Here is a 144179-nt window from a genome sequence, read left to right on the forward strand (position 1 = left end):
GTTTTATACAACAGTTTGAAGTGTTTTTAAAACCCTTTTTTGTGAGTCACTACTTTTTTCCGCTATGCACTTGAAGCATAACTAATAGCCGTTTATCAATATTACTGTTTCTGGGTCACAATATGTAGTTTTAAGATTATTTCAGGTGAGAATATATTTGTATAATATTTAAATGTGCAATTGATTAGTAAAGCATTTGTGCAGCTTAATATGCGAGTGTGTGATGCAGCTCAAGTGCTTCACGCCTTCCTCACTCATTCATGATCAGTGGTGGAATAATATGTAAATGATACGAAATCATTGTTACAATATGAGTAGAATATATCACTGCTATCAGACAATCAGATTCGAGAACCAGAAAGAACTGTTGTATAAAATTATATATTTGATTATTAATGATTGTGGATCAAAAAAGCATCTCCTTAAAATGCAGATCCTGAGATGCGTGGCCGACGACGGTTCTTCAGGAAGTCTCGTGGTAAAGAGATGTTGATGGCAGTGTCCTACAGCCGTCCTCAGCCTGGCCTGCCCCCTCGCCTGCAGCCCGCCCCTGGTAACATTCATCCCATACGTTCTCCTGGATTGCATGGTCCCGCTCCACCTCCCGCAGGTCTGGCCTATGAACATTACCGACCACACCCGCCACCCAGACCACCGCGAGGATACGGACCACCCAGGTTAGGCACATACTTCTTTATAGAAACTTTTATTCTTTGTGGTCTATGAAGTATAAATGTGCATTACTGCCTTTACTTATTGTATGACCTTTTTATGCGATTTTCTTTTCTGTTTATTTTGTTATACCACATCTGTTCTTGTCAGAAGTTCGGCCCGATTCCTAAACAGACACCATTTTATCGGACCAGAGATGGCCTATTATCCCGGTCCAAGCAAGCGCTGCTACCAGAGTTTCGATAACTACTCATACAGGTCTCGGTAGGACGTTTCCAAATATGTTGTAATTTACATGTTACGTTTGCATTTCAGGTGTCCATCAATCTTCAGATGAAACACTGAAAATTTGTCTTTCCATGGATTTCCAGTAGACAGAACCAATTTCCATCTCTTGCTTATTTTAACACAGTCAAAACTAACTATTTTACCTTATACGGTTGAATTAAATAAGCAGCTAGCTAACAGCGACGCCTTACTTAATTATAAACTAAATGCTTGTATATACTACACTTAAAAAAAGTTGGTTTAACTAAAAGTAAGTTACATGGTTGCCTTAAAATTTTGAGTTAATTCAACTTAAAAATATTAGGTTGACAATTTTAAATCATCTTATATTTTTAAGTTGAATTAACTCAAAAATGTAAGTTGACTCAACAAAGCTTTTTTTCAGTGTACACATTGTCATAAATAAACTGTAAATGTTATGGATTATTTAGGCAAAATGTTTTAAAACACTTTTTTTAGATGTTTAGCATACTTGCGTTTAATTTTTGTGCTGCTGTGAGTGATTGATTTGTCGTATTGTGAGTTTAGTGTTGGACAGATCATTTGTTTCAACCATTCATTAAAATGGCAGATGTGGAGGGGTCGTGTGCTAAGACCGTCTGTTAGGACATCTCAAACCATTTGTGTTAACAACACGAATACTGGGGAAGCGTAGCGCTGGTACACAAGCTGACGAATGCTAATACAAAAAACATCGGTGTTGCGTAGATCCAACGATAAGTCAAAAAATATCTGCAAATGAAAATTGACATCTGGACAAAAAACTTTTTGGCACAAATTTCCTTTTGGATCTCTTTTGTTTTATAATTTGTTAACAACACGGAAAACATTTTATGACTTTCAACATTGTCCCTAAGGCATTTAAAACACTCCGGTCTTCCTACTAGTGCGTACGTTCGTGTTGTAACCCTGCTTTGAATTTCAGGAAGAAGTTTGCACAAGTGCGGTCTAGGGAAAAGAGTGCAACAAGGGTGCATATCGATCGCAAAGGGGGTGGTCGTAAGCACCCTTTTCAAACCTTAAATGACCAATGGGACACCCTACGGTCTTATTAACTCAATGGGCACAAACAAACATTGTCATTGTAAGTCCACTAGATTGACTGGCTGCATCCAGGATTGCACACTTGCAATGTATGTGTGGAAGAAAAAAAATGTCAATGCAGAAGTAACCCTAGCCTAGTTTTGGCTTAATCTGACTCTGCCCATTTAAATGCACTGTACTTCTGTGCATTAAATCAATTTTTTTTCTCAGTAGGATGTATCACATGTACATAATTTTTCAGTTGCATAATTTTGCTATTTTGTGTACATTATGCAAACAAAGTACCAAAAAATGGTTATGTGTAGAAGGAGCCGACGGCAGATGCACTCTCTGAATAAAGAGTGTCTGAGCTGTGTTCCTGAGCCAGGAGAGGAAACTCAGGACATGGAGGGAAGCATCACCTTCTATGAGATTGAGGAGACTGATGAGAGTGCCTTTACACCAATACCAGTAAGACATTGAATCCTCCTTCAGTAACCATTGATAAGATCAGGGCTTTTTCTTGAAATCATCTCCCTATACAGTGTTTTCTTGATTTGTCTGAAGGGTCAGGCTGTCCCCAGTGCCATGGTTGCAGGAGCCACTGCTTACTGGGTACCCAGAGTCCCCAGTCCAATCCCTCCATCAGGCAAACAGCCCATGACATCATCAGAGGAGGACCCTGATGAAAGAAGCACTGCTGGTGACCAAGGTAACTTGCCAACACGCTGACCCGTGTCCGAAATCAACCTGTACCCTTGGGTACTGGCTAGAGGGGATACAGCTACGGCCAAATCTTGTGCGATGTTGGGTTTAGAATTAGGTTTGGGGGTAGGATTAGAATAAAAATGGCGCTCATCCGCTGAGATTTCACGAGATTCTGGATATAGCTGTACCCCTTTTAGCCACAATCTTACTCTTGCATAGTGTACTATTTGAAGGAACAAGCGTTTGTAGGGCCTGAAATGTATAGCTGAAACCATTATTAACTCTTTCACCGCCAGCATTTTTTAAAAAAGTTGCCAGCCAGCGCCAGCGTTTTTCATGATTTTCACCAAAGTTTAATGCCTTCCAGAAAATGTTCTTCTTCAGATATATAAACATACAACATACCAAATGAAAGAACAGACCCTCTGCTTTCAAAAAAAAAAAAACGTTTCATCCTACCTTGAGCAGTTCTTTTGTAATCAGCTTTTGAATATGGGTAGGTTTCTGCAAAAACACCACATTTTGAGCAAAAAGCAGAGATAAATCCATGTTTGTGACGGACTTTTCATAGAGATCCCATTCAGAGCGATCTTTAAAACAGACACGGACATGCAGCAGCTTGCCATAGGGCAATACTTCCGGGTTTAAAAAGTTGCGGAAGGGCGCCACCTGTATTGCGGAAAGACGGAAAATCTCGTCATTGGCGGGGAAGCGTTTTCTCTTAATTGACGAGATATCTCGTCAATGGCGGGGAAAGAGTTAAGTGCAGTCATTCAATCTCATGATGCTGTGCGAAAACAAGGGTATAAGTGATGTACGTTTGACATCTAGGCTACTAAAATACTTACACTAGTGTTGTAGTCAAGACCACCTAAACCGAGACCAAGTCATGACCAAGACAGGCCGAGACCGAGTCAAGACCAGTGCAAGTCACTGCATTAAAACACACATGATAAAATGTGTAATATGCATATGATTAGGCACTTCTTGTTTGTGTGTGCGTGCGTGCCATCAGACAAGTTGATAAAAATAATCAAAGGCATTGCAGATATGTGGGAATTTATCTTCGTCTATAAGCAGATAAAAGTGAACAAACACTAAAGAGCTGAAATCAACTTAACCATTTATTCTGAATTGTCTTTGCATGGCTTGCCATCCACTTAACACAATGCAGGTGTTTTTAGTAAAAAAATAAAAAAAAACTGTCATTGGGAGAAACTTAAACAATTCTTAAAAATGCCAACATCATATGCCAAACCTGAATAAACTGCATGAAATTAATGATAAAAAATTAATTTGTGATGTGCCATTAGTTGTGGTCTTGACCGGTCTTGAAATAAAATTCAGAGTCCTCTTTGTCTGAGACCGAGACGAGGCAGAGTAAAAAAACGGTCGATTCCAAGACCTTTAAAAAGTGGTCTTGAAACCGAGACCGGTCTCGAGAACTACAACACTAACTTACACTGTTCTGTGAGGGCTGGGTTGCCATGTTTTTACAGCAAAATCCACCCAATTGCTATTCAAAACTAGCATTCTGGGGATAAAATCAGCGTTTTTGGCAGGGTTCTTAAACCCGCAGGCATGAGAACCGCCCGCAGCAATAGTATTAAAGTAGCCCAATTCCAGGGAAACAATTCAGATTTCGCAACCATTTGTGATGATAGTGCTGATTTTATTCAATTCATTTTTAGTTATATAATTCTTTTCTCAATTGTTTAATTGTTCCAAAGCAGCTTTACATTAATAGTAATTCACAGTCTTGCCAGAAGATGGCAAATGCACTCACTGTGTGAATTTGGTTACCTATTTTTATTCACTCCTTCAAGTGGATTATACAAATGAAATGATGTAAGGCAGGACTAGTCAGTGTGTCTTGCAATGTTAAACTGCAATTGTTTTTAAAATATAAAATATGAGTTTTCAGTAATTAAAAGGCAAAATTCTGGGTACAAGAAGGATGTGTCTTTTTTGAAAATGCATGTTCTTTAATATATGACCTGCAACAAAAAATAACAAAAACAACATGAGTAATAACATGTGTAATAATATTATTTTTATATTTATATTATTTATATATTTTACAGCTACATAAACCTTTTTCTGGGTCTCAGGAGGATATATATAATATGATAGAAGTAAAAAATATATAAAAGGCAAAAATAGGGGTAAAAGTTTGGCCCGCACCAAATTTACAATTTTAAAATCTGGTCCTCGAAGAAGTTGAAGTTGACTTCACCTCAGAAGTTGAATAGCCCTGATGTACGGTGAACGAGGGTCCGGAAGGTGATTTCAGACACATCATCTCTCAACAGATGTGTTATGTCATGATGTTGTAATTTCACAGGATGCAATGCCCAAAAATGTTTTCTTTTTAGACCGCTCGCTCTGTTTTAAGATACATATCATGTGTTTTTATGAGTAATGATGGTTGTTTATTTATTGTGCTTAGGTGAATACTCTGAGGAGTACATCTACGCTACCGCAGGTTAGTTCAGCAGCTGCTGCCATGTCAGAGATATTTCAGCATTATATACACTTGTCACAGTGTCTTGTGTACTGTAATATTAAAATGCATAATGTTGTTTCAGAAGCAGGATTTCAGAGCCCATCAGTATATGCTGCTGCAGCAGAGTCCACTACCAATTTGGTACTGAATATTTATTTCATTATTTTCTCATTTTATTAATTTTACAGACATGTAATAACAATGTCAGACTGAGGTTTCGTTTTATCTTGCAGACCATTCAAGAAGGAGGTTCTCGCGCTGGTTCGCCACAAGAGGGTGTTGCTACCTACAGTTACTCTCAACAGGCATGCAGTCTACTACATCACTCCACTGCAGTTTGACATTCAACATTACATTATTTTGTTTAGCTTCTTCAGAGTCAGTACTTTATACAGACTGATGGGATGTGTTCAATTCAATCATTCAATGGTCTCAGGTGGTTGTGAAGTCATCAGTCATCTCTTCCTCTCAGCCAATCAACTCGGCCCCGGCTGCAATCTTCACCTCCAACTCCTCCCCTTCTTCCTCCGGGAGCTCCCAGACGCCTCCCAATCCCCTGCAGCCCAACGGCATCCTTACTCCAGGACAGCCACCACCCCAGAATGTTCTAGGCAGGCCTGGTATACAAAACAAATTAACATACAGCTAATCTTTGTCGTGCAAACAACTCGAACAGTTAATTAGCATCATTATCACTGTTGCTCGGTTTCTTGTAAGCTGCTACCCAAAACAGCCTAGCAAGTACATTCTAATGTGTTAAAAACAGCATTAGCGGTGCCCAGACACAACACCTAAATATTGTGGTGATGGTTCAGCATTGGCATTTATTGACTTTTACATTTTCCTTTAGAGAGTTTATCAAAACATTGTTAGTGGAACAACCAGTGTGTCCATTTCATGCATTTAAGGGTGCAGTGTGTAAATATTAGCGGCATTCAGTGGTGAGGTTGCGAATTGCAACCAACGGCTCAGTCCACTGCTTATCCCTCGCTTTTAAAATGCATAGAGAAGCTATGGTAGCCGCCATCGTAAAAACATGTAATTGACGGAGACAACTTAGTAAAAAAAGTTTGTCCGTTAAAGGCTTCTGTAGAAATATGGTGGCACAAAATGGCGACTTCCACGTAAGAGGACCCTCTCTGTATGTAGTTAAAAACGGTTCATTATAAAAAGGTCTTTATACACCCCTGATAATATAGTTTTGTATATTATTTTGCATTTCTGTCAAAAGGTCCTCCTAAAAATTACACACTGCACCTTTAATACTTCAATCATGGATAAATGTCGTGATTTTTGGAAGATAACAGCAAAGAATCCTAAAAGAATGAATTGTATCGTGTTTAAAGGAACAGTATGTAGGATTGTGGCTAAAACTGGTACTGCAATCACACAACTGGTGGCCAATACACAAAATAACAACATAAACATCAGTTGAGGGCTGGAACTCCACTTTTTAAGTGACAATATTCTGGCCAGACCACCGTTGTCAGTGATATAAGTATTTGAAATGAAAATGATTTCTTAATATCTAGTGACATGATCTAGGGCCATTTTATGATTAATTGATATAAATTTCCTACATACTGTTCCTTTAATCTATTAATTTCTGTCATTTTCTCCTGCAGTTCCTTGGTTCATGAATGAACTGGGTGAGCCGGTTGCCATGGCACCACCTCCACCCTATTCTTATGACCCTAATGGTGGTGACCTTCCAAGAGGTCAGAAGTCACCCACTACCTACTATTTATGTAGTTGCATACTAAAAGTTTGTAACGTGTCATTCTTTTCCACTTTACAGACTATAAAGTGCTCCAATACTATTACAACCTGGGGGTTCAGGTTAGTGAATCTGTGTAATGTGGTGACTGGCACCATTAATAAAGCCATGGTTATTTGTGTAATGCCTAAAACAGACACTGAAATGACTTTTAGACAGAGTTACTCCATGGAAACATGGTATTGTGCCATGTTGTGCCAATTTTTGTCTTAAATAAATGTCTTTGTAACACACACAAGATTGTATTTATCTGTTCTGCAGTGGTATCAGCAGACTTACTGGAACTCAGTGGTGCACATGCAGCAGGTGTATCCACAGCCAGGGACAGACGCTCAGTACCAGGCATACCAGAGCACAGTTCCCGATCACACCGTCCCCCAGGCGTATCCCGAGCCGGTCCGCACGTGTCCTCAAGGAGACGCATCCAGCAACGGTCAGCTCCTTAACTTCACCCTCACCAATAGCACCAAAAACCTTCACACTTTTAACTGGCACATCCACCTTGAGCTTGTCAAAACAGTCTGCTGTCCTGTACACTCATACGCTCCTCTCCCCAGGCACCCCTCTGGTGATGGAGCCCCCACCCCAGGTGATCCCCGGCACGGTCTTCTACCCCATGGTGCAGGAGCAGTGCGGCCAGCCACCCCTCCACCCTACCTATGAGCCATACGTACCCGTGCTCTCTACAACATACCACTACCTCACGCCCTGGACACCCGGCGCAGGCCAGCACCCGCGTGTCCACCACTCCGCTTACTGCCCTTCTTCTTCCCACACCCCCGTAAATTACATCACTGCCCCGCCCCACCCCACCCATCTGTCACATTCACAGTTTGTCTAAGTCTCGTTTTACTGCTTTAAAAATGTTCTAGTTTGTGTTGTTCAGTTACCTCAGTATTGTTTTCGCAGAAAAATGGTTATTCAGGGTCCTGCAGTGTTACCCGTTACGTAAAACAGAAAAGGAAAAGGGCAGATATGCGTTTACCACCCCGCACCTCTTTTCCCGAATCAACCCAATTTCACTCTAATGTCATAATGTTGGACTTTCCCCATTATTTGAGGATTTTAAAAGGTCACTCGATTCTACATGTAATTGGAAATCCCTTCACATTTGTTTTTACAAATGTATGTTTGCACGATTTCAGTATGGAGCAGTTTAGCGACACACCAGGAGTTCAAACCTTAGGAAACCATTGTCTGTTGTTTTTTCTATGTAAAAAAAAATCACCTATTATAGCTGCACAAATAAAAAATAAAACCACAGCAAGTTTTTCAGACCCATTTTAAAGATTTGAACCTACAAAAAGCAGTGACACCATTGATTTTGAGTACTATGATGTATTTGGATGGAAAGCAAAACGTCTGAAACATTTTGGTCAGATCCACACTGTAAAAAAGTAAGTTCAACCTGCTATTTTAAGTTTATAAGTTGACACAACAAATTAAGTTAAACAATTTCAACTTGTTTTATAAGTTAAAGTAACAAAAGTAATTGTATTTTAATATAATTTTTACAGTGCATGAACTTTGCACTGGTTCAGTTTTGCTTGCATGCTATTTGCAATGTGATATCCTGCAAAAACTAGAACTCTCTTTAATGCTATTTAAAAAACTTTGGGGACGAATCTGTACAGTTTGCAAACTGTTAGTGGTGTTACAACCGTATTATAGCACTTACAATAGTAGCACATGTGCAAACAGATCTTTGAAGTCAACATGAAACCATATTTTTAAAGATCATTTGTTTGATTTTGTAGTTTAAAACGGCTCAGTAATGTTAACTTTACTGGGAAAAAACGTAACTGAACTGAATGTTCAAACCATAGACTGTAAAAAAGATGGACAACGCAACGTCGCTTCCTTTTATTGTAATGAATTGAAGCCAAAAATGTTCGACCATGGGCGCTGCCATTTTACGTAAAAACGTCAGTTTGGAGCAAGGGCGTGCGCAGAAGGAATCGTCCGTGGAGCCAGAGGCAGAGCTGCGGTATCAAACTTCCTCCCAAATGCATAACCAATTCAACAATGCCAATCATAACGACACGCCCCGTTTCTATAGCATCAAATTACTAGTTAAAATAAAAAATGAACAATTGAACAACTACCTTAAAGGACCAAAACCATCTTTATAAAAATGTTATTTGAAGTGTAATTTTTTTTATTTGAAGACGAGTCCCCGTTGGTTTGCATGGAGAGGGTGGGGTTTATGATTTGTACTGCAGCCAGCAACCAGGGGGGTGATCAAACAGCTTCATTCAGTAATGTGGAATAAGTTTGCAAACTTCACGCTAGTTGGCTTGTTTGGTTAATTTAGACTATTCAACCTTCCAGGTAAGTTCTGTATGCTATGGTTTGTTTAAATAACTGATAATATTACTTTAACGTACAGACATCTATTCAGCCTGCTGTACTGTCTGCTATTGTTTAGTTCAATAACTTGCCTTTCCACATGAAATGTCTGTTCTTCGGCTTGGATTTTGTGAAATAATTTTCTAAATAAATGCGACGTATAGTCCGCTGTGACTTATATATGTTATTTCGTCTTAATGACGCATTTTTGAATGATGCGGCTTATAGTCCGGAAAGTACGGTAATGCATTTACTAATGTTAACATTACAACCTTATCGTAAAGTGTTAATAAATTTTGTTGCTTTGTTTCCTAAGTTAGCGTTAGGTTAATGTTTTTTGTGCTTCCACCTAAACTTTGCCCACAAAAAAGTCACAATGTTTACTAACAGCAAAAGTGTCTATACTTTAGGGCTGTGCAAAAAATCACCTGCGATTTTCATGCGTGTTTCATTAGTAAAACCGGTTCCTTGATTAGTATTAAAACGCCATCAGCTGCTTTCAGATGGAGCGGCATTTAATACACAGAGCGGTAGTTCACAGAGATGCTAGGCAAAATTGCATTCATAATCGAGGAAAATCGACTTTGAACTATGGCTCTGTGTAGTAAATGCCGCTCCATCAGAAAGCAGGTGATGGCGATTTACTACTAATCATGGAACCGGCTTTACTGATGAAATGCGCATGAGAATCATGGGCGGTTTTTTTTTTGCACAGCCCTATTATACTTCCCTGCTTATTGTTGCAAAGTTGAAAACGGTTAGCTTTTAGGTGGTGCAGACTGTCTCAGACAATGCTTACTGTCTCAAATAATGCTTGTATAGTCTGACATGCAACAATCGTAAAGGACTGTTTGAAATCGCACATTGTGCACCCAACTTTACGGCCATTTGGTTACTGCTGGCAGTGTAAACGGGGCTTAAAGTCGCCATGAAACGGAAGTAGCGATTGCCTTATTTTCCCCTTGGTGACGTATATCCGAATGAAACGGCTTTTGAGATAAAATAAGGCAGGGCTGGATTTGAATTTGTCCATCGAGATCTGATTGGATCGTTTGAAGTTTGGTCGTGTTACTCCCGGACCCCGCCCACCTGCCATACCATATGACCGGAAGTGAAGAGAGATCGTTTTGAGGAGGGGAGGAGATTTGCATTTTTGATTAAAGATTATGAGCACACACAAATTTTTTTTAAATAATGAAGCTCACAGATAAGTCATTTGTTAATAATACCACAATATTAAAAAAATATATATATATAGTTTTTCATTTCGATTTCATTGCGACTAAGTGAACCAATCTATAACACTCTTGATTCCACCTGCTGCTTACATTCTTAAAGCTCTTTGTTACCATCGTGAAGTGAAGCAATTTATTATGACAAAGCAGGAACATAAGAAGTGCAGTTTATAAACCAGCTGTTTGCAGATTTTGGTTTAAATGTGTTTTATATTAAAAATCCTTTTGTACATTGTCTAAGAAGTACACACATGTGCAAATGGCAGTTTTATACATGCAACAAAACCCTGCTCATATGTCAAAATATATAAAAATCATTTGTTGCAAAATAAAGATCTTAAACAAATTTTGATGATCAATTGACAGCACACATTATTACCATAATGAAATAATGCAAGTTGGAGTATGCAGTTTGGATCAGATAAAGACCACAAGGTGCAGTACAATATACTGAACTACTACACAAATTCTACACAAGTTTTATGGGTTAAAACATCGGCATGGGCTATTTTAAATGCAACCTAAAACTCAGTCAACTGCATCAGATTTAATATCACACGTGGTGCCCTTTAAAAACTTCTTGTATTAAAATAAAGATGCATAGGAGTAGAATACACAGGGGACTTGCCCCCCCCCCCCACACACACACACACACTTTAAAATAAGATGATTCTGTTCACCACACGATTTTAACTCTGCGCCACCATTCTTGCTCATGTTCTTTGGTTTGTTACTTTAACTTCCCGGTTTCACAGACAAGGCTTAAGGCTGGTCTAAGATTAAAACATGTCTGAGCCGTCCCAACTGAAAATACAGTAACTTTGAATGACCGATCTTAAAATGTGCCAGTGCCATTGATTTGTCTCGCTACACACCAGTGCTTAAAATATGCTTAAACATAGTCCTGTCTTTAGCTAAGCCTTATCTGTGAAACCAAGTGAACTGAAATCAAGCCAATCAAAGGTGAGTGTTACGAGGCGTGTTATGTTTCGTGCACGTGCGTTTGTTTTGAGCGGCAAAGTTTGAAAGACTGAAGCGGGAACAGCTCGCTCATGCAGTTGCAGCTGAAAACAGCTCATGGTGCTGAAAATACCCCTCAGGATGTGTGTTAGAAACAAGCTTGTACAGTGTCTATGCTAATAGATGGCAGTCGGTGCACAGTGCATTATTTTTAAATTTCTTAAAAGAGATTTGTTACTTTGACACTATTCTTCTTCATTGCATCTACTGCAATCACCAGCAACATATATTTTCCTTTTAGTGGGAAAGTAACATAGTCCTATAATGTGTATAAGCTGACAAATTTCTTCCTTTACACATTAAATTTTAACCCAATGGCATTTTTATGGTTAAAGCCACTAAAGCGAAAACCCCCTAAAACAAACATGAATTTTCTTTAAAGGTGCCGTGTGTCTTTTTTTGTTTTGTGGTTAATTTGCCAAGTGTAAAGCTTGTGGTGCCATAAAAAATGCAGACCAGCCAGTCAACACCATGGGATTATTTGTTTGTCCGAACAGGTGGAATTTCAGGAATCTGCAATGTATGCTGCCTTCACACACTGTAAAAAGTGAAAAGTTGTATCAAGTTAATAAATGACTTCAATTCCACATAAAAAATTCAACTTATCCACCTTATTTTTGACGTAAATGTGGGCATTGCCATCTTTAAGCTCTTTTGTGTAAAGCCTCCGATGACCCACTAAAGCGTGTGACACGAGTGTGCTTTTCAGACTGGTTAGTTAAGGTTTATTATAAAATCCAGAAAGGCCGGCATAATTTGAGCAGTTAGGGGTTGTCATAAAGCTGGTACAAACGCAGTAAATCTCTACAAAACATTTGTTTTGACCATAATCCACGTGCAAGAGCTGAATGTGGATGTGGTGAAGGTCCATCCAGTAAAACCTTTCATACAAACTGCCAGTGAAAAATAAACTATTGTTCAAAATCAACTAATGTTATGCTGATTTAGCTGGTTAATTTATTCTTTACAAAAATGCAATTACAGTACAGAATATAACTAATAAGCACACTGTAAAAAATAGCTGTAATTATGCAGCTGGTTGCCAGTAACTTACTGTAGAAGATAAAGACTGAAAATGTTTCATTTTCATTTAACTTCGAACAAACTGTTGCCAGTAAATAACATAAATGTAAAATCTACAGTAAGTTACTGGCAGCTAGTTGCCAGTAATACCCAGTAATACTGTAATTTCTACAGAATTTTTTTACAGTGCAGTTTATGTCATATAATGTTATAAGTATTAGATATTAATATGTTTGCACATGCTTTTGTGGTGTTTTAAATGAAAAGGCAAATTATTTCCTAAGCTTATGTCTCCCTCTAGACTGTAAGAAGCGATGTAATAATATTTTCATAAAACGAAACTAATACTGAATAAATGTCATTTTCTAATATGTTTATTATACTTGTTGGACCACGTGATAAGCTTGGGTGTGCATCATAAGCCTTGAAAAGTGAAGCCTCTGGCTCTTTGATCGCCCCCCGGTGGCTGGCTGCAGTACAAGTCATAAGCCCCGCCCTCTCCATTGAAACGAATAGGACTCTGCTCTAAATAAAAAATTATTTCCACTTCCAATAAAAGTTTCCGAAAGATGGTTTTGGTCCTTTCAAGTAGGTGTTATCACGCTGACATATGTTCAAGTGTTCATTATTGTGGTAAGTTTCATTTTAGCTAGTAATTTAATGCTATAGAAACGGGGCGTGTCTTTATGATTGGCGTGGTTGAATTGGTCGGGCGAGCGTTTGGGCGAAGTTTGATACCGCGACTCCGCCTATGGCTCCACGGACGATTCCTTATGCGTATGCCTTGGCTCCAAACTGACGTTTTTATGTAACATGGCTGCGACCGATTTTTGCATTTGGCTTCAATTCATTACAATGGTGGGAGGCGACGTTGCGTCGTCCATTTTTTTAAAGTCTATGGATAAGCTTTAAAGTTAAAAACACTTTGTGAAAAATGTAAGTTGAAAAAACTTGAAAACATTTTAGGTGTTAGTAACACCTAAAATGTTTTCACGTTTTTTCACTTAAATTTGTGTTACCAATTTAAAGATTTTTTCAAGTTTATCCAAGCTGTCTTTTTCATAAATCCAGTATCTTAGTCTGGAATTTGACATGAATGACCTCTCAAGACCAATTTACCACTGAGCTAACTTTCATGCCCGAGTTGCAGAGATGGACGGTCCATAAACTGGAAGGTGGGGAGACCATGATGGTGAGTGATATTTCTATTAGTTTTGCTCTGGCTCTACCCTTGCGTTGTCATTAAAGCCTTGGATATTTATGTAAATTAAGAATTATTTGATGTACAGTGGCAAGAAAAAGTATGTGAACCCCCAAGAATGAACTGCCCCTCCACAGTGATTTGCCACAAAATGTGACCCGATCCCCACGTAGGTCACAACAACAGACAAACACAACGTGCACATGCTGACAACACACAAATAATTCTAGTTTCTTGTGTCTTTTTTTAAAACACCTTCACAGTGCTGGAGGAAACTGTAAGTGAACCCTTGGATTTAATGGCTTGTTGAACCTCCTTTGGCAGCATTTACTTCGAGCAAACGCTTTTAGTAGATCTGTATCAGACCTGCATCTTTCAGAAGGAATTTTTGCCCATTCCCCTTTACAAAACTTCAATAAGTATGGTGTGAACCACTCTCCTGAGGTCATTTCCCAGCATCTCTATAAGATTAAGGTCTGGGCTTTGACTAGGCCACTCTTAATGGCACATTTTGTTTTTCTTAAGCCAGTCTGTGGTGGATTTAGTTCAATGCTTAAAGTCATTGTCCTGCTGCATCAACCAACTTCTACTGAGCTTCAACTGGCAGACAGCCACCTTGACATTATCCTGTAGGATTTTTTTGTTAAACTTGGGATTTTTTTTCCCCTTGATGATGGCAAGTGGTCCAGGCCCTGAGACAGCAAACCCAAATCATGATGTTCCCCTTCACCATACTTCACTCCTGGGATGATGTTTTGATGTTGGTAGGCTGTGCCCTTTTGGCGCATAGTATTCTTCCCAAACAATTCAACATTTGTTTCATCAATCCATAAAATATTTATAAGGTGCTCTTTTGCAAACGTCAGGCTCACAGCAATGTTCTTCTGGAGCAGCGGCATCCTTCATGGTGTTTTGCCATAGACACCGTGCCTGTTCAAAGACTTGTGTATGGTAGACTCATGAACAGAGATGTGTGCCTGTTCCAATGATGTTTTTAAACATTTAGCTGTTAAGGGGGTCGCACTCAGGATGCACAGCGCCGCGTCACGTCTAGGACAACTTGGAGGTAAACCGAAAGTGCATGTTAAATAACGCAAGCTTAGTCAGTTAGCGTCTACTTCAAAATGCAAAATATATGTTAGCAGCCAATGTTAATCGTTAATGATTTGGGACAAATATGATGTTATTTAATGTTAAACTATGTGAGTGGCGCGACAGGGATTAGAGCAACTTCCTGGGTCACAGCTGGGTGCCGTGGACAGGCGCCACCTGTCGGCGCCGGTGTGCGTATACTCATAGAAAGCAATGTGTTCAATTTTTTAGAATGGCGTGGGGCTGAGCTACGCGTCCTGTGTGCGACCCACCTTTAGGAGTCTTCTTGACTGTGTGCCCACTTCTAGGAAGTGTCTTCATTTATTGGCAATTTGTCTAACTGTCGACTGATGATTGTCTAAATATTTTGAGATTGTTTTGTATCCCTTTTCAGCCTTATGGATTGCAACATCTCTTGATCGGATATCTTTAGAGAGGCATCTTAAGGACAGCAATCCTTTTTATCAATCAAAGTAGCACTAAACCACTCCTTTAAACTCATTTTATTAATTGGACTCCAGCTTTTGACACACATTAGCTTTCATTAAAGTAATTAGTTCATTGGCTCACTTACATTTACCTCCAGCACTGTAAATGTTTAATGGGTGTTTAAAAAAAGACACAAAAACCAGAACCATTTTTGTGTTGTCCACTTATGCACATTGTGTTTGTCTATTGTTGTGACCCAGATAAGGACCAGATCACATTCCACGGAAAATCACTGTAGAAAACCAGTTCATTCCCAGGGGTTCACATACTTCCTCCTGCCATGTGTAATATCCATAGTTGCCATAGTTTTCTTGTGTAATACACAGCTAATAGCATGTATTTGTCTGATGTATTATAGTCAGAATCCAAATATAAACATAAATGTTTATCTTGTAAACATTTTGAATTGACCTCAATGATTCGTAATTCCTTATGACAACAAAGCACTTGAGCGTGATGAACTCTTAATCCTTACTTCTGCAGTGGTAAGCAGGAAATTTCCAATAGCATGTGAAGGCAGCATACATTAAATTACCCAACTCAGCTTTAAATGTAAATTTCCAGTGTTTAAAGACATGTAAAACATCAAAGTCTACTTATTTGCTAATTGCATAATTATAAAATAATATTGAATGTGACTGTCACAGACCATTTGCCATTGTTCCTCAAACCTTAAATCTATAGGAGTTATTCGATCTACGTCATCAATGTTCGCGGCCATGTTGTTGACATAGAACTGTCAGTCTGTCAATTGACAAGCGAGGCAGTGTGGGTATTATGCATGGTATTATTTATGTAATTTTTTTTAAACCGCGCGATGGTGTGTGGTGTAATACACGGCTGTTCTAACAACGGCAAAAAGAACCCCCATAATTATTGTAGTTTTTATGCGATACCGACTGTCAGAAAACATGAAAGGAAGGAGACAGATGAGTTGAACCAGCAAAGGAGAGATTCCCAACAGCAAAGTCTGTCCCCATCATTTTACCCCAGGTAACGTTAGGGATATATGCCTCACAGCAAAGTCTGTCCCCATAATTTGATCACATATGGTTAGCTGTAAGCAGTGGCTGAAACTGCTCTTTCAAATAAGCTGCCATAAATTAAGACAGTTATTAAATTAGTATTAATAACTATATGAACATAATAGGTCTGGCATTGATACTAGGTAGGGAATTAAGGGCCGTTCACATTATAACGATAACCATAAAAATACAGTTTTGAAAATCGTTTTATATTAAATAGAATAGCGGAGCTCACACGAAAACTATAACGATACAGATACAATGAACGACATCATTGGGATCACTTTCTGAGTGATTTTTCCCACCTGATGAAGGATAAACCATTGATAGCATTAAAATCTATTTGAACTTCAAGTGTACGAGCACTTAAAATGACAGTGAGCTCATTGCTGAGGTCTATAACATAAGATTACCTCCAGTTGCTGTAAAAATTGACTATGTAATGCTTTTTAATCTATTACATTAACTAACTGTTATGCCAAAAGGTAAGAGATTACACAAACTATTAGATTCACTGTTTAGAGTTACACGAAACGCAGCGTGTTGAGGACATCTGCAAAAGTTTTTATTACAAGCTATATTGAATTATAACGATAATATAGTTATCGTTATAATGTGAACGGCCCTTCAGTGCTTGTATGATGTATGTGGATACTGTATAAACGATATAGTTATAAATATCCGGATAAGTTACGGCTGGCAATAAGGACAGATCTTTACTTAAGGCTATTGGGTCTATTTGATATGGGTCCACACCAATCAAGCTTATCTTCTCTTAATACAGACGAGATGAAACCATTAGGCTACTGCTCAAATCTACGTGCGGCTAGGGGCAGGACAGATGTCATGTCAACAATATGGCCGCGGTTAGCTACTTCCGGTGTTTGCGAATAAGCCCTATATCTGCATACAGTAGTGACGGTACCACATCTACAGCTGGGTGGTAACAGATTCCTCTTGCTCCCAGCTTGAGGAACCAAAACTGTCACAGTGATCCATCCAGCTCTGGCACAGGCCATCACTGGAGGCCAGGAGCCGGGCACTAGAGGCGGTCAAACCGGAAGCACGGTGCAGCGAATGTCCGGGAGGCCCGAGGAATAGGCTGTCCGTGCCGTTTGCCTGTTGAGATGTTGACTGCATCAGGTTCTGTTCAGTCTCTGTTGATCTCAGTCCCAGCGTGTGCAGATGCAGTTCACTCCTCGTTAACTCGGACAGCGCCCGGGGGCCGCGCCAATCCGCTTGCGGTACCCTGTCTGAGATGCTATATGCGGACTGCTGCGGATCAGGCAAGTGTCCGTTCATACGTGACATCATTGTTCCCAAACGTTGCAATGAGATTTTCTTGGAATGTGAAAACCGATGCAGACGGTTGCTGGTTTGGACGAACGAAGAAGAAACGTCTTTCCCCAGGCCGTTGGTTTCAGGTCTGGCTCTAGCTCGTCTTTCCGTACCCGCCATGGACTTGAAGAGGGCAGATACGCTGAAGTGAGATCCTCCGCCTCTGTAGGATTGAGTGAAAGAGGTAGATGCCTCGTATCTGGAGGACCTTTCCCAAGGACCACATCTGTTTCCTACATCGCTACCGCTCTCCTGTTTCTGTTCCTCATGCTCAGCTGGTTCGTCGTGTAGTGGGCCTTCACTGTTGGGGGAGTAGGCACGTTGTGGTGCTTTACGATTACCCAGCAGGTCAAGAACCTCATAGCGGAAACTGGAGATGTCCTGCTTCAGTTCCTGAATGTGCCACAGAGGAATGGAATTTAATTAACCATATCATCTAATTACAGAAATATTATGATGTTATGGAGGAGGATTATATTAGAGATGATGATGATGATGATGATTATAAGAGCCAGCACTTCAAACGAAAGTGTTCTTTGAGGAATTGGAACCAATTCAAACTAGATATTATAAACCAAATATATCTGTCTAAAATCTTATTAAAGCAACCAAAGCAGTTCAAAACTATATACTAGCTTTATACCATGAGTCTGTTGAATGCTTTATTCGGATTGGATGAGAAATGTTCCATGGTTAATTATTTTTCTGTAAACCGCACACCTAATCTGTCAAATGTCATAAAATAACCAACAGAGCAATGTTTGTGGTAACCGTGGTATAAGCTAAAAATTTGACTCTGGTCCTTTTGAATTATTTGAAAGCCATGATGCCATAGATATGTATATAAAGGCTAGATGGCTCAAGGCGGAGTCCCTAACGGCATCACCTGGCGGCCATCTTACGACAGGACGCTCGCTCACTCGTAGCATTGAGTTTAATGGTGCAGGTACTTTTAAATGACCATAACTTGCTCAATTTTCTACCGATTTTCAAACGGTTTGGGTTTTTACAAACGTTATTAACGTGGCTATAATTCTGGCTGCTTTAACATGTTTCATGAATTTATTTTTTATTTTTAGTATAGGTATGCAGTGTCATAGGTACATCTTTGACGTTTATAACAAACCAAACCGTTTGAAAATCGGTAAAAAATTAAGCAAGTTATGGTCATTTAAAAGTACCTGCATCATTAAAACTCAATGCTACGAGTGAGCGAGCGCCCTGTCGTAAGATGGCCGCCAAAATGCGGACGTTGCACTCAATTGGCCAGCAGCGCGGACGAGCCATCTAGCCTTTATATACATATCTATGCATGACGCCTCGTGACTGCTCAACCGAGGGACGCTAATTCAAAATAAATGTCCTGTGTGGTTCCTTTTTTCAAAATATGTGTTCTGCGTGTGGAGAGATCCTGTGTGCATCACGTGTTTTGTCAAAATAAGTGCCTTCTGCACACATGTCAAAACCGTTTATGATAAAAGAGACGCTCACGTTCACAAAATACACGCAAGACACTCCCTTAACACTAAACTATTATTACGCATGAGATTATGCGAGCATCTGGCAAACGTAAGCGTCTCTTTTATCATAAACCCTTTAGACGCATCTGCAGAAGGCACTTATTTTGACAAGACATGTGATGGACAGAGGATCTCTCGAGGTGCAGAACACATATTTAAAAAAAAAGGAACGACACACATGACAAGCTACATACATGTTGTGATGAACTTCGCATCGAGTGCTCTCGAAAAAATAAGTCACCAGCCACCACTGTTTGAAAGTAATTTTTCGAATAATTTTAAGTCAATTATTCCTTACATATTACTGCCAGTCTGATTTCTATAATAAAGGAACAGTTCCCATACAGCAAAAAATAGATATTTTCAAATATAATTTAATATATTTCAAAATATAAAAAAGGCCAAAAATATTTTTGCTGAAATATATTTTCAAATATATTTAAAAATGTATTTTCCACCAATATATTTTGTGTCCTTTTTTTGTATATTTTAGTGTAAAGCATTTATATTCATGTCACATTGGAAAAAAAACTTTGTTTTGGTTACAAATCTGTTCATATGAAATATATTTTAAACTACAAAAAGATTATTTTATACACTGTAAAAAATGCTTAAAATGTTTTGTCATAGTCATGTCAACAGAGATAAAATATAGTTGAGAAAAGTCAACTTAATTTTATAAGTTATAACAACTCACCTGTAGTTATAACAACTCATCTCTAGTCAAGATAAAGAATAGTAAGTTGAAATGACTTGTAAATCCGAGTTGATTCAACAAAAAACTTTCCTTCTTTTACAAAAATTTTCCTGGAAATGTTTTTTTTTATTCCTCTGAAATACATTTTGAAATATATGTTGTTATATGAAGGTTAAACTAAATATATTTTAACCTCCCGAGCTTTGGTTAAAAATAGATTTTTACCAGCTATTTGGGGGTTAGGAAGAACCAATAAATATAATAACTATATATTTTTCTTTGAACATGTAGTGTAATTGTCCATGTGTGTGTACAACAGGTTCCAGTACACAGAATTAAGTATTATGGTGCAAACAACAAAAAAGTGATGTGTACATATCCAGGTCTTAGGAGGTTATAATTCAAAAGTAGATTTAATTAATCTTTACTTGCTATAAAATGTATTTAGCATATATTTTAAAATACTTTCGGTCAGAGAAATTTATTTTTTTGCTGTATGGGTTCACCCTAGAGTATGTTTGTGATGACAATAAAATGATTTTTTTATTTTGAAATAAGACTGCACAATATTGAAGAACAGTGCGATGTGCGATAACCTGCTAAATTATGCAATATACAACTATTTTTAATCACTTTTAAAAGTAAAAGTTGGAACAATTTAAAAAAATATATATTTAATTGGTAATTCCTAAAATCAGAATTATTTTTTCATATTTTTTTTATTTACTGTAAGTGAAAATTTAAGGTGAATAAAAAAAACATTACTTCAATTTGCTACAGGTAATGTACGCTTTCAAACGTTTTTAACCTATTTTACTTTTTAAAGTGATGATGCTTATATTTGGAAGATCACTTTAAATTATAATAAAATATATTAAAAAACTGAAACATATATAACAACATACATGTTTCACGTTCTTTCTGGCTAAAGAAAGCATCACTATCTCTCTGTCTCACCAGTCTCTCTGCTATTTGCATCAACATAAAACTTTGACTATACGCAACTTTTTGAAGTATTAAAATCATTAAGTTTTTGCAAACCATCACGTCTGTATTGCCATATGTAATTTCAATTTATCTTGCAGCCCAATTTTGAAATATTTACAACTCGTACAAATATCTGTTAGTGACATCACTTTGACCGGAGATAGACTCTGCATAAAAACATTTAGGAGGATGAAAAACTTCACACCTTAAAATTCTCCTCCGTCAGACCTTCATCTGTTTTGGCACTGCGGATCATGGCCGCAACGTAGCGTTTCACCAGGTTTCTAATCACCTCCTGAAAACAGCCAAAAACAGGATCGACTTTACAAATATTTTCTGCTGACATATCCTATGATCATCACTATTATGATATGATGGTGAGGGATAAGATGGTCTCTGAATGCAATTGGCATGCACATATTTTGCTATAAGAGAGAAAATCAGTATATTTTATAAATCATGTGGACGTGCATTCATTAACATTTATTTACATGTCCAATAAAGCATAATACAGCAGAAGCTCTTAAAACCATAGCTACTGCATCAATTTCAAACATTGGGGACTGACTGTCATGTGCACATTTGCCCCTATAATGCCATTTCCAATTACATACAACCTTGCACTCCCAAAAGCCATGATTTTGTCTACACTGTTTAGTAACGCAGCATAACAGCTGTGCTCTTTGATAATGTGTGTTCATTAAAGCATGGCGACATGCACCAGACAGAGGTTGCAGGAGTTGTGTATTAATGCATTAGAAATCAGCAGGGATCTTTCACTTATAGGAAACACAAGGCAGAATGCAATTAGAGCAAGTGCTAAATTTGCACAGATAAATGAATGTATCGTTCGACGCATACTATCAGGATTTATTTTCAGCGTGATCGTGTGCCATGTAACGCGTGAATTAATTTGAACATCTCATCTACATAATTGTAAGCATCTAGAACAATCACACTAGACATGCAGTGCTCTAGTAACTCATTGATATGCATGACACCCATAGACTAATGATGGCTTTTTTCTTCAATTAAATTTTTAATGTTAACAGCGCGATTGAAAGATAATCTATAATCTGATCTACAGTATGTAGCATGCTGAGACGACTGTCAAAATACGATGGGATGATGTCACCTGGTAATTCTGGTTCTCAATGAGGTTATCTGCATGTCTTTCCTGAAACAAACAGGAGAATATGGATATTGTCATAAAATAATTGACTTTTATAGCACTCTGTAATTGTCTGTGATGAAGTTTACATTCATGCATTTTATCCAAAGTGACCTACAGCGTAAGTTTGCAGTAGATGCCATGATCTTTGCATTGTTAATGCAATACTATACCAGTTAAGCTACAGAAACACTGATGCTCACATTATAAAAGCAAATTAAAACTGTTAAGGAATACATACGGTACATGTGTTCCTGTAGCTTTTAAGTATTGCATTAGCAACCATGAATTTATGCTTTTTGTCTTGCTGCCATGCGCATTTATTGTATATAAATGTAAGCAAAATACATGTGGACACCAGATTGACCATACTGTATATGTTTCATTTAAAATTAAAAGGCAACTGGGTCTCCCTTTGTTGCTAAAATTTGTCAGCTTTCACTCCTCTGGGAGTGAATAAAAGCATACATATTGATTGGCTGAAAAATTGGTTTAAAATAAAAAAAATTAATGATGTCTTACATAATCGATTTTTAAGTCCGACCAGAATTGTGGATCTGTGCTCTGTGTGGGAGAATACTGGGTGGGTGAGTTTGCCAAAACAGTGGAGTCTGAAGTTTAACTGATGGAAAGATGTCATGGGAATTGGTACGGCTGCAGCAAGGTTGCCTAGCAACCACCATCGGCCTAGGGCAACTTCAGTCTGGACGGCTAACAGACAAGCAGCTTCAATCCTAACATTTTTAATACATGCACCTTCTTTAAAGGGATAGTTCATCCAAAAATGACAATTCTGTTATCATTTACTCAACCTCATGTTGTGCTAAACCTGTATGAGTTTATTCTGTTGAACACAAAAGAAGATATTTTGATAAATGATGGTAGCACAGTTGACGGTACCCATTGACTTCCATAGTAGGATGAACAAACACTATGGAGGTCAGTTGGTACCAGCAGCAGGCTTACCATCATATCTTCTTTTGTGTTTACACAAAATGGTACATATTAGGACCTTTTTAAAAGGTACAGTCCCAGTGACAATTTTTTTACCTTTTTGTTCACAAAAAAAATGCATTCAATTTACTTAATTTTTTTAAGGTAAGTGGTTGCAATCAATTTATTTAAGCTACATTTAAACAAAAGTTTTTATTTAACTTAACTTTTTTTGTTTAAATGTAGCTTAAATAAATTGATTGCAACCACTTACTTTAAAAAATTAAGTAAATTGAATGAATAATTTTTTAGTGTACTCTCTCAGACAAAAGGTGCAAAAATTGTCACTGGCATGGTACCTTTTAAAAAGGTCCTAATATGTACCATTTTGGCACAAATATGTATCTTTGAGGTACCAATATGCACCTTTTGAAAAGGTACCACCCCAGTGACAGCTTATACCTATTTTCTGAGAGTGTACAATTTCTGAATGTTTGTTTTCCTCGTCTTTGAACTAAAATATTTTGAATAATTAATTTATCTAAGTCAAAAGTTTTTCTGAAAATTGTAACACGCTTTTTAAAAATTTTTTCTTTAAAGAAATAGCCATGCTAATTCACATTAGAAATAAGTTCACTACAGCTGTAATTTGAAATTTTGCTTCTCTATCACCATCTTTGTTTAAAGCATAAAATTGCAAGTTACATTACGTACGTATTTTAATTTTTGTTGAAAAATATTTAAAAAAATATTTCTTGTTATGCAACCCGTTTACACAAATTTTATGAATTTTGAAGTCAAAATTGAGCGTTTAATTAGGGCTGTCAAAAGATTAATCGCATACAAAATAAAAGTTTGTGTTTGCATAATATATTTGTGTGTGCTGAGCAGTGGTGGCCGGTGACTTCTTTATTCAAGGGCGCTCGATTCGAAGTTCGTCACATGAATGTACCCGTCATGTGTGTGGTTCCTTTTTTCAAAATATGTGTTCTACGCCTCGAGAGATCCTATGTGCATCACATGTCTTGTCAAAATAAGTGCCTGCTAGACATGTCTAAAGGCGGCAGTGGCTCAGTGGTTCATGTAGGTTGTCTACAAACCGGAAGGTTGGTGGTTCAATCCCCGGCTCCATCGGACCAAGTGTCGAGGTGTCCTTGAGCAAGACACCTAACCCCAGATGCTCCCGACGAGCTGGATGGCGCCTTGCATGGCTGACACCGCCGTCGGTGTATGAATGCATGAGTGAATGGGTGAATGTGAGGCAACTTGTAAAGCGCTTTGGATGGCCATAGGTCTGTTAAAAGCGCTATATAAATGCAGTCCATTTACCATTTAAAGGGTTTATGATAAAAGAGACACTCGCGTTTGCCAGATACTCACATAATCTACATAATCAGAGTTTACTGTTAAGGGAGTGTCTTGCGTGTATTTTGTGAACGTGAGCGTCTCTTTTATCATAAACGGTTTTGACACGTGTGCAGCAGACACTTAATTTGACAAAACACGTGATGCACATAGGATCTCTCGACGCGCAGAACACATATTTTGAAAACACAAGACACTTCAAACACTTATTTTAATTTCGCACCCCTTAGATGAGCAGTCACGAGTCGCCACTGATGAGTGTAATTATGATGTATATATAAATACACACACACACACACACACACATATATACATTTATGGCAAAATAATGTATATAATTTATATATAATATCAATTATATCAAAATCTAAATAAATTTATAAATGTAAATGTTTCTAAAATACATGCATACATGTGTGTGTATTTTAGTGTTGGGGGTAACGCATTACAAGTAACCTGCATAATGTAATAATGTTACTTTTCTAAAGTAACGCATTACTTTATAAATGTACACTTGTTCAAAAAAAGTAATGCAAGTTACTTTTTTAGTTTAATTAATTTGATAAAAAATATTATGTGCTGAATTAAACTAAACGTAGTCACATTATGCGCTCTATACGTACACGCCTATGTGGGAACAGTTTGAGTCAGAAACTGTGATGGCAGGCCAGAGCTTAATATTTCTGAATGCAGAACTTTTCAGTCATAAAAAAAACACCTGCAAGGCCTGAAAGAGATTAAGCCTCAGACAAGAAAAAGTAACGCAAAAGTAACTAAAAAGTAAAGTAAACATTAACTTCCATGAAAAGTAACTAACGCAATTTTTTTTTTGGGAGTAACTTAATATTGTAATGCATTACTTTTAAAAGTAACTTTCCCCAACACTGGTGTATTTATATATACTAAATAATAACACATATATGTATTATGCAAACACAAACTTTTATTTTATATGCGATTAATCGTGATTAATCTTTTGACAGCCCTACTTTTTATATTCCTAGTAAACGCATTTATACTTTAAAACTAAAATGTGTAAGTTCATAAACTTTTGTTAAACACAAAACGTATTATTTACGCTAATAAAAAAGTCTATGGGAAAAATGAATCAGCTTTTTTGTGAGAGAATCAGTGTCTCGCTAACTTCCGGGTTGGCCTACAAAAATATGTCATCCCTGCAGCACTCTATTATTAAGTTTTGTTTGTTTTGTTTTTTGGCAAAGTCTCTGTCAGATTTATTGAGTTAAAGCTATAATAAATCAGCCATACTGCTTACATCATAAAAATGCCAGTACATACCGTAAATTCTTTAAAGTTCTCGTGTTTATACTCGTCCTCTTGTCTGGACTCTCCATGTCCACACAGACGGCAGTGCAGCCACACACACAGGTACCACACAGACTTTGGACTGGGTACGATGTTGAAGGGTGGAGGTAACGTTCCTCCTTCATCAAAGTAGCTCATCCACAGCTTGGTGCGAGCAAATTTCCACTCAATGTCTGCATGATCCTACAGCAGAATAACAGAAGGCTGGTTGGACAGCTGTATTAATTACATTTAAGTATTAACTTAGTCTCTTGAAATAAAAATAGAAACAAATGACTAAGTTGTTAAAATACATAATGAGTATGGAGCTGTAAAAAATGTAGATTGTACAGGTAAAACAATCTGGATTTGGGTCAGTTTGATTGAAAATTTGATGTTCGTTTTGAAATCTGAAACATTTTGCGGAGGAATCACTAAGATTCACTGATAACATTTATTTAAACATACTGTTTTACCATCCGATTAACTACAGGAAATATGTAAATGAGATGCAAACATGCCCAAATTAGTACTAAATTCAATTTGCATAAAGTAATTCCCAGTCTTGCTTATCTAAGTGTTATTGTGCACGTTTTGGAGGGAGCAGCAGATTATTTAGATCTGGCATACTTGTACATGAATGTGCATATTTCGACTGTTGTTAAGGCACCTACCTGCATATCGTCTCTTTATGATGTAAAAAGTGCCAAGCTACCACTGATGTCTCGATTAACATTTCATGAAATGTTGCAGTTTGGTGTTGAGCTACTGTTTAATCTATTTGTCCCTTAATAGCGTATTTCAAAAGTTACTCAGGGTTTCCAATCCCTGGTGAACATGGACATGTTTTGTTTGGCACTCACAGCGATGAGTTGGTAAGAGTTGTTCATCATGGCGATGAGCATGTTCAACAGCACCACCAGCGAGATGACGTTATACGTGCCAAACATCGTGGCCCCCACAAACTCTGTGAACTCATGACGGGCCTTGACATTGGTGACGTACAGATTCAAAAGGCCAAACACAGACCAGAATAGAGACTGAAGGGTCTCAAACAACCTAAGAGAGAAATAAATAAAGAATGAAAAATGAAAAAAAAAACAGTTACAACATCCAAAAGCATTTTTCTTATATACTGTATAAATAGTGTAAATAGATGCAAAAATACTGTTCGGAGACTATGGACATATAAAATGAGCCCCATGCTCATTGCCAAGCATCATCAAGCATACACATCATCTTTTAATTTGATTTTAGAAGAACATAGGAACTGTTAAAGGAATGAGGGATAGTTTGGTCTCTGGGGTCCCTCAGGGATCAGTGCTTGGGCCACTCCTTTTCTCCATCTTTCTCCCTTTTAATCCAGGCTATATGCAAATAAAAATGTTTTTGTGTACCATTAACAACATTACATGAATCCTTCAGGAGACCCAACGCAGAAAATTCGACAAGATCTAAACCGTGGTCTATTTTCCTGTAGCTCTATTTGAAAAGCATTACATTATCAACCCATGGGCTTGACCCCCGGGACCACACATTCTGAATAAAAGTTCAAAAACCATTTGTCCAACCATCTTACAGCCATGCTGAGACACAAGCTCAAACCAGCAGGGAAAACAACCTTCCACAAGATTTCAAAACCAGCTAAAAAATGTACTCAAGTCACTTACGTAGAAAAGGCATTGTTCTGTCTCTCACAGCGGATCCCTTTACAGTGGTTGGGCTCATCGATCGCCTGCGTTTCGTAGTAGAAGTAAAGCTGGTTGAGGCCATTGGCAAAGGCCAGCAGCACCAGACAGTAGATGAAGAGGAACTTCAGGATGTCCAACAGCATTCGGCCAAGAGAGATCTGCAGAGGGCCCAGGTGAGAGTTGGCGGTAAAGAGTGAGATGAGACGCAGTGAGCTAAAGATGTTGGCGATGGCAAAGAGGGCCTCTGCAATGAGAGTGGGATGCCACATTTCCCAATCCACACGAGGACGAGAGCTGTTGTACTGATGGAGAGAGAAGAAACGGGACATTAACCGAGGCATTGTGGTGAAAACAGTATTAACTGAAACGATTCTCTAATCTAGTGTAGCAGTTCAGAAAAACATGATCTAATGAGGGATAATGATAACAACCTTAAAGTAAGCCACCATTTTAAGAGAAATTGTGGCCAGATAAAGAGAGTTCATGGCAAAATCCATCAGGTTCCACCAGTCATGAATGTATTCTGTGAAACCTCCATCCCACATCTCCTTGATCTCTGCCCAGATGAAGCCTGCAAACACCAAAAACAGCGTTGGTGGATCATTTTTTGGGGGTTGTTGTCATTGTTACTGGCTCTAACCAATCCAGTCCAGTCCTTGTGCTTATGTTTCGGTTTTATCTCGTTTTACCCTCATGTTGGCTTTGTTTGGACCTTTTGCTTTGTATTTTACTTTCTATTCATATCGTTTTATTTAAACGGCTGCTCTGCATCTAGGTTCTGTCCCTCAAACCTGACAAGAATAAAGCAAACTTTATTCTTTCTGTCCTCCAGAAGTGATGTGACCAGCATAATATCTCCACTTATGGGTTTTTTTGGGCTACTTTTGAGAAAAAAACCTCAAGCCATTATGATTGAGTCTTGATGTAATCAATTGTGAACTGCAGCTTGAGATATGATTTCCTCTGCTTTTGTCTTGAGGATAATAAATTATCATATCAATAATTCATGAGTATTCAATCATTTAACCAGAGGGGTACGACGGCAGCGGTGTCCATATCCTGTGCATTAGGCTGGGTTTATTGCTAGAGAAATGAGCCAACTAAATGAATTTTACCAACCAACGTTTCTTCATTCTTCCAGCTAAATGAATATTTCAAAAATGTCCTATTGGGGTACAAGAGAGCGCAATAGTGACTGTGGTTTTTTAAGTATTTTTCCCATTGATTTCTTCATAGGGAATCTCAAAAATTCTCCAATAAAGAGTTCAAATCATTAATAAAAGCAAGGAACTGAAATCAAGACAAATACACTATAGTTCAAAAGTTTAGGGTCACTTATGGTCACTCATTTGGTTTTAATAGGTTTGTCATATTTTAGGATAGTAAACCCATCGAAATAATGAAAAAACACAAATGTAACTTTGGGAATGTTGTGACGAAAAGTAATCATCCTTTGCCTAGAATCTGTAAAATCGATGTCTTGTCCTTTTTTTACTTTTGTGTCAAAGTGGTGTGTATTATAAAATAAATGAGGGATGTTTGATCACTGGGGTCCCACAGGGATCAGTGCTCGGACCACTCCTTTTCTCCAGCTTTCTCCCTTTTCATCCAGGCTATATGCAGATTTTACAATAGTTGCATACATTACATTTATTGTAGGTCTGTTTATAAAGGTATTATTTTGAACAATAATAAATGTCACAGTATTATAAGTAATCTTGTTCTCTATGCCAAAATTATGTGATTTTGTATTAAATTGTGCCCATGCGGTCTTACCCAGAACCCGGGGTAAAATCAACCATTCTACAATGGTAGGTGGAGGACCCTGTACATGCAGATCGGTCTCCACGATATGCTGTGAGGCGAGGAGGAGGAGAAAGAGGAAGGTCAGATAGGATGCAGTGTGGCAGATGAACTTGATGAAAGGTTTCTTGATGAAGAGTCCCAGCATGCTCTTCGGAGCCAGAAGGTACACGACGGAGAAGATGGGGAAAAGTAGGCCGATGATGAAGCATGTGACCAGCTTAACTGCCCAGTGACGTCGTCTCCAGCCTGGAAAACCATCATACCACAGTGTGGCCAGTAACTGCTGACAGTTGGGTTGAGCTACAAACTGGAAACAAACAGAAACAGGCATGTGAATAATATCAGTACAAATTCTGGACAAATGTTGGAAAACTGGGATGCGGAAAATCTTCATGGTCGCATGTTACTACTCAAATAGCAAAATAGCAGTTGAATTGAATATAGGAAGCAAACAGGATGCATAATTGTGATTCAAATTTAAGGAAGTTAGATTTAACCTTAAATTCAAAAGAAAGTAATATATGTGTAGTTTTACATCATAATAATTATGGATTTATTTTGTTCTATTTGTATAAAGTTGCCCAAATGTGAATATCTTGGGCTATTTAGGCCTACTGTGAGAAGACACAAGAACAAGATTTTTACACTTTTCAAAAATCTTCAGTGATACAATCTATCACATTTTTTTAAATGTATTAACTAATCAATGGGTGTCTTTACAATTATTTGGTAATTCATGATTAAAGGACAAGTTCAGTATTTTACACTTAAAGTCCTGTTTTCAGATTGTTTATGATGAAATAGAACGGTTTTGACTGAAATTTGGACATATGATGCTGGCCCGAGAATTTTCGGTTTCTGTGGTATTACCCCCCACCCCCACAATGGCTGCATAGGTGCACTGGAACAGTCCTTCCAAAAATGCATTAAACTTTAGTTTACAAAGACGTGAAACTCACCGAGTGGTCAGGGGTGTTCACTGATATGCTCACACAAAAAATCACTACAAAAGATGCTTTCCAACAGGTTTTATCGTAGTTTTTGTCCAACTCTATTGACTTGTATTAGATGTGCTGTGATGTACGGTATTACTCCGCTGCCGGAAACGGAAATGGAGTTGTTTGTATTCTTGCAATTGGCAAAAGCGGATTATCGCCATCAACTGGGCTGGAGTGTCTATTATTCAAGCTCTCACCGGAAGAATATACGGGTGTGAGGCATTTGGAAAAATAGGTCCTCAAGTTTACAACGAATGCTAAAACAGCTGTTGGAAAGCATCTTTTGCAGCGATTTTTGGGTGGGCATATCAGTGAACACCCCTGACCGCTCGCTGAGTTTCACGTCTTTGTGGACGAGGGTTTGATGCATTTTGGGACAGATTGTTCCAGTGCACTTATGGACCCATTGTAGAGGTGGGGGGTGATACCACCGAAAACCGAAATTCTCGGGCCAGCATCATATGTCCAAATTTCAGTCAAAACCGTTCTATTTCATCATAAACAATCTGAAAACAGGGCTTTAAGTGTAAACTAACGAACTTGTCCTTTAACTAATCTGAAAATAAACATTATGCATTATAAAAAATGCCTGCAGAGGGCACCAACAGCCTGGTGATTGTTATTTTACTTTCGCTTTACATTGAGAGCACAGGCTTATTTGTGCCCAAACGATGATTAAATCTACTTAATATTTGGCCACTTCTTTACAATATAAATGACACAACCACTGTAATATTTGAACAAGGGCATGGAGACATTAATTCATGTAAACCGAGAGTGTGGGATTAAACTGCTGATAGGCTCCACACTTTAATGATTACCATACAAACACAACGCGTTTAGAAATTCCCAAACAAACATTATTGTTCCTGGAGGCACACCAACATTACACATTTCCAGCTCTTCCTATTCAAACACACCTGAATCCACTCATCAGCTCATTAGTATAAACTCCAAGATGAAAAATAATGGAGTCATATGTAGAAGACATTGAAAACTGTTGGTTTGCCTCCAGGAACAGGGTTGGGAAATTCATGCACTGTAACTGGTTTTGCAAATTTAATTTTATGCTGATATCGTGACACTGTATTCCCCCTCAATGAGATACAGCACAAGATCTTGTCATACCCTAATATTAACTGTAACATTAGTTTATAAATAATATTGAAATTTCATATATATATATATATATATTGTTGATGAATATATTTCGATGGCCCCTTTCAGTTTTTGTAGATTCACTATTTATAGGTATATGTTTAAGTTAAAGGGACACCTTGAAACTTTTGGCCACTAGGGGGTGCTAGACACGTATTTTTCACTTCTAGCGCCCCTAGAGCCCACAAGCGCCGCAGCACTGTCGCAAAGGAAAGGAACTGGCCAACCTTAAAACTAAACTAAAAACTAAACATTTAAAATGCTAAACGATCAACATTTTGAGACAACAGGGAGAAACGCAGTCATGTTACAACTTTCTGATGAGGAACTCGTCGTGGCAGAAGCCATTTCTCAATCTGAAGGTTGCAGCCTCCGGATGTCGTATTTCTAATACGTCATCAAGACTGTCTTATTTCACAATATTAACAATCACAAAGTTGACTATTATACTTAGTTAATCGTAAATTGTTGCAGTATGCTTATGACTTGCGAATGTAATGCTCAGTTTACCTTAATAACCCAGGCTTGATGACGTGTGCAGCCTGCATATTTGACCTCCGGAGGCTGCAGCCTTCCAATTCAGAAACGACCAGACGTATTTCCTTGCCTTTTTCCAAACAAATATTGTTGCATCCTCTCTCTCTCCCTCGCCACCAGGATTTTCCGCAATGGCGCTCGTTATTCCTCTTTTTTGTGTGAAAATCGCTCCAAATCCAAGTAAACCGATGCGTTTAGGTCTGCCGCTTTGTAATACGTCACGCGAGTGACAGCGGAACGCAGCAAATGAGGAAGAGAGAAGAGAGAAACGCTCGGATCTGATTGGTGAATGAATAGGGTTTGGTTTTACACTGTGAGCAAGTTTGAGTGCTATAGCATCCTGGATTGTAATGTAAATATCATAGACACAGTAAAAAGAAAGGTAAATACGTGAACACAGCATCTGAATACAGGGAACTATATGCAATATAATCGCCGTAATTTATAAAGAACATCGCATTTATGTATGAATCAACAGTTTTAAAAAAAATTGCCTTAAAGGGGAATCGAACCCGGGTCGCCCGTGTCATAGGTCCGTGACACTAAAGACAATGCCACAGTGTCACATAATAGATACTGCTCTCTACACTCCTTAAGTAGCCTCCAGCAAAATTCACGTTAAAAACAAATTGTGTGGAGGAAGTGACGTATGCCGTAAAGCAGTCGAATTTTGTAGTTTTTTTTGTGCTCTGGTTACTACCACAAACCCTAAGTTTTAAAATACGAGTAAAAGTGATACAGACCCCGTCAGACTATGGTAGACATGTCATTCAACCTATTTAAAGTCGATGTACTATCACAAGGGTCTTGAAAATGTATTATGAAGGTTGAAAAATTACATGGTGTCACTTTAAAGTAATAGATCACTTTAAAATGAAAATTCTGTCATCATTTACTAAATCTGTATGAATTTCTTTTTTCTGATGAAGATATTTTGAGAAATGATGGTAAACACACAGCAGATAGTGACCATTGACTTCCATAGTAGGAATAAAAAATATGATGGCATATAATGGGTACTGTCAACCGTCTGCTTACATCATTTAACAAAATATTTTCTTCATCATTTATCACAATACTTCCAAATGTTTTTCCTACTATGGAAGTCAATGGCCACTATCTGCTGTGTGTTAATCATTATTTCTCAAAATATCTTCTTTTGTGGTCTTCAGAAAAAAAAAATCATACAGGTTTAAAACAATATGAGGATGAGTACATGATGACAGAATTTTCATTTTAAAGTGAACTATCCCTTTAAATGATATTTTTTATTCTGTCAAGTACAGACAACATTTTAGCCAAATTATTAATAAAAATATTGTTATATTTGCATTTATTTACTGAAATTTAAAATGGGGAAAACAAGGTGAAAAGATGCAGTGTTTTCCAGTATTTAATACTGCAGAGAAAACAAGATCAAATCCATTTCTCAAAAACAAAATACTATTTTTACATATTCTTTTGGAAAATTTAAAAATATTTTTTGTCACATCTTTCATGGGTCTTGTCATGCTCTCAGTCTTTTATATTTGCTGTTATGTGACTTTATGTCACTCCCAAGGTTTGCTTCTGCTGAAATTTAACAGACACTACACTAAAATTGTCACAATACATCTAGAAATGAAGATTAAAGTCAAAAGTCTCTTATTTTTTCCCGCGGCTGTATATATATATTTCTTTGCAATAGAGTGATCTTCAAAATAACGCTTCCTGAAAGCTTTATTATCGAGCTGTATTGTTCCATAAATAACCTTTAACATCCACAAAACCTTTGTATTGGACAAAATGCTCGTTGCACAGTAAAAACAGATTCTTCAGACTATTAAAAGATACTGTTAGGAAGGAATTGAACACCCTTTGACATAAACGATTATTTGGAGAACCTAAAATCACTTCTAAGAACCTTTCAAAACCTTGATTTTTATGATTTCTAATAGTGTAAGTTCCTCTTTCTGTCATTGCAATTCAAAAATGTAATTCAGCATCCTCTGGAGACCACAGAGTGATACAAGAGCTGTGAAACTATAGCACAGTTATGTGGGAAATTGGTTGCATTTGCATAACTTTCAAGCCTTTGGTTTTATGCTTAGAGCAAAACCACAAACCATAATTTGAGTTATATCAGAACACAGGTCTGTTACAAGTCATCTTAATGTTGTTGTTGTTGTTACCCCAACGTTGAAAAACAATAGGAAAACATCAAAAATTTGCAGATAACCTTCAGTAAGGTTTGGTATTCATGTTAATATCCTTTATCATAAACACATGAGGTGAAATCACTAAATCAAACTGTCTGACTTTTCTGAGCAGTAATGTAGCATACAGTATACCTTTACCCAAAATTTACATTCGCTCCAAATTAACCTGGAGTTAAGAGTCTTGCGTGTAAAATTAATGTATAAATTAATTTAAATGATGTCTTTATAAAATATTTACATCTGGTTCATTCGAAACGTTCTTGCAGCCATCTGCTATCTGTTGAATATGTCAGAAACATTAGAGATTATGATGAAGATTACTATTAAAGTAAAATTGTATTCAGCTGGACCTGTAGGCAGAGTTTTAGTAAGGAATAATTGATGACGGGCCATTGAATTATAAGAAAATAATCCACACCCAAGGTGCAATGCGGCACAATGCGAAGCGGAGTGCCGTTACTACCCGGGTGTGCATTATCTTCAAATAATTCAAAGGACCGGAGTCGATTATTCCTCTTATATCACGGTTACCACAAACATTGCTCTGGGGCCTATTTTTAAGACATTTGAAAAGTTAGGTGTGCGGTTATCAGAAATTAATGCATACCCACGGAACAGTTCTCAGCCAATCAGAATACAGCATTCAACAGACCCGTGGTATAAAATCAAATAAAGTACAATTTATATATAAACACAGATGAAAGAGCTTCTGTGTAAAGTCCGATATTTTGAAGCTATCAAAAAAAACAGGCAGGATTCTCTGCTCTCAAATGGTGGGGGCGTGTCCGCTCTTGGTGCTAAAACCACGCCCACTCGCAGGAGCACATGTTTGTAGCTAGAAAGGATACAGCTACTGCCAAAATCTCATTGCTGTATCCCATCTAGCCAGAACTGTAGTTTTTCATCCTAATCCTATCCCCGAATCTAACCCTAAATACAACATCTTGCGAGATGCCGTAGCTGTATTCCCTCTAGCCAGAACCAGAAAGCTGTCATCTCTCTCATCTCTTTTGGTACAAAATAAAACGTAGCGCTTTTCTAAGCGGATTTAAAAGAGGAACTATATTTTATGGCGTAATAGCACTTTTGGGAGTACTTCGACTCGCCTGAAAAGTCCGCTCCCCTTCTCACTCTCATAATGGGAGAGGGAGGGTGTTACTGCGCCGAGTCGAAGTACTCCCAAAAGTGCTGTTACGCCATAAAATGTAGTTCCTCTTGTAAATCAGCTTAGAAAAGCGCTATGTTTTATTTTGTACCACCAAACTTGCTCGTATAACTACTCGTCTTAAATAGGAAAAACGTTGATGTGTTTGGTCACTTCTAACTTTATCTCTAAATGGTACCATTGAATGAATGGGGCTAAGCTAAATGCTATCGAAGCGTCGCAGCGCGCTCCAGCGCTTACGTGCACGCACACAGATGATAGAGGGATGTATCAACTCTTCTTAGTTAAGGTAATAACATATTTTAATATTGAAAATGAGTAGACTATTCCTTTAATGGATGCTCGGGATTGTGTTAGGGGCGGGGCAATGATCGGTGGCTCTTTTATCTGACATGACTTTACACAGACAGTCTTACAAAAGAAAAAATTTGTCTAGCCAAGCGTTTGCGCCACCAGACTTCTTTCTAAGCCGTGATCGAATGTTTTAATGAGAAATACAAATCTCTTCCTATGAAATGACTCAAAAAAGGTTCCTTTAACACATTGCATTTGTGAAATGATGTGCCTGCCTATAGGAATTGTGTAAATAACAGTTTAAAAATCCTATTTCTCCTATTGCCTGACCTACATTGCTATGCAATGTCATTATGTTGAATAAAAGAAGCCAATTCTGCTTCAGTTCCTATTAAACCCAACCATTCAAAATGTTCAATAACAAAGATGAACTTTTATCTCATCTCAGTTAAAGAACCAACCTATGAAAACCTTTTACGACTTTCCGAGGAAACATTTTCAGTTACAGCTTGTTTTCAGGAAACTTTTCTTGTCTTGGTTCAGTATTTTTTCAGTATATAACCAATTTCTAGCTATGTTGTTTTTGTCAAAATAACTGGGAGATGTATGATATTTTATCATGTAAGCAGATTACAAAGTGTATGCTTTCATTTATTTGATTTTATTTCATTTACATTTGGGCTACGGTTAGACGTCTATTAAATTATCACTGACATATTTTGCCTTGTTTTAGCCTAGACGTCTGGGCTGTGTTTGAACGTCTTGACGTCTTTTAAACACAAAATTTCAAAATGCTACAGCACCCCAAATCCATCTAGACATTGAAATGTGATGTGGTCACTAAAAGATACTCTCTCCATCTTTGATCCTCACCTCTTTTTGGTGGTACTTAATGGCCAGTTTAAGCTTGGCCAGGTCTCTGCACTCGCGAGGGTCCAGCTCATCGCTGTGGTCATCCCGGTGGTTCAGGATGGTCTCCAGCTCACGGGAACTGCGCGCCTGATCTAGCAGATCTTTAGCGAAGAGTTTACACTGCTGCGAGAGCTCCTCGTACTCCTGACGAAACTCATTCTCCACCTTACTGAGCTCCTTCAGTTCCCAGCCCAGCCTGAAGGCCGTGAGTATGGGGTCTTCACTGGACAGGGCGATGAGAGAGGGGCTGGCGAGGGTTTTGTAGATGTTCAGCCGTGAACGGGAATGGCGCAGGCTGTCCACTTCCGAACTGGAAACGCATTCCACGCAGTCACAGCGGATCTGGTGAGGTCGGGGGATAGTGACTTTTCGTTGGACCAAGAGCTTGATTATCTCATAGTTGTTGGTGTGGGCAGCCAGCATGATAGGTGTGATATCAGGTGTAAACTCGGAAAACTGGGTGTCCATCATGAGAGAAGGTACCTATATGAGATCAAATTGAATAAAATAATGAGGAATTTATAGGGAAGTCACTGTCTTCTCATACAAAGATTTTAAAGTTGCACCTAAACTTTTTATACAGCAAATTTCCCTCAGCATTCTGACGCTTGGGGCTATTTAAAGAATCCACTTTTTTGTTATTTTGTATATTTTTTTGGGGGGGGGGGGGGGTTGGTAAATCTGGAGTTTTCTAAGGTTTGATTGTGTTCATGGGGTACACTGTGTTGATGCTTGTTTAAAAAACATTACCTTAATTCTGCACTACTGTTTCCATTCTTATAAAAACAGGCTATTTAGTAGCCTATGAAGCCCCTCCCTCAGAAATACTCAATTATGCTCAGATTGGTTAGCTGTCCCAGTGTGTTGTGATTGGCTGTTTTCGAAAAAAGCCCACCTTTGCGGTGTGTTCCCTAGGGCAGCGTTTATGTAAATTTTGAGGTTTGTGATGTCACTAACCCAGGAAGAGGCTTAGTTTTAGGCAATCCAGCCATTTGCTGTAGTTTTTTAGAAGTGATTTCTGTTAAAGCAACTATCTCCCGTTGCAATGAACAATTGAAAACATACGCCGGCCGTGGGCATAAAAGCTTTGATGTGCACGCCCCATAACTGCAGTTAGAAAAGTGGATTTAAAATCAACTTCACTTTAAATATGGTCTTCTCCATTTTGGTGACCTTTTACAATAAGATTGTATTTGTTTACAGTTAATGCATTAGCTAACTTGAACTAACAATATATAGTACTTTATAGCAATTAATAAACTTGGTTCATGTCAATTTAAAATCAAAAGTTATAACGGTTAACATTAGTTACTGCACAATGCACTAATATAAACAATTGTTGTCATGACCCTGCCGTTCTGTCATAGTAATTGTTCATAGTCATGTGGCAGGATCGTGGCGGTACCCATGTCCTGTGAGGTAGCACATGGCCTTTGTTTGGGCCGTGAGCTTCCGTGTCTCATTTATGCCCCCGCCCCCTCGTCTCCTTGTTAGATCATCTCATCATTTTTTTATTCATTTCCACTGTTCCCTCTTGATTTGTTCCCGTATGCCCTGTTGTCTAGCGTCCTGTGCTTGTGCGTTATATGTATGTATTGTTGTATGTATAGTTCCCCCGATCATGTGCTTTGTATTAATTTACTTATCTCTATAGTGCTGTTTTAACTGTCCTAAAATGGGCTGATGTCTTTCTTGTTCTATGAAGTCCCTCCTTCAGAAATACGTAACGAGTTCTGATTGTGTAGCTATTTTAGTGTGTTGTGATTCGACAGCAGCTTAGCTTAGCAGAGCCAAAGCTGGCGACTGACGTATTCCTGTGGGCGGAGTTTAGTTAGAAATCGGGAAGTAGAGGGCTGTAGTCCAAACCGGCCGTTCGCTGTAGGCTTTGAAAGGGGAATTAAAGAAAATATATTGCTTGGCAATTTTGCAGATCCTATTTATGTTTTAAGGGTGGAATACGTAGAATTCACCACTAGATGGCGCAAAAACGGCAATCTGAAGCAGCATTGAATTATGGGAATTGTAGTCTTCCGCTGATGGCCATCAATCAGACGCGAACGAGAAATCATGTTGACGGATAAGGTAATCAAGTCTTATAAATGTTGCGTTTGATAACATCGTTTTATTCCATGATGTATGGTTATAATTTCATGTTCAAATTGTTAGTCATAGATGTTACATAGATGTTGCAAAGCTCTCTCCATCCAGATAATAAAACACCGATATTGATCCTCATTCTTTCTCTCGTCTTGTTCCAAACTGTTCTTGGGTCGTTTGGTTGGCCCAGCGGCAGACGGTAAAGAGTAATCATAGTCCATAAACAAGCGTGTACCCCGACAGGCGATAACGCATACTTCCGCATTTGTCCACGACACTGTTGTCATGCGCTTTTTACGTCAGTAAAGGCGGTAACAAAGGGTCACGTGTATATTAACGTCATTGACAGGAGACTGCACTGCCCCGTGTCAATGTTTTGAATGGCAATTCTCTCATGGTTTACATGTAGTTGAAAACATTACAGATATTGATAGTAATCAGTTGGACAAAATATATAACACTGGCCTAGTGGTTTTTGGATATTTTACTGCAAATTTCTTACAAATTGCACATTTAACTACAACATTACACACTAACCAAAGTTTGAAATATGGGATCAGGAAAAACAGGACCTTCAACAACTACAACCTTGTTGTAAAGTGTTACAGTTATTTTAATATATTATTTTGCCACTAAATTGCAATCATATCATTCAAATAGATTGTTAGGGGAGTGACTTGGCAGCTGCCAGTTGCGATACTCCAAAGGTTGCTTGCCAGTTTAAGTGATATAAACCAACTGCCATGTCTCTACAATGTTGTAGATATAGGCTTTGTTCAAGGGTTGCTAGGAAGTGGCTTGGCAACTACCAATGATGATACTTTAAAGGCTGCTTGCCAGTTTGAGTCATTTAAACTAACCGCCATATGTCCTTATGATGTTCTATTAATTGGTTGCTAGGGTACTGTCTTTGGTTGTTAGGGGTGACTTGGTAGCGGCCAATGACGATCCTTTAAAGGCTGCTTGCCAATGTGATGTATGTTCTTACAGAGCCTACCACCCTTTTCAAATGCTGTAACCCAAAATCAACAAAATTCTAGAGTGGAGCTATGATCCATCAAATTTCTTACCAGCAGCTATAGATCTAAAATATCTTCACCCTGATCTCTATACTTTTATTTCACTACAAAAAGCTGTGTGATTAAATCTGAAGATGTTTCATAAAAGCACCATAATGGTGGTGAAAGCCACACAGAGCCGGTGAATGCAAACTAATTAAAAGGTTTCAAACTGTGCCTGTGTGTGACTTTCACTTGTAGAAGAGTACAGAACACATATGCCTAGCAAAGATTACAGTAAAAAAAAACAGACAGCTTTTTGATGGGAAAAAATGGCCATATTCTGTCATAAGGGATTTGATGTTAATCTATTGTTTATGTCTGCTGAATTAAACTATATAATACAAAAATTATTCCAGTCTGTGAAAACCTAGTTAAAGTCATTTTTTGTGCTTTACTGTTTTCTACATCAACTCGTTCTGTAAAAAAATAACCTTGATATCGTTAATATTGACTGAGTAAGATCATGTCAAAGATTGAATTCAATATGAAATCAAATTAAAGTTAATGCTATTCATCTCATCAATAGATTATGAGACTTTAGCCTAGATTTTACAGACAGGCTCACAAATTCATTTTCAAAATCATCACGCACCTGTTTCTCGCTTGTAAGCTTCCTGTAGGACAGCAGCAGCTCCACAGCTCCCACCACCTCCTTTCGGATGGCGTAGAGGAGCGCGTCACCCATGTGCACGCCGTGACTCAGCAGCAGCTCCATCACCTCCAGGTTCTCATTCTCGATGGCAATGAGTAGGGCGCTACGGCCCAGCGAGTCCAGGCAGTTGATGTTAATGTTGTAATAAATCTCGGCCTCCTCCAGGGCCTGCTTAACTCCAGCATAGTCGCCCTTCTCCACCGCGGTCAGGTAAGCCCGTTCTTTGGCGGACAGCTCGACCTCCGCCCGGACGATTTGTAGCGGGATGCGGTCGCGGTACGGCGAGTTACTGGCCTTATTGTAGTACAACTGCGCCATTGGTTTCATAAAGACGTGGTGGCACAGGCTGACCAGAGTCCAGGGCAAGCTGAACAAAAAAAAGTCATTTCAGACTTTCATAAAGACTTCTTAAAATACATTACATGTATGCATTTGGCAGATGATTTTATCCAGAGCGACCTACAATTAGTATAATAGGTATAGGTAGTGGTGGACGGAATTTAACCCATTGAACACCACACTTCCATGTTTTCCCTATTTAAAGACTGTTACATAGTTACATGAGTAAGTATGGTGGCACAAAATAAAACGTAGCGATTTTTAAGGTGGATAAAAATGAGAACTATATTGTATGGCGGAAGAGCACAGGGCGCAGTAATATTGACAGAAGTTTGAGCGAGAGGGGGAGTAGTCAGGAGTGATAATGTTACTGCGCCTGAGGTCGAAGTGCTGCAAACTAAGTGCCCTTCCGCCATACAATATAGTTCTCATTTTTATCCGCTTAAAAATCACCACATTTTATTTTGTGCCACCATACTTACCCATGTAACTACTCATTTAACAGTCTTTAAATGGAGAAAACATGGAAGTGTTTGGTGGCTTCTAAATTCATCCCTGTTTGGATCCTAAGGAATGAATGGGGCTAGGCTAAATGCTAACACATTCACAACGCGCTGTACAAAGATTAAGTGCACGCATTAACAAAAGATAGGTATGTATTCATTCATCTAAGCTGAGGTAAGAACATATTAAAATATTGAAAAATGGTGGTGTTTTCCTTTAAGATGCGTTTTGGTTTATTGGATCCAACATCGCACGAAATTCAGCTTTTTTCGTGCCTTGCGCATGAATGTCTTTGTCGTGCACTCGCACAATTTCATATAAATAGTTTTTCATGTCCGTTGTAGAATCGTTTTCTGTTACATTTTTAGACATCTTATCCCAAACCCCAACTCTAAACCCAACTCCAGACAAGAATAGTTTTAAAAGCAAAAGAAAAACAAGTAGAAACCAATACATAAAAGTACACCCAAACCCAAAATCTAACCCCAACCCCAAGCGACAATGATTTAAAAATAGAAAAAATTAGAAAAAAATACATAAAATGACACAAAAAAGAAAGTCACGAACACAAAAAACTATTTATAAAAAAATTCGTGACAAGAGTGACAAGACAAAGACATTCGTGCTCAAGGCACGAAGAAAAGCTGAATTTCGTGCCATGGACACGAAAAAATTCAAATTTTTCATGACTACACGAAAATTCTAATTTTTCGTGACTACACGATTTCCGGTGGGATCAGTCTGATTGGATCACAAGTGACAGAGAGAGACACATTCACGTTACACCTGGTATTTTAATCCTCTCTTTTGTCCACTTTCGACCCCTTCTGTCCTGATTTTTTGAGGGGTTGGTCTTTGGGAGAGTCTCTCTGCTGTCGTTTAAAAGCAAGCGGGATAAATGGTTTAAATTGGCGCGCAATAATATCAGGTCAGAGTCCGCTGCTTGTGTTGAAAGTAAACATGATGCACAGTGTTTTGTACATGAATATGTAAGAGCTTTCTCTGATATTTCAGAGCAATTGATGAGTAAGCTTGCGCAACTGTCACACGCTCTCAAAATGAAACAAATGTAAGAGCCAAAGACGCTTCAGTTTTATCAATGAAAGCCAAAAGATCATCCGAACAATGTGGGTTCGCTCTAGAAGTCATGGCTAATAGAAAATCATTGTGCTCAGTACAATACATTAGATCAATAGGCGGAAGTCTTTTGTGGCTGCTTGAACACATGTGTTTTTTTGACTACCTCTGAATGTGGGCGAAAGTGGACGAGCTCAAACCGTTTTACACCCCGTCGTCCACTTGTGATCCGATCGACCAAAACGCATCTTGATCCACCCAAGTTAATCCATGCACTGGTTGGAAGAGAGACAATTCGGCATCTCCAAATCACTTAACTTGCACATTTTTGCCCTGTGGGAGGAAACCAAAATAAGTGGAGTAAACCCATGCAGAGTCCGGGAGAACATGCAAACTCCAGACAGAAATGCCAATCAGGGCTTGAACCGTGGACCTTCTTACTGTTTAACCCATTGTGCCATTCCACCATTCATTTATTTTGCAGTTTGTTGGAATAGATATGTATAAGGATATATTTAGGTTTTGGTTGTTTAATTTCCTGAATTTTCCAATCCATTTGGTCCAGGAATGCAGCTGGCTTATCAGCTCAAAATTCATAATAATTAAATGATTCAGTTTTTCCAGAAACTGGCAACGATTTCAACTGAGCACATTGCGGTTTGCCTTTACAGAAAATTGTTGAACTATGAATCATTTAAGAGCGTGTTTATTTGAACATTCATAAAAATCCTGGAGGATTTGAAATCAGTTTGTATGATAAATTAAGGTGTGTGTGACTGGACAAATGTCTTCTCCAATAACTAATAAAACTAAATCTGATTCAACGAGTTTCCTTGAAGCTCAATAAGATGTGGGTGAAATATACCATCAGATGGACCAATATGGACTTTGGAAACCATCTTGCTTGTGCAACTCGTAATATATATTAATTAAACAAATATGATGGTTTTATATTAACAATCAAAAGTTCAACATTTGAACATGAGTGATGTCTAACTGTGAGTGTTTTGTTCAATTTGTTCAGGCTTGATTGAAACCTGATTTCCACTGAGTGCTGTTCACTACCAGTGATTGAAACTCCTGAATCATCCATCAGAAATGATTTCACTTGACAACAGGGGTCAATATCTTTTACGGTCAAGAACTGTCTGGCAATAGTGGGAGCTACTTTATCTCTTCAAAATGAAGGTGCTTAAAATGTTCTTCACAGCGATTTTTGTGTCCTCAAAGAACCTCAAATAACCCTAAAACTCTTTTTTAAAGAACCTTTTGTGAAAGTTAGGTTCTTTATTGAACCATTCAGACAAAATGCTTCTTCTATGACATCAGAAGCACCTCAAAAAAGGTACATATTGGTACCAAATGTATACATCTGTAACTGTCTCTTAAAAAAGGTTCTGTCCTAGTGACAGCTTGGGACCATTTTTGACCATTTTATGACAGGCATGTTAGGAAAATATGCAAATATGTTTCATGCTATCTCTTTCTCGTGAGCAGGCTTATCTCTCTTTTCGTCAAGTTTTTTTTTGTGTGACATGAATGTAAACGTCAGCAAATATGATCTCACATTGTTATCAATCCATAAAACAGTAATTTTGAAATGAGCAGGGGCAGGTGCATTACCTGCATGACTGAATCACTGCTATAGGATGGACGGCCTGTGTTTCCTGGCATCGGCCTGTCTGCAGATCGATAACCCATTAAAAATAATTGATTGATATTCTCTAGAGTGTTGTGAAGAAATAAACATATAACTGGGTTGTGTATTTAGAAGAATAATTAACACCTTTATCCTCAATTAACAATCAGTTTCAATGTAATATTATTTTAAAGCATTAGGCTCAATCGGTACAGCATTAGCAGCGCATAGGTTGTTTGAGTCTCATGAAGCACACATACTGATACAAATGTATAGCTTGAATGCACTGTAAGTGTCTGCCAACGCATAAATGTAAATGTTTTATCATCATGGCTTTTTTTCTGGTCCATTAAGTATATAAATAAGTACATTATTTGTTAACATTATAGTTTTAGATTTACAATTACATCAAAGAGGCATGTGTAGGTCAGACAAATATAACATAACATTTATAATGAAATAACCACAAATGTCTTTTCTGTGCTCACATCATTTTCAGTTTTATTCAACCCCCAAGTGACATTCAATCTTAGTACTTAGTACAACATCCTTTTACAGTTAAAACAGCTTTTAAACGTGAAGCATAGCTTGACACAAGTGTCTTGCAGCGATCTACGGGTATCTTCGCCCATTCATCATGGGCAAAAGCCTCCAGTTCAGTCAAATTCTTCGGCTTGCGCACTGCAACTGCTTTCTTTAAGTCCCACCAGAGGTTCTCAATCGGATTTAAGTCTGGTGACTGCGATGGCCACTTCAAAATGTTCCAGCCTTTTTTCTGCAACCATGCTCTAGTGGATTTGGAGGTATGCTTGGGATCCTTGTCCTGTTGAAAGGTCCAACGTCTCCCAAGCCTCAGGTTTGTGACGGACTGCAACACATTGTCATCCAATATCTCCTGTTACTGAAGAGAATTCATGGTACCTTGCACACGCTGAAGTTTCCCTGTACCTGCAGAAGCAAAACAGCCCCAAAGCATGATTGACCCCCCACCATGCTTCACAGTAGGCAAGGTGTTCTTTTCTTCATAGGCCTTGTTTTTCCTCCTCCAAACATAGCGTTGATCCATGGGCCCAAACAGTTCTAATTTTCCACAGAACACTATCCCAAAACTTCTGTGGTTTGTCCACATGACTTTTGGCATACTGCAGTCGACTCTTCTTATTTTTTGGAGACAGCAAGGGGGTGCGCCTGGGAGTTCTGGCATGGAGGCCTTCAGTACGCAGGGTGCGCCGTATTGTCTGAGCAGAAACTTCAGTACCCACATCTGACAAATCTTTTCTCAGTTCCTCAGCAGTCACACGGGGACTTTTTTCCACTCTACGATTCAGATAGCGCACAGCAGTCGCAGTTAGCATCTTTTTTCTGCCACGACCAGGAAGCGTTTCAACAGTGCCCTTTGCCTTGAATTTGCGAATGATGCTTCCTATGGTGTCTCTTGGTATGTTTAACATCTTTGCAATCTTCTTATAGCCATTGCCCTTCCTCTGAAGATTAATCACCTCTTCTCTTGTCTTCCTGGACCATTCTTTTGACTTCACCATGTTTGTAACCACACCAGTAAATGTTTAGAAGGAGTTGAGTATCACAGTCAAGCTGCCTAATTGGTGCTTATTAGGCTTTATTGCTGTTCCCTGACATCCATAGGTGTTTTCAATACCTGATTGATAACACTTCAATGAACCTCTGTTCTTCAGAGTGGTAGTTCTTTAAGGGGTTGAATAATTGTGTCAATGAAGAATTCACAAAAGAAACATTTACTACTATATTACAAAACCAATTGATGTCATTTTAGTTGCATATGATTCTTTAAGAAGTCATTGTAGGATTTCATTCTGAATACAATTACAAATGTACACTAAATTCCCTAAAACCCTTAACAGCATTGGGGGTTGAATAATTTTGAACACAACTGTATATGGCATGTTTTTAGACATGGTAGTACATTATGATACATATAACATTGCTAATCATGTAGCATACTGTATATGAAATGTATATCAGCACTTTGGTTTTACTAGATGTGCATCATGCTTCAAAGACTATCACCAGAAGAAATTCTTGCAATTGTCAGCAATCGTACAAAATCTGATTTTGAAAATAATGTTTATATCATAGAACAATAAGACACAAAAACATACTATGGTCTACAGATTCATTGAATGTAAGATGATTGTCCTTTTTTAAACTAGTGAATGAAATGTTTATTTATCTGTCAATAATTATCTGTTTTAAGTCCTCTATATTTTGTCGAAAATGTTCCCCTAACGATAGTTGCTGGTTAGAGGAATGTTCTAGGAACCAAAAACTTTCTGGGAACGTTCCAGAAAATAAAAACTAACGTTCCATTTACGAAAAAAAAAGTTTCCTGGGGAACCAAAAAAACGAAACTTAAAAAGTAACGGGAACCAAAACATTCCCAAAAACGTTCCCGAAAATATAAACTAAAATTCTATTTACGTAAAGAAAAGTTTTCTGTGAAACCAAAAACAAAACTTAAAAAGTAACATTTGAAAACCAAAAACGTTCCCGAAAACGTTCCCGAAAATAAAAACTAATATTCTATTTACCTAAAGAAAATTTTTCTGGGGAACCAAAAACGAAACTTAAAAAGTAACATTTTAAAACCAAAAACGTTCCCGTAAACGTTCCCGGAAATAAAAACGAATATTCTATTTACCTAAAGAAAAGTTTCCTGGGGAACAAAAAAACAAAACTTAAAAAGTAACATTTGGGAACCAAAAAACGTTCCCAAAAACGTTCCCGAAAACGTTCCCAAAAATTAAAACTAGCGTTCTATTTACGTAAAGAAAATTTTTCTGGGGAACCAAAAACGAAACTTAAAAAGTAAGATTTGAAAAACAAAAACATTCCCGAAAATGTTCCCGAAAATATAAACTAACATTCTATTTACGTAAAGAAAAGTTTCCTGGGTAACCAAAAAACAAAACTTAAAAAGTAACATTTGGGAACCAAAAACGTTCTTAAAAACATTCCCGAAAATATAAAGTAACATTCTATTTACGTAAAGAAAAGTTTTCTGTGGAACCAAAAACGAAACTTAAAAAGTAACATTTGAAAACCAAAAACGTTCCCGAAAACGTTCCCGAAAACAAAAAATAACTTTCTATTTACGTAAAGAAAATTTTCCAAAACAAAACTTAAAAAGTATCATTTTGGAACCAAAAACCTTCCCAAAAATAAAAACTAGCGTTCTATTTACATAAAGAAAAGTTTTCTCGGTAACCAAAAACGAAACTTAAAAAGTAACATTTGAAAACCAAAAACGTTCCTGAAAACGTTCCAGAAAATAAAAACTAACTTTTTATTTACGTAGAGAAAAGTTTCCTGGGGAACCAAAAAACAAAACTTAAAAAGTAACATTTGGGAACCAAAAACGTTCCCGAAAATATAAACCAACATTCTATTTACGTAAAGAAAAGTTTTCTGTGGAACCGTCTCGGATCATTCTCGCGGTACTTTGACGTCATCCGGCGGTCGGTTCTTGCAGCGCCGCACGAAGTTGAACAAGCCTAACGTGTGTAACGTCGTTGCCGTAAAGCAAGTCGTGATTCTCGCGAGATTTGTCAGGGGTGGTTCTCTCAAGCTTACATTGCTGGTTTTGCTAGTGGCGTCCTCCTCGAGCTTCAACAGGAGGATGATTCACCCTACTATAACTTTGTTTACCACCGAAATAACTTTGAAGCTGTTATATTAAGGTAAAATAACTGCATATTATGTCTTTAAAGAGTACTTGTCTTGCATGGTCAAACTATTATTAGCACTGTCAATGCATTTCACCCCTCTTGGCATTGGATATACAGTAGACTTTGCCAAAAGCAGAACAGCTGCCTGTTTGTGTCCCTGCCAATTTGAATATCATAAACTTTTATTTGATGCACTTTACACTGTGTGTTTCATTCATTCATTACGTAAGATGGGAGACGGTCTGTTTTCCCGTTTACTGTGTTGTTCTTTACACCTCGCTGCTTCATAAAATCTGAACAAGGTTTCCACAGGGAATCAAGCCCATGTTTTATTCAGCATGTTTGTTGAACTGGGCTGATACATTTTAGTTCATCAGTCCGGTCTGGCAGTGAATACATACAGATGTGTACAGCTTTCTCACATATGCAAACATTCATATTCTGCATTTGGTCCAAAACTAACTATTGCACCCTTACCGAGTAGCAGAATTATGACTGGCAGCCCTGCTAATAGACCATTCATGTATCAAATATTATATTCATCATAAATGTTTCATATTTATTACAATAGCATCACACGTTCATTTCAACAGCAATCGGGGCTATTATATCTTTATTTTAATTTAGATTAAGTTTTCATGATGAACAACAAGGCGACCTAAAAACTCATAATAAGAAACCCTATAGGGAGTAAGCTTCATTTTAAAGGGATAAATATGTATTTAGTGCCTGTGTGTGCGTGTAAAGGGAATAAGAGAGTGAGACATTTTTGCTGTATGTTTTAACAACAACAAAAATCACTCATTTGAGATAAAAAGCAAAAGTCTCCTGTGAATCACACAGGCTTTGGCCTGCAGCAATAAACAGCAGCTGAGTTGTTTTTAAAGAGGAACAAATCCAATTTTTTGATTTTGACATAGTGATGGAGCTACAGAGAATCATACTCTTCACAAGCCTGTCAAAGCATCCCAGAGCATCTGAATTCATACACTGCACTCTGTGAGCATGTAGTGTGAACACAAATATTGAGATTCACTCTGGTTTAATTCCAAAGCAGCTGTTTGTTCTGTCCACTGTTTCACTTCTTTGTAGATCTACTGTGTTTACATTTTCTCCATTACTCCGAACGTTGTACTCTTGAACAAAAGTTGGGAACTCAGCTGGTAGAGCATTGCGTTAGCAGTGCAAAGGTTGTGGGTTCAGGATTGGATATTAAATGGATATGTTTTATTGTTTAATTATGGATATTATTCACTGTCAGAAATAAGGTAAATTTTCTGTCACTGGAGTAGAACCCTCAAAGGTTCTTTTTTTACATTTAAATGTGAAACACAGTGAAATGTTGTACCTTTTGGGGTATTATATTATACCTTAAGGACCTATTGGGTACCTTTCAGGACCAATTTTGTACCAGTTAAATGTTAAAGTTAAATGGTACAAAACATTTAACTGTACCTTTAAAAGTTCAGAATAGGTCTTTAACTCTTTCACCGCCAGCGTTTTTTAAAAAAGTTGCCCGCCAGCGTTTTTCATGATTTTCACAAAAGTTTAATGCCTTCCAGAAAATGTTCTTCTTCAAATATATAAACATACAATATACCAAATGAAAGAACAGACCCTCTGCTTTCAAACAAAAAAAACGTTTCATCCTGCCTTCAGTAGTTCTTTTGTAATCAGCTTTTGAATATGGGTAGGTTTCTGCAAAAACACCACATTTTGAGCAAAAAGCAGAGATAATTCCATTTTTGTGACGGACTTTTCATAGAGATCCCATTCAGAGAGATCTTTAAAACAGACACGGACATGCAGCAGCTTGCCATAGGGCAATACTTCTGGTTTTAAAAAGTTGTGGAAATAGCGGTATTGCAGAAAGACGGAAATACTCGTCATTGGCGGGGAAGCGTTTTCTCTTGATTGACGAGATAAAATGTTCAACTGGAGGGAAAAATTCGCATGACATTAAGTTAAATCCCCCGAGTAATCTAGAGCGAATAACGCAATGCGATTGCACACTTTGCGTTTGGTAAACCCACCGTTACACCAGATGCGAGTTCAACGATTTGCGCAAGTAGATTACATACAAAGTCAATGCAAAGACGCGATCAGACACATCCTCACGTAGGCCGATGCGAATGACGCGATATGGGCGGCGCGTTTGCCGTGAAAACATGTGCTATTTGACTCAAACGCGTCTTCGCCCAAGTTGAAAATATTCAACTGGAGTGAAAAATTCGCATGACACAAAGTTAAATCCCACGAGTACTCTAGAGCGACCAACGCGATGCGATTGCACACTTCGCGTTTGGTGTAAACCAGTGGCGAACCATGAGTATTACAGCTGGGCCTTCAAAATATGCAATGAAGTGCAAATGCCTCTCCATGCGCAATTACGCATGGCGCAATAAATGAAAGTCACAAATTTAATGGATAGGTTCTACTTACTACACCGCCTTAATTCTTAAAAACAGGAAAATGGAGACAAGTGAGCATGGGGGAAAAAACACCAAAATAAATTGAGAGTAGTTTGTTTTTCATAAATTTTAAAATTCAGAATATAATACTAGGCTATTCGTATTTCGTTAAATCATACAGTGAACGTGTAAAAATTCTGAGCACGCAAAGTTAAATTACAGAATATGGCATCGTTTGCCTTTAAATGCAGTTTTAAAGTTTAAAATTACTTTAATCTAACTGATAAACACAAATACAGACTCTGCTGCTCTGTAAATTTGCATTTAATTTTTGTTTTTTGTAAATATATATTTAGCTGTAGGATAGCTTGTTAGTCTTTTTTCATAAGGGGAAATATAGCACCCTGCATTCTCAGTGCACCTCCTTGTGGCTTATAACTGTTATATTTTGCGGGCTCGCAAAATCCCTAGCCCGAGCCCCGGTGAATGTTTTTGCATTCTCTGAGATTTAGTTAGGTAATTATATTGTATGTAATTCGGCGTCGCCTGCAGTCATTACTATACTCAAGTAAAACTGTCAGGAAGTGAAAGTATAATTAAACCCATTATTTTTCTCGTGTTCACGTCTGATATACGCAGCGCAGCTGCACGCGCATCTCTCGGCTGTGCTCTTCACGAGTACCCGCTTAAGTAATTTCGTTTTTACCTCAGCCCTATCAAACTAGCCACAACGTCAATCACGTTTTCTGCCATTTACCTCAACCACTCTCACCGCAGAGATTCGGGCCATTAGACGGTCTATGATTAGGACTTCTTCTTCTTTGGTGTTTTACGGCAGCTCGCATCCAGCTTGTTGCATGATTAGGACTTCATGAAGGCTTACAATGCTTTGTTTTTTACCCGCCCACTTGAAATCAAAGCGTGATTGGTCGATTTGCCCGTCACTCTCCACACCAAAACACATAGCTTGGCCTTCCTTGGGATTCTTGAAGTCCTAACCAATGAATGAGCCAGCTTACCGGGCCTTAATAGAGACAGACGATTCTGATTGGATATGAACCTGACAGTAAGCTTAACGTTAGAACATAGATGAGAGAAAATATATTACATGTATTAAATTAAATTAAATATAAATTTAAACATGTAAAAACATATTTTTATTGAATACTTTATTATTTATTAGTATTATTATAAAAAATATTTTTATTAATTTTTTTAGGCCTTCTCTGAAGGCGTAGAAGGCCCTGAAGGTTCCCCACTGGTGTAAACACACAGTTACACCAAATGCGAGTTCAACGATTTGCGCAAGTAGATTACATACAAAGTCAATGCAAAGATGCGATCAGACGCGTCCTCGTGTGGGGCGATGCGAATGACGCGATATGGACGGCGAGTTTGCCGTGAAAACACACGCTATTTGCCTCAAACGCGAAAATATTCAACTCGAGCTAAAAATTTGCATGACACACAGTTAAATCCCGCGGGTAATCTAGAACAAGCAACGCGATGCGATTGTACACTTCATGTTTGATGTAAACCCACAGTTAGGGTACCACTTCAGTGACAGAAAAGGTACCGTTTTTTTGGGGGGGGTTGATCTTGGGACTTGAGCCGAGACTCAGATTCGAGCTCCCTCCGAGGACAGCAAACCAAGTTCATTTACCATTATTCAGTAGACTGAATGCCCAGGCAAACTACTAGTGAAATGTCTATGGGTGGAAGTTGAGTCCCAGCTAGTTCATCAAAGGTTTAGGGTCATGTGACAAATATGAAACACTTATTTTGTTGTCTTTGAAATTGTCAGTACTAGAGCTGGTGAAAGATTTTTTGTAACTCATCTGTTTAAATTACGTTCTGCATAATTAAGGGGTTGTGCACACCAAAACTTTTAAACACGGATGATGTTTTGTCATTTTCCAGGTTACAGTGCTTCATTGAGTTAAGGATACTGCAGGGACCATTGGTAAAAACTTGGTACAGAAGTCACATGGATGTGGGTTCAATTGGATATGGTGAGGCCTAATACTGCTCTATTGCTATTCATATTGCTATTGCTAATAGCTTGTGGTAGTGAAACAGACAGACTAGAGAAAGACGGCCAAAACTGAACCTTAGATGAACTCAATTTTAGAACTCAATCTTAGATCTTTTGAAAATGCATTCAGTGAACAGCAGCAGTAAAAAACAGCACTGGTTTAAAATCACAACTTCTTGTACAGTACTGGATACCACGAGCCATCAAATAGAGCAATGAGTTGTTTGGTAACCTCTAACACATCCTGCAGAATTTAAATCTGCCTTTTCGCAACCTTAAAATAAGGAAAGCAGAGTCTCCATGTCTCATTTATTTCAGTGTGACAGAGTAAAATAAGGGAACGCTGCTGTCATGCCGTGTGCAGAGACCTCAAGGTGAAACTATAGGTAGAGACCACCATTGGTTTCCCAATACTCCAACCAGAAAGATCCTTTAGACTAGAGGCTGTTTACACTTAATATTAAGATGCGTTTTGGTCAATCAGATCATCCACTTTCTACCACATTCAGAGGTAGTCAAGAACGCATTTGACCGGATTTCTGTGGTGTAGACTCACATGTGATCGAATGTGTTTTTGGCTCTGAATGTGGTCAAAAGGGGACAAGCTCAAAATGTTTCACAACATTAACACCTGTATGGTGTTAAAAGCCACAAAAGACTGCCTACTCTCCACCTATAGACAAGGCCGCCTTAATGCACGGGCTTACCTGGGCTGAAGCCCAGGGGCCTCCCAAGTTCAAGGGCCTCCCAAGTTCGCGTTCATGACGAGCTGAAAATGTCATATTGTTTTGTAACTTGTCGGGTTTTCTGTCAATCACTCTAATTGCACGTTACATGGCTGCTGATTGGTCCGTTGTAACTTAACGTGAAATAAAATGTCAGACGTAACATTTTTTATTCCGCGTAATGTAATTAAGTGCGCGTTGTCAACTTGACATTCCTGCACGTTAGACTGAGTGTGACAGAGAAACGGGAAATAATCCACCAACAAATGAAAGAGTAGTTTCTGAAATTTCATAATACTAGTGATGCAGGTCTCTCTCTCTTTCGTGCGCGCGCTCGCTCGTTCGCTCTCTGTGCTCGTTCAGCTGAGTCTCTGGCATGCAGAAGTCTCTCCAAACGTGCGCAAGAAACTGTGCCGCTAAATTAAGAAAGGAGTTCCCGCAAATAATGCTGTTAGTTGTTATAAAGTTTAAGTTTACTCGCGTTTATATCAGTGACGCGTGCGCAGCTGGAGCGATGTAGTTTGACGCGACGTCAGCTCACAGTACACACATCTGTTGGTAGAAAGACGAGAAAGAGACGCAACGGTAAAGGTGCAAGTCAGTAAAGAGCGACAAAACCATCTCAAATGATCATCCCCTGATAGCACCATTATAATCTCATTATCTAAAGATCTTATATACAGGTGTGTTCCCTGTCTGTCTTGTGCATATTCCTGCTTGTTCGTTTTACATGCTTATGTATGCATAAATAATAAATACAATGCATACTATATCTTCAATAGCCTACAAAATAAATAACTGATTAAAAAACAAGATTCTGTCTATAAAGACTTATCTTTTGTTATCATTAATGCATTTAACAAGATTCTGTCTATAAAGACTTATCTTTTGTTATTATTAATGCATTTTCACTTTAAAACTAACTTTAACTTATTATATTTTTAAAACTGTGGTGAACATTTAGTTAGTGAGTGGCAATTTTCTGCAAATTATATTCCAAAAACTATATAAACATAAAGCTTATAAACTTTCACACATTTTGGTTTTATTATCACCACAAGTTGCTGTGTGTGGTTGTTAAATAAAGTGTTTTGTGTTTATGCTCAAGTGGGCTCAGTGATATGTTAATTACAATATTATGGTGTTTTCTGGCTCAAAGAGGGAAAACTCACTGTTGTATGTCTCGAAAGAAACTAATGCATTTTGTGATGTAGATTACCTAGATATTACACTTAAAAAAAGAGACTATAAATCGAGGGGAAGGGGGGCCTACAAAACATCTTAGCCCCGGGGCCTCACATTAGGTTAAGGCGGCCCTGCCTATAGATCTAATTTGATGTTTTTTCATCATCCCTGGCTTCCTGTATGGCAAAAAATATATATTTTTAAATATAATTTTAATATTTCAAAATATACAAAAATGTACTGAAATATATTTTAAAATGTGTTTACAAAAATTTATTTTTCGCCTATATATATATATATATATATATATATATATATATATATATATATATATATATATATATATATATATATATATATATATATATATATATATATATATATATATATATATATATATATATATATATTTTTTTTTTTTCTTTCTTTTTTTTGTACATTTTATATTTAAGACTGCAAATATGTACTTATAATTGTATAACGTATACATACTTAAACATTTGATACTTATACTTTATACATTTTATACAAACTTTTATATTTTGGCCAGGAAACATATATTTTTGGCCATATGGGTTGTTACAAATTAAAAATGTATTTGTGCCCATAAAATACTAAAATTGTAAAATATGTTAATATATGAATGTTAAAACTAAATATATTTTAAAATATATTCAAATGTTTAAATATTTCAATTTCAATTCAAAAATATATTTAATTAAGGTTTACTTTCTACAAAATGTGTTTAGCATATATTTTTAAAAATATATTTGGGTATGGGTTGTTGCATGCTTTTTTTTTGACCATCACAGCAAAATCCCCAGTGTTAAATTACACTGCTCCGTGTTTATATAAGTCCACACTATTACATTATATTCTAACCACCACTACAAAATTGCACAAGTCTCTTTTTTGGCCACAACAAATATGCTTTAAACACACAAAGTTATAGCAGCCAGAAAATAACAAACAAGCTAAAAATTATGAGTCAAGAGTCCAAAATTAAAACAAACACTGATCACCATAATGGTGACTTAAAATAAAACAAAGCCAACATCTAAACCTAAGGTATAAATAAGGTATAAATCGAAAGTTGACAAAAGAGACGGATTAAAACACCAGATGTGATATTACACTTTGATGGGTTTGAAGAAAACACACAATCATGTAAACAGCATTAGGTTAGTTAGTACTAGGTTAAAGCTATGTGACAGCTGGCCATAACACTGGGATTGTGTTTGAGCTCAAACACGGTGTACACATTCAATTACAGACAGGCAGCGGTTTACTAGCCGGTTAGCAATTTCACCAAGTGAAAAACGGCGCTGTGTCCCTTCACTGTTGTTTTTCACAGAACATCAATGACAGCAGACAAAAAGGATCCAGTGAGCGCATGATTATGCAAAACCTGCCTGCTGTTTTGTTATAGTGACTCATAGTGACAGGTACTCAGTATATAGTGCTCAGTGTAAAACAGGGTCTTTAGCCGGAATGGCCCCATCCAATTACGTATTGACATCAGGATGCAGTTAGGTGATCTCACACGGCTGGTTGAATTATTGGGGGGGGGGGGGGCACCTCAATATCCCTCACCAACTGAATACAATGATATAAAATGCAAGAATAAGAGATTTGTTTGGAATTAGACAGTAGTGTACGACTATCTTTGAAGTATGTATAGTGTGCACAGTATGCTAATTGTACAGTTTAATACTAGAACACGCCGTTTTGAATAAATTATCCCATAATCAATGCAAAGAGTCAACTTGAACATTAACTGTTTAAAACAATTACAGAAATTAAAGTTAAAAATGGAAGATAATCATATTAAGATACTGACATTTCGAAAATGATAATAAAATGCCTGTCACATATGCTGCTGTTGTCCATGTTCTCATTCTGTTTACGCCAAATTCTGACTCTACCGTCTGAATGTCTCAACAGAAATCGAATCTCATCAGACCAGGCAACATTTTTCCAGTCTTCAACTCTCCAATTTTGGTCAGCCTGTGCAAATTGTAGCCTCTTTTTCCTATTTGTAGTGGAGATGAGTGGTACCCGGTGGGGTCTTCTGCTGTTGTAGCCCATCCGCCTCAAGGTTGTGTGTGTTGTGGCTTCACAAATGCTTTGCTGCATACCTAGGTTGTAACGAGTGGTTATTTCAGTCAAAGTTGCTCTTCTATCAGCTTGAATCAGTCTAGCATCAACAAAGCATTTTTGCCCACAGAACTGCCACATACTGGATGTTTTTCCCTTTTTACACCACTCTTTGTAAACCCTAGAAATGGTTGTGTGTGAAAATCCCAGTAACTGAGCAGATTGTGAAATACTCAGACCAGACCGTCTGGCACCAACAACCATGCCATACTCAAAATTGCTTAAATCACCTTTCTTTCCCATTCTGAAATTCAGTTTGGAGTTCATGAGATTGTCTTGACCAGGACCACACCCCTAAATGCATTGAAGCAACTGCCATGTGATTGGTTGATTAGATCATTGCATTAATGAGAAATGGAACAGGTGTTCCTGATAATCCTTTAGGTGAGTGTACATGCAGTACTATAAGTAATTTTTCATTCTTAAACATAAAAATAATACTGTGACAACATTCCTGGTTACTGTGTTAATGCACTCAATTACATTACATTATTCATTTGGCATAGCCTAGTCTAGTTCATTCAAGTACATATCATCAGTATGTGTTTGCCAAACTCTCCAGCTCTAATGTTTAATACCATGCCCTGTCATCTTTGATGCATCACTACTAAACAGTTGAAACAGTGAATTTAACTGATGTGTACACACACAGTGTGCTTTGGATGTGCTTACAATGCCCTTTAGCTTGCACAATGAGTAAGTGCCAATGAGAGAATTGCTTATGGAGGATTTTTATGCATACTATTAAGCAACACCATTAACAGTAATGATCTAATTATCAAGCACACTAAAGGGAGAAATAAGTGTTAAGTCACATGCCATTCCTGAAATCCTTAAATGGAGAACTCAACAGCAACAATAATGTATATTTAAAATAAAAGAGTGTTCGGCTAAATCCTGCCTACAGATTTTTTAAGTTGTTGACCCATGACGTTATATAATCTACAGGGAAATTGCCAAAGTAACCTTGAAATTTCACATTACTTACACACAGATTAATCTGAGCGCCATGGACATTAAACAAGTAAAGCACACCTGCGTCCATGAACCCAACCGCATTAAACATCTCCAGCTAAATATTGTCCTACATTATGTAAGGAATTATTCGGGGGGAAAAAATGCACACCTGAGGTGATAGTGCTGTTAAGTACTCATTTTGATTTGAAATATCATTCTTCATCATACCAAAGCAATTTATAAAGGTTTGTAACAACACGAGAATGATAACAAAATATGTATTTTGGGGTAAACTATCCCTTTAAGCGATATATTACCCAATGCAATCTATCAATGTGCAATGTAACCAAGTCCAGTTTCCTGTAATTCACAATAGTACTGTAGTAAGTGAAGTTTCTACTAAGCATCAATGAGGGAGCTTCATTAACCTGTTGAAACTCACACTTACATGACTGTAGACAAGAAGTCTTCTGCTTAAGATTCCTTAACTATCCCCAATGATAAATGTCATCTGACCTTGAGGATATGTGTTTGTAGCTGATATTGGTGTATAAATTTGTCTTGATATATGCTCCCATCGTAACATTACAGATGTAAACAAAGCTGTGATGTCTGTACGCTCATATTTGCGATAAAAATCCCTGAATGATTCAAACTACAGTAGTATGCATGCGTGGTTAAGAAAGTCTTCTCACCTGGCGTCTTCTGCGTCTCCCGTATGTCACCAGCGAATTTCAAGATCATTTCATTTTGGAGTCGGTTAGTCCGTCATCTGATCACACGCTCCGGAGAGCAACCATTGAGGGGTATTAAGCCCATCACAGGTGCTCCATTGATGGGTCACATTGTGGTTTCCAGCTGTTGGTCAGTCCTGTATTCAACCTTTCATCTCTACAGAAAAAAAACTGGACATAAAAAAGAGTCCATACAATTGAAATGAATCCTGGTTGGTTCAGATAAAAAGCCGAGGATGCTATTCTCAGTATCTTCCTTTCATGTGTTTTGTAATCTTCCCCGTTGTCTGTCGAGGTTCATAGCCCTCTTAATGGTGCCGTAATGGTACAGGGGGCTTGGCTTGCGCTTGCCTCCGTTGTCATGGTTGCCGGTCGGCGTGAGGAGTCTCCATCCCCTGCTTTACCTCCGTCTGTCTGTGTGCCGCTCCGGCTGTCTGTTCCCTCTTGCGCCTTACGTTTCTTGAATCTCACCTCATCCGTTTTTCTCCGTTTCTCTGTCTCTATCGCTCCCACCCTCATGCAGCATCGCCCAGTTTCACGTCTCTGTTTTCTCTCCCCTCCTTAGCACTCAGGTTGTTGTTGTTGTTTTTTGTTGTTGTCATTATCATGTCAAAAATGTAACTGTACAGAAAAGAGCAGTTTTATCTGCTAAAAACGTCAAAAGAAAGTCACACAGGTTTCGAAGAGAAGTAAATTAAAAAAAATTGAGGGAGGGGGTGAGCTAACCCTTTCCGTTTTTTTTTCTTCTAAAAGCTGATGTTGTATGTGAGATGTTTACCAGTCCAAGTGCTGTTTGTTTGCTGTATTTCTCTCCGGAGTATTCCCTTTTTTCGGTTTGCAGGTGTGAGGCTTCCAACAAACAGCGCAGCACACGGGAGAACCAAATGAACGTGCGGTGCTTAGTGCCATCATTTGCTCATTGGCCATGCTATTCATTTAAATGCCAAAAACACGGCACCTTTAGGGGATGATTTCCATAAATCTATCTATTGCACATTTCCTCACCTGAAATTGATCTGATTGGTTACTTTATTATCACTCGGCTCGCAGCTTCACTAGCATTTGCATGCCTGTCATCCCAATAAAAATGATTTTAATGATTCATACAGTATTCAATTAAAATATATGATTGAGCTGAATGACGGCCAAACACTGTTAGATTACACGCCAGCACATTAATGGATTCATCTGTCATTTAATAGAGCTTACATAAGTGACAAGTTATTAACATTTCAGAATGATGTGAATTCGCTGTCAATCTGCTTTACGCTAATACAATATATTTTGATCCCTTTTCTGACAGGGGTTCATTGTTTTAAGGAAATCTGTGACTTCATGGCACAGTTCAACTCAAGGGCTGTAATCTGTGCTGGGTTATTCATCTTGTCTAGTGTGACCGTGGGCTATGGCATGTATAATAGATGACTCCTGGGATCTTGACAGTTGTAGTCACTGTATAGTAGGCAGCACTGTATTGATTATATTGACTGTATTGAGAGTATAAACATACATATTCGTCTACACATAGTAAATTTAAAGGTGTAAAATGTAAAACTGTAGGCATAGATGAATAATTGATATCATGAGCCTCAAACACGATTGTTTCCTCCTTATGTAAACCTTGTGCAGGGAAAAGACTGCTGGTAAACAGGCTAATCTCAACATAACACAGACTGTGACGTTACAGTCGAGATGTTAGCAGGTCCATACTGAAAAAAATCCCAAAACTTACCACTCAGAAATGTCCATAAACTATCTCCAAACAATTGGTTAAATTCCATATCTTCATCTGATACAGGCTCAAACATTAGGGGCCCTATCATACGCAAGTGTTTTTGCTAGTTTCAGCCCGGCACAGTTATCATTTTCACGTCTAGCGTCATGTTGTTTAGATAGCAAATTAATTTGTGCCCATTTGTGCACCCATGGGCATTCAGGGGCCTCATTTATAAAATGCTGCGTAAAAAACATCCTACATTTGATCTTACGATCATTTATTAAAAAATGCGTACGTGTGATTCATAAACTGAAAAAAACGCGCGTACCCCGTTCAAATCTTTAAATCGCAAATGAACTTGTGTGCAGCCGAGCAGTTTCAGAGCTCCGCCTTTAAGCGATGCCTAATTAATGTCACAGACATATAAAAGAGCACTTCTCAATCTTTAAACCAAATTTCGAGGAGCAAGATTGGTTTATATTTCCAAAAACCTGCAGCAATCAGCAAAAGTGCGTATGTCTGCCCAGACCCTGACGTGGCGCTAAGCACTTTTCCACGTCAAAGACAGTTTTTATACATATGGACTTTGCCGTGGATTTTTGCGTACGCAAACTTTACGATCAAATCTGTGCGTACACACGCTTTATAAATGAGGCCCCTGGTCTGAAAACGAGGTTTGTGTGGGTGCATTATTTTGAGGCAACTAAAATAGACTACGCCATTGACCAACTAAAACCTGGTCTAAAGTCAACGGCGCAATATTGTTTTTGTTATTTAAGGAGCGCGTTAGTAATATGCGACTATAAACTGGATGACAACGCGCATTTCCTTTTTACACGCATGGATGTGCAGCAGCACACAGACGTTTTTAAATATAAAAAATTAAAGGATTAAAATGTAAAAGATTATTATTGAGTCTCTTAGACATAAATGAGGACAGATAACTTTAGAAGGCGAAAAAAGCTGCTTTATCTGTAGCCTGGTATAAGCAGGTTTTTTTAAGTGCTATTATTGCAAATAATAAATAAATATTGCATTTATTTAGATTTTTTTTTTAATGCTATCCCATGTATTTATTGTATATGATGACTTTGTACCTTTGGATATGATGAGATGAGAACCATTTTAAAGTAATATTTTTCAAAACACTCACGGCACTGTCCGAGTGCTGAAATGCCTCTCTACACGTTTGTAAATTCTTTATCTCCTGTTTGTTACAAACAAAGTATTTTTAGAGTACAAACCTACTCTTGCAAATTTGTAAATTATTCTTTGAGATTACACTGATCATGTCGGCTATCCATCCATTTACAGCAATTAAAAGCCTGCTAATTTGACTTAAAGCAAACCAAAGGTTTTAATACAAAAAATAACAATTTCAATACAAATAAAAAGAACACATTTTTTAACATCATTCTTAAACTGGTGGTCTTCTTCCTTCGCTTAGTTTTTCAGTTTACAAATTCCGTCATCTAAATAGGGAATCGGCATAAATGGCTTTTAAAGAGGATGAGACTCTTATTGGTTTATTCCATGTTACGCTCAAAACACACCCATTACTCATCATGAGAATAGGAACAACCCTTTTAGACTTTAGATTTTTCTCGTCTTTAAATTAGCAAAAGTGGATTTGGACACGCCCATTTAGACAGTGTGCTTAGATCGTTAAAAAAGAGCACGTACTTAGTTGTTGTCATAAAATATTGTATTGTTTTACTATATTGACTTTTAAAGGTGTCATAGAATGATTGAACTGAATTTTTTTTTGTTTGGGTCTGTAATGCCTTGGAAGCTTCTTAAAAACCTCTCTCAGATAGCTCTATTAGGGTGGGGGATTTTAAACAAGTGGTTTTGCCCCTATTTGGCTCCCCCTACTGGCTTAACTTGCAAACTCATTACTGATTGGCTGACTTTGCTGCCACTCAAAAAATGTAGCCAATTATTTTAAAGTGGAGGGGCAGTTAAATGCCTGTGATGTCATAAACATCGGTTTTTCAGATTGGGCCATTTTCTGGCTGACATTTCTAAAAGAGGAATTTCTATGAGACTGAGATGTTTAGCATGTTTAGCACTTTTTGTATGTTTGTGAATGCGGGTAGACTACCATTATTCAACAAAGACAAGGTAAAAATGGTTTTTCATTCTCTGTCCCCTTTAAAGGGGATGTGAGATGAGACTCTCATTGGTTTATTGCATGTTACACCCAAAACACACCCATTAATCATTACGAGAACAACCCTTTTAGACGGTGCGCTAGGCGCATAGATCATTTTTTCCGTCGTTAAACTATCAAAAGTGGATTCGGACATGCCTTTTTAGTGCGCCTGAGCTTTAGACTATACGCTTAGATTGTTAAAATATGGCCCAAGGTCTGTTTACACACACACAGAAGGAAATGATCCGCTCTGAGAAACAGCCAATCAGAGCAATGCTCAACATTATTATTCATGACCCTTTCAAATAAGGTAATAATAGACCATTCCATTCTAAGAGCAAATCCTAGGGTTGTAAATGGACATGTAGAATCGTTTTAAATTTTGCACTTAATAAAGCCACAAACCTTTTATGAAGATATCAGAGAACATTTTACATCTTATATCAATGCATTCTTTGGCACCTTTAAGTTGAACGCTTAATAAACTGATTCCATTGAAGCATTGTTTTGTATATAATGTCTAGTACATACATCAGATGGCGCACTGTCAATTCACATTTGTCTTTACCAGACTGTGTATGACTGAAAATCCACAATCTATCAGAAAGAGACTTACAGCTGATATTCTAAGAAATGTGACATCGGCCTCACATCGTGACAATCATTTCAGCCTGTCACAGAGACTCTGTGGGAAAGTGTTACAATCCAAGATTGCGGGATATCAAACAATCACTGACACACACAGTTTACCCCAGATGCTGAAAAGCCTGATGTCTGTGCACCTGGCAGAACAGTTTTTGTTTTTTGGGAAAAATTCTTTCCAAAGTAAGTATTACTTGAGAAGATATTAAAGGTGGGTGTAATGTGGGACTTTTAGCGGCATCTAGATGTGAGATTTTGAATTGCAGCTCAGTCCACAGCTAACCCCTCATTTTCAAAACGCATAGTGAAGTCATAGTGCCACAGGACAAACACGTCATCGTCTGAGGCAAGGTAGTGACAAAACGCGCTCTATACCCCATATTCAGCCTACCGCCATGCTGATTTCAGAACGAGGCTATGAGGGATACACGTCTTTGTGAACTTTTGCCCCATTTTTTTTTTTTTTTTGTATCAGGATGTTGGTCACTCAACCTTTAAAACAGAAAATACAAATTTTTTCCAATTTCCACTGACAAAAAACCTCTGAAATCATGGATTGGTAAAATGAGAAGGGACATATAATTTTGAGATGTATGAATATGTACATAAAATCTGTTTTGTTATTAACCTGCTAATCATTCATTTCTAATTTCTTACTTTTTTAAAAAACATTAATTTATTCCTATGACTAAGTATCTCTACTTCGTACAAAACGCAAGGCATGAATATGTTTAAAACTTTTCTCTGGTAAGTTTTTAAAGCACATTGACCGGAATCAACAGAAGCAGGATTCATGTCTAACTAAATAACATTTGTACACAACTTTAGTGGTTCATATGGTGTTATTACTATAACACACAATTAACTATTATAAAAATAGCTTGTTTTCAAGTCAATCACACGTTATTAAAGGAATAGTCAAAAATCCAGATAATTTACTCACCACCATGTCATCCAGAATGTTGATGTCTGTCTTTGTTCAGTCGAGAAGAAATTATGTTTTTTGAGGAAACATTGCAGGATTTTTATCATTTTAATGGACTTTAATAGACGCCAACAATTAATACTTTAACTCAACACTTAACAGTTTTTTTCAACGGAGTTTCAAAGGACTATAAACAATCCCAAACGAGGCATAAGGGTCTTATCTAGCCAAACAATTGTCATTTTTGACAATAAAAATAACAAATATACACTTTTAAAGCACAACTTCTCGTCATGTAGATCCGGTCGTGATGCGCCAGCGTGACCTCACGCAATACGTCATCACGTCAAGAGGTCACAGAGGACGAACGCGAAACTCCGCCCCCGTGTTTACAAGTGTGTTGAAAGAGGACCGTTCCTACGTTGTTGTATGTGGAATGATACTAATTAATGTCTTTGTGTCAGTTTATTGTTTACCGTGGTCTGCAAATGTCACTACGCATTTACGTTAGGTCGCGCTGGACCGGACCTAGACGAAAAGTTGTGGTTTAAAAGAGCATATTTTTTATTTTTCTTGTCAAAAATGACAATCGTTTTGCTAGATAAGACCCTTATGCCTCGCTTGAGATCGTTTATAGTCCTTTGAAACTCCGTTGATAAAAACTGTTACGTGTTTAGTTAAGTGTTAAGTGTTGGTGTCCATTAAAGTCCATTAAAATGAGAAAAATCCTGCAATGTTTTCCTCAAAAAACATAATTTCTTCTCGACTGAACAAAGAAAGACATCAACATTTTGGTTGACATGGTGGTGAGTAAATTATCTGGATTTTTCTTTTAAGAAAATGGAATATTCCTTTAAGTCAAAGTCCATGTCTTGAAAATACATGGGACATATTCTTATCTTCTACAAACTGGGGATGTATACTTGTTATAAAATATTGTATTGTTGCCCTATATTGGTGTTTTAAAGAAAAGTAAGCATGCTTACAAAGTGAGAAATTAGCCAACATGACAGCTCATCCATCTTAGCCTGCCCAAGGTCTTTTTATCCCACATTTTCTGTCACCTGATGGAGTTTGGGTTAATTGCCACTGTCACTGTTGGCATTTGGCTCGCTTAATTGATGTTTAATAGACACACAAATAATCAATAATGATCAATAATACTGTAGTGTCTCTGGCGTGCACTTTTATACTCACATTATTAAACAGTTCAACACATAATCTACTACTTAAAAGATGTTCAAAAAGTTAAACAACCTGCTATGAGCGTTTAACATCAGATTTGATTTTTTGGATGGATGATACTGTACAAGTAGGCCTACTGTTTTGGAAAAGTGAAAACAACTTGGTATAAGCACTTTTTGTATTATTGCCTCTCTGCACTGCAAAAATGTATTTTTGTCTTGTTTTAAGTACACATTTTAAATCAAGATACATTTTGTTCATGAGCAAAATGAACTAAGAAAATAAGTCCAGTTTTTAGACAAAAAATATCAAATGTAAGTAAATTTGTGCATAAAATCTGCCGATAGGGTAAGCAAAAAATCTCGAACTTTTTTCTTAAACACTTAATTCAAGAAAAAATCAAGACAAATTGTTTACCCCATTGGCAGATTTTTTTTAACTTGTTTTAAGCACAAGTTCACTTAAATGTGGTATTTGTTGTCTAAAAACTAGACTTAATTTCTTTGGTCTATTTGCTCATCAAGCAAATTAAATCTTAATTTATTTTTTAGATATTTGTACTAAAAACTATTTGTACCTATACTATAGGTAAGAAAGTCATTTTTTGCAGTGTATGACAAATGGCTTTATTGTTTCCTAATCTTTGTAAGTCACTTTGGATAAAAAGTTATTAGGTTAGCAAACAAAAGGTCATGGGTTTGATTCCCAGGGAGCACACGTATGATGAAATGTATACCTTAAATGCACTGTAGGTCTCTTTGGATAAAAGTGTCTGTATTCCCTCCATCAGTGGAGTGACTTCTTTTTTCGAGGGCGCCTGATGCGAAGTTCATCACAACATGTATGTAGTCCGTCATGTGTGTGGTTCGTAAATTCAAAATATGTGTTCGGCGCGTCGAGTTATCCTATGTCCATCACGTGTCTTGTCAAAATAAGTGCAAAATAAGCTGCAAACGCGTCTAGAGGGTTTATGATAAAAAGATGCTTGCGTTTGCCAGATACTCGCATAATCTCATGTGTAATCAAAGTTTACTGTTAAGGGAGTGTCTTGTGTGTATTTTGTGAACGTAAGCGTCTCTTTTATCATAAACGTGCAGCAGGCACTGGTAGCAGTGCTCGTGGTTCACATGACGCAACAAACACATATTTTGAAAACACGAGCAACACACGACACTCCGAACACACATTTTGAATATGCCCCCTTCAGAAGAGCAGTCACCAGCCACCAGTGTTCTCCACACTAAACATCACATGATGCTGCATGTACAAACAAATAGAGAATGCACTGCATAAAACAGAAAAAAGAACCAGATAGCCATGCGTTAGTTTTTTACTTCTGGATTGATACAGGAGTGCATTGCCTCATTAGCTTCAATTGATCTCCAGTACTGCAGGATCACCATTAACCTGCACAGCAGGCAAGCAAATATTAAAGGCACACTGAGCTCTAACATGAGCGAGACACAAGTCTACAGAACTGCAGCTCAATGCTTGTTTAATAATTCAGTAAAAGTACCCATAATAATGACCTGTTCTACTTTACAATGCATATATGATCAAATAATACAGTCGTGTGGTAAAATAGAACTGTACTTATAGGAGTGTTTTATCAAAGAAGAGATGTAAGATTTTATTGCACTCTATACAGTACTGTGCAAAAGCAACCACCACCAGACTTGTTGTTTTAGATGTTTTAATGTCCATCCATATTTATTTTTCAATCTATTTTATAACAGAAAATATGTACAAAAAAATAAAAAATTAAGTTTTAGGACTAAATGTCTTCTTTAGTCATCATTTAGGTTTAAGGGATCCTGCCGTTTCCTGTTATTGCTCAAGTGGAATGGAAGGTTACCCTAAAATCTTCACACATAAGTTTACATTTTCATACAGTTTTTAATACTATATACATATTTTCTGGATGTATTTTATTAAAGAGACTGAGAAACAATTATATATGATCACTATAACATTGCAAAAACAACTAATTCTGGCATGGTGGCCTTAAAATTTTGCACAGTATATATTTAAGTTATATTTGCTCATTTATAAATCAAGCAAATCTAACAACACCTGATTATGTTAATGACCATCTAAACACTTAAAAAACGTCAAAAAAAAAAAACATCTAACCAAATCCAGACAATGTACAAATTATAAAAAATTGTCCCAGGCTTTTCAAAATGTGCACCATTTGTACAGCAGTGTTGGGTAAGTTACTCAAAAAAGTAATTAATTAGTTACTATACTTCAATCGTGTAGTTAGATTACTCTACAAATTACTCTCCCCAAAAAGGATTTAATTACTAATTACTTTCTATTTAGTAACAAAGATAGGCTTGAAATGCCTCAAAAAATTATGTAAAAGTACATAAATTATTCTGGTCCCACTTAAGGATCAAATTTTCACTATTTACTAACTATTAACTAACTTTGCTTCAATATACGCCTAATTACTGCTTATTAATACATAATAAAGTAGTTGTTAATTTTAAGTAATGGTAGAAATAGGATAGGATTAAAGATGTAGGTTTTTACAAAATAAGGTATTACGTGCTATTTAAATACTAATAAACAGCTCAATAATATTAATGTTATAAACAACCAGTTAATTGGAAACTAGAGTGTTATTATTCTTATTAACTTACCAAAGTATTTCAAGTGGAAAAATACATAAAAAAAAACATGCATTTTAACGTTAGACTAATGATAAATCAACAATTGTATTACAGTTGTTTTACACAGTATTTAGTTACATCAGAAGTAACTGTAATTAAATTAGAGGAAAAATAATCTCTTACTTTACTTTTTCAAGGGAAAAGTAATTAAATTACTGTAATTAGTTACACTCAACACTGGTATACAGTAGGTGTCCCTCTGATGGTACTTTGTAAAGGGGTACCGCCCCAGTGACAGCTAGGGACCATTTTTTCTGATAGTGTACGTGAAAACTTTTACTTTTCACATTTTTGATGGTGGCCTGGTGCTTCGTGATGTTTGTGTGCTGACTTGAGGGGGAGGCTAAAGGGTGCAAAGTCTCTAAGGAATGAATGGTTACATCCAGAGACAATCAGACAAGGTGATGACAATGGCTCAGCTGCACACAGGGTCCTGCGGTCAATAAAGCTATTACACATCCAGTGAAAGACAATCCACCTACAAAAAACATGCCTCAGCTACACAAGAAGATAAACAATCCTGTGCACCATGTAATACAGAAAAGAGATAATAGGTTAAAGAGATAACAGATTTCATCAAACGCACAGCATCCTCTATCCAAAAATCGAATCGGACGTTAAAGGAAAACACCACCGTTTTTCAATATTTTACTATGTTCTTACCTCAACTTAGATGAATTAATACATGCCTATCTTGTTTCGATGCGGGCACTTTTATTCTTTGTACAGTGCATCGTGACTGTGTTACCATTTAGCTTAGCCCCATTCATTCCTATGGCTCCAAACAGGGATGAATCTAGAAGCCACCAAACACTTCCATGTTTTTCCAATTTAAAGACTGTTACATTAGTAAGTATGGTGGCACAAAATAAAACATTTGTTTGGAGCCATAGGAATGAATGGGGCTAGGCTAAATGCTAACATATTCACGAAGCGCCGTACAAAGATTAAAAGTGCACGCATTGAAAAAAGATAGGTATGTATTAATTCATCTAAGTTGAGGTAAAAACGGTAAAATATTGAAAAATGGTGGTGTTTTCCTTTAAATGCTAATAGTGGGTTGTTTAATTTATTGAACATCTTTTAAGTCATACCTTTTTTGAATCAGGACAATCTGAGTACAATAATTGGTCATCTATTTGTGCTTTGTATTAGAGGGGAACATTCAAATGGTTTCCCATTACTCGCTCAGCATCGATCATCCAACTTGCTAACTCTTGTACGGGCATTTTTGGTAACTGATTCAGTAGAGTTTTATCTTGAATCAGTGTCATGTATCCCAAGCAGCTTGTAAATATAAAAATATATGATTTGGATTGTGTGGTGCGTGAGACGACAGTGCGGTTTATTCCTTGTGCCGTGTAATTTTCATTCTATACCCCAAAGCATTACATTACACTAAAAGTCTATAATATTGACACAATGATAAACACAAATCTCTCTTAGCACTTGAGAAGTCAGGAACAGCGTCGCAAAAATCTGCACAGAAAACCTTAAGGCTCCCTGCATAGTTTGTTTTGATTTATTCAAATATTCATATCACTACAGATCTCTACTGCTGCTAGCAATCTAGAAATCATTTGTTTTAGACTAAACTTGATTCATTCTTGATTATAAAATACAGAATGAGATATTTGGAGAAGAAATTGTGTAATATTAAATGCATCCCTCATATATATATACATGTGTGTGTGTGTGTGTGTGTGTGTGTGTGTGTGTGACCCAGGACCACAAACATTAAGGAGCACAATATATTTGTAGCAATAGCCAACAAAACATTGTACGGGTCAAAATTATCAATTTTGCTTTTATGGCAAAAATCATGAATATATATTAAAGGGATAGTTCACCCCAAAATAAAAATTCTGTCATTTACTCACTCTCACGTCGTTACAAACTTGAATTTCTTTGTTCTGATGAACACGGAAGATATTTTGAAGAATGTTTGAAACCAAAGCGATCAAAGCCCCATTCACTTCCACAGTATTCTTTTTTCTATGGAAGTCAATGGGGCCTCTGATCGGTTTGGTTACAAACATTCCTCAAAATATCTTTCTTTGTTGTCATCGGTACAAAGACATTTATAAAGGTTTGTAACAGCATGAGAGTGAGGAAATGAGAATTTTAATTTTTGGGTGAACTGTCCCTTTAAATTATACAAATTTAACAATCTTTTAAAGTATAATTTTCTTTCAAATAAACAGGACTCGGTTTAATATCGTATGACAAATACATTTTTTAAGAATGGCTAGTAATCCCATTTAGTCCTTGCAACATAAAGCCAACAGATATGGTGACAGTGCATTAAATATGTATGGCCAATATTTCGATCTCAGGAGATTCTTGCTTTTCACAGGCTCTTAACACACTACTTTTCTTCACAGCTAAATTTTGCAGATGTCGCTTGGGCACAACCTTGCCTTGTGAGAAGTGTTCATGGTAAAAAAAAGTTGTTAGTTACTGTAAGCTCTCTACTGCCATCAAGTGGTAAAGTACTGTAATCACACTGTCATCCTAAATTAAATAAGCATTTCTGAAGAAACTCACTTTTATTGGTGTAAAGAAATATTTACATAGCATTGTCACACACACGTCGCAGATAAGAAAGTTCCTTGAATCATTGGAGATCTAAAAATGCCATGTTTATTTCAAATCCCAGTGTCACCTATACATAAAAAAGTAACAAATCGAAGGTGCAAATAAGAGCTTTCCGAGCTGAAGTTTTGAACACTTGCATCTGGATAAAGCAGAAATCTCCCCCATACTCTCTACACATAAAATGATCGAATGTAATCGTTCGAAATTACACAAATAATAATAATATTAATAATAATAATAATACATCACACATTACATTTTTAACAACGCAGGAAGCCTACGGGGCCAATCAGAAAACAGATGGGATTATTATCCATGAAACTGTGCATTTTGAAAGCTGGGAGAACAGAAAATAAAAAAAAGAAGTCAACAGCCATACAGAGACACACCACCTTAAATAGTTTTAAAAGAGTATGCACTGCTACCACTGGTATAATTCTTGAACGGTGTGGAAATTTTACTTTTGCCAATACATAATAGCAAGCTTAAAAACATAAGACCGCCAGCAACCCAACACTGAGAGAGTTTGGTTGGCTGTAGTCAGAGCTTGCATGCATTGGGCGTCTCTACTGGTGATCAGTGTATAGCAGCTTTGACACCAAGACCTGTTAGAACCGGACTCAACTGAAACTCATTGGCAGCGAACAAACACAACTCATACTGCCCGATTAAGATACAAAGTTCTTTAGTCATCCTCATCGTCGTCATCATCTTCATCCTCCTCCTCTTCGTCATCTTCATCCTCATCGTCGTCGTCATCAGCAGCAGCGGCCGGTTTGGGTTTTGGTTTGGCAGATGATGCTCCTCCACTTCCTTTGCCCTTTCCTTTGTAGTCAGCCATGTCCTGAGAAGTAAAATGAAAGTAAGTAATTCAGCATCTACCGATTTGACAATCTTTTGGGATACCATTATCTGCACTACTGTATATTTTGTCAGCAAGTAAATCTGACGATATTAGGGCATTATATCAATATCAACCATAGTATTAGCCACTGCTAATTTGTGCATTGATTAAACTATAAACAAGTGATTGAACACCTATTGATCACCAAATTGATCAGTCTCTCCAACATCAAATTGATGATCAGTTCTTTTAAACCTTCAACCACCAGAACGGGCCATATATAATCCCCAATTCATAATAATAGCAGTGCCTAATCTTGTTTTATCCAATATCTTTGTCTAATAGGCCAGATTGATTAAAGTACATTAAGAGATGCTATTCTTCACCTTCTGATATTTGTCCTTCAGTTTGGTGGCTTTTGACTGGAAGGGTTCCTTCTCCGAATCAGAGAGATTGTTCCACATCTCACCCAGTCTCTTGGCTACATCTCCAATGCCCAGGTTCGGGTACTGGGCTTTGATGCTAGGCCTCTTCTCTGAACAGAACAGGAAAAACCCTGACCTGAAAATGGGTAAGAAAAATTAGAAACAGTTCAAAAGTCTACAGATTTGTTGCTTTTTAAGGTGCTGACAACATACGGTGGCCGCCTTGGAGCATTGGGGTCCTTCTTCTGTTTCCGACTCGTTTTCTTTCCTGGATTGTAGGTCATCATTTCTTGGTCGTAACGGGCCTTGTCCTGTTTGGCCATGTCGTCAAATTTAGTCTTCTCTTTTGGCGACATGGTCTGTGGAAAAAATCGATAAAATTTTAATTTTGCCATGATTTCTAGCAATAGACACTTCTAAAAGAGTACAATCTACCTACTTTCCACCGCTCGGAGCATTTTTTGGAAAATTCGGAAAAGTTGACTGTGACGCCAGGGTTTTTCTTGTTGTGTTCTTCACGACACGTCTTCACAAAATAAGCATAGGCAGACATCTTGCCTTTGGGCTTTCCTGGATCACCTTTCGCCATTGTAATTGCAGCACTCGAATTTCACCACACCTGGATACAGACAGGTAACAACCACATCAAAAACATAAAAAAAAATCAAAATAAAGAGCATTTCTGCATTACTCAAGAAATAAAGTTAGCTTGCACTTAAAAGAAACTGGACACAAAAAAACGACCCCAAATCATTGTTAAAGAACAAATCATACAAAGGTCATACATAAATTTTAAGTCATATCGCCAAGCACTACTATTTATTTTGCGCATAATGTGTCTCCAAACACGATTTATTCATCTTTCATTTTGTAAAGTGCAAAATGATGAGAGAAACTAGGCTTTATTTTTGACTATGATGCTGTACAATATTGAAAATTACCGAAATATGTTGTAATGTTTAAGCTTAAACCAAAGTTAAACGCGGTTATGCGTCGCGTGTCGTCTGTGAGGAGACTCCGTTAATTAAAATGGCCTCTGTGACGAGGAACAATGACTTGCACACTTTAATCTCAAAACACTGTTAAAAGACAAAGTTTAGCTAGTTTTAAAGCAGTTCGTAAAAGAAATATAACCGAAATGTTTGTAAATTCGTGCACCGTGAGTTCCTGCCCGCCTTTGCAAAGTTATACCCAATTCGTAAAATCTACTATTGCAAAAGCCCGGCTCATGAATATTAAATCACATACGATGGTGTATACATAACGGATTGGTTGAAAAATATAGGGGCGTTACTGTGCTAGTGAATTAACAAATCATACTAAGGCGATGGCTTGGCTCATACATATTAATTGCGTTACTCTAGTAGAAAACGTAACGATCTGCGTCACAGAGACGATTAATATTCATGAGCCAACCCTTTCTCATAGTGGGATTTCTAAATTAGTGCAAGGCACAAACCCGTTTGTAACAAAGAAGGCAGAGTCAAACCAGTCATGACTGGCACTGACTGTCAACAGCGCTTTAACAGATCAATCTTTAACTAGCCAAACACACAACCATGTAAAGCGTATTAACGTTTCACAGCAAACGCAGCGATTGGTCACGACGAACTTCACGAAAGCCTTTAGGGCCATTTAACAGCCCTTGGTTTATTTTAAGAATATTTTAACATCGCCAGCCATTTTAAAATGCACGTTCGTCCCTCAACTTCGGCTTAACCGAAAGACAGAATCACTTTACGATATAATAATGACAAGAAAACAAGCATTAAAAGAATTAATAACGCACCACCTTGAACATTTCACTGTAAAATAAAACGTATATATGAGAAACGCGGATTATTATATATTAATGTCCCATAAACGCACTAAATAAGATGTGCAATAATTAAAATAAAGTCGTTACGGAGAAAAAACATGTTAATAAATATTTAAAACTATAATGTTTCATAGATACCTTCTGATAGCGTTCGCCCTGTCGTCAATCTCCTCAGTCACACTAACGGCCTCGCGCTTCCTCTCTGTAAAAGACCACACAGCCTCGCGCTAGCTCACTACGAGACCTGCCTGATTGGTCAGTCCCGGCACACGTTTAAAACAACCTCCACAACTGTGGATTGGATAAAGCGTTTTGCATATCATACTTAGCTTGCCCCAATTGGTCCAAAGCCCAAACCACGCCCCATTATTCGAAAACAAGGCGGGAATGGCTGTCAAAACAAACAGAAGTTGAAGGCCTATGAGGGACCACGTGTGAGCTTAGACACTGCATAACGATAGGAAGTACTACTAACTGAATGCTGTAAAATGAAATTTAAACAATAAATGTGGTTCACTAAAAGTGAAAAAGTAAAATTCCTAAAGTACTATGAAATTAATGCTTGCTTGCAAGCCATGACTGTAGGAATATTTTCGAAACTGTTAGGAGTATATTCAATAATATATTCAATAAATGTAACAGATTTATTTTTACAAGATGAATAAAATTATTCTATATTACCTATTAATCTATAAATATTATTTATAAATACATCGCTTACAAGCCATGACTGTAGGAATATGTTCAAAACTGTTAGGAGTATTTTCAATAATATATTCAATAAATGTAACAGATTTATTTTTAGAAGATTAATAAAATTATTCTATATTACCTATTAATCTATAAATATTATTTATAAATACACAGCTCATGTGTTGTATTTTAACTGCTTTAAATAATGCTTTGCAGATTGGTAAAATGATGTGAAGTAACCAAAGACAGCATATGTTATTGTTGAAATAAAAATTTTTTAATGTGCAACATACATTTTTATACAAAACTGATACAAATTGTAAGCCCCAGCATTAGGGGCTTAAAATTAATGAGACATTTGTTCAATATAAATGTTATAATTATGCTACTTAAAAACTTTTAACTTGTATTTTAAAAGTAGTGATACTTATACACAAAATGTTTAAAAGAAAGCCTTTAAATATAAATAACTTTCAATAATTTTTATAACATATATATATATAGTAAAAAAAATCTGTCCATTTAGTATTGAGTAATGATTTGTTTAGGCAACACAAACAACGATCCTAGCAATTGTTAAACTTGGCCAAAAATTTTTTTCTGTTTTTTAACAGACTGTGAAAACCAAATCAAACCATCAATTGCAGTGCATTATTTCTTTTGTCTGAAAATAAGATCTGATGAAATCCAACTACTTTTGCATGCTTGTACATAGAAATAGTGTAATATAACAAATACAAAAGTGCTATTTTGAGATGTATTGTTTTGCAACAGTACGTAAGCAATAGATTTCATCAAAAAAATTTAAGCACTGTCTTTATTTTCCTCTGACAACAGAGCTGGAATGAAATGCTGGCCGTCCATTGTTTACCGGATCAATGAGATGTATAATCAGACAGTGGTCTGCATGAGCTCATGCTCTGAGGAAGAGGAGAGAGAATGTGATGAAGCTCGTTTTAGCTTCTCCACTCTCTTCTGAAGCTCTGATCTCAGAATCAATAACTCTTTAAAACTCTGATGAACCGGAACCTGAGATAGATAGAGAGACAGTGGCATATTTAGGAAATATATGTAAATTAAATACAAAAATGTTAGTTATTAAATGTCAAGCATCCTTGTAATCTCACCTGTGGTCTCATGTGAGGGTTCCAGCGTACGTAATAACTCACCCAAAGCTCCAGATGCCTTAAACTGGCTACTGGATACAAAACATGATGCTCATAGTTTACATACAGAGGGTTTGTGAAGTCTTCAACCTGACTGTTAACATATGACCACAGAGACACAGTCTTACTATAAACCTCCTGCAAAAAACACAGCAAAGTTATTCAATATTACTTGTTTTCCATTGATTTTGTCATGGTAAACACACGTCTGAGACATTGAATATACTGTATATTTATTATAATATTTGAATTACCGCCCACTGGTGTCATCGTGTTTGAAATAGAAATGTGGGAGCTGTATGTTATCATTCATTAAAACTCAAGTTTCCATAACTACTAAGGAAAAATAAAATACCTACAGTGAAAATTGGTATATAATTTCTTTTCTTTTTTTGATTATTAAATGATGTGATGCATGGATGTGTATGTGTATACCTACGCGTAATAGACACTGATATATGTAGGCATTTTATTTTTTTATCTTAATATTTTCTTTTATGTTTTAATATAACAGGGGTCTGTACCCTAATAGTGCACTTATTGCCTCCGGCCTCGTGCCTCTGGCCTAATCACAGCCATGCTAATATAGAGTCATATGACATGACTACTGGAGCAATATTGCTTATTGCTTTAGTAACAAACAGTGTTTTTGGCAGTGACATTCAGACAAATAACGTTTGACATCACAGTGAAACATATGATAACATAAAAAACAATTAAAAAAACAATGAAGTACCATTAAAGGGATAGTTCACCCAAAAATGAAAATTCTGTCATAATTTACTCACCCTTAAAGGGACACTCCACCTCTTTCAAAAATAGGCTAACCCTCCAGCTCCCGTAGTTTTAAACATTTGATTCTTACCGTTTTGGAATCCATTCAGCTGATCTCCGGGTCTGGCGCTAGCACTTTTAGCATAGCTTAGCATAATCCATTGAATCTGGTTAGACCATTAGCATCAAGCTCAAAAATAACCAAAGAGTTTTTATATTTTTCCTATTTAAAACTTGACTCTTCTGAAGTTACATCGTGTACTAAGACCGACAGAAAATTAAAAGTTGTGATTTTCTAGGCAGATATGGTTAGAAACTATACTCTCATTCTGGCGTAATAATCAAGGACTTTGCTGATGTAACATGGCTGCAGGAGGCGCAATGATACCACGCACTGCCCGAAAATAGTCCCCTTAGCATTTTTCAATAGCAGGGGACCATTTTCGGGCACTGCGCAACATCATTGCGTGGTAGCGCCAGACCCGGAGACCGGCCGAATGGACTCCAAAACGGTAAAAATCAAATGCCCAACTCCAAGGGGAGCTGGAAAATGAGCATACCCTCAAAAAAAGTGGGGTGTACCTTTAAGTTGATACAAACCTGCATTCACCTCTTTATTCCGATGAACACAAAGGAAGATATTTTAAGCAATGTTTGTAAGATAATAATTTTAGAGCACCACTGACTTCCATAGTATTTTTCTTTACTACTATAGAAGTCAATGGTGCTCCTGTTTCCTGCTTGATTACAAATATCCTCCTTTGTGTTCAGCAAAAAAACAGAAATCCATACAGGTTTGGAACAACTTAAGAGTAATGACTGAATTTTCATTTTTGGGTAAACTGTCCCCCTAAAGCACATAAATAACTGCAGTTGATCTTGCCTTTGAGACTCGCTCTTGCTCGCTGTTAAAGAGAAACGTCCCAAACAGGCAGCTGTACAGGTGATCGAGAACAGTGATGAGAAACAACTCGTTGAATTCAAATGCAGAGGGAAACTAAAGAGAGAACAAAAGAACAAAGTTTGACTGCCGGGCACATGCCACTTAATTTAAAGACAGTTTAAGATACACCACTGCTTGAGTCAATGTCGCCATGTCGGTCTGGATGGGATGCTTAAGCAAATACAGCAATGCTATGAAACTTTGGGGCAGTCAACATACAAGTGCCTTAAATGACGCAGAGGGCGACTCACCTGTCGGGTCATCTGCCAGACACAGTCTATGAACTGCACAAAGAGAGGAGAACGCTCAGAGTTGGCATGATTCCCATCTCCATGTCCAACACGCTGAAAGATAGAAAGACACAGGTAAAAAACCATAAGAGCAAACTTAATACACTTTAAAGGGCACCAATTATGCAAATTTTTTACTATATGCAATATAAGTCTCCCAGCTGTAGACAGTAATGGTTTCTCTTGGTTCATATGAAATTATTTTGATGTGTAAGTCGCACCTGAACTTAAGTTGCAGGACGTGCCAAACCATGAAAAAAGTGTGACTTATAGTCTGGAAAATACGGTATGTAGTTTTAGTTCAAAAAAGCCCACAGATTATTTAATTTCCAAAATGCCCCTACTTGGGAGGCAAAAAGCTCTGTTTTTGTGTCTGTACCTTTAAATGCAAATTAGCTACTTTTTAGACCCAGTGAATAAAATTTCACACATAAAATTTCATCCCCACCCCTGTGAATTTTAGGATCAGTCTTTACTGACCGAGGCAAATCGATGTCCGAAGCTCAGCCACTCTTTCTCCAGCAGCACTTGGAAACCCCTGAGCGATCGATAGTGACCATCTAGCATAAGCATGGCCAGAGAGGTGAGCTGAGCCGTGCGGTCCCATCCGTCACTGCAGTGGACCACCACAGACGTCTTTCCAGACTCGATTCGGTCTGCGATACGTACGGCGCCTGCCAGCAAGAGCTACACAAAAAAACCGTTTCAGTAAGTATAAAGATTAAAAGAACTGTTTAATTTAAGGGGCTGGATTCTCACCCTGATGTATTCCAGCCAATGTGTGGAGTCCACAGATGAGAACCAGTGTTGTTGGTCGATTGCAGGGTACACCACTTCTTTAAGTTTCCTCAGGGATTCTCGCATCACGTGAATGTTGGGGATCTCCAGAAAGTTTAGCTCCACGTTTATGTAGAAGCTCTCATTCTCGTATCCTCCATCTTTGGCCTTTAAAAGAGGAGGCAGTCAACACTGTATGTGCACTATATCGGTTAAAAGTGCATTATGTAACTTGTGCAAGAATCTCTTGACAATAATGCAATATATTATACCCAACTTATTTATCAGTCGTGTATACAGACCTTACAAAATGAACTGTATTGTTTTTATTACCTTACAAAGAACCGTTTATGTACAATGAAATGTATATGCAACGCGGGTCCCCTTACATGAAAGTCACCATTTTGCACTGCCATATTTCTACAGTAGCTCTAAATTGGGCTGGACGATATGGTCAAAAATTTATTCATGATATATTTCTTAATTTTTGTCAATACGGTAGAAATATGATAACGGTATACACATGAAAAAAGCCTGAGAAAAAACTGCCAAGAATGCCCAAAATAAATGTCAGTCCCAAAAACAAACCTTTAAAAAATTAATTTGCCAAGTCTATGAAACATCCTCCTAAAACTTTATCATATTTAAAATGAAAAAGGTTTAAATATATTAATGTTCAACTTTCATTTGTGTTTAGCCTTAATACAAAAAAAAAGTGATATCACTGTTCAATAAACAAGACTTATCTTAATAATCTATCAGGCTTATCTTAATAATATTATATCATAAGGTGCACCCTGAATGTCAGTAAGTGATAAATGCTGTAATGCAGGGGTCTCAAACTCAAATAGGCTTGGTGACATTTCTGAGATCGACATCTCATAAGAGGGACGAAGAGCTAAAAAAAGTGAGTGAGGAGGTCAAACAATTCGACCTATAAGCCCCTCCTATGATGCAAATTTACATGTGAATGTCTCAGATGACTAGAATTTCACACAAGAATGAAGCGAATAAACTCAATGGGGCGGTTTCCCGGACCAGGATTAGCTTAATCCAGGACTAGGCCTTAGTTTAATTAGGAAATATAACTAGTTTTAACAAATATGCCTTACTAAAAACATTACCTGTGTGCATTTTGAGGTAAAACAAAGGGCCCTGATGTATTTTAAGATATGTCAGTGCAAGTTGTTTTCAGTTTGGAGAGCTCTTAAAAGTGTTTGAGTCTAGGACTAGTCTAATCCCTGTCCGGGAAACCGCCCCAATATGTTTAAGCGTCCAACTACGCACGAATATCTGTTTTGAACGCAGAGTAAAAGATTCAGTTTAACCTGGTAGTTGCAGTTTTGGGACATTGTTTTTATAGCTGATTGATCATATTCCTAAATCCAGCTTGACCACCTTATACTATTATGATGATCAGCAGCAAATAAAAATAAAATATAAAAAAATATCTTAAAATGGATTTCTAGCAAATATTTAGTGAGACCATCTCAGTCAATCCATCTTAACAAGTCGAAATATTCGTTTTCTCTTCTTCAAATTGCATGTAGGCCAGCATACACAATGCTGTGTTGTTATTAGTAAATCAAACATGATTTGACATGCTAGCATTTCAGGAATATCTATTACACATCTGTCATTTCCATCCTAAACTCAACCTCCAAAAATGTACAAGCCTCATCTCGTCCTCAGTTTAATGCTTGAGTCATTCATTAACATTGATACTGTATATTACAGCATCTTATTATAACAAAACATCTACAGTACTGTGCAAAAGCCTTAGGCCACCATGCTACCATTAGATTTGTTGTTTTTGCAATTGAATAGTGATCATATATAATTATTTCTCTTTATTAGAATACTACCAGAAAATACAGGAAATGTGTATGTAGTATTAAAAACAGTATAAAAATGTAAACTGATGTATCAAGTATACAATAGCAGGCAGCTACTGGATCTCTTAAACCTTAATAAAATTAAATCCTAATTTCTAATTCTAATCGAATGACTTCAGGACTTCAGTCTTCTCAAAAAGCTCAAGATGTGTTTCGTGCCAAGAGAGGTCACACTAAATACTCACTGATGCCTGAAGACATTAAGTTCTGAAAATTGTTTTGTTTTTAATTTTGTGTATACATTTCCTGTATTTTCTGTTTGTATCTTAAAAAGGAGTGAAAAATAAATAAATATGGATGGACATTAAAACTTTACTAAAACAACAAAGCTGGTGGTGGTGGCTTTTGCACAGTACTGTATATATGACCCTGGATCACAAAACCCCATACGGGTATATTTGTAGCAATATCCAACAAAACTTTTGTCATTGTATGAGTCACAATTATCTATATTTTTCAATGCCTTAAATCATTGGAATATTAAAGGATTAGTCCATATTCTTAAAAGAAAAATCCAGATAATTTACTCACCACCATGTCATCCAAAAGTATGTCTTTCTTTGTTCAGGCGAGAAGAAATTATGTTTTTTTGAGGAAAACATTGCAGGATTTTTAAAATTTTAATGGACTTCAATAGAGCCCAACACTTAACACTTAATTCAACACTTAACAGTTTTTTTCAACGGAGTTTCAAAGGACTATAAACAATCCCAAACGAGGCATAAGAGTCTTATCTAGCAAAACGATTGTCATTTTTGACAATAAAAATTACAAATATACACTTTTAAAGCACAACTTCTCGTCTAGATCCGGTCGTGATGCGGTAGCGTGACCCGACGCAATACGTCATCACGTCAAGAGGTCACAGAGGATGAACGCGAAACTCCGCCCCAGTGTTTACATGTGTTGAGAAAGAGGACCGGTCCTACGTTGTTGTATGTCAACTGATACTAATGAATGTCTTTGTGGCAGTTTATTGTTTACAATGCTCCGCAAATGTGCGTTTTATATATGTAACACGTGACCTCCCTACGTCACTACGCATTTACGTTACGTCGCGCTGGACCGGACCTAGACGAAAAGTAGTGGTTGTACATACAGTAGCGAAAAGTACATATTTTTTATTTTCCTTGTCAAAAATGACAATCGTTTCGCTAGATAAGACCCTTATGCCTTGTTTGGGATTGTTTATAGTCTTTTGAAACTCCGTTGAAAAAAACTGTTAAGTGCTGAGTTAAGTATTAAATGTTGGTGTCTATTAAAGTCCATTAAAATTAGAAAAATCTTGCAATGTTTTCCTCAAAAAACATAATTTCTTCTCGACTGAACAAAGAAAGACATCAACATTTTGGATGACATGGTGGTGAGTAAATTATCTGGATTTTTCTTTTAAGAAAACGGACCAATCCTTTAAGTAAACAATGTTTTGTACATTTCATACAGGAAATATATATAAAACGTTTTTATCATTAATATTATGTGTTGCTTAGGATTTCATTAGGACATTTTAAAAATGAGATTTTTTTACCTTCAGATTCAAGATTTTTTTCAAGAGTTGTATCTTGAACAAATATGGCAAAACCAAATATCCTAACAAAACACACCAATGGTAAGCTTATTTATTTATAAAAAAATAAATGACTTATGGTTTTGTGGTCAAAGGTCACATTTTATGTTTATTAAAATGCCATTTCTTACTTTGTTGGTGTCAGCCACAGTGCTCTGTCGAGCATCATATATACACAGCTTGTGAGATTGAGCGTTGGCGTCAAGTATTGTCTGCAGGTAGCGCTCATCCTCTCTGCAGCGACGGTCTGAGGGTCCCACCTGTGGCTGACCACAGCGAACTATAGCAGCCTGACTCTCGGGATGAATCCAGGACAGCACCTGACACAATAATCAGAATAATTATCATATTGTAATGCAGGGGCTGGCCATAAACACTCACTGTTATAGCATGTAAAAACAGCAAAGAAACATGAAGTAATGTGAAAATGCAGAGCATTATGTATCCTCATGCCAAGATGAATAACTATATATATTTATACCATGTGCTATTGAATGCTTTATTCTGATTGGTTGATGTTTCGCAGATGTTGGTTATTTTTCTGTACAATGCACACCTAACCAGACAAATCAGGGCTCCAGACTGCCACCAAAATTTGAGAGTGTGCCACTGAATTTTACATCCAGTTGCACATGTGCGACCAGTAAATTTGACCTTTTTTGTGATGTGACACTGAATTTGAAAACAGTACTTTCTGCATCTATCATTAAAGTATTTATTCGTAATAAAGTGGAAATAAGTAGAAATGTGAATATTTGAATAGCATGTTGATTTACAGTGTGTGCCCCTAAATTTTCTGGTTGTGCCCCTAAAATTTTCAGTTGGGGGCCACTGTGCTCCTAGTGAAAAAAGTTAGTCTGGAGCCCTGCAAATGTCTAAAAATAACCATCAGAGTGATGTTTGTGGTGACCGTATAAGCAGAATAATTGACTCCGGTCCTTTGAATTTAAAAAAGTAAATGCACACTGCTTTACGTCATTACCACTTTAGTTGTGCATTATTTTCGATAATTCAATGGCCCGTCATCAATTATTCCTTACATAAACAACAGATTGGTTACATAAATGTACAAAATAGGACAAATTGAGGAGGCTCACAGGGAAACGGCGTTTGGCTCTAAAGGCTGCCACTCTCTTCAGCTCGTCCTCTGTGACGTTTGAAGGTACGACCAGAAGTGCTGGGTACGTCTCACACACTTCATAATTGCTGTTGACTTTACTGATAATCCAGCTCTCATTCGGCAGACCCTGCCAAATAATTCAAAGAAATTATTTGAATTACAAAATGTGCATTCCTTATATTCTGTCTGTTTATGCACATTATCTTGCTGTTTATCAGAATTTTATTTAGAAAAACATGTTTTAATTCTGTGCTAAACAAAATAAATGAGTTTACAGTATACAAACTGATACTATAAATTGCGTAGAATTTATATACTCATGTATTAGGGGTCTTACTGGTTTATACCAAAAAAGGTCATCAAATCGACAGCTCTTATATAAACCTAAATGGTTATCTATTGTCTGTGAGAGGAAATGTGATAGATTTTACCTGTCTCTTGTACTCAGAGACTGGGTCATAGATCTTCCAGCCGTCTTCTGGAAACTTCTCTCGATATTTAAAGGCAAAGAGAGGCTAAGAGCAAAGAGAATTCATATTTGAACAAGCCAAAATATTTGACATAATATGTACTGTGCTGTGAAATATAGCATGTCAGTGTGATTCCTCTTACCAGGTAGTGGGACAAAGGAAATGCATACTTTGACAGTATTTCAAACACCTCCAAATTACTCTGTCCTTCTTTTCTGTAAGCAAATCGGGGGTTCCTCAAGTCCTATAAAAAAGCAAGTAAATAAGTCAAACATGTGCATTAAAAGAAGTGTAATATGAAAGACAGAAAAGAGTCTTTTACCTTGCAGACGATCTCCAGTCCCTGATTGTTTTCTCCATGACTCTGAACAGCGATGGATTCAAGCCTGCTTACGGCTCCAAGATTTACATCCAACACAAAGGGAGGATCCTTTATACCAAACACAGCGTTAATAACAACCAAAACATGCATACAAAACATTTAATTTAATCAAAGGCTATGTTTACACAACAATGATGTAAAGAAAAGCGGAAAAGATTTCCCTTTGCATTTATGAAAAATGTGGCTGTTTTAACTTCTGTTAAAAACTTTTACATTTACACGGATTTGCGGACACAACTAAATCCGCTGTATTACGTGTGTCACGCCAGTAGATGGCGATGTTACCTTGTAAAGAAACACTACAGTCCTGCGCACATACACATAAGTCAACAGAGAGATAAGTAATGCTGCGTTCACACCAGCCGCGGTAGAGGCGGCAAAGACTTGCTATTTGCGCGTAGTTGGACGCTTGAACATTTAAATCTACTCGCTTCATATGCGCGTGAAACTCTAGTCATTGGAGACATTCACGCGGAAATTCTTGTCATGGGAGGGGCTTCTGCGACTCCGCTAAGACACCGCTCGCTTTCTGTAATCACGTCACTACTACAGCAAGGTCCTAATTGATTAACGCGGCGTGGTTTAAATTTTTTAACTTGCGCGTTTCCCGCAGCAACGCTCAATTCGCATGGAGCGCCCCATCCGCGCCTTCTGCACCAATCCCGCCGCAGGATGCCTAATCGCGTCTTTGCATTGACTTAACATGTAAATCACTTGCGCTTGCCGCTGTCGTGAGCAATCCGGTCCCCCCGAGCGGTTCGGTCTCCCCTAGGACCCCGATTGGTATCTAGCACTAATGCCTGCTCAAAAATGTGTCATTGCAATATCTCGTCTGCATACGTGGCTAGCAAGCTAATTTTGTTGTACAAAATAGAAGCATAACATTTTAAAAAAATAAAAGTTAACTAAAAAATAATATAATAAACTAATATTCATGTTGCAGACACGTCAGTACTTTGTGTCATAATCTGCTTTACAAAAACAATACTTTTATTTTTTGTAAATTATTAACATACCTTACGGAATATATTTTTTAATAGTAAAAGTGTAGTAATCATTGCTTATAATTATAATTTAAATGTGTGATTCAACTATGTAGTAATCATGTTTTGTATAAGTAATTAATGAGTAAGTCATTGTATAAGTAGACATTCAAAAGTGGAAATGGTACACTATAATAATCTAAATAATAAAATGACATATGCAATGTGTAGATCTCCCACCTATAGCCTCATTTATATACTACTATATGAAACATATCATTTAAAAGACATTAATTGTAATTTTAACAAAGTTCTAACTACATAAATCATAACGCGATTTTGTAGGAATTGTAATAAGGCGCTAAGAAAACTACCCAAGAGGAGTTTTTTCAGCCAATGGAATCACGCGGGGTCCTAGGGGAGACCGAATTGCTCATGACACCGCCTATACCAGGTCTGGTGTGAACCCTACATAAGTGATAATGCACATGCAGCCGGATGTTATCGCAGAAATAATCCCAGACAGTGTGATCAGGACCTGACACGAAGCAGAGGGTCTTGTATCACACTGAAGGGCTTATTAAACAGAGGAATGCGTTACCCGAGCCAAACTCTTGAAGAAGAGCTTGAAGTCAGTGATGGTTAAGGTTCCCCTCACAACACCAGAAAAAGGACAGATATACATCACGTCTTTGGCTGTTGAAACACCAGAAAACATACAAAGTTGTCTACGGCTGAGATACACAACAGAAGCCACCACTAAAGACTACTAACTAAAATATCCTTATACTTTTAGCATTACCAAGACTAAACTTACTATTCCATAAATGAAAATCAGTTAATGAAATAAAAAAGTAACACATTTGATCTTATGACAAAAAGCTGTGATTGTTCTGGTAGGCCTGATCATGGGTTTGTTTGGTACAGCAGTGGAAAGATGTTAAACTTTAAATGTGCCGAGTATCTTACCAATAGCTTTGATAGATTCTCCAGGTACACATGGAGCTTCCTCCATCTGAGCCTGCTTATTTCCTTGTCTCAGTGCCTGTCAAAAGACAAACAAACATTTAATTTAATATTATTTCTTTATTTTGCCCATATATATATGCCATTTAACATTATATGAAAACTACATGATTATATGAAGTCATTATGCATTACGCTGGTAAAAATCCATATTCTGTGCAAGCCGCAATTGTGAAAAGTATACAGATGTTTACAATAAAAATGTTAACATGACCCAAAGATTAAGTTAGTACAATATTTACATTTTTAGAAGCCAAAATATTACCCTATCTGATTGTGAAAAACAAGCTAATTGTAACCTTAAACTTCAGTGTCACAGCCAACTTTTCATCAGTGATTATTAAACAACCTTGATGGATTTTACTGGAACTCAAAATCAAAATGATTTGTCTCTTTCAGTCTGATCATTTCTAAGTGCATGGTTGCATAAAGGCCCACAACGTGCAGGAAGGAAAATCAGATGGGAATGGGTGGGGTTTGTGGATCTGTGGCTCCACCCACAGTGACTGAGCTGTTTGGCAACATCATAGACACTGGGGAATAAAAGAATTCAGTCATTCTGTTTAAGCACGGCTGCGGGACAACGGCAGCACTGTTGACATCCAGCGGCTTGACCTTCACCCAGACAAAAGATCTTTGGAGATCTGTTCAGAATTATGCTAATAAAGCCTTGGAAAGATGACACGGGGTGGTGACATTTCATAGGGACATACAAGTCAGAAACATGTGTACAGTCTCAGTACTGAAGAGTAAAAGATATTCCAGAAGATTTATCAGTAACATGGATATAAACTTTAATGTAAATGTATAAAAGAAAACTAATGCACTTACAATGAAAGCCTATATAAAAGTGCTGCAAGTATTTACCTTTTATCAAAATCATTCAAAAGTCTGAACTCGTGTCTTGATCAGCAATTAAAATGGATGTAACTCTAGTCACAAAGAGCAAATCCCATGCACAATGATTACTTTATGTCTGTAAAATATGACTCCTCTACATGGTACTTAAAATGTTAGACAATTTTACGATTCAAACAACATAATAGTTCACAGGAATGCATGTAAGTGGTTTAGGAAAAATGTGACCTCTGCATTCCTCTGTCGTGCTGGACTGCAAGGCTTCTTTTGCAAGTACATTTCAATTTTTTTATAAACGAAGAGGTAGTTATGAATACCACATTTTTAAGTTGAATTTACCCAGAATATTCCACCTGTTGCTTTTATATTTCACATGTTTTTGTGTATCTGTCCAAAAACCTTATCTTTAATCTTCATTTAAAAAAAAGTGACCACTGCATTTTTCTGGTATGCTGAAATGCAAGACTTTCGCAATATGGCACTTTAAATCATACTTTTAAAAATTAAGAGCTGGGGATAAATATCACATTTTTAAGTTGTACATTTTTTTATGTATTCTTGATGTTTTTGTGCATCAGTGTTGGTTTTTATTCATGTACATAATCTATTGGATACACGTGAGCGTGCATTTTAAGCTACAGTATTTTCCGGACTATAAGTCACACTTTTTTCATAGTTTAGCGGGTACTGGAACTTCTAGTCAGGTGCGACTTATATGTCAAAATCATTTCATATGAAACAAGAGAAACCATTACTGTCTACATCCGTGAGAGTCCCCTCTATGCTGCTCCTGTATTTATATAATTCAATGGATTCAGTGATGTGGAATGACTTTGGGACCTTTTTGAACTTGATTTGGCTTGTCGTGTTAATTTAGCCTATTCAAACTCCCAGGTATGTCCTGTATGCTATTGTGTATCGTGTAAATAACTTTTTATGATACTTTAACATGTACGGACACCTATTCAGCTTGCTGTTCTGTGTGCTATTGTTTAGTTGAATAACTTGCCTTTCCAGATTAAATGTCTGTTCTTCGACTTGGATTTTGTGAAATCATTTTCTAAATAAACGTGATGTATAGTCCAGTGCGACTTATATATGTTTATTCCTCTTCAAAAGGCATTTTTGACTGATGCGACATATACTCCGGAGCGACTTATAGTCCGGAAAATACAATAACCATGTCAAGAGATACACACTATACACTATACACAGACACAGAAGAGACTTGCCGAAGGGGAGGCAGTCTGCTGAGGGTCAGTTTCCGAGAGAAATCCTTTAACTTCCACATCACAGTCCTGTACCAGAAAACACCACAACACCATAGAGACAGAGAGAAATCAAGGATGAGAAGGAAAACAGAGCAGAAACATTACAGGTTACGTAACTATACCAGCAGTCAAATCTTTCATGCAGGAGTAATAAAGTGATAGTGTCTAATAAAGGGGTCATGTACATTTTTATTAGAGATGTACCGATGGACGGGCCAGAGACGAGAATTGGCCGATATAAAGCATGAAGGTCTTGACCGGTAACCAGCAGGTCAGTTTCACAACATTCTGATTCCTAGCCAGTCCTTTTGTTGCCAATTGCTCAAGCAATAACGTCACAGCTACACGCACACTCCAAGTGGAAGCAGCACCCACCCTGTTATCCAACAGCTGCATTAATTTACGCGATCAGTTTTACATAAACACAGCGACCCAAACCACCCGTGCCTATATTGATTGCATAGTAACTTTGTCGCACATCCGTCGTTTCAACCATATAGTAGATGAAGTCACATAGGGGGTGGAGTACTAACTAATCTGTTAAAATTGCATCTAAAGACTGCTCTTGTTGTATTGTTTTGGTTCTCTGTTGTTTAATACGAAATATTTAATTAAATCGCAAGTTTACTTTTACGTCACTCATCCCAAGGATTCCCAAGGGTCTTAAAACCTCATAGCTCGGCACACATGCAGTTATCAAAAACTTTTAGCTTTAATTCTCATTACAAACAAAAGAGCTTGTTATAGTTGTGCGTAGGTCCTACGTCATAGGTTCCGCGTCGGTTTTCATTTATACTTTTGCGTCGTCGTCTGCGTCTGTGCAAGTTAACCCACAAACGAAGAAGAAACAGCAACTTGTTGTGTATTATTTGAGAAGACCATGATGGAAGTAAATACACAACGACTTGTGTTGCAGTTTGAATTAAATCACTCCTCAACTTGGCCCATCTTTGTTTTCACCGTCGCAAACGGAAATACCCATGACGTAGGGCTGTAACGATTAATCGTGTGTCCCATTAAAAATGCCTGTCTGAAACCGAATCTGAATCGCAAGGCTGCGATTATGTGTTTCACGCACAGCTTGTGCGTGTACTACAGCATTTGGTCAGTAGGAAGTCCTTATCAATCTAAAATCATTATGAGTCTGAGTCGTTTACAACGTGCATTTAAAAAAGCAACACTCGTCAAGCACAATCATTCAAAATATTCTTTATTTTCATGAAAATACCTGAAACAATTTGAAGAACAGCGATATAAATGTAATCCTGTAGACATTTCCTGGAATAGCGTTTGTAACGCTACTTCTTCTGTGGCACAAAGCGAGTTTCTGCATGAGAGCGCCCCCTGGCGTTCGGATGTGCCGGGATTTCACCGTAATTCCTTCAAATTCATTCATTGAGAAAACACGCATTTGCACGATTAATCGTTACAGCCCGTCTATGACACAGTTTTTTTACCTGATGGGAGAGGTTCTGGTGGACCAATCACAGCGCTTGCAGCCCGTGTAGACCTGACGCGCTGTTAAAAATTTTGCGAGGTGCACATCAGGCTACGGATAACCTACGGAGCTTACGCACGACTAAGAAATCGGGCTTAAGGGAGCGTGCACACCAAACTCACACTGACTTTGGTTGAGTGCTTTGGTTGCTATGGTACTTTTGTTTTGTTTATTTGTTGTTGAATAATGCACCGGTTGGTTGTGGTATTTGTCCCGCGCCTCCTCCAGTATGATTGGACGGCAAAGTGAGAAGTGACATTGATGAGCTGAGCGTTTGACTGAACGTTTTCAGCACGGAAAAACAAAACAGTAGCGATCACGGTTTGGTTTGGATAGTGCGAGTGCGCCCATAATGTCAGTGAGCCTGACTGAGTTTCAGTGCATCATTAATTTTATCATTCATGGTTTCAAGAACTTTTTCTATTGTATTGTGACCCACGTTTGATTTTTTGGAGCGAGATATTATGCACTCAATAAATGGTCTTTACAGAGGAGACTGAGTAAATCATCAGTTCTGAGTACTACGGTCCTATGTGTGTTCATAGTACAATTAAGTCTTTAATCTCAAATAATTAATAAACATCTCATGACATCTCATAATATGACCCCTTTAATAAACAGAAACAGAAAGTGCCCGAACCAGTCAGAAGTTCTGCATGAATAACAGAGGAGTTGATCTCATTTTATAAGAAATCTCAATTATTTTTTGCTTTATTTTCTGTAGGGGTTCAATCTTCAGCTGGCTGGCAGGAGCAGCCACTGGCGGGTCACGTGACCTGCCACTCAACCACTGGCGGGTCACGTGACCTGCCACTCAACCACTGGCGGGTCACGTGACCTGCCACTCAACCACTGGTAGGTCACGTGACCTGCCACTCAACCACTGGTGGCTGCCACTGGCAGCCTTTATTTTAATGCTTGGCCTTTAAATCATCCAAACAGTTTTTGGATGTGTATATTAATGGGAATATAAAGACAGATAATAAAGATAAAATGACATTAATTCATACGCAGTGATTTCATGATAAAAACAGCAGTTGTGCGTTTACTCTTGAAGAGAGTTGGCCTGTATTATAAGCTTTGGGTGGAGATCTCTGGCAAAGCATGAAAATAAAACCACAAACCTGTTTTGAATTAGTGAGCATTTACCCGTTTAATTTTGTCATATTGTTTACCTCTATATGAAGTTTCTGTACCATTGCTACAGTATATTCTACCTAACTTAGTAAATAAAAGTGAATAACTGGGTACACCAGGGTGCATCAGTTTTATTAAACACCTAAATAAGTGTGAAATCAAATACAGTAAATGTGAATACCTTGTACTCTCTGGAGATCATATCTGAGCTGATGGCTCCTGAGATCTGACTTGACATTGTGGCTGCAATCAACTGTTTGCACCATTCAACATGAGCTCCTGTGGGACTTTAACACACGTGCAATAAGAGTTAGTGAGTGTAAACATCCGGTGTACATCAAAAGTACATTTAGTTCTGAAAAGGGAGAATTGTTTCAATGCATATATGCTGTTTTACTCGTTGTACGCATATTTTTATACTGAGGGTGTTTTGTTGCGTGAAAATGTGTTAGTTTGGCGCGTGTCTATCAATATACTGTATATGCGCCGTTATAGTTTGACGCGTCTTACAAGACGATATAAATGGTGTTATACGATGTTGTAGTTTGACGCGTGTCTTTCTGTAATTAACTTATATGTTGTTATACTGACCGTTTTTTTACTTTGACGCGTCTTTATTCGTATTATGTGCTGTAATACTAGCTGTGATGTTGTAGCGGTTTGGCGCGTGCCTGTTAGTGTACAGTTATAACAGTGCTGTACATTCAAGATGAATCGTTAACAGTACAAAGTATGTTTACGCTGTCGTATTTTGACGCCTCTTTATCAGTGTACAATATGTGCTGTTATCTGCACTGACCTGTCTGGAGTTTCAGCGCTTAACTGCACGGAGCTCGATCGCGTGTCCATCCTCCACAGTGACTGACAGAAGATCGATATCGCGCTATGCGGCGACTGTGTCGCATATCCATCGATGCTTCTTCTTACAGATCTCCCCCAAACTTTACGACTCTCCCACAAGCGAAATCACGAATCCTACAATGAAGGCTTTGCTCATACATACCAATTAGATCTGAGGTCTCATTCTTCCAATGACAACGGACAGCTAATGTATATTAATTAGGGAACGCTGACGTTGCGTGATAATCTTCCAATAGCATAGATGAACATGAATAGTAATCATGAATATTAAAATACAGAAGTCACTCCCCTCTCTTATTTGCCACGCCAGCGCTGATAAAAACTACAAACTACATTTCCCAAAAATCAATTATTTGTTATTTAAGAAAAAAATGAAACATTATGGTAATTTTTGGTTTGTAAAACTGTGAATCAAAACGCACTAGATCTCTGTGTTACGTTTTTAAGGCTATTTAAATGATGATCTCATCCACCTTTTATTATTTTTTATCATTGTTTAATTATTTTATTATTTCTATATTTGTTTAATAAATTGTTGTACCATATTTTGATATGTAATTAATTATTATCTGTTTTATTGTTATTATTAAGAAATTTAAAGGGGACATTTCATGAAAATCTGACTTTTTTAATGTTTTAAGTGCTATAATCGGGTCCCCAGTGCTTTTATCAACCTAGAAAATGTAATAAAGATCAATACATTAACTTAGTTTTGGTAAACCATTCTCTGCAAGCACATGGAAAAATAGGTCATTTAAATTTGGCTCCTCTTGTGATGTCAGAAGGGGATAGTACCGATAGTAGATAGTAATCTGCACTATTCAACCACTGCACTGCCATTCAGTAGAGAGAGAGAGAGAAAGAGAAAGACTAATTGACAGCACAATTGAGTTTCAATTTTCACAAACAACCATTATTGTGATCAGTGTTTGCATTTCATCAGCTTATTTGCATTTTAAAGGACACACCCAAAACGGCACATTTTTGATCACACCTACAAAGTAGCAATTTTAACATGCTATAATAAATTATCCATATGATATTTTGAGCTAAAACCTCACATAGCCTACCTACTCTGGGGAAAACAAAGATTTATTTTACATCTTAAAAATGTTTTGTGCCATGTCCCCTTTAAAACTTACGAAAAGTTGCCAAAATTGCAATACTGGAGCCTACAAAATACAGATGTTAGGATTTTTTAAATTATATATTTAAGAAGACCGGTGTTAATGTAATGTCTTATCCATCAGTTTATTAACGACTTAACAACAATCTCCAATCAACAATACAACAAGTATATGTCACAGTCAATGCAAAGCTCTGCAGAGTGTGTTTTTCCGTTTCTTCTGTAATCTTTACAGACACAAAATCTAAACTAACAAACATACATTATTGTCTACTACTGATGAGAAGAAGAGGGCAGTAGATGGCTGGGAATGTGTACTGTCCACACGTCTTTATGGCCCCTAGAATACATAGGTTCGTTGAGCCATCGTGGGTTCGAGAGTCGTGTAAGGTATTTCTGATTGAGCTCATTCAGGCAAGCAGCTGTCTCCAGCTCTCTCATCTCCTCGCATGCTACATCCTCAGAACAGAACCAAGTCTCACCAACATCCACAAGACCTGCACATTTAAAAATAAAACCAAAGGTTAATACACACAAACTACAGTGACAATTAAACACACACATGCATACAAGAATATACCCGTGTATTGACACTGTACAACAGGAAAAAATATTACCTTTGCAAAACTATGGTATATGGTATAACATTTATATGTATTTGATATCAGATATAGAGATGTTGTGATCGTGGCCTTTAGTAAGTCCTACAGTTCGTGACACCCCACCACCATCATAAACCTTTAGGAAAAAATGCAAAGCAGAATAACCAATTCTCACCTGCAATAACACCACGCCCAAATTTTTCTCCAGACTCCAGAAGTTTCTCTATTTGCACAGAATTCATTCCCAGTCTATCAGTCAGGATTTGTCTCCAGTCTTCCCCTTCCCAATCCTTTTGAGCGATGTGCACCGCAAGAGTGCAGTTCTGCATCTCCGCCAGAAGGGGTCGCCAACGGGTCTCTATTGTTTTAATGCCATTCAACACAAAAGCAGCGTACGGCTGGCGAAATGATAAACACGCCACTTCTAAACTCATTCTGAAACAACTCGTAAACCTCTATTATAGATTAAACGCATATAATAATTCGTTAGGTTTGCACAAAATTAGGTTTGCCGCAGGTACAGTACATGTCTAGTACATTATAAGTGTGGTTTTTCAAATATGTTATTAAATAGGTTACGACTGCTTTAATTTGTTACAGTTTCTGAAACATAAACGGTCAAAATGTGTTTCCTATACTCGTATAAAGCTGAATATCTTTTAAACACAAAAAAATGCCCAAGTGCAAAACGTTTCCTGTTTTCAACAAATTCTGATAAAAGACGAGACACTCTTATTAAATAAAGAACAAATGAAATCAGCGGCACCTAGCGGTACAGCACAGTGAATAGGAAGCACACCGGGGCAAGTTGTCATATACGAAAGTGTTTATATATAATCTCAGCAATAGAAAATTTGAATTGTTTTCACAAATATCAGATTTTCTAGGAGTGAGTTAACAAAAAGGTCAATGTATGATCATGTTAACTGTACCCATAATTCTACACTTGTTGTATATGCCTAACTTTCAAATGTATGTATATTTAATGTATACTGTGGCCCCAAAAGGTATTTGGACACTTAAGGCACACTTAAAATGTATGAAAATCTTTCTAATAGATAACAACATCACATATTTATTTATTTTTAATATGGCACAAGCAAAACAAATTTTTAAAGAAGTTTGAGACGACAACATCAGACATACTGTTAAATATGTATCAGGACACTTTCTGGTTATGATATGTTACTGAACAATGCAACATAGTTACTCCTGAAGATCTCAGTGGCAGAACATTAGGTTAGCAGCACAAGGTCATGCGTTTGAACCCAGGGAACACACATAATGATACAAAATATATACCTTGTTAAGGCACTGTACATTTTTAGAATTATATATGATTTGCAGATGACTTTTTTGCATGGCTTAAGTGTCCAAACGGATGCCACTGTATTAATTTAATATTGAAAATAAAGTTTTTTAACAAAACTAGACTACAACAAGGTACAGGGCTGATGAAACAACAAATATTTTACTATATTACACTCCTTGACATTTCCATTTATTTATTCATTTATATTAACTTTCATTTCGTGTTCTTGTTCGAACCACATCAAACTCTTTACAAACTCATCACTTCTCTTTTTAGATTTATTATTATCAACTCTGTCAACACTTACTGGCCAGTACAAACCAATTCACAGTACCATGTCAATAATTAACTCGAGATTTCCCAAAATAAGGAAGAGAAAAGCTTCACTTGCTCCACAAATGAACATAGTGTCTCAAATCGTAGGCCAGTTTCACAGCACACGGCTGATCTTCACCAAATGAGCTCCAACATCTTCTCAACGTCTTAATAGTTCTCCAGGTCACCGTGTGTACACCAGTCCATCATCTTCATCTGCGTTCAGAGCTTATCGGGCCTGGTGGCTTTCCCCTTTTAGTGATCAATAGAGGAATATTGACCCCTTTGTAGTGTTTCCAGCTATGGATGATAATTTCCAGAGTCTCAGACAGTCACATCAGTAGCTGCTTTCATGGCCGGTGAGGATGTATAGATTGCTCATGGCAGATGGGTCATCCGTTGGGGTACTTTGCAATATTATATCCCTGTATAAACAGACAGTAATATTAGTATGTACAGTATATTAGCATGTATAGTGTTCCTATTGAGTTGCGTTGTGTGTTTGATCCCACACATGTTGATAAAGTGTATACCTTGTAATGCACAATAAGTCGCTTTGGATGCATAAATGTAAATATGTTTTTGTATAATAGTTTTTAAACTGTGGTACCTGGTTGTTCCCAAAATCTGAAAAGCTCGACTTCTGTCTGTGATCTCTTGGGTAACCTGTGACGAAGCGCATAATATCCCATCATCTCTTCTGTTTTAAAATAAAGCATTTAGGTTTAACTCATTTAGATTGACCATACATTAGATGTACCTCATTTGTCTGCAGACTCCGTCCTTTCAGGCCGTGTTTCCAGAACGCAAGAACGCTGTCCTGTAGACAAACTACATAGAAAAATGCATTACTTGTTTTATATATTAATATATATATATATATATATATATACATTATTTACAATATGCGGCTTGGTATTTTGTTAAGGTCTATCATCGATAGTATGTTAATGCCTTTTTGTTATTCAAAATGATTCAATAACATATATATAGACTTACCAAGCGTCTGAATTGAAAAATCAAAAGTCAGTTCAGAGGTTTTTTGATCGCTTGGACATCCCTGCAGATTCACAACCTTGACTGTGTCTGAAACAGAAGGGTGTGTTAAAAGATTTGATTGTTAAAGAAATGTCCATAGTTCAATTCAAAGCTCTTTAGCTTTTCTACATCTGTCCTTTAATGTGCACTTTATAGAGAGCTGCTTGGATGATGTATTTTGTATTTTGGGTTCCCTTGGCAAAAAGTCAGTGGGATTTTTACATAGGCTTTTTGATTATCGCAAAAAAAAGCTCTGCAAACCAAAGCTTTTGTCTAGCAAGATACTCTTTACACATAAACATAACTTTCAGGGGCGGTTTCCTGGACAGGGCTTATCCTAGTCCCAGGCTAAAATGCATGTTTGATCTGCCTTAATTTAAAAAGAACTTGCCCTGACATATCTTAACATATCAGTGCCATTGTTTTGTCTCAAGATGGACACCAGTTATGTTTGTAAAAACGACTTAATTATCCTAATATAACTAAAGCCTAGTCCAAGCTTAACCTGAACCCTGTCCGAGAAACCGCCCTTTAAAGTCTAAATGCCCTTAAAAAAATGATATCAAATCAACATATATTTTTATGATACTTTAACTGTATTTTTATGTTACGAACTGATTGCACTATATTTTATATGCACTATTTTAATTCTTTTTTTATTTCTCTTGTTTTTATCCTTATTTTTAACTGTTTATACTTTTATTCCGGTTTTATTCTTTTTCACACATTTAAACTGTTTTCATTCAAATCACATTTATTTTCTTTTAATTGATATTTTAAATTCTCATGTATCTTTGATTTTTTTCTACATACTTTTTTCCTCTTAAACATTGTCATTTCTATGTAAAGCACTTTGAATGACCTCTGTGTATGAAATGTGCTATACAAATAAACTTGCCTTGCCTTTACCTTAACAAATTAAGTTAAACATTTTCAAGTCAAAATTATGAGATAAAAAGTCATAATTATGAGATAAAAAACATTTATCTCATAATTATCATTTTAAAGTCATAATTATAACTTTTTATCTCATAATTATGACTTTTATTTTATTTTTTATTTAAATGATGACTCTCTCTCATTATGTAAAAGTCATACTTTTTAGTTTTTTTAGTAGTTTTATGACTTTAAAGTCATAATTTTAAGGTTTTATCTTATAATTATGATTTTTAAAGTCATAATTAAAACTTTTTATCTCATAATTATTACTTTTTATCTCATAATTGCGACTTTTATTTTTTTTCTACTTTTGGAGTTTTATCTCACTATTTTGACTTTTTATCTCATAATTATGACTTTTATAGTCATAATTTTAACTTTTTATCTCATAATTATGACTTTTTATCTCATAATTATGACTTTTTATCTCATAATTATGACTTTTTATCTCACAATTATTTTCTCATAATTAAAAAGTCATAATTTTTTGGTTTTATGTCATAATTATGACTTTAACAGTCATAATTTCAACTTTTAATCTAATAATTATTACTTTTTATCTCACTATTTTGACTTTTTATCTCATAATTATGACTTTAACAGTCATAATTTCAACTTTAATTCTAATAATTATCACTTTTTATCTCACTAATTTGACTTTTTAAAGTCATAATTATAACTTTTATCCCATATTTATGACTTTTTATCTCATAATTAAACAGTCGTAATGTTTCGTTTTTATCTCATAATTATGACTTTTAAAGTTATACCTTTTTGACTTTAAAAGTCATACCTAAAAAAGAATTACCCCACTGACAGATATTTTTACTTGTTTTAAGCATAAACCTCTTAAATTTCATAATTTATTTCAGTAAACAAGACTTAAAATCTTAGGCCACTTTGTTTATCAAGTTAATAAATCTCAATTTAAGAATTCTTAGATATTTATACTGGAAAACAAGACAAAATACTAAGTAAGACATTCATTTTTTGCAGTGTACATAGTTTTTGTGGTCCAGGGTCACATATGAGATATGTAGAGAACAAGTAAAAGGTAAATTATGGTTTTTGGAGCCAATAAGGGGCTGGGATACAAAATGCTTTGAATTATTCATTTATAAACATCAGTGATTTCTTACTCTCCAGTGCGATGAGAACAGTGTCCCTGTCCAGTTGTATAACTTGCTTGACATCCAAAGACTCTCCATCTGTGAAACCAAATAACCCCGGTCAGTCCAAGAAAGCACTGTTGACCGTTTGATCAGCATATAGTTCAGTTAAAAGACCTTGCATATAAATGGCTTGTGACCAAAAGCAGAAACAAGTTCATGGTTGCATGAAACATCTTATGTCTATTGAGTATGTCTATGAATCAAGGCTTTTTAATCTAATAATGAGATAAGGAGCATCAAAGTTATTTTCCACATAATAATCTTTACATTTTGTGAAAAATGAATTTAGCTGTGTTTTCATGTAATGTGTTTAAATGGGGGGAGTGACACCTGGCAGATTGTATGGCTTGTCATCTAGGTGGATGATGTCAAAGTGCATCTGTCCATTGGTGTCTCTTTGGCCAGGTGTCCTCCTCACCCCCACGCAGACCTCTGGTAGTTCTTCAGTTTCATGTACAAGCAGCTCAAAGACGGGCAGAGACTCAGGCAGACTAAGAGGAATGTGCTGAGAGACAGAAAAGTGCAAATGTAAAAGTGCAGATATTTTTAACATTTCCCATTGCTCTTGTTTCTCACCTTGAGTTGCATGAACTTCTGCAGAGGCTCATACCACATGAGAAGAACCAGGCCGGTGGGTACAGCAGCACACAGGAACACACTGTCGGTGTACGGGTTGCGCACTAAAAGCAAAAACAACCGATGTTCACTGAGTGCATAGAAAGATTTATAAGATGCTATAAAACATCAATGGTCCTCACCCACACTGCATCTTCTGCAGCCTTTGGTGTCTGGAATCTTTACTGACATGGCATACTTCCTGAAACCAAGAAGAGAATTACAGCCAATGAGATGTTTTGATTTAATGTCTCTACTTGTATCGGCCCTTTATTTTCTGGGTTACCACGTAACCACAAGAACAACATGTTATGTATCTGCAACGGAAATGTACTCGGAAGGTGTTAGCCAAGCTAACGTGTAGTAAAAAAAATCATTTAACTTCATTAGTATTGTTCCCCGTAGCTGAACTGGTAAAGCACAGCGCTAGCAACGACAAGGTCATAGGTTTGAGTCCCAACACAAAGGAATGCATGTACTGATAAACAATGTAAAGCTTGAATGCACTGTAATCACTGTAGTAAATAAAAGTGTGTGCCAAACGCATGAATGTCAATGCAAATGAATCGCTGAAAAATGCTACAAACTTTGAATTGATTCTCGTGCTCAAGCGATGGGCGTTAATCGCGAGGTGGCCCTGTCGACGCTGCATGTTTCTGCGATACTCGAAAAGTGTCGGCAGACTGTGAGATGTCAACTGCGATGACTTTCCTGTGGACAGAAGACCCAATGAATGATTGATGGTACATTAACAAGGATTGGATTTTTAGATTGTGTTTATGGAAAGAATTTAAATTTTTTGGTGGACTGTTCCTTTAACACTGCAGGCCATTCAGAAACAGAAGTGAATAGTTCTGGGTCATGTGATTATCTGTGATGATTTGACTTTCCTGAGATGCTCATAAGGACATTGTTCATCACATACAACCAACTGCACCTTTGAGGAAGCAACTGTAAAAGAAAGAAAATTGTGTGCATTTGCTTATCGGTTACGTGCTGTAGGGAATGTAAATCGACGGTAAAGTAATAGGGGTACCTTCTCCATGGTGTCCTCATGAAGTTCATTAAGGTTCAGTGTGTATATACCCTCCTCAGCACCCAGCATAAGGTATTGATCTGTAGGTATAGATAGCTAAACCTTAGAAAGAAGTTTAAACAAGCATGCATGTACATTGAGTATGTATGTGCCAACGCTGGTGCTTTTCCATCACCAATGGCTTGAGGTTTTCTCATTTTTATACATTTGATCAGTTTGCCTTTGCGGGTGATTCTCACGAAATCCAGACTTAGAAAGTGTCCAGCATCAGATTTTTTTTTAAAGCCCTTGAAGCTAATTTTTTGCACATAGAAAATTAAGGTCTGAACTTACTTTATCCATTATTTTTAGAGAATTTAAAAAAATATTTCCTATAGAATTATTTAAATTTTTTAGATTATCATTACCACAACACGATATTACATTAAATATATGCATTTACAAACTCATGTTTCGGTAATGAGAACTAAAAAGTTGTCTATGTTATGATCCTGCCCTCCTGTCATAGTTATTCATAGTTGTTTAGTCATGTGGCAGGATCGTGGCAGTATCCATGTTTTGTGTTGTAGCACATGGCCTTTGTTTGGTCTGTGTGCTGCTGTGTCTCGTTTGTGTTCCCACCCCCTCGTCTCCTCGTTAGCTCTCCCATCAATGTTTAATTAGTTTCCACTCATCCCTCTTGATTTGTTCCCTTATATAATGCCCTGTTGTCTAGCATCCTGTGCTCGTGCGTTGTGTATTCAAATGTATATCATGTCATGTCCTTGAGATTGTTGTCTGTTAGGTCTCCCCGGATTGCGTTGATCGGTTTGTGTCCAGTCCGTGTTTGGGTTGAGTCCAGTCCTGTTTGTTAGAAGTCAGTCCTGTCTAGTTTATATTATTTCTAGTACTGTTTTCCCCATCGTGGGTTTTTGCTTTGTGTTTGTCATTTATTAAAGTCTTGTTTCAGGTTCCCCAACCTCGTCTGCGATTGGGTTCATTCCCCACTGTCTCGCTTGGTCGTGATAGAGCGACCAGGTGGGTAGTTCCTGACAGAACGCACGAGCCATTATAGAACCCAGCGGACGAGGCGCGGGTCAGCAGGAGCTGATCCGCGGTTGGTGGGTCCAACTCCATCGTTCAGCCCGTGGGGCCAACCGGCCACCTCAAGTATGGCCTGGAGCCCGGAGGGCAAGCCGTCGAGGGTCTTCGCCGGAGCTGAACGAGAGAGTGGGGAGGATTTCACCAGCGCAGCCAGTACAGTCTCGACAGCCAGCCGGCGCAGCCACAGCTTCAGCCAGCCGGCGCAGCCACAGCTTCAGCCAGCCGGCGCAGCCACAGCTTCAGCCAGCCGGCGCAGCCACAGCTTCAGCCAGCCGGCGCAGCCACAGCTTCAGCCAGCCGGCGCAGCCCCAGCTTCAGCCAGCCGGCGCAGCCACAGCTTCAGCCAGCCGGCGCAGCCACAGCTTCAGCCAGCCGGCACAGTCTGTACTGCCATTGCAGAAGCTGCAGTTTTAGCAGTCACTGCAGTTTTGTTTCCTGTTAGTATTTCCAGTCCTTGTCAAGTTTGTCATGCCCCTATGTCAAGACTTTCCAGATCCCTTGTACCTATCTTCGCTTGCACCCCTTGGACCCAGAACTTTGCCTACCGTGCCTCCCTAGTGTGAACTTTTGTATTGTTTACCCATGATGTCGTCTAGTATTGTTATTCATATATCTGTCATGCTGTTATATTTTGTGTTATGCCAGTGTCAGTCTTGTCATGAAATTTGTCTTGTGTACCCCTTGAGGAACGCCCGGAGGCGTCCCTTTAAGGGGAGGGTACTGTTATGATCCTGCCCTCCTGTCATAGTTATTCATAGTTTAGTCATGTGGCAGGATCGTGGCAGTATCCATGTTTTGTGTTGTAGCACATGGCCTTTGTTTGGTTTGTGTGCTGCTGTGTCTCGTTTGTGTTCCCACCCCCTCGTCTCCTCGTTAACTCTCCCATCAATGTTTGATTAGTTTCCACTGTTCCCTCTTGATTTGTTCCCTTATATAATGCCCTGTTGTCTAACATCCTGTGCTCGTGCGTTGTGTATTTAAATGTATATCATGTCATGTCCTTGAGATTGTTGTCTGTTAGGTCTCCCCGGATTGCGTTGATCAGTTTGTGTCCAGTCCGTGTTTGGGTTGAGTCCAGTCTTGTTTGTTAGAAGTCAGTCCTGTCTAGTTTATATTATTTCTAGTACTGTTTTCCCCATCGTGGGTTTTTGCTTTGTGTTTGTCATTTATTAAAGTCTTGTTTCATGTTCCCCAACCTCGTCTGCGATTGGGTTCGTTCCCCACTGTCTCGCTTGGTCGTGATAGAGCGACCAGGTGGGCAGTTCCTGACAGAACGCACGAGCCATTATAGAACCCAGCGGACGAGGCGCGGGTCAGCAGGAGCTGATCCGTGGTTGGTGGGTCCAACTCCATCGTTCAGCCCGTGGGGCCAACCGGCCACCCCAAGTATGGCCTGGAGCCCGGAGGGCAAGCCGTCGAGGGTCTTCGCCGGAGCTGAACGAGAGAGTGGGGAGGATTTCACCAGCGCAGCCAGTACAGTCTCGACAGCCAGCCGGCGCAGCCACAGCTTCAGCCAGCCGGCGCAGCCACAGCTTCAGCCAGCCGGCGCAGCCACAGCTTCAGCCAGCCGGCGCAGCCACAGCTTCAGCCAGCCGGCGCAGCCACAGCTTCAGCCAGCCGGCGCAGCCACAGCTTCAGCCAGCCGGCGCAGCCACAGCTTCAGCCAGCCGGCGCAGCCACAGCTTCAGCCAGCCGGCGCAGCCACAGCTTCAGCCAGCCGGCGCAGCCACAGCTTCAGCCAGCCTGCACAGTCTGTACTGCCATTGCAGAAGCTGCAGTTTTAGCAGTCACTGCAGTTTTGTTTCCTGTTAGTATTTCCAGTCCTTGTCAAGTTTGTCATGCCCCTATGTCAAGACTTTCCAGATCCCTTGTACCTATCTTCGCTTGCACCCCTTGGACCCAGAACTTTGCCTACCGTGCCTCCCTAGTGTGAACTTTTGTATTGTTTACCCATGATGTCGTCTAGTATTGTTTTTCATATAATCTGTCATGCTGTTATTTTGTGTTATGCCAGTGTCAGTCTTGTCATGAAATTTGTCTTGTGTACCCCTTGAGGAACGCCCGGAGGCGTCCCTTTAAGGGGAGGGTACTGTTATGATCCTGCCCTCCTGTCATAGTTATTCATAGTTTAGTCATGTGGCAGGATCGTGGCAGTATCCATGTTTTGTGTTGTAGCACATGGCCTTTGTTTGGTTTGTGTGCTGCTGTGTCTCGTTTGTGTTCCCACCCCCTCGTCTCCTCGTTAGCTCTCCCATCAATGTTTAATTAGTTTCCACTCATCCCTCTTGATTTGTTCCCTTATATAATGCCCTGTTGTCTAGCATCCTGTGCTCGTGCGTTGTGTATTCAAATGTATATCATGTCATGTCCTTGAGATTGTTGTCTGTTAGGTCTCCCCGGATTGCGTTGATCGGTTTGTGTCCAGTCCGTGTTTGGGTTGAGTCCAGTCATGTTTGTTAGAAGTCAGTCCTGTCTAGTTTATATTATTTCTAGTACTGTTTTCCCCATCGTGGGTTTTTGCTTTGTGTTTGTCATTTATTAAAGTCTTGTTTCATGTTCCCCAACCTCGTCTGCGATTGGGTTCATTCCCCACTGTCTCGCTTGGTCGTGATAGAGCGACCAGGTGGGCAGTTCCTGACAGTCTAGGTACTATGACAAACAAAATTTCAACTTTTATCTGGAGAGAAAAAATATGAACTGCTTACCTGGTAGCCATCTTGTGTGTCACAGTCAATTATGTCCCTTCCAACAATTTTTTTTTGAAAATGTTAGTTCCTTGAGGGCTTAAACAATGATTGAAAATTGTTGCGGAGGATGAGAAAATTTTTCTTGGACACATTTATATTCCTTATTATAGTCTCTACATTTACCAATGATCACCAAATACCACATGTTTCTTTACTGTAAATGTTTATAGTATAACATGCACTGAAGCTTTTGATTTTTTAGACGTTTTAATTATAAATATTTTCATGTCAAAGAACCAAAATCCAGTCATGGACACATTGCGGTAATGAAAATGTGGAAAAAACAACAAAATTGGTTTGTATGATGTCATTTGAAATCATGTGGAAAATAGTACATGAAGAAATGTTTGTAACTGTATGCTTCTTATTTTGATACTCTTACTTTGCATTTACTTTTTTTATCAAAATGTTTCATGACACCTCATAAATCTAATTTCGCGAGAATCACCCTTGCATGTTTTCTAGGAATTGAATCCATGACCCATATGCTGCTATGTAATATCCACATATGGTGTTAGGTTAAAGTTGTACCTCTGGTCTTTGGGAGAACCCATGTAACAGCACAGTGAGTCTTTAAAGGACAGCCGTTGAATACTTTGGAAAAGCAGGCGCCCATCTTAAATGATAAACATTAAAACAATGCAATAAAGCAAGCATTAAAAACCACACAACAGAAGTATAAGACTTAAACTGGCTGTAAACTGCACTCACATGAACTTGTGGTGTAGGTGGAAGTCCATGCACAACAGATTTCTGAAATGAATCATGAAAATGGTAGGAGAGACAAAAAATAATGAGATCAGTTAATGAAGGAGGTCATTTTGTGTTACATTAACAACAAGTTCAACTGAATTACATTTTGCCGCATTTATTACGCACTGATTTGTGTACTTAAAATTGTTTGTTTTTGTGTTGCAGAGAAACGCATTGAAGATTTTTTTCCAAATCATAATTACAAAATAATCTCTTTTCGCTTTTTATCACACAAATAGGTTAATATAGGCTTAGTTTTGTTACAAGCCCCCACCCTATTTATCCACTTACCGAGTCTTCTGTTTTCCTCCTGAGGGTGCTCCATTCTGGTGAGACGGGACATTCAAGCTGTGGGAAATGATTTCGGTTTCCTCCAGGATCTAAAGCGAGAGAGCTCTCTGATATTAAACCTGTTCAAAACAGCTGCATCACTCACACATAAAACCTCTTCGGTTCAGGTTCAGACTAAACAATACTTTGTCTGTTATCATAGTCACTGTGTCAGATTATGTCATTTTTACTCCAACATGTCAAGAAACACATGAGACTACCTGTTGCTTCCTGACCAATCATGGCTTGCCATCTTTAATAACATGAGTGATGTCATCGAGATCAAAACGAGAGAGTGCCCTCTGGAAACGAGAGCTACTGACTGTCTTGTCGTGAGGAAATATATTTAAATCCATAATTACACCTAGCAGCGGTTTACGAAACCCATTGTGAAGGGTCCGATAAAAAGTCTTTCTTATGGATGTAGCGTCGATTTCCAGACACTGTGACGCACTACACAAGATAAAACAATCGGTTCTTGCGTCTTGACACCTGTTGTGATTTACGAATCTATCACCACTATATCGGATCCTCGCAAAATCAGGCTGACATTATATAGTTTGAACCTGGCATGAATGCATTAACTGACTAAAAGACAAGGAATTTGAAGGGGGGTTAAAGCCATTTTCGGATTATGCAGTGTAAAATTTATGTATACAATGTTAGCTACAGGTCCTTGCCTTGCTACCAAATGTCTTTGCACAGTTGTGATCCATGTTGTCGTCTTCTCTCATCTTTAGCAAACCAAAACATCTATTTTTCGAAAAGGTATTTGTTCCAGAGATCAGTTTAGCAACTAGCCAGACTGATAAATAAATACAGACCAGAAGTTCATTTCGGTTCAGGCGCATAACCGTGACAACGTGCGTGTGTCCTATGAAACCGTCTATATCCAGTCGATCACTTTAAATCTAAACTTAAGACTTTTTTCTTTTTCTTTAGCAAAGCATAATTTGTCTAGTAAATGTACTTATCTCGCAATAGTTAGCCTGTATGGAACAAAGCATTCACATAACTTGTCTGGGTAATATACTAACGCCGCAATAGCTAGCCTGTCTGGAACCGAGCATATTAAAACTTGCATTACATGCGAACGGCCCCTACGCTAATAGGATTGTGTTTCTCTCTCCCTATCTCATCCTCGAACCTGAGGACATTGAGACAAACAGACCCAGTTCCGGCTGTCGTGGAGATCAACACACCACTGATCTACTTCAACGTGATGCCCAGCCGATGCCTGACCAACGACCCCTTGGGAGATATATATATTGACTGTATACAGTCGATATATATATCTCCCAAGGGTTTTTTTCTCCTAGGATTTTTTGTTCCTCCCAGGCTAAGATAAAGTCAGGAGTTTTTTCTCCTAGGGGGTTTTTCATCCCCAGGGAGTCAGCCGACATTGGCTTAACTTAGCACCCTCTTGTATACAATACATTATTAATACGCTCGCTTGTAAAGTTTATTCATAGCCGCTGTATTTTGCTACTTATATTTGATGTTGATTTTTCTGTGTTGTCCCCTGCTTCTATTAATGTAAAGCTGCTTTGAAACAATTATCAATTGTGAAAAGCGCTATGCTAAATTAAAATTGAATTGATGTTGATCTCACCTTCAGCTGACGTTGAACAGAGTGACCCCAGACTGGTGGAATGACTGAGAAAGGAGGAGTCTGCTAAAACCGAAGAGTTTGTGAAAAGGGACGTGTCGGAAACTGTCGAACCAATCAGCAAAGCTGATTCGCTGAGCAGGGCGGGGTTAGTGTCCGGGGTGGAGTCTTTTAAAGGGGTGGAGCCAATGAGAGGCGAGGAGTGGGAACAGGGAGTGGGAGCTTTTCTCTCTTGATTAGAGGGACTGTGGGTTGTTGACTGTGAGACCACCCTCTTCACAGTGCCATGTTTATCCTCCTCATCTAGTAAGTGCTAGGAGTTAAAAACACAGGATTTGTGTTATTCCATAAGACACACAACTTTTTTGCGCTAGCCTTTTAATTGTTTCTTACCTCATTCGATGATCCTCTCTTTATGGTCAAACTTCTGCAATAGAGGAAATAAAATGTGGGAAATAACTTCACCAACCATCAAAAGAGCACAAATTATGCTTTTATTTTTTAGTATGTAGCTGTTTAAACATTTAAAGTTATGTCACCTTTCCATCAAAGCTTCTTCTACACATTCCAACAGACTCCTGCAAAAATAACACACAAACTTCAAAACTGGCATTTGAGAAAGATAAAATCATATTTTGCTTTTATATTTATGCCTTGCATTTCTATATAATCTCATTTAGAAGTACATTCTTCATAGTATTGTGACATAAGCTCTGTGATTGGAGGATGCCAAACAGCCAATCAGTGCCCGACTTCATGAAAGTCCTTAAAGGCGGGGTGCATGATTTTTAAAACAACACTTTGGAAAAGGAGTCGGGCCGACTATCAAAACACACTTGTAGCCAACCAGCAGTAAGGGGCGTGTCTATCAACCGACATCGCTGCCCGGGCTGCGCATGTGTCTATCAAAAGAAGGTCCAGATTCTATTCCGGTAGGGGCATGTTAGTGTCTGTTTAGGTAACTTCAAACGTCAACAATGGCCCCCAGAGATCATGCACCCCGCCTCTAAGCTAAGAAATCTCTGATATAAGAAAAAAAACTGCCGTCTTTCCGCTCCTGAGCTAGTGCACGTCGAGAGGTTAAGAGTACGTTTAATGAAACATGGGTTGCAAGAAAAAACCTAATGGTTCACTTAGTAACCATAAGGGAGCGTTTAAACAAAGGCATTTACGCCAGCGTACGTTTTCAATTGCTTCCAATGGAAGCGCTGTGCTTTTCCAAAACTTTCTCAGCATTCTTTCCATGCTCACACCCACACTTAAAAAAATTTCAACTTTGGATAAATGTCATTTGTCACTTCTCACGTGGCCATCTAATCACAGTGGAGGAGGGGCAGGGCAAATATCACAACAACCGGTGAATCGTTCAACGACTGATAGACAAAGCAGAAGCATTATAGCATCCAAAGGTTGCTATAGGTTGAATAAACGATGGCAAGCGTCCAAAGTCTGCGCCCACCTGCCGTTTCAGCCGCGTTTGAGCACTTTGATGTACACGCTCCTTAATGTAGGGTTCACACCAGACATGGTAAAGGTGGCAAGCGCGAGTGATTTACATGTTAAAGGAATAGTCTACACTTTTACCACATTAAACTATGTTATTACCTCAACTTAGACGAATTAATACATACCTATCTTTTTTCAATGCGTGCACTGTACAGCGCGTTGTGAATGTGTTAGCATTTAGCCTAGCCCCATTCATTCCTATGGTACCAAAAAAAGCTTTATTTTGTGGCACCATACTTACTGGTATAACTCCTCATGTAGCAGTCTTTAAATAGGGAAAACACGGAAGTGTTTGGTGGCTTCCCTGTTTGGTACCATAGGAATGAATGGGTCTAGGCTAAATGCTAACACATCCACGACACTCTGTACATTGCACGCATTGAAAAAAGATAGATATGTATTAATTTGTCTAAGTTAAGGTAAAAACCTAGTTTAATATGGCAAAAGGGTAGACTATTCCTTTAAGTTAATGCAAAGACGCGATCAGGCATCCTGCGGCGCGGTAGGCGTGCCGCAAATGGCGCAGAACGTGTGGCGTTCCGGGCAAATTGAGCGTTGCTGCAGGAAACGCGCAAGTTGGAAAGTCTGAACTTTGGCGGATTTCCACGTTAATCAATCAGGACCTTGCTGTTGTAGTGATGTGATTACAGGAAGTGAGCAAAGTCTCAGCAGAGTTGCAGAAGCGAATTAAGGGACCGTAACATAATATAATCCCTTGGAGAAAAGTGGTGCGCAGTTATTAGGAGCATAGCGGTTTGATTGTCAGTCAATCCAGGTGCTTTAAGTTATAATTACTTTGCGGTACTTTACAGTCTGTTATTTGCAACATTTTATTGTACACAAATCCACCGTCTGTTGAGCTGAGTGCATTGGTATGTTTAAGCTGTGAGATTTTGTAATTTTAGCAACTGCTTCTCTATTGCCGTGTTTTGACATAGACTACCGTAAAATACTTAGTATAAACACTTGGGGGCTGGGTGCGTGATCTCTGGGAGCCAGTGTTGGCATTTGAGATCGCCTAGACAAACACGCACTTACCCCAGTGGAGTCTGGACCTTCTGTTGATAGACCCGCTTCACACATACGCAACCCAGGCAACGATGTTGGTTAGTCGACACGCCCCTTACTGCTGATTGGCTACAAGTATGTTTTGGTAGTCAGCCCGACTCCCTTTTCCAAAGCGTTTTTCAGAAATCGTGCACTCCCCCTTTAAGTAGGGGTGATTTCATGCAACGGGGCACAGACCTTCAGCTTTTTTCTATCAGCAACGTGTTTTGGACGTGCTGCATGTTTTAGCGAATTAGACTCAACATTTACAACTGTCAACATTGCTTCAGATTAGAAAGAGTAAAATATAACCCACGGAGAGTCCTTGTCCCCGCCAATGGAGCTCCAGTCATCATACGCCCCCTAATAAAAAACAAAAAACGTTTAAAAAGTTTGTTAGAAAAATATATAAAAGTCTGAGGAATATTAAAATTTTTTTAATTGTAATTTTTGGTTTACTAACCCCCCCCCCCCCCCCCTTAAACACCTAGGTTTGTGACAAACTGCAATTTCTTTCATTCAAACATTCATTCTCTCACCAGATCAGGACAGGGATCTGTTTGCTTTCTCATGGGTGGTCCGAACTTCACATGATCAACTAAAACACACAGAATCAACAGATGGCAACTCATTCATTGTGTTCACTGTAAGCAAATTCATTGTAATTCAACCGCATCTCACTTCCTCTTTCAACTGTACATTTAAGTTTACTTTGTAATATGTGTGTGATGTCCCAAACACGCAAACGTGTATATGAAACTATAGACACACACACACACAATATATCCTTTCATATCTCATCACGCGTGGGCAGCTCTCCACATTCATTATTCATTTGTCTGGCAGAAAATGACTTTTAAAGAGGCAGGTGACTGAAATTTGTTACTGACTTGTTAAAAACTAAAACCTATATAGCCTAATATTTTGGGCACCATTCTGTTATTCAAGTTTCAAATTTGATTTATCTTGTATACAGATGTCAGTGGCAATTTGTACACTGAAATGCTTGGTGTAGAGCTTGAGCATTCTGGAGCAGTACTACATGGTAAAATAAAGTAAAACAGAAACTTTTTACTTGTACAAGATAATGGGCAGTTTACTAAGCACATTACAATGCTTTATGTCGAGCCCATTGTGGGTGGTCAGACACAATAGTTGCCCTTGTCCAGTAAACCATGTCTTGTGACCGTGCTGTAATCCCACTAACCTACAACAATTGCTTCTCACTCATTAATGGCACATTCTGATTAACCCTTTACTACTCGTGAGATTACAATTGTGTTACATTAAAGTACATTGCATTGATGTTGTATAGGATTTTTACACTGAAAAAAAAAAAGATTTCTTACTTAGTTTTTTTGTCTTGTTTTCAGTACAAATATCAACAAATTCTTAAAGAGCACCCATTTTAATTGCTAAAAAGCAACGTTATTTTGTGTATTTGGTTGATGTGTCCGCGTGGTTATGGTTCAGAAAATACATTATTTTCTACACACCGTACATTTTTGTAGCTCCAAAAGCACTGTGTCCCTGATTGGCCAGCTAATCTGTACGTTATGATTGGCCTGAATACCTCTGACATCAGCAGGAAATGTGACGCCACTTACCATGTTTGAAAGATTCGGTCACAATGCAATGCTAACAGGAGTTAATTTACAGGCTGTGAGTAAAAGCGTGAGGAATTATGATAATATCGATCTTGTCTACATCACCAATTCCAGGAAGTAAACTGTTGCCTACAATCTGGGTGTTCGTTGTTGTCCAAGAAAAGAGATTTACGTCAGAGACGATAACTCGCTTCATCGATTATTTTGGGATTTGTACCTTTTGCATATCGTTAACATGTACTAATACATACCAAAGAAAATTGGTGCTCTTTAAATCAAGATAAATTTTCTTGATGAGCAAAATTACATAAGAAAATAAGTCTAGTTTTAATTAAATTAAAGTAAATTTGTGTTTAAAATAAGCTAAAAAAAATCTGCCAATGGTGTAAGAACATTTTTCTTGAATTTTTCTTGAATTAAGTGTTTCGGAAAAAAGTAAACTTATTTCAAGATTTTTTTCTTACCCCACTGGCAGATTTTTTGTTTGTTTGTTTTAAGCAGAAATTTAATTACATTTATTTATTTTTTGTCTAAAAACTAGACTTATTTTCTTAGGTCATTTTGCTCATCAAGAAAATTTGATTTAAAACTTGATTTAAGAATTTGTTGATATTTGTACTGACAACAACACAAAAATACAAAGTAAGAAATTAATTTCTTGCAATGTACAAATGTTACCATTAGTCAATTTAAATAAATGGGGTCATACTAAACCTAAATTAAGACATTTTAAGAGAATTTATAAATAAACACATTGATTTGGCATCTTTAATGTGTCACTGAAGGACACTGGATAAAACTGCTGTTGATAACAGAATGTGTTGGGGAAGTACCGTAGTATAAAAATTAAATGAATCCATCCATTTGTTAAATGTGAAACAAAGGATCACAACAAACTAAAACCTAGTCCCGTCATGGCTGTGTATAAGAGTATAAACTGAACTCACATTGCTCTTCAGACAGAGTTCTCTGAGCCGGATGTTTCACTAGAGAATGAATCTTATCAGGCAAAACACTACATGTCTGTGAACACAAATACACACGCACATACTTTAAAACCACATATCAAGAAATATGTAACAGTAATTTCCCACTTAGTCTCATTAAGCAACAGTAAATCAACGAGTTTTCAAAAACTTTTTGTATTCTGTGTATCCATCAATTAAAATAAGATTAACATTTTTTTCCTGCTTATTTTCTCCTCCATGTGTGGGATAGATATTTTCAATTAAAAGTGTAATGTTTTGAGTTCGAAAACATATGCCTTAACGTCTTTTTTAAGAATGAGTTTGAAATTACGTGCTGTTCAGAAAATTTCCTGTTTACCTATTAGAAGGCTTGTGATTGGGTTAAGAAAAATAGACGTCATTCTATGCGACAACGCATTACTTTACGGAGAGCTTACGAACTACTAGCTACGTTCTGCCTTAAGAACAAATGGTGCAACCGAATAAAGTAAAGAGTTAGTTATAAACTAGCTAGTCGTTACTAAGCCTCTAGTTTGGACTTTAGGTCCCAGTTTAAGTAAGAACTTACGAACGACTGGTGCAACCCTACCCTGATCTTTGAAGTGCATAGAGATGATCATGTCTGATTGGAGTTCAACTGGACACATTCGCATCTGTGCTTACAGAAAACTGCTTACTTTAGCGTCTTCCTGCGGGTAAATTGTTTAATATCGCTTGAGTTAACCTTTCGCAAGCCTTTAAAACACGTGCAAAAGATAAACTTTCCATATTTAAATTTGCGTATTTATCCGCGAATCGAATGCATGCTGAACCGTGGGGCCTGGTATGTACAAATCACGGATCGAAAGCAATCCGTTTCACCACTAGTCAACAATGCTGCTAATTCTAGACATACACTGCATATAAAATAGTACATATAAAAAAACAGTTTATCAATTTAAAATCCATTACATCATTACCGTTGGTTCACACCAGCCGTGTTTGAAGCGCGAACTAGACGCGCGAATGAGGCGTAATCGCGTCTACCACGCTGTGCTAAATGCCTCATTCGCGCCGCGAGACCACCAGACGCGCGTCAAACGCGTCTTCACATTAACTTAACATTGAAATCACATTGAGGCGTCAACCGCGGCTGGTGTGAATGCAGCATAATAGACCAGCATGAAAAGAAACTGTAATTTTCGAGCTTTAAGGTTTTGGTACGCTCTTAATTTTATTCTGTGGAAAACAAAAGATTAATCATTGTTCAAAATATAATCTCTCAGATGTCACAGAGGGATGTTTCTTTAACTGTCCACTAAAATAAATATCTTTTGCCCGTACAGTACCTCCAGGTCGCTCTCATCCATAGTGAGTGTCTGCTGTAGCTCAGGATTATTGACTGTGTCCAGCAGCTCTATAGCCAGGTTGCGGGTGAGAAGCTGTGTTACATAAGCATGCTGAAAAGACAGAGGTCAGAGGTCACCGTCTAAACAATTATTGAGAATCATTTTATCAAATATAAGCCATATATCACAAAGGTAATAAATTCTTTTTCAGACATGCACCTGTAACAGTTTCTCTGCTGTTGGCCTTTTCCGAGGATTTTTTGTCAGCGCCATTTTGATGAAATTGTGGAATTCTGTGGACCTAGTATTTTAAAAATAAAATTGACTGAATTTGCAAACTTAATATCATATGTGTGAAAACTCAATGGCTAAAATTGATCAAACTAACCACTTGTTTTTTTCCTTCAGTTTGGGAGGCTGAAAGCTGCTCTTGGTCATCAGCATCAAAGCTCTAAAAGAAAAAAAACTTGATACTTCTGCAAGCTGAGAGACAACCAAACAATCTCCGTACCTTTAAATAATTTTTAATGCTGGAGCATTTTACAAATTGTTTTCCTATTATTCAATACTATTACATGAGTGTGAAAATGTAGGGATACAGTGTTAAATAGACCAGCACTGATGATGATATCTTCGCTTGTCATCTTACTGTAACTAACAAAAACAGTAAGACTTCCTCATTTAGCAAGCTATACTTGAAAACCCATGTTGGCTAAACGGCATTTTTGCTGTTGTATAACCAGCTCGTTTACATGAAATGCGTACAAAAACACGCAGTGTCATTATCATGCAATACATACCCCAAATTTCGATTTTTCGTGCATATGATACGCCAGTCCTTCCCATTCACTTATACGGCACATCTTTTCTTGACGTTTTATTTATTGGTTTCTCATTTGTTTTCTGTTTTTTTACCATTGTCACTTGGGTTTGGGGTTAAAGCAAGTTTTTGTAACATGAAATGACATCCCAATTCTAATCCCAACTCCAAGCGACCATGATTTAAAAATTAGACAAAACATGGAGAAACCTATATATTAAATGACATCCTAAAGCAAAACCCAAATCTAACCCCAAACCCATGGTTTAAAAAACAGAAAACAAATGAGAAACCAATAAAATGACATGAAAAGATGTGCCATATAAGTCAACGTGAGAGGGCTGGTGTGTCGGGTGCATGCAGGGTTGGAATTTGGCGGGTGTGTTGCACGATGGTCACACTGTGTGCTATTTGTACGCATTTTATGAGAACGGATTGGCTGTAACATGCTGTCTACCAGCTACTATAGATTAACATTACCAAAACTGAACTTCTGCCAAGCTCTGTGTTTATTGTATGCCTTCACACCTCATAGGATGGAGATCAAACATTGGTGGCTGCAGCTCTGCCAGTTCAATGGCTGTGATGCCCACTGCCCAGATATCGCACAGCTGGTTATAGCCCCCTTTTCTTTCCACTGCCGCCACCTCAGGAGCCATCCTGAAAGAAAGCCATAAACAATAAAGCAATATTAGGTTAAAAGATAATGATTTGGCAGTAGCTTTATTCAAAACGGATTACAGTGCATTCAAACTATACATTTTAATCAGTGTATGTGTTCCCTGGGTGTTCAATAGGGCAGCACATTATATTGAAAATAATGCACATGTATATATCACTATTATGGCTGTCAAAAGATGAATTGCAATGAATCACATACAAAATTTGGTGTCCAAAACGCTATAAACGCCATTAAAAAAAAAAAAGAATTACTGCCAAAATCAGTATTGCAACGATTGTCTGTGTTTTTAAGTGACAGCTCCCATTCACATCTGTTTAAAGTGACTCACCAGTATGGCGTCCCAATGAATGACTTTCTCTTAGCAACAGATGCATTGATCTCAGCCGCCACTCCAAAATCCGCTGAGACAAAGATAAGACAAAATGAGATTTAAAGGGTATTAGTTACTATATGTGTGTGTTTAAATTGTGTTCAGGGTAAACCCAGACTGACCTAGTTTGACATCTCCTCTCTCGGTTAATAGAATGTTGGCACCCTGTAGACAAACGAAAATGACACAATGAGAACATAAACACTATCAAACCCAGAATGTCACCTCACTATTGTGCTATAAAAATGCTCACTCATTAAATAGCTACTATACATACATAAATATATATACACACACCTCGGGGCTATTAAATGCTTTACTCTGATTGGTTAAGAAATGTTCCATGAGTATACATTATTTTTCCATGAACGCACAATTGCCCTTGATTCATTTAGACATTTAGCAGATGCTTTTATCCAAAGCAACATACAAATGAGATAAACAATAGAAGCATTTAGAACAAGACAAGAACAGCAATACATAAGTGCACTAAAACTAATCAAGCCTAACAAAGTATACATAGCTATGTGTTTTTGTTTTTTTTGACCTGTTAAATGTGTTTAAATAACCACCAGAGAGCAATGTCTGTGGTAATTGTGGTAAAAGTGAAAATAATGCACACGTGCAGTGTAACAGCATTACTAACTTGGGTGTGCATTATTTTCTAATAATTCAATGGTCCGTTGTCAATTATTCCTTACATATATAAAATTTAACAATATGTAACAATCAAATACACGTTGATTTAATGGTTTATTACTTTTATGTCTCGATGCATTTTCCCCGTCTGATGGAGATGATGCAGGCCCTGTAAACAAACAAAAAACAATGAATAAGGTGCTACTGATCTGATAACGTATTTGTTTTTTACGTAAACTTTAAAGTCTGTGTAAAGTAATTTCATTGTTTCTAAACACATTATGAATGTTTGTAATGTAGGCCTATTGCTGAAACATTACAGAGACTGCAAACTAAGTAGTACTGAATTGTGGAGTTAGACCGTTAAACTGTTTTTCTCTACCTGAAAACATGAACCATAAACAGCACATAACATCGAAAAAAGGAAATGACATGAATACATTATACAAAATAAAAGACATGTGGTTGCAAAGCTGTTTGAAACTTTAAAGAGACGGCAGCTGTCCCGCGAATGGGCTTGGTGCCCCCAGCGTTTGAGAGCAGAGAATCCTGCCTATTTTTCCAAGATTTTGATAACTTATTATATTTAATTAGCTTCATTTAATCATTCAAATTTGGTTGGGCGATTAATAATAACCCATTTTGTGGTGTGACAAACCTAAAGTCAGGAATACATGTTGGATAATGGCGAACCGCGTGTCTACAAACAATGAGTGCATACTCCCCGACCCCACCCTCATAAAAAAAATCATCGGATTTACTTGATTAAGACAAATCAGATAATATGGAAATCCATATTTATACGGACAAACCACATCCCTGGTGTAAACAACAACTTCATCCAGGCAAAAACAAAAAATAAGATAATAAAATTTTATTTTTATTGACCCATGAATACAAGTAAGGATGTAAATGAATGTGTCCTCACCTGAAGTGTCTCTCTGCATACATAAGCTATCTGTCTTTCTTTCAGAGGGCCAGTGACTGCAGAAACACAATGACCTCATTTAGACTAACAAAATAGCACACAAACATTAATCCTCTTACAAGGAATATTAATTTCCTATAAAGCACTGTAAACTGCACAGGACTCTTTACATGGATATGAAAACAACATATGGAAAGGGCTGGTTTTGAAATAGTTAACAAGCATAGATGTTTTTAATCATCACAGATATGTACCGTGGTAAATGTCCTGCAGTGATCCTCCTCCACAGAACTCCATGCAGATCCATAACTTGTTATTTCTGTAAAATATTTCACTGTTAGTTTCACTTTAGTATACAAACTGCGCTCAGATGTTTTTCCTGTTTATTTGTTTCCTTGACAGATGTGAATGAGCTAACCTGAGGTAGCTGCCGAAATAGGCGACAATGTTTTTGTGAGTGCAGTCCTTCATCATGGTTATCTCAAGTTGAATGCTTGAAATATCTTCACCTGACAGATCAAAAGAGACGTACGTCTTGTGCTATAGGTTTCACTTCATTGAATTCATTGAACTTATAATTCTGCATCAAATATTCAAAAGCATAAATCATGACAAACTGGGTCTTTTAAAATAGACTTTGATGACAATGGGGGTACACGATATATAGGCCGATGATGCTTGCTATGCTTCTCAATGAAATACGATGAAATGCCTCTACATCCAAAAGCCAGGGGGCGCTCTCGTGCAGAAACTCAATATGCCCTGCAGACGAATAACCATTTACACACGCAGCTCCAGGAAATGTCTTAAGGATATATTTATATTTCAGTTCTACAAACCTTTTTAGGTATTTTCATGATAATAAAAAATATGAATAATGATTATGTTTGACGAGTGTTGCTTTTTCAAATGCATGTTATAAACGACCCAAACTAACAGTGATTTCAGATCGATTAGGACTTACTGATCAAAAGCCGTAGTAACGTTACATGAAATAGCTGTGAATAATATCGGCGGTGCGATTCAGAAGAGTTATCGACCACGTATTATGAATGTATATCGTAATATGCATTTATCGGTGTACCCCTAGTTGACAACCAGTGGCCTTTCTAATGCTGAGTTATAAAATCTTAACAACATGTTAATAAGGTTATCAGTGACTATCAGCATTAGCAGATAACTACTGATTCACATAAATCTATAGGATTGACTGACTTATATGTCTTGACAAAACAATATATAAAATGTAAATATTAATTTATCAATTTATTTACTTCTTATAATAAAATGTATTTATTTTTATATATGTGCCATTATATCTACAATTGGCCACTTTGCATCTGCAAAACCCAATTTTAGCTGACAATATTACACATATCTACTAATACCTTCCTAAAAATGTAAAACAATGTTATTTATGACTTACCAGGGTCCAGTTTGACAACTTTGATAGCTGCAATAACTGAAGTTTTAATGCTACGTGCCTATAAAGACAATGAAACAAAGTGGGTAGTTTACACAGTAATAGATTACAGCAATGTATGTGGACATCAAAGTTTGTAACAACTTGTTTTTGCATCAGATGGCAACATTTCACTTCAACTTCTGCTGAAAGACTGCTTGAATCCTCCATTGTAACAGTGAGTACTTTTATTGCCTCACGTTCTAATGCTTCATTCCTAAATGTTTCGTGATTATAGTGTATTGTAAATTCAATGCAAAAAGCTAAATACATTCAGGGTACATTTACAAAAAGATGCTACACATCTTCGATGTTTGACTGTGCTTCTGTTAAATCATTACAAGACCTTTTATAATAAACTATTATTAAAAAAGTCCTAATATGTCCTTTTAAGGTACCAGTATGTACGTTTTATGTACAAAAGTGTATGAAAATGTACAACTTTTGTACTTTATTGTACCTTTTTTTTCTCTGAGTGTGTATGACAATGATGGAAAGGTGATTGTCTCATCCACATTTGTTTAACATTATGATGCACACCACATACCAATATGGTTGATAAGAAGTAAGCTGTAAAAATAACAGGTTGATTCTGATTTATTTAAAACTACTACATTTGGTGTGGACTGCGTATGCCATCCAGACAACTAAAGATGTCTGCTTGAAACCACGGTAACCAGCAGCCAATAGTGAATCAACAGACACTGGAAAGGTGAAGTAGAGATGAAAAAGTAGCAGTGCTCATTTCCTGTTTTCTTTCCTGTCGTACGATATCACATCCTGTAATGTCTATCTCTGTTATCACGGCCAATGAGCTATATTTGCTTATAGGCAGGGTAACAAAAATGGGCAATGCGCCCTAGCAGACCGCAAGGTCACTGTTAAACACTCTACATTAGATTTTGCAAGCAAAGCAGGCTTTTTTTGGTTCCTCATATGCAAAAACTGTTTACACATTGATGTTTTTGGTTGTGAAGGTGGCACAGGCAGCAATGATCAAAGCTTGGCCTTCTTTGAATTTATACAATTCGCTTAAACTTTATGATTTTTCATCATCATCAATTTTTTTTTTTAACATTTATGACCATGTCTATGCAAACCCAGCTAAAGTATTTTTTGTGATTTATAAAAAATATGAATGTTGATATTTTTAATACTAACTCAAGATCATGTCAAAGATTGAAATCAAGCTTGTTAGATTTTGGCCTATAGATGTGCATTTTACAGGCAGTGTCCCATTTTTACTTTCATTTTACTCCTAATCTGCATCATTTTATTGTGTTGTATGCAGAGCTGTTCCAAGCATTTCACTACATGCTGTACTATGCATCGTTGCATATTCAATGAATAAAACGTTAGTCCTTGTTCAATTTCATTTATTTATTATTAGTGAACTGCAAGTGCACTTGCTTTTCTTTGCAGTGGCGTGAGTGGTTACACGGAGTTTTACAGTAAAATGTGAAATTGCATGCATGTAGATATCACATGTGAACTGATGCATGACTGCACGTTTTTTTTTATGGTGCCAAACATTCAACTGTCATCACAGGCACATGAGCGTTGCGTCAAAGTCAACGAGGTGTGAAAATTGAAGTTATAGTGGAAGTGGAAGACCAGTTGATACTGCGTATTGTCAAATACATGTATTTTTACGTTTATGCATTGTAGTTGCATATGCTCACAATACTGCAACTGCTTTTAAAGAAACTTACAGTTCATTTAAGCTATACATAATTTCAATATGTGCGTTCCCTGGGATTCGAACCCATAACCTTTGCGCTGTTAACGGAATGCCATGATACCATTAATATTGCATAATGATTTGCACTGTTTCATTGCGTACATCAGATTCGTTGTTGTCAACAGGTCATAGCATCGTAATTAAGCACAAACATTCGCGCTCCGTTATCTTACCTTAAACACATCGCCGTAAGTCCCGCTTCCTATACGATGTATCAGTTCATAGTCATCGAGCGGATCCGCGTTCGACACGCCGATCGCGTCCATAGCAGCGCGGCATTGATCTTTTTCTCACGCTTTAATCAATATCCCTCACCACTTCCTTAACATCCGCCTGACAAGTGCACTAGACAGCGCGCTTCGATACGCACATGAGGGCGTGCTGTTCACACAGGAAGGGTGTTGTTGCGTTCAACAGCATCTCGATTGAAGGAGAAGCGGGACAGAGCGGAACACAGGAGTCTCGAGATGCGTTTTTAAAGTTTTTTGGTATGAAGCTGACGCGCAACGCTCGTGGCAGACGCGGACGCAACGGCGATAACGTGACGCCAGTACGCATCCTGTTTGCCTGCAGAGTCTGTCGGATCGGATAGCAAATTCAAAAGCTTAAATTAAACTAAACGTGCAAATTTACCTATATGGCACGTTGGCATTTCATTATTCTTAATTAATTCTTATTTTTATATCTTCTACGGACTAATTTTGACTGAGATATATTTTTTTTTATTCAGCATTTCATTAAGCTATGTTGTGACATTGGTCCAATAAGTTACACAGTAACAAACAGAACCGTGCGTGCGTGAGAGAGTAAGCTGAAATGTTTAGTGTACGAACGCCACCTGCAGGCCTATAGGCCATACTTTTTTTTTGATATTATCTAAATTCAAAATTAGTATTCACATAACACTAGGTGTCACACCAAAATGGCATTGTATGACTACAATTCCTAAATAAATGTAAAGAGGACAATAGTTAATACTTAATTTATTATTCTTCAATTCAATCTTTCGTTCAACAATCATTCTTAAAGGAACAGTTACCCTAAAATGAAAATTTGTCAGCAGGCTATTCAGTAATGTCAGTATGTCATTCAAGCACCTAGTGGCTTTCTTAGTTCTTCTGATCCAAGTGTTTTTTTATGTTTTTTTTTTCTGGTTTCAGTGGGAGTGGATGGTGATCATTACTTAAAGTTCAAGAGAACACAAAAGTGTCATTAAATAATAATGGAACTACTCCAAGTGTCCTGAAACCATATTAATAGGTTTGGTGAAAAACAAACTACAATTTGTATCATTATCTGTGGCCATTACACATTGTTTTAAAGGAAACATCCTAAACCTGTGTTAACAATGCATTTCATGCAGGGAGAATGCATATGGAGAAAAGGGCAGTTAAGAACTTTCATCAAATAGTAGATTATGTGACCCAGTCTCTGAAAACCCAAGCTGAAGTATTTTTTTTAATTTACTGTTACATAAAATCATCCTGCATTATTTAAAGAACATTTTGTGATTTGTAATTTTCTTTATCTTTAATCGAATAAACACTTGATGCCTCAAAAAGTATACAAAGTTCACGGCATAAACACATCCAAGAGTTTTGCTTGAAGCCATAGTGGGATCTAGTTTGCCATTGTTGTTATAAACCTTAAAAACGTTCATAAATGAATGCTTTACTGGTTGCACACCAGTCTGTTATTTGGTGGAGACATTTTAAACATGACAAGGCTCAGAGTAAAACCAGACCAGAGTGGCCTCTTGGATGGTCCTTGGCCATTCAATGGTTACCAGACCTTCAGTATGAGACTATATTCCCATGTGCTAACAACACACATATTATTATCATACAATAATACATATTAATACACCCAAAGAAAAGCCAAAACCCACCATGCTTTTAACTATCTGCTGTGACAGCTTGAACTGCCCACTAAGAAACAGAAAGAGAAAAAATAATGAATGAATGAAATTAATGTAATTAATGTTCAACTCTGTCATTATACATTTCAGATTAAAATAATAATGACTTTAGGATGCACATAATCAATATAATATGAATCGTACACTGAAAAAATAATTAAATTAAATTTACTTAATTTTTCTTTTGCAAGTTTTTGCACTTATGTTTAAGTAAATTTCACTTTGTGAAGATTTATTTAAAAAAGCTGATTTAAATGAACAAAAAACAAAAAGTAGAATTTACTTAAGTTTGCTAAGTAAAGTTAAATTACACTGTAAAAAAATATGTGATGTTTACTTAAAATGTGCAAAAGCAGTCCCATGCAAAGCATGCTGGGAAGTACAAGTTCACTGCCTAGATAGTTATATTTACTTAAATAATTCAAGTAGTTTCAACACAAAATGATTTCCTTCATAGATATTTAAGTGGATTTTACATGATACAATTAAGGACAATTTTTCATCTGTTTAATAATTGCAGCTACTCAAGACTTTTTTTGAAAGATGTGGAAATTTATACTAAATACGAAAAAATCCAAGGCACTCAAGTGAGAAAAATATTAAAAAGCCTTTAAAACACTGGGCTACATACAAGATTTAAAAGGTTGATCTACCTTTTAAAATTTGTATGTAGCCCAGTGTATTAAAGGCTTTTTAATATTTTTCTCACTTGAGTGCCTTGGATTTTTGTGTATTTAGTATAATTATTTCCTCTCATCAAAAGAGCACCAGTGATTGGCACAAAGAAGACCAGTGTAGCACGCTCTGCTATTTCTCATATGTGGAAATTTATATTAGAAGAAATTTGGGTCATGTAGTAGAAATTGGTGTTTTTGATGTGCTTTTTTTGAGAGAGATCATTTGAAAAGTAATAAACAATGTATGCAGTTATTTATTGTATTAGGAAAGTACCAAAACAAAATTTGTCACATTTTACGAATGGTTTTAAATTATACAGTACCCCTGTATAAAGTAAAAAACAAAAAAGCTCCGAAAACATGTAATATTTTAAAAGTAGGCCTACTAAATTTTTTTGTAATTCTTCTTCTCTTTTTTCTTCTTTAGTAACATATTTGATTAATACCTCCTGTTCATGTGGCATTGAACAAAATAAGATTTTTGATATTTAATGTCGTTATTCAATAATGAAATAAACTCAAACTAAACTGTGTTCGACTTCACGTGGCACCTAAAGTTTTTGCGGCGGCGAGTGTCACGTGACATAATCACAAAACCCTTATGACAAGAGCGTTCCATGAAATTTCGAATTTATGACGACACAATAGTAAGTAGCTCTCAGGCTTCTGTTCTGTCATTTCATGGCAAGTACTGTATCTGAACGGTCAAATTACACAGTTTGACATTTGGTAAGTGGTGAAAAGAATAATATTTAAATGTTAAATCTTTGTTAGCATCACAATATAACTTAGACACTTGTAGAAAGCTTGAAATGTTTCATTTATTTGACATGAGATTAGACTGTAAAATGTAAGACATGTAAAAGCAGATACACGAATAGCCTAGGCACTATATAAAACTCGATCGTTTAAACACGAATAGCCTACTATATAAAACTCGATCGTTTAATATTGAAGGGATAGTTCCTTAAATAAAAGCTGTAGTTCGGTGTGATTTTTTTAAGTTATGCAAGGTGTAACGTTAGGCCTACAGAGTGCGAAATTTGACTGACTTTTTTTAAAGCTTTTTTTTATTTAACAATTTTAAGACAACAATGAACAGATACAGGGGGTAGACGGACATCACAATTTACAAAACATACAATACAATCAAATATACTTAACAACAGAAGTATATTAAACGTTTTTTGAGCTTTTGAATTTAAAGGCTTTGTCAAACTGTCAAAGAATTTGAAAAGGGACTTAATGTCTGTGGCAAACATTCTAAAATTAGGTTTAGAATGAATGGATCTGGCTTGAAATTTGACGGACATGTCAAGAGAGTTTTTCGTTACTTATGAGGTGTTACACGACGAGACTCACCATCTAGCAAAAAAAATTATAGTTTGGAAATATGTGTAATATTTTATTTATTTATTTATTTATTTATTTATTTATTGCTGCAATTACTTGCTATAGAAAACAGACGGCTAATTATTCCGAATAATTTCGTGATATAGGGTTGCATCGTTGTTTCTGTGATCCTTCATGTTTTACTTGCCATTCTGTCCCCTCTTTTGTAATGGACATTTATTAAAACTCCACCCACTGCCTGTTTGTTGTCATGGTTATTGATTGTCTTTGCTTGGAGGTTGGTTCTTATCACATACACCCTGCCTGTTATTAGCTTGTTCACTTGTCAGTCTGTGGTGCGTTTCCCAAAAACACCGTTTGCCAGCTGTGGTCGCAAGTTCCATCGTTTCAGCATAGTTCAAAGATTCGAGTGTTTCCCCAAACCATCGTTCCAGCGGACATTTGGAAACTTGTGTGGTTGTAATTACAGCTGTTGAGCTGTGGTTAGAAGCATATAGACTGGTATTGATCATGATTATATCAATCATTCTAAATATATACAAAGTCCAATTTACGTCTTTTAGTTTGCGAACAGAATTAAAGTGTTGTTTTTAAAACGTGCGCATGCGTATAAGCCTACAGGCTTTAAGCCCCTGGGGAATGCCTTGCAGGAGTGACGTAAGAGGGAACTCGGGCATTAATGAAATTAAAACAATACGATAACAAAATCAGTCTTCTGATGCAATTTACGTTATTTAACAGAAAAAATCTGACATTAAATCGATTTAAACAGATTAATTAGTACTCCACCTCCCACGTGACATCATTAAAGGTGCAGTGTGACAGAAAGCAAAATAATATACAAAACTATATTATCAGGGGTGTACAAAAACCTTTCATAATGAACTGTTATGTGTTTATTACCTTAGAACGAGACCATTTTATCTACATACAAAGAGGGTTCCCTTACATGGAAGTCACCATTTTGTGCCGCCATTTTTCTACAGAAGCCCTTAACGGAATTTTTTTTTACTAAGTTGTCTCCGACGATGACATATTGGTCCGGTGGCAGCTACCGTAGCTTCTCTATGTGTTTCAAAAGCAAGGGGTGAGCAGTGGACTACGCCGTTGGTTGCAATGCGCAACCTCAAAACCGCTAAAATTTACACACTGCACCTTTAACTATGTTGTTGAACCATCACAGTTCAAACGATGAATGTGTAACAAAGTTACTATGTTTTCGAGAAACTGCATCGTACTATGGTGGTTCAGGCAGCAGCGAGTTAGGTCGTTGTTCGTGTGCAGTAATTACAGAAAAGAATAAGTAACATGACATAAATAGACATAATGTTGAATAGATAGGTGATATGGGTATAATGTGATATGAAAGAAATATAACAATTTCTCTCTATTATTTTTCTTAAAGGCACCAAGACCCAATGAATTGGAGTTGGAGCCATTGTTCTGTACGAAATTCTGTAGTGTGTGGAAGACTTACAATGCAATGATGAAATTCATGTATATCTATATTCTTTATATTTCTTGTTATGGGGTTTATAAGCAATGTAATAAAATGTTTATGTCCTTAATGTGTTGAGTTGTCTTGCACGGTATTTTGGACTGCTTTTTTAGTTTAATGTTTTTAGTTTAAAGGAATAGTCTACTCATTTTCAATATTAAAATATGTTATTACCTTAACTAAGAATTGTTGATACATCCCTCTATCATCTGTGTCCGTGCACGTAAGCGCTGGAGCGCACTGCGACGCTTCGATAGCATTTAGCTTAGCCCCATTCATTCAATGCTACCATTTAGAGATAAAGTTAGAAGTGACCAAACACATCAACGTTTTTCCTATTTAAGACGAGTAGTTATACGAGCAAGTTTGGTGGTACAAAATAAAACGTAGCCCTTTTCTAAGCGGATTTAAAAGAGGAGCTTTATTGTATGGCGTAATAGCACTTTTGGGAGTACTTGGACTCGCCTGAAAAGTCCGCTCCCCTTCTCACTCTAATAATGGGAGAGGGAGGGTGTTACTGCGCCGAGTCAAAGTACTCCCAAAAGTGCTATTACGCCATAAAATGTAGCTCCTCTTTTAAATCCGCTTAGAAAAGCGCTACGTTTTATTTTGTACCACCAAACTTGCTCGTATAACTACTCGTCTTAAATAGGAAAAACGTTGATGTGTTTGGTCACTTCTAACTTTATCTCTAAATGGTACCATTGAATGAATGGGGCTAAGCTAAATGCTATCGAAGCGTCGCAGCGCGCTATAGCGCTTACGTGCACGCACACAGATGATAGAGGGATGTATCAACAATTCTTAGTTAAGGTAATAACATATTTTAATATTGAAAATGAGTAGACTATTCCTTTAATGTTCTTTTTTGTTTTAATTATTATTTTTTTCACCTGGTGTTAGAACATAGTGATACTTTTAAGCAAGAAAAAATCCCAGGAAAGAGAACTATTGATTTTTTGTAATTAATTTTTGTGAGTGTGACCTTATTTACATGACATGCTATAAGTTAAAGGACAACTTCGGTATTTTACACTTAAAGCCCTGTTTTCAGATCGTTTATGATGAAATAGAATTTCAGTCAAAACCGTTCTATTTCATCATAAACAATCTAAAAACAGGGCTTCAAGTGTAAAATACCAAACTTGTCCTTTTAGCTTCGTCTTTGTTTTGAAAATATGACCTCTAGTGGTGAAATTCTACATATTGTGTCTTTAAGTTACTCTGTGTAATTACATTCTTATTAAATAAAAAGTATTTCTCTTTTGTGCAGTCACATTTACGTTTCACTGCTAGTTGTATATACCTGTATGTGGGAAATACATTTTTGAAATCAAAGGATCAGAAATTATAATTATAAGGCTGTTTTGTTTTATTTGTTACGCATACATGCATATTAAGCTAGAATTTTACATTGTGACGGACATCAATACACAAGATTGCTAGTCCTTCTTTCAAGCAGTGTTACAAAAACCTATACAACAAGAAATTGTAAAAGACACTGGAAATATATTGACAAATACTATTCTGCTTCTGACAGCATCATGTTTTTTTTAGTCATGAAACAGTGTGTTCAACATGTCAAAGTGGTTTTGCGGACGACATAACACGATAGAAAAATAAAATGTCTTTCTTTCACTGTATCAGACACATTTAGTCACACACAAACACACTGTTAGTCAACTGCAAGCAGTAACAATAATGGCCACATCTGTTCATTAAAGAATAAAAGCAAATATTTCAAACATTAATAAATTTACTCACTGCTATACTGGGGTATAAATATTCATCACAACACTGTCCACAATTGAACAAAGTGACAACATTTTTGAAAATGGAGAGTCTGAAGCTAATAATATTTACTACAAGGATTTGATTGTCCATACTGCACCCAGGGCATCTTACACAAACCAAATATACGGCAAATAAATTTGTATTAGTAACAATATGACCTTTAACAAAGTTAATACAAGTGCTAATACCACTGCTGACAATCCTTATGTACCACAAAAGACGGATATGTATTCCCAAAAATATACTCAAAATCACACAATACTTTATTTTCTTAGCAACTCTTATGAGATAGGAATTATGAGATACTCTGTATTCTGAAAGTTCATGTGCTTCACCCACAAATATGTAGCTTACACAAATATTGTCCATCTTCGATCTATTTCTGCACTATACTTTTTATTGCACAAACTCTCATTACTTTTTTCACCGTGTCTGTCGTGACCTCCTTAGCATCTGACTCTGGCTGTAGCCCTGTACTTCTGAGGACAGCGATGTGTATGTGCAGTTATGGGAAATAGCAGCATCATGATGGTGAGCGGTCGCGGTTGTCTCCCCCTTGCCTCAGTCGGACCATTCGTTCTCCTCTGGCTCAGAGTCCTCGTCTGATTCGCTGTATTCGACTGCGATGCGTCGGGACAGAATGGTGGCCACATCGTTGCCTACTGGCTCTTTCTTAGCCTCCTGCTCTCTCTGCTCTTGCACTTTACGCAGCTGGATGCCTGAAAGAAATGACAACGACTCTTACATGTGGTCTTATACAACTTTTATACATTATATTAATCTTAATCTTGATTAGAAACTAGAAAAAAAAGATTTCATTAATCTTGGAATTTGTAATACTTGTAATGTCATTTGCACTAACCTCTCCGGATGGCAGCCAGCAGATCACTGCGGGCATCGCTCATGGGGATAAGTGGCACCTGGCCCTTCCTGGGTAGAGTGGACTCTCCAGATGGGTGTGTGACCCGTGCTGGGGACGGGGCATGGGTGGGGGGGCCCGGCGGAGGAGGAGGTGGGGCCACCGGTGGGCCGCCCATCACAGGATGTGAAGGGGAGGAGGTGTAGGCAGAAGAAGGTGCAGGAGGAGGAGATGGGCTATAAGGCCGTGTGAGGTTAGCAACGGTACCCGGGGCCAATGATGGAGGTCCAGATGTGCTGTCAAATGCAGTCTGAGATGAGGGAATGAGGGGTGGGGGTGGAGGAGGTGCAGGTGGGACAAAATGCTCAGGTAGTTGATGGCCGCTGCAAAGTGAATATAGAGGAAATCACAAATCTTTCACTTGGTCACAAATCATTTTTAGAGACTGCACAGCTGATAGTTGCTAAGTGTTGGCAGTTGATATGTAACAGTGATTTCCTTAAGAGGGCGCCAGAGTTTGGGGCTTACAATGCCAAGATAAGGTATATATTTTCTTGTATAAATTAAATCAAACTGTCGTATATATACTTAGAGGAGGCCCAAGGAAAAAAGGTTTGGAACCACTGATCTGTAGAACTAAAAATGTTTAAGTACTAAAGGGAAAAAGCACATGCCTGTATTCTTTGGCAGCTGTTGGGCGTGGTCCGTTGAGAGAAGAGTCTGGCAGAGGTCCGTGGTGTGCCTGCACACGACCCAAAGAATGCTGTCGAGCTGCTGCCGAGGATGATGCTGGGGGCCGATACGCTCGGTCCAGTGACTGAGTCTGTGCGGGGCCCGTGTCTTTCCCGTCACCCCCTGCTCCACCAGTGTCCTGTGGGTGGTTAGGACTAGCCGGGTACGAGTGTTCATCCGACATACCAGACCTGAAATATATTAATGATGCAAAATATAAATGTGAAAATGTCTGATAACACTTTATTTATAGTTAAAAGAAGTAGTTCACCTCTCCTTTTGATCTCCCCAAGGACACTAAATATTAGATTTTTACCGTTTTGGAACCAATCTCTGTGTCTGGTGGTACCACTTGTAGCATAGCTTAGCATGATCCATTGAATCTGATTAGACCATTAGCATTGCGCTAAAAAATAACCAAAGAGTGTCGATATTTTTCCTATTTAAAACTTTATTCTTCTGTATTTACATCGTGTACTAAGACCGACAGAAAACTAAAAGTTGTGATTTTCTAGGCAGATATGACTAGGAACTATACTCTCATTCTGGCGTAATAATCAAGGACTTTGCTGATGTAACATTGCTGCAGAAGGCACAATGATATTACGCAGCAGCAGAAAATAGTCCCCTTGGTAACTTTCAATAGCAGAGGACTATTTTCAGGCACTATTTTCATATCATTGCGTAATATGAATTTTCTGTCGGTCTTAGTACACGATGTAACTACAGTTTTAAAGGTCACGTCTTTCCTGATCCCATTTTTTTAACCCTAGTTAGTGTGTAATGTTGCTATAATAGTATAAATAACACCTGTAAAATGATTAAGCTCAAAGTTCACTGCCAAGCGATATATTTTCTTTAATAGAAGTCCCCTACAGCGAACGGCGGGTTTGGACTACAGCCCTTTACTTCTTGCTTTAATGACGTCAGTAAAACAGTTCGTTGACTAAACTCCGCCCACAGTAATACGTCAGTCACCAGTCTTGGCTCAAACGGCTCTGCTAAGCTAAGCTGCTATTGAATCACAACACACTAAACAAACTACACAATCAGACCTCGATATGTATTTCTGAAGAAGGGACTTCATACAACAAGGAAGACATCAGACCGTTTTGAGGACAGTGAAAACAGCGCTATACAGATAAGTAAATTGTGTGAAAAACACTGCGTTTTTTTACACGTGAAACATGAACAAGTGTTATCTTGCCCACTACAAACACAATCAAAGCTTCAAAAACACAGAAAGAACGGGAGCTTTAAATAGGAAAAATATGGAAACTCTTTGGTTATTTTATAGCGCGATGCTAATAGTCTAATCCGTTTCAATGGATTATGCTAAGCTATGCTAAAAGTGGTAGAGCCAGACCCAGAGATCGGCTGAATGGATTCCAAAACGGTAAAAATCTAATGTTTAATATTTAAAATTAAATGGGAGCTGGAAAATGAGTATATTTAAAAAAGTGGAGTGTCCCTTTAAAGGGCGTGTTGCAGGTTAACCACCACTGTCGATTAATGGGTACATAAATCACTCAAGATATGTGTATAATTTTTAAAATGTCTCAAAAATGGTCTTAAAGACCACATTTTTTACGTTTTTTGGTATTAACGTTTAACGTTTTTTTTTACGCAATTCTGCGATGACGTCACGTTGGGGAGAAGTGGAGAAAGCCTCAGCCAGAGCCATAGAGATAGATGCGACATTTATTGCTGTTTAATACTTACGTATATAATTTGGAAATCATATATACATCGTAGGAAATATATAATGTGTTATACTGCAAAGTTACCATGCTAATTATTATTTATGATATATGTGGAGATAAATAAAACTTTGCAAATCTGCTGATTTGATCCATTCATGTCCTGACCACCAGGCTAGAGATTTTTAAACATCCTTAATCCACACTTACTAGTCTATCAAATATCTCAAATATATTGTTTTGTGAAATAAAAGGATGCTTTGTTATATTGTTTATGCGATTATAACGAATCACACGATCATTTTATACGTAGCATTAGTCAGCAGCTGCAGCACACTCGGATCCGACCGCATACATACTGTAATAAACAGGCGTTCGGCGGCTTTTTACATCACGACAGGCTATGCCATTTGAGGAGGAACCGCTCATTGATCACCGTATTTTATAAATCCTGTACATGTTTGGACCTGCCGAACATGTTGAGCACTTTTATATACTTTGTTGGGCTGGCAGAGAGGCTGCACAGTTTGACCAGCGGGCTGCGGGAACCGGCGCACATCACGCCGCAAGACGGTGTTAACTCGAAATGTATAACTATTATCAGATCGGCCCGGGAAAGTCCCGACTCTCCCGATTGCCATTCCGCTACTGGCTGTAAGAAAGTGAGTGCGTTTGGGTCGCTGGTCCCCGCGAACAGATGTGACGTGCTTCACTCACCTTCCAGGATTAGAGACATGCTGCCAAAACCGTTTGTGCTGAAGATCGCATAAAGTTACACCCATTTCAGGCAGGATCGTGGACCCCCTCAAGCCAGCATGCACGAGTATGTTAATTGTTTGTTTACTTTCTACACGAAGATATGCTAACGTTATGCTATCTGGCTTTCTGCCTGTCTCTCTATACTAGCCTATCCATCTGTCTGTCTATCTATCTGTCTGTCTATCTATCTATCTATCTATCTATCTATCTATCTATCTATCTATCTATCTATCTATCTATCTATCTATGTATTTATCTATAATCTGCGCTATCAGAACTGTACTTTACTCGTCTTTCTATAGTCATTCTCAATGCTCTCAAGGCGGCTTTGGTCAATTCTCTCCCCAGCGTGACGTCATACAGTGCGTTGTGGGGGAAAGGAGAATCATTGCAAACCACTGTACTTTTTCATACTTTTTCGGGTTTTGTGATACCCAACAACATAAAATACAATGGATAACAGTTTAAATGTTTATTATCAACAAGCAAATTGCACAAATTCGTTGAAAAATTTAACCTGCAAAATGCCCTTTAAGGGGTCTTTATACTTGAAATAGTTATTCTAAACCCCGGTTATGTGGGTTTTCTAAAAAGCCTATTAGTGGTTTTGTCATTGAAATATTTTGTATTAAAAGCCCGCAGTTAGACCCTGCATCTTCCACCTCTACACTGTGATAGCCATACAATCTACAATAATATAATATAATAGTATAGCTCCTGACACTTCAACAATTGTTTAATTTGTATCTATTTCTCCTAAGCAGTAAAATGAAACTCAATCAAATATACAGTAGCTAAAGTGCCCTTTAAATCTGTCTGATAGCACTGATGTGGCCTGCACATGCTTTCTACAGAATAGGTTTCTCACCTATCAGGTGACAGTGAGCCCTCAGAGGACATGCCGTGGTAAGGAGAGGGTGTTAGACGAGTGTCCGGACGGAACTCCTTATCATACGCCATCATGTTCCACTCTTGACGGCGGTTACGAGCTTTACGAACTTTCTTGACCTCACGAGTGGGATCTTCCGTATGTTTTTGTTCTTGCTAAGAAAGGAAAACAGAGAAAATGTTTGTGATATTTTTTACTCTGTAGATGTTTGTGGGTTAGGTGTTGACAGATTGTACTTAGACCCAGAACATTTGTGTAAAAAGCAGGTCTGGATGGGCTAAATGGTTTCTGTGACTCTATTCTAGACTGACATCACTTTTCTTTCCGTTATACTCAGCTATACCCTTCAGTTCTCCTCCTAATACTTCATCTTCCTTGTTTAGTTGCATGCTGTCAAACACACACTCACAGACCAATAGGAGTAAAGGGCTTGAGCTCAGCCTGTCTAAATGAGTCATGCGGTGAAGATGATGGCGCTAATGATGAACTGGAAGAAAAGAGTAAAGGGTGAAAAAATGCCAATACTTGACTACTCATGCTCAGTGGCGGCCGGTGAGTTCAAAATCAACATGATCTCACAAAGTTCCGTGGGATAGTCACGGAATTTTGTGCTCATTTTTCCGTGGCATTCTCACGGATCTCCGCATTTTTCCGTGGCCCTGCTACGGACTGGCTTTTTCCGTGGCATTCTCACGGATTGGTTACTCAACTGCTTTTTCCTATTTTCAAACCATTTTCGCTTCGGTTTAGGGTTAGATTTGGTGTTTGCGTTAGTATGTCACTTTAACTATTGGTTTATACTGTTTTTTCTTATTTATTCTTTTATATTTTCTAAACTTTAAACAATTTTCGCCTGGCGTTGGGGTTAGAGTTGGGTTTGGGTCATTTCATGTAAATCTAACCCTAAACTGAAGCGAAAATGGTAAGAAAATAGGACAAAACAGTTGAGTAACCAATCCGTGAGAATGCCACGGAAAAAGACAGTCCGTAGCAGGGCCACGGAAAAATGCGGAGATCCGTGAGAATGCCACGGAAAAATTAGCACAAAATTCCGCAACTATCCCACGGAAATTCGTGAGATCAGGTTGTGAAAATATGTGTTCGGAGTGTCATGTGTGTTGCTCATCATGTCAAAATATGGGTTTGGTGTGTCATCATGCGTCATGTCAAATACATGCTTGCTGCAAATGCAACAAAAGGGTTTCTGATTACCTGACCTATCTATTTATGTAATGAAATTCACTTGTGTTTGTTGTTTTATACATGTGCTACAACATTTTAAACCTCTGTAGTACCAGTGCAGTGATTTTTATAGTAAAATCTTTATTGACTGAAAAGAATGGGATTGTGCTTAAGAGTTTAGCAGTCTGTATAAATGCAATTTTAGTAATAAAAGTGTTAATTGTTTAAAAGAATAAAACAAATGAGTTCATTTTTAGACATGTATTATTTTCTCTTGTATATTAAGGATTGTTGTTTATTAAAGAAAAAGTATTTATTATCTGATTACTTGAATATTAGAAGTAGAATACTCGATTACTAAAATACTCGATAGCTCCAGCCCAAGACACACACAGAAACACACACCTTCTGTCTACGTTTCTCCTTCCTCTTGTTTTCTGTGGCCTGTAGCATCTTTTCCTTCCAAAGGTTAAAGAAGTAGGATGGATCGGTGTAAAATTTTAACCCATCTTTTTTGTCATCCCTGTAAAACAGAAGAATGCTAATTTGGTAAAAACAGCTTATGTCAAGTGATAATGTAAGAAATGCAGAAATTATTTTTAATTTAGTTAAGACCCGGGCCGTCTTTGTTACCTGTATGGTGTGAGGATGTTTAGAGGAGGTGGTTTGTCACAGCGCTGGTACACCTCCATGACAGGATTAGGAATAGAGTTTCTGGTAACCGCCTGTTGGTCCTGGATGGTGGAACTCTTGAATGCCTTTCGCATGTTGATGTCCTGTAGCGAGACTGCAGCACAAGCACACAGACCCAAGAAAATGTTAAAGGTGCCAAAGAATGCATTGATGCAATTTGTTACATTTACAACCCTATGAATAGTCCCCATAATAAAATGGTCTGTTATTAACTTATATGGAAGGGTCACGAATATTAACGTTCCTTGTATCTCTGTTTCTCAGAGCAGTTCATTTAAGTAGCTCTGTGTTTGCGCAAACAGAACTTATGTTTGAGCCTGTATCAGACAAAGATACATAATTTGAGGAATAATAAATTATTCGAAGATTGTTAATGGATGTTACTGAGTGGTAAGTTTGTGTTTTTTCATTATGGACCTGCAAAACATAACTAACGTCAATATTAAAACCTTTAGCCTAAATGCTAGCATATACTGTAGCATTAACTATCATATAGTACTAATTCAGCAGTCACAACTTAGGTGCGTTCTCCGGAAGTCGCGTTGGTCGACCGCATACGTCATCAAGGTTTAATATTTTGGGTTCAATTTCAGAAAAGCAACCGTTACATTTCAAGGTAAGAATGAAACTACAATGACTATATGTCTTAAAAGAAATAAATCTTAATTTTCTTATGTATTTTAACTGAAATGTGAGAACCTCAATGACGTATGCGGTTGAGCAACGGGACTTCCGAAGAACGCACCCGAAAACATGTTCCGGACGTTCCGGAATGGCCACCCTAGTTATTACCATGTACAGAACTCTTATTATTCATCTATGCCTTGGTAAATACAGTTTTACATTCTACGGCACCTTTAAACACAGAACTTTTTAAGCAAACAATGCATAGAAATGTTCATACTGTATTAAAACAAAAGTTGTTCACACTTTCTATCTAAGCCCTTGATAAAAAGGCTTTCAATTAACGCAGCTTGGTTGAAGATCTGCTATTGATAAGTTATATGCTAATTGGTTATAAATAATTATAAATATAACTGTACTACAAGTTTATAAACATTTTATATACTTTTGATGAAGAATAGCTATAGAGCTTGCTAAAAAATAAGTCATCTTATGTATCATGCTTCGCACAACCCAGTTTACTGTAAAACAAATGACATCAACTCATCTTTAGTAAGGATTTAAAACAGAAAGTTGAAGTGACTGGTACATATGCATTTACTGACCAGACTAAAGGCATCAACATCCCTGTGTTTATATTCTGTTGAAGATGAGGGGCCCTATTTTAACGATCTAAGCGCATTGTCTAAAGCGCACAGCGCAACGTCTAAATGGGCGTGTCCGAATCCACTTTTGCTAATTTAACGACGGGAAAAATCGTTTTTGCGCCGAGCGCATGGTCAAAAAGGGTAGGTCCTATTGTAATGGGAGTATTTTGGGCGTAACGTGCAGTAAACCAATGAGAGTCACAGCTCTCATCCCCTTTAAAAGCAAGTTGCGCTGGCGCTATGTCTAATCCCTATTTAGATGACGGACTTTGTAAACTGAAAAACTAAGCGGAGGAAGAAGATCCCCAGTTTAAGATTAATGTTAAATAATTGTGTTGTTTTTCCCTTATATTGAAATTGTTATTTTTTTTATTAAAACCTTTAAAACCCGTTTTCTTTTAGTCATGGAAGTAAAAAGCAGGCTTGTAATTGCTTTAAATGTATGGCTATCCAATATCATCAAAAAATAATTTACAAGTATGTAAGATAAGGTTTGTACTCTAAAAATACTTTATTTGTAACAAACAGGAGATAAAGAAATTACAAACGGCTCTCCTCACGTTTCTACGGAGCCCTTCTGGTCACCCCCTGGAAAAAAGAAAACAATCCGTGATCACGGTTTTGTAATTCGTCCCCTCAGTTTATAAACCGTACTCACGGATTATTAAACTGTTCCCTCAGTTTTACAAACCGTGCGCTCGGATTAATAAACCGTACGCACGAGTTAACAATCCGTGCTCTTAGATTTGTAAACCGTACCATCAGTTTTTGCAATCTGTACCCACGAATTTATAAACCGTGCGCACGCTTTTGCAATCTGTTCTCACAGTTTTGCTAACTGGATTTGTAGCCCCTCCCTCATTTTAGAAATCGCTATTCATTCTTAATCATTCTTTCCAAGTTTCCTATATTAATGTTTGATATTTTCGGAAATTAATAAAGTTTAAACCGTGTTAAGCTGTTTTATACGTTCCTAACTGGAAACGTGCTTTAATATTTACGAAATATTTTAATCGGATGCTACAGTAAACAGATATCTTTGTGTAAAATTAACATGTTATTTAGATTTATTCATCAAATAAAATAAGTATTTAACTAACAAATGATTTCTACATATCCTATATATTTTAATCAATAGGCTTGCTATATATTTTCGTTTTTAATTGCTCATTTCAAATTCATATTTTATGTATTTAACATCAACTTATTAGGTAAGATTAAAAGATTACTAAGAGCTGCACAATTATAAACATATAAGTTTTATATACCTATAATTCTTAATTATTGTAAATCAATATTATTTGCATTTAACATCAACTTCATGCCAAACTTTTATTATGATTTACTTAATTTTTTGGTGAAACATTTTTACATTATGTTTATTATCTGAGCTTATGTAAGCAAAAAAGTAGTTAGAAATTAAGTAGATCACATGTTAATTTAAGGATCAATGAGAAAATATTAATCAAAGGAAACTTCTGACAAACATCTGAGAAACTCTTTAAAAAATCCAGATAAGTTTGGAGTTTATTAATATTTAAACTTAAAATTTGTACTTTGTTAATTAAATATTGTCTTTGTCCTTGCGTAAAGTTTTTTTATCTGAATACTTGAAGTTATACTGTTATATTAACTGGGTAACAGCTTTCTGTGCAAATACTGCTAGAATAATCGTGACTATTTGTATTGTACCTATTTATTTAGGTCACCAAAGTGTTAAAATAGCTGTGCTCTTTGAAATGTGTGTAAAAGAATCAATTTCTGGTCATATTTTTAATGCACAATGAGCGGGTATATGAGCCACACTCTGTAAAACATTTACTAAGTTTTAGTAAAACATTTTATACTTACAAATACTGAGTAAATTTGAAAGCTTTAAATCTGGTATTAACAATAATTAAATTGATTTCCTATTAAAAATAAAATTGAGTAAAAATAAGTAATTGCAAATGTTAAGTAGATGTAGCTGTTTTTTATGAATTTTATTTAAATAAAAAATGAGTTGAATTTACTTAATGTAAAGTGAATTTATTTCATACCATCCTTTATGAACGATGAACAAAGCAATTGTACACAATTATTTTATTGAACATTTATTTACACATGACATAACTCTACAGTCATCATGAAACTCCAAAAATGCCAAACAGTACATGTTACAAATACAATGAGCTGAATAAACTCTGAGAGGTTGCAGAATCACTTCTTCATTCCAGACAGGTGGATCAGCAGAATCCTGCACCTATATTGTAAATGTAATTACTCATACTCCACACTTACCAGGATTTTTGAGGAGATTCGGAGATGTTTATTTTCTGCAAAAGACGCAATTTCATCTGCTGCTGAATAAAACCCGTTTGCTTTGTTGATTTTTAAATTAACACGTGATCTACTTTGTTTGCCTATATTTACTCAAATAATAGGCTACAATGTAAAAATGTTTGATTGTCGATGTTATGTTGATGTTAAATACATAAAATATTAATTTTAAATGAGCAATTATTATTATAAGTTTTAAAACGTGTAAATATTTAAGTGTGAAATTCTCAAATATATTGATAATCAGATATAATAATATTGATTTACAATAATTAAGAATTATATGTATATAAAACTTATATGTATATTATTGTGCAGCTCTTAATAATCTTTTAATCTTACCTAATAAGCTGATGTTAAATACATAAAATATGAATTTGAAATGAGCAATTAAAAACGAAAATATATAGCAAGCCTAAGTGTGGCATTCTCAAATATATTGATTAAAATATTAAGGATATGTAGAAATCATTTGTTAGTTAAATATTTATTTTATTTGATGAATAAATCTAAATAACATATGTTAATTTTACACAAAGATATCTGTTTACTGTAGCATCCGATTAAAATATTTCGTAAATATTAAAGCACGTTTCCAGTTAGGAACGTATAAAACAGCTTAACACGGTTTAAACTTTATTAATTTCCGAAAATATCAAACATTAATAGGAAACTTGGAAAGAATGAATAAGAATGAATAGCGATTTCTAAAATGAGGGAGGGGCTACAAATCCAGTTAGCAAAACTGTGAGAACAGATTGCAAAAGCGTGCGCACGGTTTATAAATTCGTGGGTACGGATTGCAAAAACTGAGGGTACGGTTTACAAATCTAAGAGCACGGATTGTTAACTCGTGCGAACGGTTTATTTATCCGAGCGCACGGTTTGTAAAACTGAGGGAACAGTTTAATAATCCGTGAGTACGGTTTATAAACTGAGGGGACGAATTACAAAACCGTGATCACGGATTGTTTTCTTTTTTCCAGGGGGTGACCAGAAGGGCCCCGTACGTTTCAGCACTTTGGACAGCGTTATTTTTAGCAAAGAGTTTTTTTAAGCATTACTTACAAATGTTTCTCATCTCGCCATATCCACAGGTACAGAGTCATCATATACAATAAATCCGTGAGGTAGCATTAAAAAAAACATTTAAAAACAGACGCATTTGTTTAAAGCAAAGCATTTATTTACTTACCAGGCTGCAGGTAAAGCAGCTCTTTGCGCCTTCTAACGTCTCATAATCACTCCTCATTTATAAATATGTCCAAGAGACTCAATAATAATCTCTTAAATTCAATCCTTTAATCTTTCATATTTAAAAGCATTTTTGTGCTGCTGCGCATTTATGTACTTTGTGATAAGCAAACCCGCGTTGTCCTCCCGTTTATAGGCGCATATTACTTATGCGCTCTTTAAATAACATAAAACATATTGCGCCATTGACTTTAGACTTTAGAGCAGGTTTTTGTTGGTCAATGGCGTAGTCTATTTTAGTTGCCTCAAAATAGCAACGCGCCAACAATGCGCCTGAACACACCTCGTTTTTCAGACCAGAACGCCCATGGGCGCAAAGGGGGCGCAAATGCATTTGCTATTTAAACAACGCGGTGCTAAACGTGAAAATTAGGGTGGAAACTAGCGAAAGACACTTGCGTCGCGCATTGCGCTGCATTGCGCCGGGTGTAAGATAGAGCCCGAGGTCATTGCTTGCATACGAATAATCATTTTTACCCACCCTCCTCCACTGTGGAGTCCAACTGTGTGACCTTCACCGCCAGCAGATCGACGCGCTCTTGTAAACTGTTCATGCGCATGTAGAAGCTGTTGGCTTCATTAAACAGCTCTCCAAATATGTCCTCAGCATGTCGACCTGAACCAGTAAAAACACAAGAGTTCAAATGCAAGAACAAACTGATCATTTTCCAAACAAACAATCTAAATATTGTACATTTAAAGGGGACATTTAACAAGTTTTTTAAAGATGTCAAAAATAAATCTTTGGTGTCCCCAGAGTACGTATGTGAGCACAAAATACCCCACAGATAATTAATTATAGCATGTTAAAATTGACACTTTGTATGTGTGAGCAAAAATGTGCCATCTTCTTAAATGCAAATGAGCTGATCTCTGCACTAAATGGCAGTGCCGTGGTTGGATAGTGCAGATTAGGGAGCGGTATTATCCCCTTCTGACATCACAAAGGGGGCCAAATTTCAACTACCTTTTTTTTACATGCTTGCAGAGAATGGTTTAACAAAACTAAGTTACTGGGTTGACCTTTGTCATGTTTTCTAGCTTGATGGAAGCACTGGGGACCCAATTATAGCACTTAAACATGAAAAAAGTCAGATTTGCATGATATGTCCCCTTTAAAAACTGGGATTTGTAACAGGGTTGTGGTCAAGTCAATGTGGAAATGACTGGGGAAATTATTATTTCATAATTTTAGAATTGTTTAATGACAAATAAAATGTGCCAAATACCCAGTGTATATATTTCATTATATTAAATTCATTATTTTTTATTTTATAGAAACTGCAATTTCCTGAATGTTTCAATGTATACTTAAAGTTTTCAAATTAAATTACTTGTCAATTGTGATCCTCTTCCTGTCAAGAAATTCTAATTTGAACTGAATAAAAAAAGCAGAAATTTGGCCAACCCTTATTTGCAGCTTTTGTTTATCAACAGACAACCAATCACAAGTTGAACAATTCTTCCCTCATTAAATATTCATGTGCCTTGAACAGTCACAGAAAACATCATACATGTTTATATTCAGAATTAAAACCAATCAATGTTCTTACTCAGTCCTCCGAGCTGTTTGATGATGGCCGCCAGCGTGCTGTTTGTAACGCACTCCAGCTCATTGGTCACTCCGTCAGGCAGGGCTCCCCGGCACAGATGCCTGGGCTCGATGGTTCTCTTCACAAGAGGCATGACTGTCCTCAAATACAAACACACTCACAAGTGAGGAGATACAGGGACATTTTATACATAAGTTTATGAGCTAACATGGTACAGTTTACAAAGCGTCACCTTAAGCCCTTTTAAGACGGACATGTTGCTGAACCATAATTTTTGTTGTGATGACACGCAGGTCCTCATACGCATATTACAGCAATGTTTCGGCTTCTTGTTCACACAGATGGTTTGCCGGGTATCTTACTAGGTCCTCTTTCTGGCAACGATCCCAGAAGATTTACGGGACATGTTTGCATTCAAACAGAAGCTTTTTGACAATTTTACAAGTATTTTCTGGGACCAAAGGTCTGTTTGAATGGGGTTTTATACTGACTGACTCTGAGACACTGAATTACAATGACTATAGGCATCACGCACATCACCATACAGGACACATAATTCCCACATTAATATCTTGACAGCAAGTTCCCTCTCTAGCCTTTAATCCAAACTTTATATACAGACATAAATGGAGCATCTGAATAAAGCAGAACCGCAATTTGTCAGCATCAACCAGATAATAAACTCAAACACACTTGCGTACATAATTGTCATATCAAAGTGTCTTTATTGAGGTAACTTTAAGTAGTTGATACATAAACACACACTTTCCACAGTAACAAAATACTGTTCCTATACTCCAAAAATATTTTTAATATATCATAATTAATTGTTACAAACAGAACGTTTTATTTTCTAAAATATGTTTTGTATATTAGTTTTATATATATTTGAAATCTTCCCATTTTAAAATATTACAAGATGTACCACGGGGCGAACTGAAAACAATTAAATGGAACTTCATTATTTTACATATTATTTTAGTTAAGCATCTCAATATGTTATACGACATAAATTGTGACCCTGGAACACAAGGGTCATAAGGGTTTTTAAAACTGAATTAGCTTTCCTTTGATGTATGGTTTGTTAGGATATAGGACAATATTTCGCCCAACTATTTAAAAATTCGGATGGGTGAAAAAAAATAAAAAAATCGAAAAAATGGCCTTTAAAGTTAATGATAATTACATTTTTGATATATTAATGTACAAAATATCTTCATGGCACATGATATTTACTTTATATCCTAATGATTTTTGGCAAAAAAAGTTGAATAGACCTTATACATTTTTTAGGTAATTTTACAGTTGAATCAACTTTACTTTTTACAGTAAAATAAATGAACATACCAAGCAATTTATTTAGCCATTTTGGGGTATTTCAAGACATAAATAAATAAATATAGATATATAAAAATATATTTATTTATCACAGTCACAGTCCCGTTCTGTTTCCCTGTATATTTTCAGTTATTTCCCCTTTAATTGTATATTAGACTTCATTTCCCATCATTCTCCACTCTCCCTCGCCTGATCATCATAGGCTTGTTCGACATCATGCGGCGCCGCAAGAATCCAAAGCCGGATGACCTCAAAGTACCACAAGAGCGATACGCACAACCGGCGCAACATCATAGAATACGGACTAACGGCACATCCAGGAACTTGAATGTAAATTTTGTCACTGCACCTTTTTGGTGGATTAAAAACAAGACCATCCATTAACCCCCATCCAAAACAGCTGAACAAAGCAACGTTTTTACACAGCCGGCAGGCGTAAATAACTTATGAAATCACTCAGATTAAACATGTTGAGTAATTATCTGTCCACCCTGCCTGCCATAGAGCGGGAAAAACACATCAACACATTCAACCTGGTCAACACAAAAACATGTCCCCCTCATTCCCACAGCGTCAAATTTGTGTAACAAGTCCATCCAGTGATTGCTGGTAATTCGCTAAGCCAGTTAGTTGTATGGCTCGATGGAAAAGTGCACTCATTACTCTAAATATAAAGACATTATATATAAATACAAAGTAACTTTCAAATACGAAGTAAAATCATTCACTGTATTCCCTGTTGACTCGATGTGGTACGAGTAAATGTCCGGGTAAGACCTCTGGCCAATAGGGAGCGTTGTTACACAAATTTGACGCTCTGAGAATGAAAGGGACATGTTTTTATATTGACCAAATTAAATGTGTTAATGTATCTTTCGCGCTCTATGGCAGGCAGGGTGGGCAGATAATTACTCAACATGTTTAATCTGGGTGATTTCATAAGTTATTTACGCCTGCCGGCTGTGTACGAAGGTTGCTTTGTGCCGCTATTTTGAATGGAAGTCAATGGAAGGTCTAGTCTGTTTTCCCCCAAAAGTGGGCGTGAACCTGTTTAGAGACATTCTATGACGTTGCGACGGTTGTGCGTAGTCTCTGAACACTTTTGTTTTGTGTCTCTGAAGTCAACAGGGAAGCAAGTGAATGATTTTACTTCGTATTTGAAAGTTACTTCGTATTTATATATTATGTCTTTATATTTAGAGTACTGAGTGCACTTTTCCGTCCATACAACTAGCCTTAGTGATTTTTTCTCAGCAATCACTGGATAGCGTTGTTACACAAATTTGACGCTGGGAGAATGAAAGGGACATGTTTTTATATTGACCAAATTAAATGTGTTAATGTATCTTTCGCGCTCTATGGCAGGCAGGGTGGACAGATTAAACTCAACATGTTTAATCTGAGTGATTTCATAAGTTATTTACGCCTGCCGGCTGTGTAAAAACGTTGCTTTGTTCAGCTATTTTGAATGGAAGTCAATGGAAGGTCCGGTCTATTCTCCCCCAAAAAGGGGCGGTGACGAAATTTACAGTCAAGTTCCCAGATGTGCCGGTAGTCCGTATTCGCAAATTCATACGAGTTTGAGTCATCAGAGTTTGCTTTTAAATCACTCTCCCTGAACTTTGACTTCATCCGGCTTTCGGTTCTTGCGGGACCGCATGAAGTCGAACAAGCCTAATGTCAATCACGTCACCTGATCCCTAAAAAGACATTTTCATTCATTGTTGCCCGTTCTCGTTTGTGTTACGTTGATGGTATGGCTGTGTTTAATGTGGTCGCATCAGCTCTTGTTTACTTAATAAAGTTAATGTCTGTTTTATATTCCTCATTGTCGACCTCTTTGGATTACACACCCGTACCGTAACAATCACGTGGGCTTATTCAGATAGACACTCCACTTTATTTGCCTTCAAGGCTAAGGCCATTTCCATGGCAACCACCCGAGGCCGCCTCTCATGCTCCAATGCATATTAGAGTCAAGACATAAGAAGAGACTACTCCTTTAAAATACTACTTTTAACACACAGACTCAATGTACAAATGTATCTTACTGTTCAACAGAAACAATGCTTGATGCAACAAAAACTTTTTTTTTTAAATAGGCCGCAGTGCTGCCTGAGGCGGTGAACTCTTTTTACAGATGTTACAACAGTGAATGCAAATAAACACTTATGAAAAAACCCTGATCTGTGGCACAGGCAATGTGTGTACTGAAGTTACGGCAACATCAAAATTCTCATTTGAAGTATGAATGTGTATAATTTGTAAAACAAAATGTAAAGTCTCATCATTTTCCTAAAATAAACAACAGAACTCTTAAAATTAAGTCAATTTGCAGTTTTGTCCTACAAACAGATGAATAAACAGATTTACACATCTGCTAATAATTGGGATAACTGGTAATTCACACCTCTTTATTATTTGACTTAATATAGACCAGGGCCTCTCAAACCTGTTCCGGAGGACCCCTAGTCTCTGCACATTTTCTATCCCAGTGTCTGAAATCGCATAATATGACAGTAGAGTACTTACTGAATTAGATGAAGTACATACCCATCGATTGATAAAACAGTACATTATAGAGTATAAATATGGGTATGAATGAAATTCAGACTTATTACATCCACCATGCTGATAAACTTTGTGTTTAAAAGAGTTGTGTTCAGAGCTTGACATTAACACCTGCCAAATGTGGGTAGATTTCCGCTGTAGAGGGTAAGACCACCAGGTAAAATTAGTGAGCCAATCCCACTAATCACTTTGGCAGGTTGAATATATATAATCCAGGGCTGATGGATTTGCGAATGCACGGGACGCAGTCTGAACGCATACATTAGACGGACACTTCGGGAAATATAAAACAATTGCATGGAAGTGATTGAAGAGATTTAAAGTGTGTGCACACTCTATGGGCAAGAGCGGAGAGAAATTTATAGCGCATACTTGAATGTACACGTCCCAGTTTTGTCCGAAGTCAAGGGAGCGGAGAGATTCGCACATTATAGCCTATTAATGTAGAGTACTTTGGGCAACAATAATGCCCTCTTGAGATTTGTCAGTAAAAGAGCGCCTTGAATCCTTAAAACCCTTTTAACAGAAACCATGATCAAGCTTATAAAATACAATCAAGTTGACAGTAAAATCCATCCATAAATACAATGATATACCAGCTAATAAATGTAGTCTTAATTTGAAAGTCAATCATCTAATCTAGCTAAATCAAGTAAAATACTTAAAGTCATTTTAGGATGCCTAAGTCATGTTTAATCATACGAAATTGTGGCCAGTTAAAATGCTAAGTGGCTTGTAACTTTGGAAAACAAACTAGCCACTTTGGCTGGTGAGCAAAAAAGTTCATATCAAGGCCTGGTTGTGTCACTGGTGCTTTTTCAACATTTTTTGAATATGACAGCTGCTCTCCTTTTATCTTCTTTAGTGACTGACTGCTCTCCCTAGGCTCACAGGATAGTAAAAGCCATTTAATGTACACGTCAAAATCTTGCCGAAAGTAGTAGGTCATCCAGGAACTTTTTTACCGTTTTTCGAATACTGCTGCTTTTTGCATACTATATAATATGGAAGTAGGCGATTTCAGATGCAACATACATCTGACAAAGCTAATGAGACAAATCAGATGAGGAAACATACAAAATGTCTGGGACTGAGTGTCATCCAGAACAGGTTTAATATAAACTATGAGAGTCATTTTTAACATAATGCTAAATGTTATGTCTCTTTAGTCTTATGTCTATTCCAAGTGCTTCATTATGTATTTTATCTGCATAAAACATTTTAAAAAGGTAAACTAAAAACATTAGACAACATTATTTGTAAGCACAGCTGAATTATCTCTCACTTCTGCGTGTAAATAGACAGCCTGCCTCCACAGTCAGTGGCACGCATCTGATTCATGAGAGGAAACCATGGCAACGCCTCAGCAATGCTGTGGTGGCTCCTTCACCAAAAACACATTTACGTAATCTCTCGCCAGCGCTACAGCCTGGAATGTGAATTAAACACGAGTTCCCCCCGTATGCACACGGGTATATTTCTGTGACTGCAGGAGGATTTGTGTCACTGGCATTTCCCCTAATTTAAGGAAGTGTGGCGCAGTATGAGATGCTGTTACAGGATTATTTATGATCAGAATAAGCCA

The 144179-nt window shown here is 37.4% G+C and overlaps 7 protein-coding genes across 16 annotated transcripts in view; 1 reads left to right on the plus strand and 6 right to left on the minus strand.

The window, feature by feature from the left end:
• The window catches only part of alg13 (ALG13 UDP-N-acetylglucosaminyltransferase subunit), an 18109-nt gene extending 9872 nt beyond the window's left edge, over positions 1-8237 (plus strand). Inside the window, exons 13-24 of one of the 6 annotated variants that reach the window (XM_055179692.2) lie at positions 434-677; positions 823-936; positions 2310-2454; positions 2551-2695; positions 5141-5176; positions 5280-5338; positions 5431-5502; positions 5634-5817; positions 6823-6915; positions 6996-7036; positions 7236-7407; positions 7532-8237. In XM_055179692.2, coding sequence (XP_055035667.2) covers positions 434-677; positions 823-936; positions 2310-2454; positions 2551-2695; positions 5141-5176; positions 5280-5338; positions 5431-5502; positions 5634-5817; positions 6823-6915; positions 6996-7036; positions 7236-7407; positions 7532-7815 — 1589 coding nt within the window. In that variant the 3' untranslated portion in view covers positions 7816-8237. The remainder of the gene's footprint in view (positions 1-433; positions 678-822; positions 937-2309; positions 2455-2550; positions 2696-5140; positions 5177-5279; positions 5339-5430; positions 5503-5633; positions 5818-6822; positions 6916-6995; positions 7037-7235; positions 7408-7531) is intronic. The other 5 variants (XM_055179696.2, XM_055179697.2, XM_055179694.2 and 2 more) reach the window with 5 other exon arrangements.
• An 8751-nt stretch (positions 8238-16988) lies between these two features.
• LOC129424011 (short transient receptor potential channel 5) lies at positions 16989-58623 on the minus strand. Its single transcript, XM_055180554.2, has 12 exons — positions 57722-58623; positions 42380-42546; positions 40234-40660; positions 36445-36966; positions 29192-29528; positions 27847-27986; positions 27395-27717; positions 26588-26783; positions 25719-25928; positions 22086-22127; positions 21156-21245; positions 16989-18139 (listed from the first exon to the last, which is right to left on the minus strand). The coding sequence occupies exons 3-12, from the start codon at positions 40618-40620 to the stop codon at positions 17339-17341; spliced, it is 3048 nt and encodes a 1015-aa protein (XP_055036529.2). The 5' UTR covers positions 40621-40660; positions 42380-42546; positions 57722-58623; the 3' UTR covers positions 16989-17338.
• Positions 58624-69682: 11059 nt separating this feature from the next.
• hmgb3b (high mobility group box 3b) lies at positions 69683-73042 on the minus strand. Of its 2 annotated transcripts, none has more exons than XM_055179867.2 (5): positions 72887-73042; positions 71369-71548; positions 71143-71288; positions 70891-71065; positions 69683-70504 (listed from the first exon to the last, which is right to left on the minus strand). In XM_055179867.2, the coding sequence occupies exons 2-5, from the start codon at positions 71516-71518 to the stop codon at positions 70346-70348; spliced, it is 630 nt and encodes a 209-aa protein (XP_055035842.1). In that variant the 5' UTR covers positions 71519-71548; positions 72887-73042; the 3' UTR covers positions 69683-70345. The 2 variants fall into 2 exon arrangements, with proteins under 2 accessions (XP_055035842.1, XP_055035843.1); XM_055179868.2 differs by lacking the exon at positions 72887-73042 and adding an exon at positions 71871-72085.
• Positions 73043-74082: 1040 nt separating this feature from the next.
• On the minus strand, positions 74083-90623 carry mtmr1b (myotubularin related protein 1b). Of its 4 annotated transcripts, none has more exons than XM_055179865.2 (16): positions 90398-90623; positions 89780-89877; positions 86925-86990; positions 84778-84853; positions 84410-84504; positions 82766-82873; positions 82586-82687; positions 82405-82488; positions 81951-82100; positions 80985-81173; positions 77374-77559; positions 77095-77301; positions 76576-76668; positions 76265-76378; positions 74569-74745; positions 74083-74470 (listed from the first exon to the last, which is right to left on the minus strand). In XM_055179865.2, the coding sequence occupies exons 2-16, from the start codon at positions 89834-89836 to the stop codon at positions 74333-74335; spliced, it is 1842 nt and encodes a 613-aa protein (XP_055035840.2). In that variant the 5' UTR covers positions 89837-89877; positions 90398-90623; the 3' UTR covers positions 74083-74332. The 4 variants fall into 4 exon arrangements, with proteins under 4 accessions (XP_055035840.2, XP_055035838.2, XP_055035841.2 ...); XM_055179863.2 differs by having other exon boundaries at positions 89780-89885; XM_055179866.2 differs by lacking the exon at positions 86925-86990.
• A 1125-nt stretch (positions 90624-91748) lies between these two features.
• On the minus strand, positions 91749-92903 carry LOC129423782 (protein EOLA1). Its single transcript, XM_055180246.2, has 2 exons — positions 92363-92903; positions 91749-92082 (listed from the first exon to the last, which is right to left on the minus strand). The coding sequence occupies exons 1-2, from the start codon at positions 92619-92621 to the stop codon at positions 91859-91861; spliced, it is 483 nt and encodes a 160-aa protein (XP_055036221.2). The 5' UTR covers positions 92622-92903; the 3' UTR covers positions 91749-91858.
• A 343-nt stretch (positions 92904-93246) lies between these two features.
• Positions 93247-118771, minus strand: map4k6 (mitogen-activated protein kinase kinase kinase kinase 6). Its single transcript, XM_073871147.1, has 32 exons — positions 118408-118771; positions 116458-116515; positions 115450-115540; positions 115286-115350; positions 115032-115087; positions 114225-114272; positions 113587-113629; positions 113423-113495; positions 112941-113072; positions 111981-112043; positions 111812-111893; positions 111593-111703; positions 110244-110319; positions 108229-108287; positions 108006-108052; positions 105676-105714; positions 105530-105563; positions 105140-105449; positions 103489-103577; positions 103156-103197; positions 102976-103060; positions 98615-98694; positions 98461-98529; positions 98166-98281; positions 97722-97780; positions 97540-97643; positions 97294-97468; positions 96931-96999; positions 94814-94900; positions 94575-94645; positions 94425-94480; positions 93247-94239 (listed from the first exon to the last, which is right to left on the minus strand). Exons 1-32 carry the CDS (start codon positions 118498-118500, stop codon positions 94152-94154), a joined length of 2670 nt encoding a protein of 889 aa, XP_073727248.1. The 5' UTR covers positions 118501-118771; the 3' UTR covers positions 93247-94151.
• A 6534-nt stretch (positions 118772-125305) lies between these two features.
• Positions 125306-144179, minus strand: part of LOC129424334 (actin-binding protein WASF3) — a 20147-nt gene continuing 1273 nt past the window's right edge. The window contains exons 2-9 of the mRNA XM_073871148.1: positions 138686-138840; positions 137614-137748; positions 132229-132382; positions 132001-132118; positions 130393-130568; positions 127008-127256; positions 126337-126716; positions 125306-126193 (exon numbers count right to left, since the gene is read on the minus strand). Of these exons, the coding sequence (XP_073727249.1) occupies positions 126036-126193; positions 126337-126716; positions 127008-127256; positions 130393-130568; positions 132001-132118; positions 132229-132382; positions 137614-137748; positions 138686-138818 (1503 nt within the window). The 5' untranslated portion in view covers positions 138819-138840 and the 3' untranslated portion in view covers positions 125306-126035. The remainder of the gene's footprint in view (positions 126194-126336; positions 126717-127007; positions 127257-130392; positions 130569-132000; positions 132119-132228; positions 132383-137613; positions 137749-138685; positions 138841-144179) is intronic.

This window comes from Misgurnus anguillicaudatus, chromosome 9, assembly GCF_027580225.2.
Source record: "Misgurnus anguillicaudatus chromosome 9, ASM2758022v2, whole genome shotgun sequence".
NCBI lineage: Eukaryota > Metazoa > Chordata > Actinopteri > Cypriniformes > Cobitidae > Misgurnus > Misgurnus anguillicaudatus.

What these genes read in the sequence shown, in the direction of transcription:
- mtmr1b (XM_055179863.2), bottom strand. Translation starts at nt 90,447, where the DNA reads ATGGACACGCGATCGAGCTCCGTGCAGTTAAGCGCTGAAACTCCAGAC. An exon ending in AGAATCTATCAAAGCTATTG is followed by an intron (nt 84,505 to 84,777) that starts GTAAGATACTCG and finishes GTGTTTCAACAG; the next exon opens with CCAAAGACGTGATGTATATC. An exon ending in ACCCTCACATGAGACCACAG is followed by an intron (nt 74,471 to 74,568) that starts GTGAGATTACAA and finishes TATCTATCTCAG; the next exon opens with GTTCCGGTTCATCAGAGTTT.
- LOC129424011 (XM_055180554.2), bottom strand. Translation starts at nt 40,620, where the DNA reads ATGAAACCAATGGCGCAGTTGTACTACAATAAGGCCAGTAACTCGCCG. An exon ending in GATTTTACCCCGGGTTCTGG is followed by an intron (nt 27,987 to 29,191) that starts GTAAGACCGCAT and finishes TGGTGTTTGCAG; the next exon opens with GCTTCATCTGGGCAGAGATC. An exon ending in ACTCTTACCAACTCATCGCT is followed by an intron (nt 25,929 to 26,587) that starts GTGAGTGCCAAA and finishes ATTCTGCTGTAG; the next exon opens with GATCATGCAGACATTGAGTG.
- hmgb3b (XM_055179867.2), bottom strand. Translation starts at nt 71,518, where the DNA reads ATGGCGAAAGGTGATCCAGGAAAGCCCAAAGGCAAGATGTCTGCCTAT. An exon ending in AATGCTCCAAGGCGGCCACC is followed by an intron (nt 71,066 to 71,142) that starts GTATGTTGTCAG and finishes ACCCATTTTCAG; the next exon opens with GTCAGGGTTTTTCCTGTTCT. An exon ending in TGAAGGACAAATATCAGAAG is followed by an intron (nt 70,505 to 70,890) that starts GTGAAGAATAGC and finishes TTTACTTCTCAG; the next exon opens with GACATGGCTGACTACAAAGG.
- map4k6 (XM_073871147.1), bottom strand. Translation starts at nt 118,500, where the DNA reads ATGGACGCGATCGGCGTGTCGAACGCGGATCCGCTCGATGACTATGAA. An exon ending in ATGAGGACACCATGGAGAAG is followed by an intron (nt 98,530 to 98,614) that starts GTACCCCTATTA and finishes TTTCTTTTACAG; the next exon opens with TTGCTTCCTCAAAGGTGCAG. An exon ending in AGAAGTTCATGCAACTCAAG is followed by an intron (nt 97,469 to 97,539) that starts GTGAGAAACAAG and finishes TCTGTCTCTCAG; the next exon opens with CACATTCCTCTTAGTCTGCC.
- LOC129423782 (XM_055180246.2), bottom strand. Translation starts at nt 92,621, where the DNA reads ATGAGTTTAGAAGTGGCGTGTTTATCATTTCGCCAGCCGTACGCTGCT. An exon ending in TGGGCGTGGTGTTATTGCAG is followed by an intron (nt 92,083 to 92,362) that starts GTGAGAATTGGT and finishes TTAAATGTGCAG; the next exon opens with GTCTTGTGGATGTTGGTGAG.